General features: G+C 39.1%; 1 protein-coding gene, 1 long non-coding RNA gene, 1 other non-coding gene and 1 pseudogene across 3 annotated transcripts; 3 read left to right on the top strand and 1 right to left on the bottom strand.

Moving 5' to 3' along the window:
- Positions 1-9,057: 9,057 nt before the first annotated feature.
- On the top strand, positions 9,058-9,164 carry LOC139438429 (U6 spliceosomal RNA). Its single transcript, XR_011648104.1, has one exon. It is a non-coding gene; the product is annotated as a U6 spliceosomal RNA (small nuclear RNA).
- A 34,501-nt stretch (positions 9,165-43,665) lies between these two features.
- Positions 43,666-46,914, top strand: LOC139438350 (testis-specific Y-encoded protein 2-like). Its single transcript, XM_071213434.1, has 6 exons — positions 43,666-44,376; positions 45,315-45,392; positions 45,521-45,629; positions 45,728-45,873; positions 45,982-46,064; positions 46,721-46,914. The coding sequence occupies exons 1-6, from the start codon at positions 43,822-43,824 to the stop codon at positions 46,863-46,865; spliced, it is 1,116 nt and encodes a 371-aa protein (XP_071069535.1). The 5' UTR covers positions 43,666-43,821; the 3' UTR covers positions 46,866-46,914.
- A 13,530-nt stretch (positions 46,915-60,444) lies between these two features.
- Positions 60,445-61,510, top strand: LOC139438349 (uncharacterized). Its single transcript, XR_011648039.1, has 3 exons — positions 60,445-60,560; positions 60,671-60,756; positions 61,395-61,510. It is a non-coding gene; the product is annotated as an uncharacterized lncRNA (long non-coding RNA).
- Positions 61,511-70,950: 9,440 nt separating this feature from the next.
- Positions 70,951-129,926, bottom strand: LOC139438277 (lysine-specific demethylase 6A-like; annotated as a pseudogene).
- Between the last annotated feature and the right edge of the window lie 14,253 nt (positions 129,927-144,179).

The following is a 144,179-nucleotide window of genomic DNA, read 5'->3' as shown; positions in this document are numbered from 1 at the left end:
ACAACTCTTCTTCCCTCTTCTTGTGCTCAGCAACTACAGTGGCCACTGTTTCCGTGTCAATGATACAATTTCTGCCATTAACAATAGTACTGTAGTAGAATACAAGTAAATCCAATCTAATCCATATTTTATTCCTCCATCCTGTGGATCCTGGGATGTTTATGTCCACTGCACCTCTAAATCAAGAGGGACTTAGATCCCACAAGGCTGATGGATGTGATTCTCTTGTTTGCAGTTGTAGGCACTCTTGGTTCCCTGCTGTGGTGGTTAACCATCTTCACCTCCCTGTTAGCTGGTCTGGGTAAGTCCAAGAAAACCAAGAGTAGGTGTTGCAACTACACTGAGGCTTAGGGTAGAGCTGGCACATGCCAGTCCAGAGATTCAAATCTCTTGTGTATACACCAAACCAGAACTAACCACAAGTTCAGTAAAAGTGACAGAAGAGGCATGTGTAGAAAGGTCACATCTGAGTCCAACTTCATCACACTCAGGAGCAGAAATTCCAAAGTACAGCCCACCAACAAGGCACTGAACTCCAGATTCATCTGCCATCACTGTAGAACCCATGTGTCTCTGTAGCCCTCAGGAGCACCAGTACCTGGTATTGCATCTACTTTGGCTGTTTCTGGGATCCTGCTGAGACATGCGTAAGTGCGACTCCTCTGTTGACCTTCTGACTCTTTTTGAAGTATCTTAACAATATAAATTCATTTGTCTTTACCATTTTCCCCTTTTATGCAAGATCTTTTTCTAGTTGCATCACTGGCTGGTGATTAATAGTAATCCCTTGGCACCAGGGAGGTTGATCTGCAGGAGTCATGTCCCACACTAGGGGGAAGGTAATGGATTGCATGCTGAATTTGCTTAGAGAGTGACCATATTTGAGCAACATGAGGCTCTGAGGAGGTAATTACAGGCTCAATGCCCCACTAGGCCTAGTTGGAATTATAGACACACAGGCTCATATGCACAGTCATCAGCATCAAGGGCTCATCACTGGACCATCCTCCCTCACTGGTCTTTGCCCTTGCACTTGGGGCATTGTTCCTGTTTCATTGGGGAATGTGACAGAGCTCCCCTAGCTGGAAACTCAGCACTTCTTCAGTTGTATTTGTAAACTCTACTATGAAAATTACCAATAAATATCAGAACATTTTTATAAACCCTATATACATGTCCTGGAGAACTCCATCCCAACCATGTGTCCACCATCAATAGCACCCCCCACCAGGGTTCCTCTCTTGCCATAGTTCAACCATTCTGTGGTCCAAAATTTCTTCAAAAATGAAAGCTAATATATTGCCAGATTCAATTAGTAGGACAATGAAATAGTAATGATAGGATTAAAGGTTAGAAATGGAATAGATATTAATTCAGAAAACTAAATTAAAGTAAAAAATAAATTGAAGTAGTAAAAAATGAAAAATGTCATAACACTTTGTTTTTGACATTTTGCCTTTCATCACTGTACAGGGGTTGCCCTGTGTGTACATTGGCAAGGAATTTTCATTCATCCCTCCCTCAGTGTCTACATCCTTTTTTGTCCCCGTCTCCTTCCCACCCAGTATTGGCAGCCGGCGCTGCCCCTCCTTCTCCCCTTCTCTGTCTTCCGCCTAGCTGTTATCTAGACAGCCCACACTTTCCCCTTCCCCTCCCTTGCTCCTAACCCCTTAGCCAGCTTACTGTCCAGTAACCGCCTACTGTCCAGTAACCACCTACTGTCCAATAACCGTCTACACAAGCAACAGCACCCGCCGGCACCAATCAAGTCCCTTTACATATCCCTAGACCCTATAAAACCATGTCCCCTTCTACAATAAAGCAGACTTGTGCCCAGACCTTGTCTCCGTGGTGTTCTTGCTTGCACCGCGCGTCCCCCGTGCCTGAGCGGAGAGAGCGAGGGCCCAACGGCTTCGTGCCGACCCCCCTCCTCTCCTTCGGCCATGAGGCAGCCCCCGTCCAGAGAGCCCACCTGGCCATCCGCGTCGACCCTCCCAGAGGCCCGCTGCTGCCCACACTTTTACTTTTTAATTTTTAATTTTTTCTTCAAAAAAGTTTTAGATCAATTTCAGTCACATATACAATATAGGAGACTCACATATATCCAACATCAAACACTTATCCTTTCCCCAGCAATGATGTGTTTACATGTTCATATTTTATTTACTGCAGCTGATATAATGATATTGAAAGATAGCTACCAAACATGGTTCCATTTTGGCTTACGTTTTGGTTTACATCATTGATTATATTTTAGACTGTACACTTATCTAAAATTTAGCTATATTATGGCTTATATTATGATTTAAATTTTAGACTATACATTTTTATATACTTTTGGTAAAATTTAACATGACCTATAGCCATCATTGCACAGTCTTGTGGAACATTTCCATTGCCACCCAGTTACCCCAGCTTCCATCTATTCTGTTCCTCTCTGCACCTCCCCTCAGAGCCCACATTGACAACCAAACTTGACTGCTTGTGGGACCACATTCACAGATAATTGTAGCAATGTTTGACATACTAGACTGTCCTCCCACATTGGGAGCCACCAATTCTCTCTTGAAAAACCTTTCCCTCTGTTTGAGAAGATCAGGCCTCCCCAGGATAGGAGTACACCTTCCCACTTATAGTATAGGTCTCTACCCAAAGATATAACACATTATGACAAGATAAACACTCACAAACTCCTTAGCAGCCTACCTCTGTGCCAGAAGACCCCATTAAGTATCTTAAACAAGTAATCCTTCCTTATATTTTCTAAAGAGTTTTATCAACATTATAATTTTAACAACATACTCGACAATCTCCCATGTTCATCTGCTCTCCCCACCTTTCCCCTAATTCCTTGGGCCATATGACACATTCTCCTAACTCTAGGCCCCTCAAACCTGCCAAGCCCCACCCAATAGAATCCCTATGCCCCCATTTTAACTCTTCCCTTTATTTACCTCCACTTTATCATAGATTTCACCCATGTAGGAATCAGTTCACAACCTTCCTCTCTCCCCACCCCCACCACCAATTTCCTGTAAGCCTATCTTCCAGTCTCTAGCTCCTGAGACAGTTTGGTTTGCTTACTTCATTACAGAGAAGTCATGTCATATTTGTCCTTCAAGGCATGGCTTGCTTCACTCAACATAATGTCCTCAAGATCCATCCACATTATCGCAAGTTTTTGTACTGTATTCCTTCCAAGAGCTGAGTAGTATTGCAGTAGTATATCACAATTTGTTTATCCATTCACCTGTTGATGGGCATTTTGGTTGATTCCAAATTTTGGCAATAGTGAATAATGCTGCTGTGAACATTGGGGTGCACATATCAGTTTGTGTTCTTGTTTTCAGTTCTTCTGGATATATACCCAGGAGTGGAATTGCTGGGTCATGTGGTAAATCTCCAGCTAGTTCTTTGAGGAATTGCCAAACTGTCCTCCAGAATGGCTGGATCCCTCTGCATTCCCACCAGCAGTGGATGACTGTTCCCATTCCTCCACATCCTCTCTAACACTTGTAGTTTTCTGTTTTTGTAATAGCCGGCAGTGTAAGTTGTGTTAGATGGTATTTCATTGTAGCTTTGATTTGCATTTCCCTAACAGCTAGTGATTTTGAGCATCCTTTCATGTGCATTTTAGCCATTTGTATCTCTTCCTTGGAAAAGCATTTGTTCAAATATCTTGCCCATTTTTTAAATGAGTTGTTTTTCTTTTTATTTTTGAGATAATAGAGTTTGTTTATATATATAAGCTTTTAGTCTCCTACCAGTATATGGTTACCAAATATTTCCTCCCATTGGGTAGACTGCCTTTTCACTTTCTTGACAAACTCCTTTGAGGTGCAAAAGGCTTTAATTTTCAGGTGGCTCCATTTATCTACTTGTTCTTTTGCTCTTCGTGCCCTTGGTGTGAAGTTCATGAAGCCATTTCTTATTGCAATGTCCTGTAGATGCTTTCCTACATTCTTTTCAAAGATCTTTAAGGCCTTGGCTCTTATATTTAGGTCTTTAATCCATCTTGAGTTGATTTTTGTGTCAGGTGTGTGATGGTAATCCTCTTTCATTCTTTGGCATATCCAGTTTTCCAAGCACTATTTGTTGATGAGGTCATTCTCTCCCAGGTGAGTGGGCTCAGTGGCATTACTAAATATGAGATGAATGTGTATATAGGATCTATATCAGAACTCTCAATTAATTCCATTGGCCTGTATGTCAATACCATGCTGTTTTGACTACTGTCACTTTGTAGTATATTTTAAAGACAGGTAGTATAATTGCTCCAATTTCATTTTCATTTTTCTTTTTCATTATGTCTTTGGCTATTTCGGGCCTCTTTCTTTTCCAAATAAATCTCATTGTTAGTTTTTCAGGATCTTTAAATAATGCTGTGTTGATTTTTATTGGTATTGCATTAAATCTGTAGATCAGTTTGGATATGATAGATATCTTAATGATATTTAGTCTTCCTATCCATGAACAGGGAATATTCTTCCATTTATGTAATTCTTCTTTGATTTCTTTTAACAGTATTGTGTAGCTTCTTGTGCGTACGACTTTTATGTCTTTAATTAAATTTATTCCAAGGTACATGATTTTTTTTATTTACTACATTAAATGGTATTTGTTTCTTGAATTTCCTCCTCAGATTGCTCATTACTGGTGTACAGAAATGCTAGTGATTTTTGCATATTGCTCTTATAACATGACACATGACTAAACTCATTTATAATTTCTAGAAGTTTTCTTGGAGATCTCTCAGTGCTTTCAATGTTTAGGATCATGTCATCTGCAAATAGAGAAATTTTGACTTTGTTCTTTCCTATTTGAATGACTTTTATATCTGACCTTACCTCAGTGCATGAGCAAGCACTTCTAACACAATGTTAAATAGGAGGTATAATAGTGGGCATCTTTTTCTTGTTCCTGGTTTTAGGAGGAAAGATGTCAGAATTTACAATTGTAATTGATGGTAGCTATGGGTTTTTCATATCTACCCTTTATCATGTTCAGACAGTTTCCTTCTATTCCTATCTTCCGCAGTGCTTTCATCAAGAAAAGGTGCTGTGTTTTGTCAAAATGTTTTTTTTTCTGGGTCTGTAGATATGATCATGTAATTTTTTTCCTTCTATTTATGTGGTGCATTACATTTAATGATTTTCTTATGCTGAAGCATCCTTGAATAACAGGGATGAAACCCACTTGGTCATGGAGTTTAATTCATTTAATGTGTTGTTGAACATGATTAGTAAGTATTTTGTTGAAGATTTCACATCTAGGATCCTTAGAGGGGTTGGACTGCAATTTTCCTTTCTTGTGTCTTGGTTGAGCTTTGGTTTTAGGGCAATGTTGGCATCATAGACTGAGTTGGACACTGTTCTTTCTATTTCCATTTTTTGAGAGTTTAGACAACATAGGCGTTAGTCCTTTCTGGCATGTTTAGTAGAACTCAACTGTGAAGCCATCTGGCCCAAAGCTCTTCCTAGCTGGGAGGTTTTAGTGACTGTTTCTCTCTCTCTACTTGTGATTGGCTTGCTGGGATCATCAATTCCTTCATTTGTCAATGCAGGCTGCTTATGTGTTTCTAGGAATTTGTCCATTTCCTCTAAATTTTCCTTCTTATTGGCATACAGTTTTCAAAGTATCCTTTTATGATAGTCTTTATTTCTTTTGGGTCAATGGTGATATCCTCATTCTCATTTCCTATTTTGTGTATTTGCATCATCTCACTTTTTTTCTTTGTTAGTCTAGCTAAGGTTTTGTCAATTTTATTGATCTTCTCAAAGAAACAGCTCTTTGTTTTGTTTATTATTTCTAGTGCTTTCTTATTTTCTATTTCATTTAGTTCTTCTCTGATCTTTGTTACTTCTTTCTTCCTTCTTCCTTTGCAGTTAGTTTTTTTTTCTATTTTTTAAAAATAATTTTCTCCATTGTGTGCAGTTAGGTCTTTAATTTTAGCTCCTTCTTCCGTTTTGATATATGAATTTATGCCTATTAATTTTCCTCTCAGAACAACTTTTGCTGCATCCCATAAGTTTTGATATGTTGTGTTGTGATTTTCATTACTTTCAAGGTAGTTTCTGATTTTCATTACTTTCAAGGTAGTTACTGATTTCTTTTGAGATATTCTCCTTCACCCACTGTTTGTCTAACAGTGTGTTTCTTAGCTTCCATATCTTGGTGCCTAATCTGAGTCTATGGTCCTTACAGATCTCCAGTTTCCCTCTACTGTGGTCAGAGAAATTATTTTGTATGACTTCAATCTTTCTGATTTCCTTGAGACTTTCTCTGTGGCCTAGCATGTGTCCCATCTTGGAGAATGATTCATGAGTGCTTGACAAGAATGTATATCCTACTGTATTTGGTGTAATGTTCTGTATATGTTTATTAGGCCCACCTCCTCTAATATATTATTCCAAGTCTTTGTTTCTTTATTGATTCTTGTTGAGATGTTCTGTCCAATGGTGATAGTGGTGTATTAAATTCCCCACTATAATTGTAGTTATAAATCTATTCCTCCACTCAGTTTTTCCAGTGTTTGCCTCATGTATTTTGATGCGCTATGGTTAGGAGAATAAATGTTTATGTTCATTCTTTCTTCCTGAAAGATTACCCCTTTCAATAATATGTAGTATCTATCTTTGTCTCTCAGACTGATTTTCTTTTAAAGTCTATATTTTGTCGGATATTAATATAGCTACTCTGGACCTTTTTTGTTTATTGTTTGCTTGTAAGGTTGTTTACCTGCCATTCACTTTCAACCTCCTTGAATCCTTGGGTCTAAGATGGGTTTCTTGTAGACAGCATATAGGTGAGTTATATTTCCTTATTCATTCTTCCAATCTGTGTCTCTTGACAGATGAGTTTATTCCATTGACAGTCATTATTATTACTCTAAAGGGAGTAACTTATATTATCCATATTTCTTTGGATATGTTTTTTTCTCTTTCTATTTTTGTGTTTTTAGTTGTTCTTACACTCTCCTACAACTCTGTCTCTCCTGTTTTTTCTTTCATCCTGCAGAGCTCCCTTTAGTGTTTCTTGAAGGACAGGTTTCTTACTGGCATACTTTGTTAGTTTCTGTTTATCTGTGAATATTGTTAACTGTCTGTCATTTTTGAATGCCAGCTTTGCTGGATAGAGTATTCTTGGCTGGAAATTCTTTTCTTTAGTATTTGATTATGTCATACCACTGCCTTCTTGCTTCTATGATTTTGGATAAGAAATCAACACCTAATGTTATTGAGCTTACCTTGTATGTGATGTTTCTCTTTTTTTAAATTTTTGTTGACTTCGGTATTTTCTCTTTGTCTTGAGCATATTGGATAATTTGACAAGTATATGTCTTAGGGTAGGCCTGTTGGGATTTATGCTTTTTTGGGTGTGTTGTGCTTCCTGGACATATACTTCCATATCCCTCATTAGGTTTTGGAAGTATCCAGACATTATCTCCTCCAATACCCTTTGTGTGTCCTTTCCCTTCTTTTCTCCTTCTTGGATGCCTATAATGTATATATCTGTGCATTTTGTGTTGTCATTTAGGTCCCTAAATCCCTCCTGGATTTTCTCTGTCTTTTTATCAATCAGTTCTACAATCTATTTGATCTCAGGTATACTGTCTTTGACATCACTGGTTCTTTCCTCTGATTCTTCAAATCAGCTGTTATTTGCTGAGAGTTTTTTTTTTTTAAGATTTATTTTTATTTAATTCTCTCCCTTTCCCCCCATGCCCCAGTTGTCTGTTCTGTGTCCATTTGTTGTGTGTTCTTCTGTGTCCACTTCTATTTTTGTCAGCAGCACCAGGAATCTGTGTCTCTATCTGTTGCATCATCTTGCTGCATCAGGTCTGTGTGTGTGTGGCGCCATGCCCAGGTAGGCTGAACATTCTATCATGGTCAGCAGCTCTCCTTACAGGGTGCACTACTTGCATATGGGGCTCCACTACATGGAAAACGCCCTTGCATAGCATGGCACTCCTTATGTGCATCAGCACTGCATGTGGGCCACTTCCACATGGGTCAAGGAGGCCCTGGATTTGAACCATCAATCTCCCATGTGGTAGGCAGATGCTCTATCCATTGAGCCAAGTCCACATCCGAGAGTGTATTTTGATTTCTTGGATTGTGCCTTTCATCACCATCATATCCATTATCTTTTTGCATATGTTTACAATTTCCTCTGCATGCTTTCCAAGTGTTTGCATAATGTTCTTAAACTCTTGCTTCACTTCATTAAATAGGCCCATGATATTTGTTTTGAGAGTTTTGATTAGTTGTTCGATGGTCTACTCCTATTCCTGATTTTTAGTTTGTTCACTGGATTGGGCCATGTTTTCTTGATTATTGGTATGGTTTGTAATTTTTGTTGCTGTCTGGTCATTCCTTTTATGTTGATGGGGTTTCTTAGTTGATTAGCTTCTCCATCTAGTCAAGGGGTTTATTTAGGTGCTGTTTTTATCTGTGTATTAAGTCTTCTCTTTGACACTTTGTTCTTCTTATTCTATTTCCTTGTTGTTGTCTAAATTCTCTTGAAGGAAAATATTATGACCAGAGAATGCAAAAGAGGTTAGAAAAGAAAATGTATAACAGTTGTATTGATAGTAAGTGTAGGCAGAAGAACCATGTGATACCTATGGGAATGAATATTATACTCGTGTAAGCTGTGTAGATTTATAAAAATAAAAAGTGGAATACCTACAATTAGATGGGAAACTGAACATGGGGAATATAGTATCAATTAGAAGGCCAGTATTGTCAGGGGAAAGGAAAAGAGAAAAGAAAAAACAATAACATAAAGAGTGAATAAAAGATAGAAACCAAACTAGAGGTGTTAGCAATAAAAGTCAGAAAAATTGGGGCTGAACAAAAGAGGTGGAATATGAGAGAAACAACAGGAGATGGAAGAGAGATAGATGTAAAGAAAAGGGGATAGCATTGGTAGCCTAAATCAGTATGCACAGAAAAGAGGATATAGAGGATGAGGAAACACAGCAAACAAGAAACACTGCCTGCAGCACCTAATAGAAAAAGGGATACAGAACGGAAAAAAGAAAAGAAAAAAGGGGTGCTCACTTCAGCAACACATATACTAAAGTTGGAATGATTCAGAGAAGATTAGCATGGCCCCTACAAAAGGATAACATGCAAATTCATGAAGTGTTCATATTTTTAGAAGCAGCTAGAAAGAGATCTCGAATAAAAGGGTCAATCAGATCTGCAGAATATCTTAGCCTACATGTTGGATCAAGTGTTAAAAACTGCTCTTTGACCTTGAATAAAAGGGGGAAATGGCAAAGACAAATGAGTTGATATGGCTAAAGGTCTTCCAAAAAGGATCAGGAGGTCACCAGAGGGGTCACCGTTACACACACCTCAGCAGGACCCCAGAAAAAGCCAAAGTAGTTACAACCCTACATACTGGTTCTCCTGAAGGCTACAGAGATCCATAGGGTCTATAGTCATGGCATTTGGAGCTTTGTGCCATGTCAGAGGGCCCTACTTTGGAATTTGTGCACCTGAGTGTGATGGAGTTGGACTCAGATGTGCCTTTTCTACACATGCATCTTCTGTCACTTTTACTGAACCTGTGGTTGGTAAAAGAGATGGTCCATACTCAGAAGACTTGAATATCTAGACTACCCATGGCTAGCTGGCCCTGAGCCTCAGCAGAGTGGCAATTCCTACTCTCTGGTTCATTGGTCTTACGCAAGTCAACTCATAGTGAGGTGAAGATGGTCAACCACCACAACAGGGAATCAAGAGTGTCTTTAACTATAAGCAGAGGAATTGCATCCATCACCCATGTGGAATCTAAGCACCCTCTTGTTCTAGAAGTGGAGAGGACATCACTATCCCAGGGGCCACAGAATGGAGGAATAAAATATGGATTAGAGTGGACTCACTGACATTCTACTACAAAACTATTGTGATGAGTAATAGATGAAATTTTAGCATCAATTTAGAGAATGTGGACATAGTAGTTGCTGAGGGCAGGGAGAGGGAAGAAGAGATGTGATGTGCAGGCATTTTGGGGATTTTGAGTTGTCCTTAATGATATTGCAGGGTCAGATGCTGAACTTCATATATCCTACCATAACCTACTGTATGTACTGGGGGAGAATATGAACTATGGGATAAACTATTATCTTTGTAGTGAAGCAGTGCCCCAAAGTGTGTTCACTGAGTGTGATGAGTGTGCCACAATGATGAGGGAGGTTGGTGTAGGAGGAGTGAGTTTGAGGGGTATACAGGAACTTCTTATATTTTTTAATGTTACATTTTTTTGTGTGATGTATTTATCTTCAAAAAAATACAATTTACAAAAATGATGTGATGGGGTGGGGAGTAAGTTATGTGGGAAACTCATGTTTTTTTTAATGTTTTTTAATGTAACATTCCTTGTAATCAATTAACTTCAATTGAAAATATATATATAAAATGAAAGAAAAAAGAGGAAAAATGAAATAAAAGAGTGGTGGGGGAAGAAAGAGGAAGGAAAGACAAGAAAACAAACAAAAACAAAATGGATCAGACAAGGCCTCAAACAAGTATTCCTCCTTGCTATTGAATAAACTGCTTAGGAATCTGTCCTTTCTGCTTTCTCCCTTCCTCCCTTCCCTCTCTCCCAGGGCAGAAGGAAGCCCATATGAGAGCTCCCCTCTGAAATTCACTTGTGACCCTGGTAAACCAACTCACCATGGAAAACTATGACTCTTAGTCTTTTTGAGAGAGAGTACCCCACTTTGCTGGGAGCTCTAAGCCTGCCAAGCATGTCCTACTGTCCTCCTCCCTTAGGTGTATTGCAAAGGCCTAGTTAATTGCCTGATTCCACCTTCTCTGAGACCAGTTTTCCCTGTTTCAGGTCTTTTAGGTAATTTGGGCAGCCTCAGCAGATTCACCTCTTATCTCTTCTTATCATGTCCCCAAGCCAGCTGGTGTGCTTCTCACAGCAGATGGGAAAAGAGTATACATGAGCTTTTCCAGAATTTTGTCTATTCTTTTAATCAATGTTGACTATCCTATCTTCATTTTTTAAATCAAATATTTACCTTAACATTTTATATTTAGCCTTGTCTTGGTGCCAAGAAGTAGATGCTTAGAGGACCCATTTCCTAAGTTATTTATTTTTCATTACGATCTTAAAGTTTTATTCATGTAAAGTATAGAGTGGTAATTGACTAACTCCCTTCCCCACCTTTGGTCTTTTTTAAAAATTGTTTTATGTACCTATTTTTTATATCAGTGTTACAAGTTTCTCAGTTAACACAAGACTACAACTACAATAACTGCAAATATGCTTTAGTCAGTGGTTACATTCCCCCTTTATTTTTATTCATTTTTTAATCTTGATGGGACAGTGCCAGTTCTGAGTGCCTCAAGCTGAGGAGGAATATAGATATTATGGGGCAGTGGAAGGGAATTGTTTTGCTTGCAGTTGAGGATACTCCTTGAGGAAGAAACTGGTCCATTGTCACCATTTTCAGTTGACCAGGGCAAAGCTGAAGACCTGGAGAATGAGAGTTCCACCATATACCTGCTAGCTTGAAGGCTTCAACTGGCATAGAAACAGACTGAAGCTTTAAGGTTTTCAGAAAAATACTTACAAGTAAATTGAAGATTATAGCTTCAAATAAAAGAAGAATCATGATTAGGTGTTTCATAAATGGTAGAACTATGTGTTATAAATGTAGTAGCTTTTCTTACTTTTCCAGATAGAGTCCATGAAGGAGGTGTCAGTGTAACCATATGACTTGCTTTTGGTGTCTAGCTGTCCCTAGAGGCCATGGGAAAATTTTTGTTTGAGTTTTTGTTTACATGGCACTTTGTAAAATCTACCTGACACCTACATAAGTATAAAGTCCAGAATGTTCTCCTGGCTCGCTTTGAAATCTCTTAGACATAAAAACACTGTTTTATTAAATATTTCCCCAATTTGGAATAGGTCTTTTTCCAAATGCATCACTGATTAACACTTGGTACTAATCCCTCCATGCCAGGGAGACTCATGTCTACAACATGACCCATGCTTTGAGGAAGGTAGTCACTTTATTAAAGGAGTACAGCTTAGAGAAAGGCCATACTTGAGCAAGTAGGTGTTCAGGAGGTGACTCCTACTCATTAGTTATATTTAGGCATAGTTTATTATAGGAATAATATTCACAGGTACAAGCATTTAGATTGAGGGTTTGGTTTATTATCCTGTTTTCTTTTACTAGGCAATTTTATATAGTCCAGAGATTTTAGCTATATTATTTGGGAAAATGGCAGGAATTTCCCAGGTGGGAAATTTAATATTGCATATTTTTAATTTTTTCCTCTTGTTAAAATAATGTTACATTAAAAAAAATATGAGGTCCCTATATATTCCCCACCCTCCTCACCCCAATCCTCCCACATCAACAATCTCTTTCTTCATTATGGGACATTCATTGCATTTGGCGAATACATTTTGGAGTAGTGCTGCACCACACTGATCGTGGTTTACATCGTAGTTTACACTCACCCCCCAGTCTACCCAGTGGGCCACGGCAGGACATACGATGTCCAGCATCTGTCCCTGCAGTACCACCCAGGACAACTCCAAGTCCTGAAAATGCCCCCACAGCATATCTCTTCTTCCCTCTCCTTACTCTCAGTAGCTACTGTGGCCACTTTCTCCACATCAATGTTACAATTTCTTCCATCACTTATCACAATAGGTCCATAGTTTAATATTTTTTAAGGTACTTTGGGGGTAGTAACCTGGTGGCAAGGAAAACCCTCTATCCAGAAACATACCAATGGCAACAAGGACACATTTATATCACACAGAAGTATATACCTATATAAAGTTCAAAATGTTCCAAGGCCCTGTCCTTTGAGACACTTGATCTTACTCCATATTTACCTTTTTCCAAGGGTTATGTTAATTGACATGTAGAACCTAATTGTTATATTTGCCTTGCTTCTCATGTAAACTTCTCCTACTTACATCTTTCTTTTCCCCTAAAGATGAAGATTTGACCTGCAGCTGGCCATATGCACTTTCAAGTAAGCCTCAGCGTAAAATAATGTAACTGACAAGGGAAATGTGGTTGTCATGTCGTGAAAAACTGTGTCTGAAAAACTATTCTAAGTATTACCAACATGGGTGAAATCTATGATAAACTGGAGGAAGTATTTGTAGAGAGAAGGGATAAAATGGGGGCATAGGGATACCTTTGGGTGGAGCTTTGAGAGCTTGAGCTGGTTTAGGAATGGGTGCATCGGTCAGATGGTCCAAGAAATTGGGGGAAGTGTAGGGGAACCTTTGGACATAGGAGATTGTCAGGTATGTTGAGAAAACTCATTAGAAAATATAATAAGGAAGTTTAACTGTTTAAGATGTTTAAGGGGGGCATCTGACACAAGGTAGGTTTCTAGGGAGTGTGTGAGTGCTCATTTTGTCATCGTGGGTTATATCACTGGGTGGAGACCTATATAATGAGTATGAAGGAATACCCACATCCTGGGGAGGACTGATGTTCTCAAACAGAAGGAATTGCGTCTCTTGAGAGAATTGGTGGCTCCCAATGGGTTAGAACAGTTGAATATGTCAATACCTCAACATTGTTGCAAGTATCTGTGACCATGGTCCTTCAAGTAATGAAGAATAATTGTCACTGGGGGTGCTATGGGAAGGGGTAGAGAGGTATCGAATAGGTGGAAACAGGGTAACTGTGGGACAATGGAAGTGTTCCACAAGATCATGCAATGATGAATATAGGACATGTTAAATTACACCAAAAATATATAAAAGTCTATAGGTTAAAATGTAAATCATAATGTAAAACATAAGATAACTGAAAATTTAGAAAATTGTAGTCTAAAATATAAACCATAAGGTAAACCAAAATGGAAGCTTGGTTGAAAGCTCTATTTTAGTGTCTGTACATCAGCTGCAGCAAATATAATATGAACTTGTGAAAATATCATTGCTGGGGAAGGGATGAAATGTTTGATGTTGGATATGTGGGAGTACCCTATATTATATATGTGAATTACTGGAGTCTAAAACTTTTTTAAAGACAAAACTAATAATTGGAAGAAAAAAGAAAGAAAGAAAGGATATAGACACTGAGGCAGAAATGAAGGAAATTGCCTTGCCACTGTACATACAGGGCAACACCTATTGCAGGGATGAAAGGCAAAACATCAAAAACAAAGCTTTTTCATTTTTTGATACCCCAATTTATTTTTACTTTATTTAATTTTTATAAATTATTATGTATTCTATGTCTAACCTCTAAACCCATCACTATATTCCACTTTACTATTACTGGAACCTGGCAATATATTAGGCTTCATTTTTGAAGAAGTTTTTGACCACAGAGCGGTTCAACTATGGCAGGGGAGGAACACTGGTGTGGGGTGTTATCGATGGGGGTCACATGGTTGGGAGGGAGTTCTCCAGGGCATGTATACAGGGTACAAATAATGTTTGTATATTCTCATAGTGGTTACAGTTAAAAATGACAACTGAGGGAGTGCTGAGTTCCTAGCCCAGGGGAGCACTATCACATTCGCAAATGGAATGACAACAACCCACAAGTGCAATGGCAAAGACCAATAAGGAAGGATGATGCAAAAATGAGTCCTTGATACTGATTACTATGCTTATGAGCCTGTGTGCCTGAAATATGAACTAGACCTAGAGCTGCAGGGTACCTAAAATTTACCTCCTGAGTTCCTCCATGTTGCTCAAATGTGGCCACTCTCTAAGCAAAACTCAGCATGAAAATGTATTACCTTTGCCCCAGGGTAGGACATAACTCCCAGGGATGAGCCTCCTTCATGCTGAGGGATTACTACCCAGCACCAGCTGAAGATGTAACTAGAAAAAGACCTTGAATAAAAGGGTCAACTCAAATCAGCAGATTATCTCAGCCTTCATGTAATATCTGATGTTACAAACTGCTTTTTGACCTTGAATAAAAGGGGGAAATAGAAAAGACAAAGGAGTTTATATGGCTATGAGTCTCCAAAAAAGAATTGGGAGGTCATCAGAGGGGCCACAGTTATGCATGCCCCAGCAGGGTCCTGGAGACAGCCAAAGTAGATACAACCCCATGTATTGGTTCTTCTGAGAGCTACAGAGACCCACATGTTCTATGGTCATGACAGATGGCTCTGGAGTTCAGTGCCATGTCAGTTAACCCTCTTTGGAGTTTGTGTTCATGAGTGTGATGGAGTTGGATTCTGATGTAATCTTTCTACACATGTCTCTTCTGTTACTTTTATAGGACCTGTGTTTGGTGCTGGGGTTTGTGTATACTCAGGTGCGGTGGCTTGCTCGGTCGGTAGAGGTGGGGTCTGGCTGTGGACAAGGGGTCGGTCCAGCTCAGGACGAGGGGTCTGTCCCGCTTGGGACGAGGGTTCGGTCCGGCAGCAGACGAGGGGTCAGTCTCACAGGGGTTGTGCGGTTCGGCTGACGGGGTCGCCCGGCGAAGCCGGCGACGAAGGGGTCGCCCGGAAAAGCAGGCGATGAACTGGGGACAAGGGAGGCCAGGCCCTTGTCGGGGGCTCTCAGGACTGGAGGGCGCACGGCAGAAGAACTACTGCGGAGACAAGGTAAACACGCAAGTCCACTTTATTGAGGGAGAGGCAACAGTTTTATAGGGGCTGGGGAAGGCTGATTGGTCGAAGCCAAGCCACACCCTGTTCTGATTGGTTGCCGGTGAAAGGTCAGTGGGAGGTACTGGACGGGGGAGGGGTGGTGATTAGGGATTGGCTGTTGCTGTTTCTGCGGGAAGTGGCAGGGCTTAGTGATTGGTGGCTGCTGTTGCTGGGGTAGAGGGCAGACTTGAGTTTCCCGCCCACGCCTGGCTGTTGCTGCTGACGGGGGGGGGGGAAGGGCAGACTGGATTTTTCCACCCACGCCTGGCTGTGGCTGCTGTCGGGGGGAGGGGAAAAAGGCAGACTGGATTTTTCCGCCCACACCTGGCTGTTGCTGCTGTCGGGGGAGGGGAAAAGGGCAGACTGGAATTTTCCACCCTGCGCCTGCGCAGGGAGAAAGAAGAAGAAGGGTGCTGCCCCACAAGGCATCGTGTGGCGCCATCCGGGAGGAGGGGCAGCCGTGGAAGCATGGCTGCCGAGAAGGGGAGACCCGAGGGCACTCTACGCCCATGCCAAGCTTCCTTCAGGGGTGGCGGTGGGCCCGACCAACCACCCTATTATGGGGGCAGCAGAATTAGGCCTACTGTGGCTGCTCCCCTCGCCAGGCCAGCAAACCACACTACAGCCTGAGGGGTGACCGCATTTACCCCTTCTTTTCAAATAAGGGCCAGGATGGCAGCAGTAGCAAGTAGCCGAGGCCCAAGAGGCAGCAAGCAATGAGGGAAGCAGGGCTGAAGAGGGAGGTGAGTATGCCGGGGATATAAATGTACAATTTGGGGGGTGGTATCTTGCCATTGCAAACAAGGGTGGCCAATGTCCAATTCTCGTTGATCTCAGCGGCTATAAGGTCCATCTGCTGTTAAAAGTCCAGGGTGACAGCACGTTACAGGTTGTTGATCTCTTCTTGGTGGCGAAGAGCAGCAGGGGCAGACTGTGTGATGGTCTGGAGGATCGCAGCGGTAAGGACAAGTCGCGTCAGGGCACCAGCAGCGGTGGTGGCGGCAGCATCATGAATGGTGGAGATGTAGGCGAGGACAACAAGAAGGCCAAAGTATCCACTGGCTCAAGGGAGGCTGACATTGACGGGGCGGACTGACATGGGGCGGCCCAATCTGCAACGCAGTGGGGGTTCAGGCAAAAAAAAGGAGGGGGGCAGCGGACGAGAAAGGACGCTTTGGATGGCTGAAAAGAGGAGTGAGGTCGAGACAGGAGGAAGCTCCGCAGAAGTATGGGGAGGCAAAAGCAGAAAAGTTATTAGATGCTAGAAAGCAGGCCACGGGCTGGGGAAAGCGGGTTGCTGGCCGTTTAGTGGGGCTGGAGCTGCTTGAGAGCGATGGCGGCATGGGGGGCCACGGTTACCGAAGACTTGGGGCTGTTTCAAAGAGATCTTACACCAGTGAGTGTCTAGGAGACCGGCAAGGGCCTGAACTTGTGGGGCTTGCTTAGCAGACAGGATGTTACCCATTGCTAATGGCCTTTTGGAGCCAATAAGAAAAGGGGCCCTTACCTGGAGAGCGCGGTGATGGGAGCCAAGGTGCGCGGTGAGACGAGGGGTCAGAGGCGGTGGGGCTCCGACGGTGGTCGCGGGCCAAAAGAAGGCCCCGACGAGGGGAGGGTGGAACGACGAGCAGTGAAGCAAGGCAAAGGGGAGCAAGCGTGGAGGGGAGGAGGCAGAGGTGAAGGCAGGGGTGGAGGTGCTCAGGCACGGGCTCCTGAGAGTTTTATTGGTGCCTCTTAATCATAGCGGGTCGCTATAAGCCCCCGACATGGAAGGAGAAAGCCATCCAGCGATTCTCCCAGACTGCCGTGGATCGTATGAGGTAACCAAGGTTCAGGAGCAGCAATGCAGAGTGAAAAGATAGGGTTGAGAAGAGAGGAGAGTGTAGGGCTATGGTAGGGTTACTTCAGACGTGCAAGGGCACGCTCCCGAGAAATCCAAGGCTCCTCTTAATCATAGCGGGTCGGTATAAGCCCCCAACATGGAAGGAGAAAGCCATCCAGTGATTCTCCCAGACCGCCGTGGATCATATGAGGTAGCCAAGGCTCAGGTAGCAGCAATGTTGCACGAGAGAAGCCCCACGGTGAGAAGAGGGGGGGGGGCCGCCAGGTTATGGAGTGAGGCTGTGGTGGAGTTGCCAAGCCCCATGTTGGGCGCCAACTGCGGCGGCTTGCTCGGTCGGTAGAGGTGGGGTCTGGCTGCGGACGAGGGGTCAGTCCAGCTCAGGACGAGGGGCCGGCCCCGCTTGGGACGAGGGATCGGTCCCGCTTGGAACGAGGGGTCGGTCCGGCAGCAGACGAGGGGTCAGTCTCACAGGGGTTGCACGGTTCGGCTGACGGGGTCACCCGGCGAAGTCGGCGACGAAGGGGTTGCCCGGAGAAGCAGGCGATGAACTGGGCCAAGGGAGGCCAGGCCCTTGTCGGGGGCTCTCAGGACTGGAGGGCACACGGCTGAAGAACTACTGCGGAGACAAGGTAAACACGCAAGTCCACTTTATTGAGGGAGAGGCAACAGTTTTATAGGGGCTGGGGAAGGCTGATTGGTCGAAGCCACACCCTGTTCTGATTGGTTGCCGGCGAAAGGTCAGTGGGAGGTACTGGATGGGGGAGGGGTGGTGATTAGGGATTGGCTGTTGCTGTTTCTGCGGGAAGTGGCAGGGCTTAGTGATTGGTGGCTGCTGTTGCTGGGGTAGAGGGCAGACTTTAGTTTCCCGCCCATGCCTGGCTGTTGCTGCTGTCAGGGGGAGGGAAAAGGGCAGACTGGATTTTTCCGCCCACGCCTGGCTGTGGCTGCTGTCGGGGGGAGGGGAAAAGGGCAGACTGGATTTTTCCGCCCACACCTGGCTGTTGCTGCTGTCAGGGGAGGGGAAAAGGGCAGACTGGAATTTTCTGCCCTGCGCCTGTGCAGGGAGAAAGAAGAAGAAGGGTGCCGCCCCACAAGGCATCATGTGGCGCCATCTGGGAGGAGGGCCAGCCGCGGAAGCATGGCTGCTGAGAAGGGAAGACCTGAGGGCTCTCTGCGCCCATGCCGAGCTTCCTTCAGGGGTGGCGGTGGGCCCGACCAACCACCCTATTATGGGGGCAGCAGAATTAGGCTTACCATGGCTGCTCCCCTCGCCAGGCCAGCAAACCACACTTCAGCCCAAGGGGTGACCACACTCAGGAGACCAGAATCACTGGACTGTCCATGTGACAGCCAGGCCCTGCACCTCAGCAGACTTGCAACTCCTACCCTCTGGTTTATTGGACTTAACCCAGCCAGGGAACAGGGAGGTGAAGAAGGTCAACCACCACACCATGGAGCCAAGAGTGCCTACAACTGCAAGTAGAATTGCATCCATCATCCATGTAGAATATAAGCCCCATCTCAATATAGAGGTGGAGTGGATATAACCGTCCCTGGGTCCACAGGATGCAGGAATACAGTACAGATTAGAGTGGATTTAATGATAATTTACTGTGGAATTATTGTGATTAGTAATGGAAGAAATTGTAGCATTTATGTGGAGAATGTGGCCACAATAGCTGCTGAGGAGAGGGAAGAAGAGATATGATGTGGGGCATTTTCAGGGCTTTGAGTTGTTCTGGGTGGTACTGCAGAGACAGGTGCTGGACATCATATGTCCTGCCATGGCCCACTGGGTGGACTGGGGAGAGTGTAAAGTACAATGTAAACCATTATCCATGTGGTACAGCAGTGCTCCAAAATGTAGTCACCAAATGCAATGATGATGTAAGAAGTTGTTGATTTGGAAGGAGTGTGGTGAGGGGGATGGGGGTGTGTGTGGGGACCTCTTATTTTTTTTTAATGGAAATTTTTAAAAAATAGAGAGAAATAGATACTTTTCTGTTCATCCATCCTATTGTTGACAGTTAACATTTGTTGTACTTTGTTACAATTGAGGTGAGAATGTTAAAATATTAGTGCTACTATAGCCCATACTTTGCTTTTGGTGTATTTTTCCATATATACCACCCTATTATTAATACATTGGGTCAGTGACATATTTTAGAACCTTCTTGTGCTTTTATTATTAAGCACAGTCATCCACAAGAGGGTTCAATGTGTTATATAATCCTATGGTTTGTCCTCTAGCTTTCCTTGTAATTATAGCCATAACCAAAAACTTGTGTCAACCACATTCACATAAATACTTCATCACTGATCATTTCACTCACAATAATGTGCTACCATCACCTCTGTCCATTTCCAAACAGTTTCTGTCAACCTACTTGTAAATTCAGAAGCAGTTAAATATCAGCTCCCATTTTCTTCCTCCATTCTATCTCCTGGTAACCTATCATCTAGGTCCTACATCTAATAATTTATGACAATTAGTTCACTAACCATAAAGTTTTTGAGATTCATCCATGTTATATGTGTTAATACTTTGTTCCTCCTTATATCTGAACAATATCCCATTGTATAAATATATACTCCATTTTGTTTATCTATTCCTTTCTAGATAGACACTTGGGTTCCTTCCTTCTTTTGGCAATTGTGAATAATGCTTCTATGAACATTAGTGAGATAATAGTTTCCTGAGGAAGTGCCAAACTGTCTTGCACAGCAGCTGAATCTTTTTGCATTCCAATCAGCAGTGAATGAGTGTTCATATTTTTCGATATCTCCTCTAACATTTGTAGTTAAATGGGACGCATGAATAGTCAGCCTTTGTGGCACTACTCACCGCTTTTCCATTAGATGACCTAAGTAAGTGAAAGGAAAGTATTTTTGAACATTTTCTGGAGCAGTTTGCAATCCCCACTGTGTAAGCAACTGTTGGATATCTGCAAAAAGTGAAAGTTCTATATTTAGCTTCCTTAGGAACTGCTAAACTGTCTTCCACAGAGGATTGCACCGTTTTACATTCCCATCAACAGTGAAGGAGTGTTATTTCTTTTTTTTCCAAATTCTACTCAATTTATTCATTTTTTAAAAAATATTACATTAAAAATTATGAGGTCCCCATTCACCCCCACCGCCCCCACCCCACCACTCCCTCCACAGTAACACTCTCCCCCATCATCATGACACATCCATTGCATCTGGTGAATACATCTCTGGGCATCACTGCACCCCCATGTTCTGTGATCCACACCATAGCCCACACTCTCCCACGTTCCAACCAGTGGGCCGTAGGAGGACATACAATGTCTGGAAATTGTCCCTGGAGCACCACCCAGGACAACTCCAAGTCCCAAAAATGCCTCCACATCTCATCTCTTCCTCCCATTCCCCGCATCCAGCAGCCACCATGGCCACTTTTTTCCACACCAATGCCACATTTTCTCAATTATTAACCACAATAGTTCATGAATAGAATATCATTAAGTCCACTCTAATCCTTACTGTATTCTTTCCTATGGACGTTGGCTTGGTTGTGTACATTCCAAATCTATGTCAAGAGGGGGCTTCGATTCCATATGGATACTGGATGCAATCCTCCTGCTTTCAGTTGTAGGCAACCTAGGCTCCATGGTATGGTGGTTGACATTCTTCAACTCCATATTAGCTGAGTGGGGTAAGTCCTATAAATTAGAGTGTAGGAGCTGAAGTCTGTTGAGGCTCAGGGCCTGGCTATCATATTGTCAGTCCAGAGATTCAAATCCCTTAGATATATCTTAAGCCCCAGCACAAACTTCAATTCCAGTAAAGTAGCAAAAGTGATCCCATCTGAGTCCAGCTCCATGATGCAGAAATGCCAGCTCCAAAGAAGGGCCAACTGACATGGCAGTGAGCTCCATTTGCCATTTACCATGACCATAGAACCATGGGTCTTTTTAGCCATCAAAAGAACCAATACCTGGGGTTATATCTACTTTATCTGTCTCTGAGACTCTGCTCTGATGTGCATAAAGGCAATCCTTCTGAAAACCTCCAGACTCTTTTTTAGAGACTCATAGCCATATAAATGATTTGTCCTTTCCATTTCCCCCTTACTTTGGGTCAAAAAGCATTTTTAACTCCTGTTATTGTATGTAGACAGGGATATTCTGCTGGTCCATGTTGAACCTTTAATTCAAGGTCATTTTCTAGTTATGTCATCAGCTGGTACTTGGTAGTGATCCCTCGGTGCCAGGGAGGCTCATCCCCAGGTGTCATGTCCCACGCTGGGGGCAAGGCATTGCATTTACATGCTGAGTTTGGCTTTGAGACCAGCCACATTCGAGTAACACGGAGGCTGTCAGAAGGGAACTCTTAGGCACAGTGCTGCTCTAGGCCTTGTTCTTATTTCAGGTGTATAGGCTCACAAGCATAGTCATTAGTATCAGGGGCTCACTGTTGGAACCTCATTCCTTCCTGGTCCTTACAGTTGCACCTGGGGGAATTCTGCTGCTCCCCTAGGGACCATGACAGAGCCCCCCCTGGCCAGGAACCCAGTACCACCCCAGCTGTTGTTTTTAATTGTTTCCACTATGAGTATATCCAAATATTTCCATGCACCCTGGACACATGCCCTGTATAACTCCCTGTCAACCATATATCACCTGTCAATAGCATTCCATACCAGTATTCCTCCGCTGCCATTGTTGAACCATTCTGTGATCCAAAACTTCCTGAACAGTAAAGCTCAATATAATGTCATGTCCCTTACTAGTAAAATGGAATATAGCGATGAGTTTAAAGGTTAGATATAGAATACATATTGATTTGGAAAAATTCTACATCCTATTTTTTCTTTCCTTTTTTCCTCTAATTATTGAGCTTCTCTTCACAAGAGCCTTAGATCACAGTAATTCATATATACAATATACAGAATTCCCACATATCCAATATAAAACCCTTTCCCTTCCACAGCAATAATCTTTTAACTTATTCATATCATATTTACTGAAACTGATGTACAGATATTGAGACAATAGCTTTCAAACAAGTAACATTTGTGTTTACCTTGTGGTTTATACTTTAGGCTATACAGTTTTCTAGATTTTTTAGTTATCCTATGTTTTACATTATGGTTTTCATTATTAGTCTGTCGTCCCCTATATGTTTTTGGTGTAATATTATATGTTTTATATCCATCCTTATGTACTCTTGTGAAACACTTCTTTTGCCCTCACATTTACTTCAGTTCCATCTATTCAATATCTATTTCCCCCTCCCCTTGGGGGCCACAGTGACAGTCAATCTTCATTTCTTGAGGAGCCATGTTCAGAGATACTTGCAACAGTGTTGAGGGCTTGACTTGCTCAACTGCCCTAATGCCCTGGGAGCCAAACTTTCTCTTGAGAGATACAGTTCCCTCTATTTGATGGCATTAGTCCTCCCCAGGATGTGGATATACCTTCACTCTCATTATATGGGTCTCTACCCAATGGTATAACCCACTCTGGCAAAATGAGCAGGAATCTGTCCTGCGTCAGATTATCCCCTTTGAGTATCTTAAACATTTAACTTTCCTAAGTATATTTTGAAAAGGTTTTCTAAGCATTATACTCTCAACTAACACCTGACAATCTCCTATGTTTGTATTTTGCCCCACCCTCCCCCTAATTTCTTGGGCAATATTACACATCTGCCCACCCCTAGCCACCCTCAAACCCGCAAAGCCCCAACCAAAGGTAACCCTATGCCCCATTTTATCTCTTCCATGTGCACATACTTACCGCCAGCTTATCATAGATTTCACCCATGTAGATGTCAGCTTACATCCTTCCTCTACCCCCCGATTTCCTGTAAGCCTATCTTCCAGTCTCTAGCTCTCTGAGGCAGCTTGCTTATTTCATATTATTGAGGTCTTGTAGTATTTGTCCTTCAATGCCTGGGTTACTTCACTCAGCATAAGGTTCTCAAGATTCATCCATGTTATCACGTGTGTTTGTAGTGTATTTGTTCTTACAGCCGAGTAGTATTCCATTGTATGTATATACCACATTTTATTGAACCATTCATCTGTTGATGGGGACCTGGGTTGATTCCAACTTTTGGTGATAGTGAACAATGCTGCTATGAACATTAGTGTGCATATATTGGTTTGTGTCCTTGTTTTCAGTTCTGCTGGGTATATACCCAGCAGTGGTATTGCTGGGTCATATGGCAAATCTATGGTTAGTTTTTGGAGAAACTGCCAAACTGTCCTCCAGAATGGTTGGATCCTTCTGCATTCCTACCAACAGTGGATGAGTGTTCCCATTTCTTCACATCCTCTCCACCATTTGTATTCTTCTGTTTTTTTCATAGCTGCCAATCTTATGGGAGTAAGATGGTATCTCATTGTACTTTTGATTTGCATTTCCCTGAAAGCTAAAGATTTGGAGCATTTTTTCATATCCTTTTTAGCCATTTGTATTTCTTCTTTGGAGAAGTGTCTGTTTAAATCTTTTCCCCTTTTTTTAAAAGGGTTGTTTATCTTTTTATTTTCAAGATACAGGAGTTCTTTATATATGCAAGTTATAAGTCTCTTATCAGATATATGGTTGCCAATATTTTCTCCCATTGTGTACGTTCCCTTTTTACTTTCTTGACAAACTCCTTTGAGCTGCAGAAGGCTTTAATTTAGAGGAAGTCCCATTTATCTATTGTTCTTTTGCTGCTCGGGCTTTTGGTGTGATGTTCATGAAGCCATTCCCTATTACAAGGTCCTGTAGATGTTTCCCTACAGTGCTTTCCAAGGTCTTTATGGTCTTGGCTCTTACATTTAGGTCTTTGATCCATCTTGAGTTGATCTTTGTATAAGGTGTGAGATGGCAATCCTCTTTCTTCTACATATGAATATCCAGTTCTCCAGGCACCATTTGTTGAATAGGCCATTCTCTCCCAGTTGAGAGTGTTTGGTGGCTTTATCGAATATTATATGGCTATATATATCAGGTTCTGTATCAGAAATTTCAATTCGATTCCATTGGTCTGTGTGTTTCTCCTTATGCCAATACCATGCTGTTTTCACTCCTGGAGCTTAGTAGTTTGTTTTGAAGTCCGGTAGTGTGATTCCTCCAATTTTGTTTTTCTTTTTCAATATGTCTTTGGCTATTTGGGGCTTCTTTCCTTTCCAAATAAATTTCATAGTTAGTTTTTCTAGTTCCTTAAAGAAGGCTGTGTTGATTTTTATTGGGATTGCATTGAATGTGTAGATCAGTTTTGGTAGGATAGACATCTTAATAATATTTAGTCTTCTTATCCATGAACAGGGAATATTCTTCCATTTATTTAGATTCTTTGATTTCCTTGAACAGTCTTGTATAGTTCTCAGTGCATAAGTTTTTTACATCTTTAGTTAAATTTATTCCTAAATATTTGATTTTTTTATTTGCTACTGTGAATGGTATTTGTTTCTTGATTTCCTCCTGATCTTGCTCATTATTGGTGAACAGAAATGCTACTGATTTTTGCACATTGATATTATAACCTGCAACTTTACTAAACTCATTTATCAGTTCTAGAAGTTTTGTTGTAAACCTCTCAGGGTTTTCTATGTATAGGATCATGTCACTGCAAATAATGAGATTTTAACTGCTTCCTTTCCAATTTGAATGCCTTTTATATCTGGTTCTTGCCTCACTGGTTCAGCAAGTACTTCTAAGACAATGTTAAATAGAAGGGGAGACAGTGGGCATCCCTCTAAAGTTCCTGACTTTAGAGGGAAGGATTTTAGGATTTCTCCATTGTAAACGATGTTGGCTGTAGGTTTTTCATATATACTCTTTATCATGTTCAAAAAATTTCTTTGTATTCCAATCTTTTGGAGTGTTTTTATCAAGAAAGTGTGCCATATTTTGTCAAATGCTTTTTCTGCATATATAGATATAATCATGTGATTTTTTTCCTTCAATCTGTTTATATGGTGTATTACATTGATTGATTTTCTTATGTGATCCATCCTTGCATACCTGGAATGAATCCCACTTGGTCGTGGTGTATAATTCCTTTAATGTGTTGTTGAATATGATTAGCAAGTATTTTGTTAAGTATTTTTGCATCCAGGTTCATTAGAGATATTGGTCTTCTATGATGTCAACCTTACCCTAGTAAGGCTTTGGTACTAGGGTAAGGTTGACATCATAGAAGGAGATAGGCAATGTTCCTTCTGTTTCGATTTTTGGAAGAGTTTCAGTAAGATTGGTGTTAGTTCTTTCCAGAATGTTTTGTAGAATTCACCTGTGAAGCCGTCTGGCCTTGGGCTCTTCTTAGTTGGGAGGTTTTTAATGACTGATTCTATCTCTTTACTTGTGATTGGTTTGTTGAGATCATCAATGTCTTCTTTTGTCAATATAGGCTGCTTATGTGTTTCTAGGAATTTGTCCATTTCCTCTGAATTGTTATTTTTCTTGGAATATAGTTTTTTAAGTATCCTCTTATGATAGTCTTTATTTCTGTGGGGTCAGTGGTCATATCTCCTTTCTCATTTCTTATTTTATGTATTTGCATATTCTCTCTTTCTTTCTTTGTTAGTCTCACTAAAGGTTTGTCAATTTTATTGATCTTCTCAAAAAAACCAGCTCTTTGTCTTGTTTATATTTTCAAGTGCTTTCTTATTTTCTCTTTCATTTAGTTTTGCTCTTATCATTGTTATTTCCTTCCTTCTTCTTCCTGTGGGATTACTTTCTTGTTGTTGGGTTGGGTTTTTTTTGTAATTCCTCCAAATATGCAGTTAGTTCTTCAATTTTTGCTCTTTCTTCTCTTTCCCTCTCAGTACTGCTTTGCTACATCCCACAAATTTTGGTATGTTGTGTTATCATTATCATTTGTTTCAAGGCAGTCATTGGTTTCTTTTGAGATTTCCTCTTTGACCCACTGGTTTCTAAGAGTGTGCTGTTTAATTTCCATATCTGGGTGTGAAATCTGGGCCTCTGGCCCTAGCAGATTTCCAGCTTCACTCCACTGTGGTCAGAGATATTACTTTGTATGATTTCGATCTTTCTGAATTCATTAAGCCTTTCTTTGTAGCCTAGCATATGGTCTGTCTTGGAGAATGATCCATGTGCACTTGAGAAAAATGTAAATCCTGCTGTGTTTGGGTGTAATGATCTGTATATGTCTATTAGATCCAGCTCCTCTATTATATTGTTCAAATATTTTGTTTCTTTAGTGATTCTCTTTTGAGGTGTTCTGTCCAGAGTTGATAGTGGTGCATTAAAATCCCCCACTATAAATGTAGGTGCATCTATTCTTTCACTTAGTTTTTGCAGCATTTGCCTCACATATTTGGAGGCATCCTTGTTAGGAGCATAAACATTTATGGTTTTTCATTCTTCTTGACAGATTGTCCCTTTCACTAATATGTAGTATTCTTCTTTGTCTCTCACAATTGTTTTGCATTTAAAGTCTATTTTGTCTGATATTAATATAGCTACTCCTGCTTTTTTAATTTTTTTTGGTTATTGTTTGCTTGTAAGATTGTTTTCCAGCCACTCACTTTCTGCCTGATGAATCTCTGGGTCTAAGATGTGTCTCTTGTAGACAGCATATAGATGGGTCATATTTTCTTATCCAATGTCCCAGCCTGAGTCTTTTGATAGGTGATTTTAATCCATTGACTTTCACTGTTATTACTTTCAAGGAATTGTTTGCGTTAGCCATATTTTGATTGGAGTTGTCTTTGTCATATTTTGGTGGGGTTTTTTTGCCTTTTTTTCTTCTCTCTTTGTCTTTTTTGTTGCTCTTACACTCTCCTCTAACTCTGATTTTCCTGTTTTTCCTTTCTTCCTGCAGAACTCCCTTTAGAATTTCTCGAAGGGGAGGTTTCTTGTTGGCATACTCTTTCAATTTCTGTTTATCAGTGAATATTTTGAACTCTCCATCATTTTTGAATGCTAGTTTAGCTGGATAGAGTATTCTTGGTTGGAAATTTTTTTTCTTTTAGTACCTTGACTATATCATACCACTGTCTTCTTGCCTCCATGGTTTCAGATGTGAAATGAGCACTTAATCTTATGGAACTTCCCTTGTATGTGTTGGTTTTCTTTTCTCTTTCTGCTTTTAGAATTTTCTCTTTGTCTTGAGCGTTGGATAATTTGACAAGTATATGTCTTGGGGTGGGCCTGTTGGGGTTTATGATGTTTGGGGTGCACTGTGCTTTTTGGATATGTACATCTGTTTCTTTCAGTAGATTTGAGAAGTTTTCAGCCATTATTTCCTGCAACACTCATTCTGACACCTTTCCCTTCTCTTCTCCTTGTGGGATGCCTATAATACGTATGTTTGTGTGTTTTGCATTGTCATTCAGGTCCCAAAGTCCTAGCTGGATTTTTTGTATCTTTTCATCAATCAATTCTACTGTTTGATTTCCGATGTACTGTCTTCCACATCAGTAATTCTCTGCTCTGCCTCTTCTAATCTACTGTTATTTGCTGCAAATGTATTTTTGATTTCTTGAACTGTGGTGTTCATTCCCATCATATCTGTTATCTTTTTGCGTATGTCTACAATTTCCACTCCAAGTGTTGTCTTCATATTGTTAACCTCTTCCTTTACTTCATTAAATTTGTCTGTCATATATATTCTGAAATCTTTAATTACTTATGTGAAGTTCTGCTCCCCTTCTTGGTTTTTACTTTGTTCATTGGATTCAGCCATGTTTTCCTGATTACTGGTTTGGTTTGTAGATTTTTATTGCTGTCTGGTTATCATTTTATCGTGATGGCTTTAATCAGTTCCTTAGCTTCTTTGTCTATTCTTGGGGATTAATTAGCTGTTGCTTTTGCATATGTGTTATATCTTCTCTTTGTCACTTTGTTCTTCTTATTCTAATTTCTTATTGCTGGCTGATTTCACTTTGAAGCAAGTAATAGGCCAGGGAATGGCTATTGTTTAAGAAAGGAAAATGTGTAAAGTAGTATTGGTAATAAATGTTAACAGAGCAACAATATGAGACCTGGGAGGATGGATATTAGATTCATGTAAGTTGTGTAGGGTTATAGCAGTAGGTAGAGTACCTATAATGAGGTAGTTGACCTAATATGGGAGGATATGGTATGAATTAAAAAGCTATTTTTTTCGTGAGAGAGGGAAAGAGAAAAGAAAGGCAATAGTTTCAAGAGTGGGTAAAAGACAGAAAACAAAACAAAGGTATTAGAAATTAAGAGTTAGACAATGGGGGTCAAAGAAAGGGAGGTAGAATATACAAGAGACAGTAGTTGATGTATGATATCAAAATGTGGGGGAAAGGGGATAGTGTAGGTAGCCTAAATCAATTCACACAGAAATGAGGCAATGGAGGATAAGGAAACCCAGCAAATGTGAAGTGTTCCCTGCATCACCTATTTTATAATTAAGATAAAATAAAATAAGAAGAGAATGATCAACAAGAGTAAAAAAAAAAAGGGAAGAAAGAAAGAAAGAATAAGGAGATGGGTAAAGGGATGGGAACAAGTAAGAAAAAGAAGAAAAGATATAGAACAATCACAACAGCAACAACAACAACAAAACCCTAAATAACTGAAAAAAAAAAGACTTTGTGAGATACAATGGGGGAAAAGACTAGGAGGTAATACAATGTTAGCAATCAGACAACAAAACAATAAAATAAAAATTAAAAAAAACCAAAACAAAAAAGAAAAAACACAAACTTTGAGGGCTAGGATATTCAAGGACCTCAGATGGACCTCAGGGCATGATGGATTCAGGGATGAAAAGTCTGTGATATTGCAGACTCAAGAGGTGTGAGTCTCTGGGGTGTGGGCCACCAGGGTTAGGGGACTCAGACCTGGCACCCTCAAATCTGATTAACAGGGAGTCTGGGAGCACTGCAGTGCAACACAGCCTTCACGGATCCCCACAGCTGGGTGCCAGCCCTATGGAGGAGGTCACATCCGCAAACTCTGACCTATGTGTCAGAATCCCACAATTCACCCTCTCACTTGGGTCTCTTCTGTGGCTGTATCACCAATTCCACTTCAGGACACCTCCCACCCTGTAAGCCCCCAAAATGGGCACCTGGGGGTGCCTCTACCCTGCAGCCAATTTAATGACTCTGCAGATCAGTAGCCAGGCCCAGGGGGTTGGTCTCCAGCCAGAAATGCTGATATCAGAGTCCAAAACTGAAATTCCAATGGTTCACAAAATATTCCCCTAATCGGCTTCCAGATGACTCCACCCTGCCAGTCCCTGAAACAGCCTCCTGGTGATGTCTATTTATTGTGACCAATTTAAGGCCACTGCAGATTGGCAGCTGGCCTTACAGGTGGGGCTCTAGCCAGAAGCGCTATTATTTTTGTCCGCAATCAAAAATTCCCCGCCTCGCAATAAAACTCCTGTCTGTCTCCCCAAATCAGTCTGTGAAGGCCTCCTGCCCTATTAGCCCCCCAATAACCCACTCAGGGCTTATGAATTCCCCAGTACCACAGTGCCTCCAGGAATCACCGCAGCGGTGCTGGTGCCGTGGCTCTGCCCACCCCAGGAGGGAGCGTCCCACACACAGCCCCCACCTCCGTGTAATAGAACCTCAATTTTATCTTATACACAAATTTTCTCTGTTACCTTCCCACCAAATTGATGTCCAGACACCTCCTGCCCTGCAAAATCCCAAAACGGCCTGGTCCCGAAGAGTTTCCAATGCTGCCCAGCTCCTTCTTTGCAGGAGAAATTATCAGGTGCACTCACTCAACCACCATCTTGCCCCGCCCCCATCATCATTTTTGTTTATGTGGAGTCAATTGTAACTTCTCCACTTTCATTTCTGATTGTATTGATTTGCATCTTCTCTCTCTTTTATATTCTAGCTAAGGGTTTACCATTTTTATTCATCTTCTCAGAGAATCAGCTTTTGGTTTGGTTGAATTTCTCTACTGTTGTTTCTTGTATTTTGTTGTTGTTGTTGTTCTCAATTTCATTTATTTCTGCATTATTCTTTATTATTTCTTTCCTTCCATTTGCTTTGGGATTGGTTTGCTGTTCTTTTTCTAATTTCTCTATAGTTGTTCAGTTAAATCTTTGAGTTTAGCTCTTTCTGCTTTTTTAAGATAGTCATTTGGGGCCTATAAATTTCCTTCTCAAGATTGTCTTTGCTATATTACATAAGATTTGATAAGTTGTATTCTCATTTTCAGTTGTCTCAATATATACACTGATTTCCCTTGCAATTTTTTCTTTAAATCACTGATATTTAGGAGTGTGCTGTTTAACCTCAACACATTTGCAAATTTACCTTTTTCCTGTCTATTCTTGATTTCCAGTTTCATTCCATTTTGAAATAATAAAGTGCTTTGTGTAATTTCAGTCTCTTTATATTTATTGAGACCTGCATTGTGCCCTAACATGTGATCTATCCTGGATAAAGATCCCTGGGCACTTGAGAAAGATGTATAACCCAGTGAATTTTGATGTAGCTTTCTCCATAGGTCTGTTAGGTCTTAATTCATTTATCATATTGTTCAAGTTCTGTTTCTTTGTTAATGTCCTTATTGTTCTGTCTAATGATGTGAATGGTGTGTTGAAGTCTTCGCTGATTATTATAGAGATTTGTATTCCTACCTTTAGTTTTGCCAGACTTTGTCTCATGTATTTTGAGGCACCCCAGTTAGGTGTATAGATATTGATGAGTGGTCCATCTTCCTGGTCAACTGTCCATTTTATTAATATATAATGACCTTCTGTATCTCATTACTTTTTCCATTTAAAATCTGTTTGATCTGATATTAGTATAGCTATATCTGCCCTTTTTTTTGGTTACTATTTGCAATGGAGTATCTTTTTTCAACCTTTTACTTTCATCCAGTTTGTATCCCTAGGCTTAGGTGAGTCTCTTTAAGCAGCATATGGATGGCTTATATATATATTTTTATCCATTCTGTCAGCCTGTATCTTTTGATTGGTAAGTTGAATCCATTCACATTCAGTGATATGACTGTAAATGCCTTATTTACTTCCACCATTTTATTCATTAGTTTTCTGTCATGTCATATTTTTGTCTGTGTTTTTACTCTTTTATTATGCTTTTACTCTTTTATTATGCTATTTTTTCTTCTATACTCTCCTTCAGCTGTATTTCTCCTGTCTTTTTCTTCCAAGTCCTAAACCTTCCTTTAATACTTCCTGCAAGGAGGATTTTTTTTTTTTTACAAACTCTCTTAGTTTCTGTTCATGAATATTTTATACTTATTTTAATACATGAAGGACAATTTTTTTCTGGATAAAGAATTCTCACTGGCAGTTTTTCTGTTTCAGTGTTCCAATTCTGTCATATCACTTTTCTTGCCTCCATAGTTTCTGATGAGAAATCCACATTAAATCTTACTGGGCATCCCTTATACGTGATGGTTTGCTTCTTCCTTGCTGCTCTCAGAATTTTTCCTTTGACATCAGACATTGAGTAGTATGTCTCTTGGATGAAGACTATTTGGATTTATTCTTATTGGGGTACAGTGCACTCCTCTGACATGTAAGTTCATTTTTTTTATGAAAATGGGAAATTTTGTGCTTTTATTTCCTCTAATACTTTTCCTGCCCCCTTTCCCTTGTTTTCTACTTCTGGAAATGGTAAGAAACACATGTTGTACTGTTTCATGATGTCATTCAACTCTCTGAGCAATTGCTTAATTTTTTTCCATTCTTCTCTCTCTCTGTTCTTTTTCCTCTTTAATTTTTGCTGTTTATCTTTAGTATCACTTATTCTTTCTTCTGTCATTTCCAGTCTGCTCTTATGTTCCTTTAATGTGTTTTTAGTATTTTACTTTTATTTTTTATAGATGCTTAGATTACATAAAGGTTGCATTAAAAGGTAAGAGATTCCCTACCCCTCCCATACTTTCCCACATTAACAACATGCTTCATTAGTGTAGTACATTTGTTACAATTGATGAACACCTATTGGAGAATTGCCACTAAATGTGGATGATAGCTTACATTATAGTTTAATCTCTCTCCTGAACATTTTTGTAGGTTATCACAAGATATATAATAACCTATATTCATCACTGCATTGTCATTCAGGACAATTCCAAAGTCCAAAAAAAATGCCACCATATTACCTCTATTTTTATTTTAAAGTTTCTTAGTTTGCATAAATGTTACATAAAAAAATAGGAGATTCCCATATGCTCTGCTCCCCACACCTCCCACATTTTCCCACATTAACAACATCCGGGGCTGTGCCCGGGCCTGCCTGGGCCGGCACGCTAAGAAGCCCACAGGGTCAAGCAGCCGGGACAATTTCTGGGATGGAGAGTCCCTCGGGCCACCAAAAGACATATTGGACAAGACATATGCTTCCAGAATGTGAACGTGGGTTCCTGTGCTTCCTCCAGAACCCTGCCCAGGGAGCCACACTGGAAGGGCAAGCCAGTGGAACTTACAGGAGGTAGAGTTCCCAGGATGTTGACAATATCCAAAAGAGGAATTCTGTGAAAATGATATGCTCTGTGAAAGAGTCTCTATAACAGCCTTTCCATTTAAACACAACAGTTTTTCTCCTCCTGTACCAGACACTTTCATGCATCTGCTCTCCAGGAGAGAATGGAGTGCCCTCGCTTGGGGGGCCCATGCAGAGGAAGGCAGATTACCCATGACGAGGGTCACTCACCCGAGCTGGACACACAGCGTCGATGCAGCAGGTCCCTGTTTGGGCACCACTTGTTGAACTTGAAACCTGCTGGGGTGAGGACAACAGAGATAAACACACTCCGGAGACTGGTTCAGGACATGAATCTACTTTATTGAGGAAGACCAGCAGCTTTTATAAAAGCACAGCGAGGTGTCAGCTACTGGCAATAGCGCAGTGTGGCTTATGTGTAATTTTTTAATTGGACAATATGCTAACAGGAAAGGGCAGGGGGGTGGCACTTGACAGCTTCCACTCTCTGCTGGTGTGCCATCTTTAGGGTGTGCCCTAACGTGTGTACACCTGAGAGTTTGCTCATCTGGCAGTGCACAGCATGGCAAGGCTGCAGGTCTCATCAGCAGCTCTATTCATAGGGAATTTGTGAATGCTCATTTTGACAGAGTGGGTTATATCATTGGGTAGAGACCCTTATAATGAGAGTGAAGGTATATCCACATCCTGGGGAGGACTGATGCCATCAAATAGAGGGAACTATATCTCTCAAAAGAAATGGTGGCTTCCAGGGCATTAGGGCAGTTGAGCATGTCAAGCCCTCAACACTGTTGCCAGTATATCTGAACATGGCTCTTCAAGAAATGAAGATTGACTGTCACTGTGGGCCCTAAGGGGAGGGGGAAAGAGGTATTGAATAGATGGAACCAATGTAACTGTGTGGGCAATAGAAGTGTTTCAAAAGAGTATGCAAGGATGGATATAAGACATGTAAAATTACACCAAAAATATATAGGGGCTGATAGGCTAAATTGTAAATCATAATGTAAAACAAGATAGCTAAAAATTTAGAAAATTGTATAGTCTAAAATATAAACCACAATGTAAACACAAATGTTACCTTGTTTGAAAGCTATTGTCTCAATATCTGTACACCAGTTTCAGTAAAAATGGTATGAATATGTTAAAAGATTATTGCTGTGGAAGAGAAAAGGCTTTATGTTGGATATGTGGGAGTACTGTATATTGTATATATGAATTACTGTGATCTAAAACTCTTGTGAAGATAAACTTAATAATTAGAAACAAAGAAAAGAACGAGATAGGATGTAGAATTTTTCCAAATTAATATGTATTCTATATCTAACCTTTAAACTCATCGCTATATTCCATTTTACTATTAAGGGAACCTGGCAATATATTGGGCTTCACTTTTCAGGAAGTTTTGGATCACAGAGAGGTTCAACAATGGCAGCAGAGGAATACTGGTGTGGAATGTTATTGACAGGGGACACATGGTTAACAGGCAGTTCTCCAGGGCATGTATCCAGGGTACATAAAAATGTTTGGATATTTTCATAGTGGAAACAATTAAAAACAACAACTGAGGGAGTGCTGAGCTCCTAGCCAGGGGAGCTCTATCACAGTCCCTAAAGGAACAGCAACAATCCCCCAACTGCAACAGCAAAGACCAGAAAAGAATGAAGGTCCAACAATGAGCCCCTGATACAAATGACTATGCTTGTGAGCCTGTGCACCTGAAATAAGAACAAGGCCTAGAGCAGAAGTGTGCCTAAGAGTTATACCTGAGTGCTTCTGTGTTGCTCAAATGTGGCTAGTCTTGAAGGCAAACTCAGCATGTAAATTTGTTTCATTCCCCCCAGTGTGGGACATGACTCCCAGGGATGGACCTCCCTCATGCCGAGGGATTACTACCAAGTACCAGCTGATGATGTAACTAGAAAATGACCTTGAATAGAAGGTTCAACTTGGACCAGCAGAATGTCTCTGTCTACATGTAATAACAGGAGTTAAAAATGCTTTTTGACCTAAATCAAGGGGGAAATGGAAAGGACAAATGAGTTGATATGGTTATGAGTCTCTAAAAAAGAGCCAGGAGGTTATCAGAGGGGTTGCCCTTATACACACCTGAGCAGAGTCCCAGAGACAGATAAAGTAGATACAACCCCAGGTATTGGTTCTTCTGAGGGATACAGAGACCCACAGATTTTATGGCATGGCAGATGGAGTTCAGTGCCATATCAGTTGGCCCTTCTTTGGAGTTTGTGTTTCTGTGTGATGGAGCTGGACTCAGATGTGATCTCTTTTCTCAAGCCTTTCCTGTTACTTTACCAGAATTGTAGTTGGTGCTGGGGCTTAATATATACCCAGGGGATCTGAATCTCTGGACTGACCATATGATAGCCAGGCCCTGATCCTCAACAGACTTTAGCTCCTACACTCAGATTTATTGGACTTACCCCACTCAGCTAACATGGAGTTGAAGAAGGTCAACCACTGCACCATGGAGCCAAGAGTGCCTACAACTGAAAGCAGGAGGATTGCATCCAGCATCCATGTGGAATCTAAGCCCCCTCTTGACATAGATGTGGAATAGACACAACCAATCCAAGGTCCACAGGATGGAGGAATAGAATATGGATTAGAGTGGACTTACTGATATTCTATTCATGAACAATTGTGATTAGTAGTCGAAGAAAATGTGGTATTGTTGTGGAGAAAGTGGCCATGGTGGCTGCTGGGTGTGGGGAATGGGAGGAAGAGATGAGATGTGGAGGCGTTTTTGGGACTTGGAGTTGTCCTGGGTGGTGCTGCAGGGACAATTATTGGACATTGTAGGTCCTCCCATGGCCCACTGGATGGAATGTGGGAGAGTGTGGTCTATGAAGTGAACCATTGACCATGGGGTGCAGCAATGCTCAGAGATGTATTCACCAAATGCAATGAATGTCTCATGAAAAAAAAAAAAACAAAAAAACAAAACATCCTTCATTAGTGTGCTACATCCATTGCAATTGATAAACACACTTAATTCATCTCTGCTCTAACCTTTGCTTTTCCTTTTTTTCTGCATCCTTTGGTTTCATTTCTAGTCTTTCCAGTGGGCAGTTAGGTCTTTGATTGTAGCTCTTCTTTTTTAATGTAGACACAGGGTTATAAATTAACCTCTTTGCATTCTTTGTTCTATCTCATAAGTTTTATATCTTGTGTTCTCACTTTCATTTGTCTCTAGATATTTACTAATTTCTGTTACAATATCTTCTTTGACCCAAAGATTAAGAGTGTGTTAACCTCCATGTGTTTGTGAATTTTCCAATTCTTCTCCAAATATTGATCTCCAGCTTCATTCTGCAGTGTTCAGAGAAAGTGCTTTGCATAATTTCAGTATCTTAAATTCACTGTGACTTGTTCTGTGTCCTCCTATGTGGTCTATCCTGGAGAATATCCATGATCCCTTCCAAAGAGGATATATATGCTGATATATGTTTCTGTATATGTCTGTTATGCCTAGTTCTTCTATCGTAGTATTCAGTTTCTCTGTTTCCTTTTTGATCTGGCTAAAGGTTCTGCCTATTGCTCAGAGTTGTATACTGACATTTCCCACTATTACTGTAGGTATTTCTATTTCTTCTCCCTATTTTGCCAGGTTTTGACTTACGTATTTTGCAGCACCCTAATTAGGTGCGTAAATATTTGTATTTGTTCTTTCTTCTTGGTAGAGTGTCTCTTTTATTAATATGTAGTGTCCTTCATTAAAAAAAAAAAATCAAGTTTGCCATTTAAAGTCTATTTTGCCTGATATTAAGCATAGTTACCCCAGTTCTTTTTTGTGTTTTTCAGTCTAAAGTGAATCTCATGTAGACAGAATATAGATAGCTCTTTTTTTCCCTTCTATTTGCTAATGTGTCCCTTCATGGGAGAGTTCATGCATTCACATTCAGTGTTCCCAGTTTACAGGCAGTACTTCCTTCAGCCATTTTATTCTTAGGCATTTATATATCATAAGTCATTCTTGTCTCTCTTTCTATCTTTTTAGTTATCCTTACTGATAATCGTGATTTCTCCACTCGCCTTGAAACTTTCCCTCTTGTTTTTCTGTACATTCCGCAGAACTCCCTTTAGTATTACCTGTAGGGAAAGTCTCTTGTTGATCAATTATCTCAGATTCCGTTTTTCTATGAATATTTTAATCTTTCTCATTTTTGAAGAACAATTTTGCTGGATTAAGACATTTTGGCTGACAGTTTTTTTTTCTCTTTCTGTTACTTTAGAATGTCATACCACTGCCTCCTCATGACCATGGTTTCTGATGAGAGCTCAGCACTTAATTATATCAAGAATCCCTTGTATGTGATTGATCATTTTTCTCTTGCTGCTTTAGGAATTATCTATATATGGCATTTGACAATCTGATTAGTATATGTCTTGGCATAGTTCTGCTAGTATTTATTCTGTTTGGCGTATGATGCACTTCCTGAACATATACGTCCATGTCCCTCATAAGAGCTGGGAATTTTTCAGCCATTATTTACTCAGATGCTCCTTCCACCTCTTTTCCCTTCTTGTCTTCCCTTTGAGATTCTTATCATGCACTTCATATTATCACTCAAGTCTGTGAGACTCTTGCCAAACTTTTTCCATGTCTTCCTCTATCTCTTCTCTGTATTTTCAGAATCTTATCTCCTATTTCACCAATCCTGACAGTTTGGTCAGTTCAGATCTGTTGAGGTATGACTGGAGTGTGCTTGTAATTCAAATCTGCTGAGGTATGACCAGATTGTATTTTTAATTTCATGTATTGTACCTTTCATTTTCATTATCCTAGCTTGTTATTTTATTTTTCTTTGCATGTTTTCAAATTTTTCTTTATGCTCACCCAGTCTTCTTAATATCCTTTATCACTTTCACCTCCTTGAATTGGTTTTGGCAATTTGTTTGGACATCTTTAATGGTTTCCTTTATTTTTGATCTGTTTCTTTGGCTAGGAAATATATTCCCATTTCTTGGTATGGCTTATAATATTTTGCCGATATCTAGGCACCGATTCAATTGTCTTGAATTTACTCTGATGGTCAATTTCTCTTTCTTAGGATTTTGTTTTGTATGTGTGTTAAGGTTCTTCTTTGACACTTAATTCAACTAATTCCAAATCTTTAAAATTGCCTGGGTTTAACTGATCAAAACTATGCCAGGGACCCATGATCTTCTAAAGGGACTTTTTCTTCCTTTTTACTTGCCTAGTAGTTCGTGCTTTTTGTCCAGCTGTTCACCACTGCCTTAGCAAAGGGAGTGTTTTGCTGTTATTTTTTCTTACTCTACAGTATCCAATCTTATTAGGATTGGTGTTCCAAAAAATGGCAACAAGGAGCTTTGACATGGCCATGTGGAATTGCAATTCAGCTGAGACCCAGGGTTCAAAACATCTGATCAGAAGCCTGGCTTGGCCCTTGTCCCTGCCCCAACCTGTTTCCAGGGAGGAAGGTTTCTCTGCCCGTTTCAGCCCATGGCAGCTAGCCATCACCAGTCTGTACCTGAGGCTGCTTGTCTCAAGTGTTGGGGATGGGCACCAGGCTGGAAAGCAGTTGACTCATACTTGTCCTGATACCCATCCTGCTTCTTCCTAGATGCTGTACCAGGTTTCCTAACCTCCAGAGTTTGAACACCACCACCTCAGGGATTTTCTGCCTATATTTTTGCCATTTCTCAAGGAAGAATGTGCCCTGCTGTTACTTATTCTGATATCTTTGAACACCTAAATTACTTTATATAGCAGTGTGAAAGTGAAAAATAATCTAAGTAGGGCATGCAGAGAAAGAACTATGAAGGGTATGTCAACCTCATCTAGATTATCAAAAGGAGTACAATGTGTATGAACTCTTCAGGGAGAGAGTAGTGTATTTAAAGCCTCAGACAAAATAAAAGAGGATATTCCAGTTTTGTATTAGTGTAAGGGAAGATTATAGAAGGACAGAAAGAGAACCATTGCTCATGTACTTTTAAGTGTTGATTTCTGAAGGTCAACAGGGAGAGTAGAGGATTACTTAACCTCAGATTGTGTCTAGCTTTAAGATACCATTGTTTTAAAAATAATTCATGTCACCATAACTTTTTGCAAGGAAATTTACCTTCTCTTATTAACCAAAATCTATAGAAGGGGAAATTGAATAAAAGTTATTATAAAAATATGATCACAGAGAAAAAAAGGTCATCAAGTGATGGGGCATTGATACAGGAAAATATGAAACAATGAGACAGAGAAAACTAATTTTCTAATTTCTCATATATATGTGGTATGTGGAATTCAACATGAGACTTAAGGTCTTCATACTTACATTACATGATGACAACATTATATGGTGCCAACACAAAAAAAGATAATTTAAATGTAAGCATTTAGATAAGTGAGCAAAATAAAATTGGGAAATAAAGTGTAACAAGATTTATTAAGATAGCTCCCCTATCATCAAGCAAAACAGACTTTATATAAAGAAACATTGGCATAATATGGGATTCTTTTATTTATACTAAAGTCAATCCACTAGGAAGACACAACAATCCAAGCCATAACATTGCTTCCCATCCTATAATGGAAAAGCAATCAGATGTAAAGAAGAAATGGGCAGATGACAGTAATATTCTGTGTCCTTTACTGATAGAACAGACACTAAAGAACATAAGCCGGGATACAGAAGTGATTGATCAAATTAACAGAATAAAACAAATTAATATGTACAAAACAAGAAATCTCAGAAGATAACAGAATTTACCTTCTTATCAACTGGATAACATGGGAATTTATCCAGTAGACGCCAGTAGGGAATTAACAGGCTTTTTCCACAAGTAAAGGAAGGAGAGGATGTATTCATTTTCTGTTGCCACATAAACAATTTATACACATAGAGTGGCTTATAACAACACCTGTTTACTATCTCATAGCTAGAGTAGTTAGTATTTTGGGCAGAACTTAGCTTGGTCCCCAGTACAAGCTCCCATTGAACTGTACCCAACCTGCAGGGCAGCTCTGTTCTCATTTGAAATCTTCTGGAAAAGGAATGATTTCCAATATCATCCCAGTTGATGGCAGAATAAATTTTCTTTCACACAATAAACTGAAGGCCTGGGTTCTTGCTGGCTAGTGTCCGAAGGCCTCAATGGTACTCAGTAAGTTGTTCAAGTCAACAAAGAAAGTTCCTCTTTCTCTGGAAGAAAAAGAAGGCACTAAGAGTTGACATGTTATAACTCCAGTGACATCTATTATACTTGCCATATTGTATAGGTTAGAAGCAAATTAGATATCCCTCCCACATTTGAGAATGTGGAATACACAAAGGCATGGGCAAATAGAAGGAGATAATTAGGTGTCTTCTTTGTGTCCCTCTAGTACTGAGGAAGATAGGTCCTTACTTTCCTGGCAACATGAGCTTATCAGAGAAGGTATGTTATTTCTTTACAGCCTTTCCCTCCTAACAGTAACAGAGAAAATCTTTCTTTAGAGTTTTCTCCTCCTAAAAAGGAAGTTCCCTCTAGCAAGAGAAAGACATTCTCCTAGCAACCTGAGAATGCCACAATGTCTCTCTCCTGAACACTGCAATAGCCATTATCACTGGATAGTTTAAATTGTACCATTTTGTTTCCTTTAATATTTTGTGTATTGTACCCATGAGTCAAAAATAATTTACTATCCTAGTATTTACTTTGGTGGTGGAACTTCCTTTATAGCATTGCTAAAAATACTGAGGAGAAATGAAATCTTCTAAAATATGTTGTCAGTCGTTTTTACCTGATAAATATACCACCGTCATAAACATTATTCAGAACATGTATACAGTGTTCTGAAAAACTCCTAAAGTTCTCTCAGCCCTTTCCTAACAATTGCCATCACCCAGTACTATTTATTTTCCATAGTACACAAATAAACAGGCACTTGCCATGAACAACTTGCCATGTTTACGCCTTATTCCCCACCAATTTTCTATATACAGAAAGGACATGCCAGTGAGCAGCCAAAGGTTTTACTATCAAAAAGAGCTGGAAAGTGTCCCAAAACCTGCATTTGGTTACATGCTATAAATGGTTACTTAGCTTTTTCCTTTTACATTTCTCCATTCACTAACGCAGAGACTTGAAGAAAACTAGGAGGGGGGAGATGAGGCAGCAAACTATAACTTCCCTATGATCACAACCCACAGGCACAGAGACATACATTAACTATGTAAAGACCAATTTCCTTGATGATTTACTTTTCATAAGCTAAAAAAAGGGGTCACCAACTAAAAAAAACCGTAAAGAATTGATGTGTAAAGAGAAAGAAAGTTTTTTTTTAAAGTAAGAGAGAAAGGGAAAACAAAAAGTCAAACAACAAAAAAGTAATGAACATAATTTTTTTTTTTTATTGAATGAACATAATTTGAGAAAAAGCATGAATCTTAAATTCTAGAGAGGATTACTGAAATCCTGAGGATTGTGTTTAATGTTCCTGAGTATACTTTTCTGAGGATTTTCAGATGTGGAGACCCAATATTCAAAATTGTTCCAAAGATAGATCTGACAAACACTTCAAGTGCCAACTTCTGGGATTTGAATAAATTGTTTTTGAGTTTATCATTTTTATTTATTCCTATGATTTTTATAAAGAGAGTAAGAGGAAGGTAAGGAAATGAAAATGACTTGTTTTTCCTCCTTAGATGCAAAATAGAATCGATTATTCCTTGCAGATTTGACGGGCTGCTTGCTCCCTGAGGGGTCGGGGGTCAGCGGGGGTAGACCGAGGGGCTGGCACGGCCCACGATGATGCTCTAAGACCCAGGCGAGGAGTGGGCCAGAGCGGGGCTTCTAAGGCGTGGGAGGATGCGTGGTAAGGAGAGACCACGGAGACAGTCTGGAGTGCAGAGCAAGTCTAATTTATTACGGAGGTGCAGGGGTTTATATAGAGAATGAGGGGGGCGGGGGTAGAGCAGGAGGAGTGATGGTTATGGGGCGGCTGGGGGTTGGCAGAAACTCGTGGGCGGACTTGTGGTCTTGTGCCGTTAGCTGTTACTAGGGAAGTGGGCAGAGTTTAGGTTAGGATACAACACAGATTTTATTGAAGTACTCACATTTTTCACTTTCTTTGCCCACTAGTTAACTAGCTCAAACGTGATAGTGTTTTACATTAATAAAGATGTGTACATTACAAAGAAAAAAAGAAAAATTGAAAGATGTTTTATAGTGTGGATAAAGTATATTACACAAATTGCTTCTAGAGAGTATTGAGCCTAAGCCCTAAAGCTCTTCCCAAAGTTTCCTTCTGGTGGCCTTTACGCTGTCTGCCTGGATGAAAATCTGAAGGCAAGTGGAGACAGATAAGCCTCACCAGTCTCAAGGCTGTACACTGTGAGCCCACACTTGTGGTTCCTATTGGTGCAAATCCTCCATAAATCTGGCCCTCATGCCTTGGCTGGAAGAGGCCAAGAAGAAAGCTGCTTAAACAGCCAGCCGCCATTACCACTTTCTTCAATAATGATTACTGCAACACAATGGATATAGCTGGTAGAGCTAAACTGTTGACATTATGATATACACAACACAAAACATCACAAATACAAGTGATACAATACTGAACAGGATCTCACTAGCTATTCCCTTAATAAATACTTTCTCACATTGACTGCTTTCTCCTTATTTCCTGAATTAATTAATGTAAACCCTTTCTATTGTGTTTTCATATTTCAGAGCATTCAAATGTTTGAATTTCTTAACACAAAAGTGACATCAGATTTCTGTTAACTAATAATTGAATTTTTGTGAAATTTTCTTAATTTTTAAATAATCATTTTGATCTTGAAAAACGTTGGTGCATAAGTCTTAAATTGACTGTCACAGTATTCAGAAGACCTAAAAATTTTATATTTACAACCACTTCCCCACATACAATCTATTAATATCTTTAAATATTTGCAAGATTAAGAAATCTTGACAGCAGTAACATCAAATTTGAATTTTAGCACGGCTTCTGCTTCATCACATGGAAGGAAACACGTTTACTTCCCGACCACGGGAAAGGAGGGAAATACTCTCTTGGGAGAAAGAAAGTATTTTATTAGCAAGCCTTACAAGATATGTACCGCAAAAGGAAAAATAATAAGGAAAGACGGTAAGTATGGAAAAGCAGAACAGACGCTCCAGAAGAACGACTTCCAGGAAGTCACGGACCTGTAAGTCCACACACCGTGATGAAGGAGACCCTCTATCATGCACGTTCATAATCGGATGGGATCGAGATTAAGACCCACCTTCCTCTAGGTTGGGAAAGGCTTTTTTTCCCCTCTTGCCATCCTCCCTGCGTAGGAGCGAAGGTGTTTCAGGTAGGCGGCCTAGCGCCCCCAAAATGAAACTTAGGGGCAGAACAGGGCGCCTTTCCGGGCACCGGTGCTCGGCTGCCAGGGCGCAGTTTTCCCGGCTCCGCTTAGGTTTTGTGGGCGGGATAATCGCTGCGGGCAGCCAGATCCTGTATGGCGGGGTCTGCCTCCATGGCTTAGGAAATTCCGCCCCAGAACCAGCCGGGGTCCCCGCGCGGGCCCTGACCTGACCTTCACTGAGCGCCACGCACGTTCCCCACCAGCCTGCTGGAGGTGAGCAGCGCCCTGCAGACTCGCTCCCTCGAAGGCTGGGCTGCGGGTTGCAGGCGCAGGCTTTGCTCCAGCCCAGTGTGAGGGCGGGGCAGGAGCGGGGAAGGGCAGGAGCGGGAGGGGCCAGGGCTCTGCGCCGCCGGAGGGGTGGGGGGGAGGGAGCGGCGTGGGGCGTGGAAAGCGCGGCTTTCCCCGTCACTGGCCGTCGTGCCGTCACCAAACGCTGCGCATGCGCCCAGGACGTCTCCAACGCCACAGGCTGCCGGGGCCCACCCGCGTAGCTAGGGGGCGCTGCTGTACCCGCGGGCGTGGCCTGGGGAGAGCGTGTGCGGGGTCTTTCCCTGCACCGGCCCGGGCCACATGGCGAGTGAAGCGGGTCCTGGCGAAGGCCCGGCTCCCCAGGCACGCTCAGAACACCTCGTTGGCCTGGCAAGCGGCCCTCTGGTAGGAGAGTCGCTGGGGCCTGCCGGCGAGCGGTCCCCACAGAGCTGCAGGGCAGGGCCGGAGGCACAGGCCCCAGCTGGAGGGAAGGAGTCGGGGGAGGCCCCGGTATGTGGGGAGGTAGCCTTCCAGGCAACCGAGATCCGGGGAAAGAAAGACGAGGCAGAGGTGGGGAAGGATGTGGTAGTGGAGAATATACTGGAGGTGGCGGTTATAGTAGTAGAGGAGGAGCGAGAGGAGAAACTAGCGGAGAGGCGGAAGCAAAACAGGCAGGCACGGCCAGAACGTGGACCCACCAGTACCCGACCCTCCTTGGAGCAGCTGTTAGCCCTTCAGTTAGATCTGGAGCCAGTGAATGCCGAAGCCAGCAGGGCCTTCTTTCGGCTGAAGCGTACCCTGTGGCAGAGGCGCAAAAAACACATGGACAACAGAAAAGCCGTCATCCAGGGTATTCCTGGTTTCTGGGTCAAAGCCGTATCCTTCCTATTGCTCACACGTGGTGGCCTCCATGGGGTTCACCTAGGGAAATGGTGGTTAGAGAGGGCACTGCCAGTTGGCGAGGGGTTACTCACAGCTGGGGTGGGTACAGTTGGGAACCAACGGGCCCAGGGATGAGACAACGGCCTTTCTTGAACCACACTCACGCAAATCCTAGGCAAAAGGTGCCTGAAACCTTTGGGCTTATGCGTAATGTGGGGAAACTTCGTGGGTGTTTACGTATGTGTGGAGATCTGTATGCAGCATTAAAAACAGCATAAAGAAACTTTCACACACAGCAGGTACGTGTAGCACACTTTTTCGTGGAAAATAACCGACCGGATGTTGTGCAAACTCCCATCCTGTCATGTACGTGCTGTGTTGTCACTGCCACTATTTCCTTGCCAAACACCACATTTTCCAAATAGTGATTTCCTTTGCACTACAGCTGCTGTCCCTTGCTTGGCACTATCTTCACTGCATGCACTGTTCCTCCAAATATATATGTCATCTCCTTGTACTGTGTGATGCCAGCAGAGCTCCAAACATAGCCATGTAGCTCATGTTAAACCAGAGGACATTTTTCAGGTCATAGCCTTATGTGAACATCCCCATGTCCTCACTGAGAGCCCAGAGAACACACATCCAGACCCAAGAAGGATCAGGGCAGAAGAGACAGGAGGGCACATAGGAGAGAGAGGGATCAAGAGCTCCTTAGAAACAAACAGTCCATATGTGAGTACAGACAGCCACAGAAAACCGAGAGGACCATAGAGCCTAAGCAACCTCTCATGAAGGATGGCGATTGAGAGAGAGCTCTACAATGGCAGATTATCTGGTAGATGTCCTGCCTTATGTTGGTTGCATGCCAGATATGCTTTGCCTGCTTTTAACCCTTTCATTCCTAGCTTTGAAGGCTCCTTGACTCAATGCAGATTCTGAACCATCCCCAGATATCAGCCATGATCACTGACCAAGATGAAGACATGCTTAACTACATGACCAATCTGGAGGTGAGGCAGGGAAGACTGAGGTGCTAGAGCTGGGTGGGGGCCAGCAAGGGGAAATAATTCATCCATGGAAACAGGCAGGGGTCTTCTAGGAAGAGATTGTACATGTCTACTCCATGTCGTCATGGCAGGTGGAGAACACCCAAGCCAAGAACCACTGCAAGATCACATTTTTCTTTAGGAGAAACCCGTATTTCCAGAATGAAGTAATCATTAAGGAGTATGACATTAACATCACTGGTAAGAGATGGCTTTCCAGGTGGATCATGGCAGATGGTAGGGGTGGGCCTTAAACCGAAAGGATCCAGTCCCTGGATGACATTTTCCTCTTTCTACAGGATATAGGGCCTCTCATTCCACTCCAGTCCAGTGGTTCCGGGATTATGGACGCCAGGCCTCCCGTCGCAGGCATCACAATGATAACCTTAACTTCTTCAACTGGTTCTCCGACCACAACTTTGCAGTGTATAACAGAATTGCTAAGGTGGGGCAACTCTGGGAATCATCAGAAGTGGCCTTTGTTGGCCTGCCCCTAGCTGCTTGGGGAATGAGGTTCTTACCCTGGCCTAACCCTACCTGTTTCCTCTATCAGATCATCAATGAGGACCTGTGGCCCAATCCCCTGCAGTACTACCCAAGGGAGGAAGGGACCAGCACAGAGAACGGAGAGGATGGGTGAGGATAATGGGCAGTGGGGACTGAAATGCAGTGGTCACTTGCTGGGAAATTCATTTCTGTGGTGGAGGAACTGAGGTTAAGAGTAAGACTTTATGCACCCCAGGTCAGGCAGGGAGTCATTGTGAGACAGGAACATTGGAGAACTGTTTCAACACAGGTTCTGAATGGGGAAGTTTAAGCCTAATAAAGGCGCATGACCAGCCCAGGCCACTCAAATGGATGGAAGGCTGAATCATTAGCTCCATTTCCCTGAAACATCATTCCATGGGTTTCATTTCCACAGTCAAACTCCTACATTAAGGTTTGGCTCACCCTAAGGCTTTATAACCACCTTCTCCAAAAATGACTACGCATCTCTATGGAATTACTCACTAGAGTCTTCCATCACTTTTCTATTCATATAATCAGTCTTTTAATTGTCATGTCTATCTCCTGACCCCTCCCACAGCAATACAGATAATATAGGCATGCAGGGATTATATGAACTCATGGGGGAGAAAGTTTAAGAAATCACAAGTGATGAAGGAATAGTCTCCAATACAGGACCTGTAGGAATTAATTTAATATTTTAATATTGCCCAGAAAAAATACAGCTTTTAATGTTTATATATATGTGTGTGTGTGTAATACTTTTTTATGTGTTCACGTTTCAGGGCTCTTGGAGCTTTTAAAATGGAAATGATAGAGCATCAAAGTTTATGTCAAATATCACAAGGCATAAAAAGCTACTTCAGAAACATGAAATGGTGGCAAGGTGCTTCTCCTGGGCAGGAGAGAAATAAAGAACTGGGTAATTAAAGAAGGGCACACTGGAATGATAATAGTTAGAAATAAACACAAACAAGTATTTCTGTCTTTGTGTGTATTTATATGATTGCTGAAGTAGATGGAATAAATAGAAATCCTTGTTTGGGTCTTCTTAATATTCTCCAGGAAATTCCTAGTCTGGAGAGAAGGGGCCGCGAAAAAGGGCTTGGCCTACAGATGTGGATCATATGTATTATGCTTTGGATTTCTAAATGAGGACACAATTATTCCTACTAGTAGAGGCACTGGGGAGGACAAGAAGTAGAGACTAGTTGCTAGAGGTTGCTGCTTTTTATTTATTAGGAAAGTTCTGGATTTACAGTGAAATCATGCATAAAATGCAGAATTCCCATATACCACCCTAATAACAGCTTGCATCAATGTGGAACACTTATTACAATTGGTGAGAGCACATTTAAATAATCATAATATTAACTATATTCCATGATTTAATTTGGTGTTTACTGCCTGTATAGTGTACTTCTGTGGATTTAAAAGTTTATTCTGTTTTCAAACATATGATCTAATATTTCCATTTTAAAAATCATTATAAACTTTAGAGAAAGTTTAACTTACAGAGAAGTAAGGGGATTCCTTACAAAAGTATAGGGGATTCCTGTGTGACCTATACCCACCCTCATACATATTTTCCCATTAGTGATGAACATTTGCTAGTCTTGATGAACTAAATGGAAGCACTGCTACTAATCAAGGTCTATAGTGTGTCTTTTGCACTTCACACTGTATAGTTTTGTAGGCTTTTACAAACGTCTAATGCCATGTGTCTGTCATTGCAATAACATGTAGGACAATTCCAATGCCCTAAAAAGAGTGTTCTGCCTGCTTATCATTCCTTCTCCCTCTGAAACTCTGGTAGTCACTCTCTTTTTATCAATGTTAAAAGTTCATTGTTACCACATGATACCAAAAACAATAAGTCTACCTAAGTCCATGATTAACTGTTTTGCTTGTAACTATAGATTCTCCCCAGTTGGGGGATGGACTTGCCCACCATCATCATGTTGTTGTCCTGGACAAATCTGAAGAACTGGAGAGTAACTGTTGGCCACGACTCTCCTGGGATTCAGGGCTCAATTGGCATATGAACAGTTTGAAGATTCACATCTCTAAGACATATGTTTGATGGTTGTGAAAACTACAGATGGAAGTAAAAAGGGTAGAAGAATCACATGTAGGGAATTCCTGTATAGGGCCAGCTGAACAGGTGTGGATTTCATGGAGCTTTGTGCTTTGCCTATAGTGTAGAGATGTCTGTAGGGCTTTTGTTTGAAGTTTTTATAGTGTGGTAATTAGTGAATTCCCCCAGAGGATCTGCATTCATTATCTAAAATTTTTCATAAATTAAACATTTTCCTTTTAAACATAACTCTCCATCATTTTTTCCCAGCCTTCTAATCTACTTTCCATCTCTAAATTTTTCTAGATTCTCCCTAAAGGGTAATCAACAGTATTCATCTTTTTGTGTGTTGTTTCATTCATTACAATGTTCTAAAGATTCGTGTCATGGCTTAGGAACTTTATTCCTTTTTATGACTGAATAATATTTCATTATTTGCCTATACTACAGTTTTTTTATCCATTCATCTGACACTTGAGTTTTCCACCATGACATAATGTCTGGGATGAACTCTCTGCTCATTTTGAACTCTTTTGGTCATAAAAAATATTTAATGCTCCCTCATTTCGGTCATAGTCTACTTCCACATGCATATTTGGTTGTTTGTGCTTGGTCATAATCTCTCAGTACCAACAAGGCTCATCTCTGGGAGTCATAACATTTTCCTTTTAGTAGCACTCAAATACATATATACACTTGGGTGTTAATAGCATCCATAGTGTTGTGCTACCATCATCACCATCCATTACCAAAAAGTTCCATCCTTCCAAATAGGACAGAAGATATCTTAAATTTTAGTTCATTATTGAAGAAAACATTCACCAAAGAATTTTGAGTGCAAGAACCCTTTGCAGTGACTACCAGCCATCCTGTGAGGACCACTCTTCAAAGTTAGAGTTTTGGAACTTGATGTGAAATGTATTCACAAGAGCTTTGGGAAAAGGAAACTTGCATGTGGAAGATTCAGATTTTCCTGGGTTTCTGAAGCTGGTGGGTACAGGAAAATCAGAACTGCAAGAAGGAAACATTTCTCATAATTAAAAGTGCATGTGATACCTTTCCTTTCTTTGCATTTCATTTTTGGTGCAACATGGATATAGTCAGAGGTAATGAGATCTAAGTGTGCATGCTGGTGGTAAACAAGTGTCAGACTACCCATGTACACTCCTTCCATGATGACCCTAAATGTAATCACTTTGTTTTTAGCCCTCTTCTGACAGCCTTGAATCTTTTGTCCAAAAGCAGCATTGGATGACTCTATCACATATAGCTTTGCATTTTCCCACAAACCTTCAAGGTCTTTCCCCTTCTAGTCGCAGCAGCCTTTCACTTCTTAATAGTTCCATAGCAAACCTTGAGAAATAACCCTTTGTGAGCTCATGACTGATGGGTTTAATCTGTATGCTTAGACTTCTCTCCCAGAAACTAGGAATAATCTGACCTTTGAACTGCTTGACTATTTTTGTATCAGTTGCCCCTATATGTAATGACTGTAAAGATGTGACGTCAGCCCCACTGACAAACATTGAAAATGCTCATTTTGTATAATCATTCTGAAAGTGTAACTTCTGCCCTGTTGAGAAATATCGTCAGTGTCCAGTCCTCGATTATCTGTCCAGAGCACTACATTTTTAAATCATTGTTCCCATACATATGCCCTCCCTATCTGCACATAAACGTAGTATAAAAGTACTCTCTTGCTTTGTGGCAAGAGTGCCATGCTGTCCAACCCCCACCACAAAAGATTTAGGCCACGACCATATATTATGCTAGAAGATACATCTAGGACCATTGAGGGTGAGGCCCCTTGTAACCCCCTTATTTACTGCCCTTCGCTAGCTAGGTTGGACTTCTCCAAGTCTTTCCTTTCTCTGATGTATCCTCAGGGGAAGCTGTCATTTTACATGGCTCCCTACTATACTTAGAAAATGGCAGACGCAAAAGTGTCACAAAATGAGCAACACATCAGCTCTATCAAGGATGAAGATTGGATAGTGTTCAGGAATCCTCCCCCCTTCTTTCCAATACGCATTAGCCATCACTTCATTTGTGGATTTGAAACTCTATGGCAGTTTTTCTCCTTCATGAGGAAAGGCAGCTAAGGCTTTAGAGATGAAGTTTTGTCCTGGTCTGACTGCTGATGACACAATCACCCCATAACTGGATTGAAGCAGACCTTCCCACCTCCACGAGTGAAACTTGAAGGGAATCCTTGCAGCTCCTGCATGCCAGTTCCTAGGACTTCTGGGCATTGGCAAAGGAAACTAGATCCCAGTAATCCTTCAGCTGGGTATAAAGCTTCTTTTGGTCTGGCCAAGGATTTAAGAAAAGGAGAGGTTGGGCCTGGATCCTCTGACTGCTTAACATCAAATAGCCAGCTATTTGATGCATGGCTTGATCTGCCCTGGTGGTAAGTGAGGGAAATACTGCCTGGATCCAGGTAGTGAATCTCTCCAGTTCGGATTGTTTCCTTGAGGGCTGCTGGCTGTTGAGAGCTTATTGATTCCTTCCTGGATCACAAAACTTAGACCTGGGTGGAATTCAGCTTCCTATGCAGCACCTTCTCATTAGCCCCAAATTTTCTATCTTTGTCAAAGGAAGTACCCACGTATACTTTTTGTAAAATCTGAGCCCCATGGTCCTCTAAAATCACAGGTCACTGTTCTGTTTTGAGTGTTAGGTCTAAATCTCTCTGAATCTCCCCCCCCCCCCCCCCCCCAATAACAGGATATTTTGTTATTCTCATTTTAAAGTCCCTGTGATCAGTTTTACTTGTATTTCTCTCTTTACAAGTGTGAGTTTTTAATCTCCTTCCCTGATACCTTGCATAGCTTTATCTCTGATGTCTTTCATTGTTGCCTGTCTAGATTTGTACACCATTATTTCCATAACTGTCTCTGTCTACACCATTAAGGTCAAGCTATGGCTGTCTGTCCATTACTGTTTTGTGACAGTTTCTGTGTCTTCAGTGGACCATTTTTGCTTTTTTTTTTTTCCTGGAACTATTTCTTTTCTCTCCTTTAACCAATATCTTTTCATGGGATTTTTTTATTCAACACTCTTTATTTTGAGCATGGCTAATAAAGACAGAATTTCAAACTAATAGCAGAGTACTTCCTGGAAATCATTGAGATAACTGATTTCTCCCCTGCTCTCTTAGGATGTGAAAAAAGAGAGTGGCTTACAGAGGAATGAATAATTGCTTTTGTTGTTATTCAGAGAAAGAATGTGAAGGCTGTATCTAATAGCAAGATTCCCCTGAGGGGACACTCTTATAGTGGACCATAAGTAGGTTTTTTTTTTCTCTCTCTCCACTTATTTTATTTTAATTATTACATTCAAAAAATATAGTAGGTCCCCACACCCCACAACCTCTTACATCATCGTGGCACATTCATTGCATTTGGTGAATACATTTTGGAGCACTGCTGCACCACATGGATAATGGTTTACATTGTAGGTTCTTAAGTGTTTTGTAATACCCAAAGCAGAAATAAAGGCAATTCATTGGACTTGTTCCCTGAAGTTTATTTGACTTATTCCTTTAATAAATGACTATCTTCAATTTCTTCATGATCTTTTAGCAAAAATTTGTGATGGCAGTTTATATTTGGCTCTGTCAGAATGTGAGAAGATAGGTATTTAGATAACCCTTATCCTCTGCAACATCCTGTGCAAATAAAAGAGGAAAGAGAAAGTCAATAAGAGTATACAGAGAAAGGGCAAAGAAAGAGAGCATAGGGCCTTACCTAAAGCATCAGGTAGCATCAAATCTTTTTTATGAAGAGTAATATTATTAAGGAACTTCTTGACCAAAGAACACTTAATATTACAGTTTAAACATACTGCAGTGGAACACTCTAGAAGGAAAGAAATGAAAGAAAAGTGTTTAATTTACAATGCTAAATTAAATTGTCAAAGGTAAAAGGAGAAAGGAGTGAAGAGGCATGAAAAACTTTGTCTCAGACTGTTATTAGTTTTAATGCCCATTCTTTAAAAAAATATTGCAGGAACATACTTATCTGTTTTGAATACCACATATAGTAGAATCAGTTACATTTATAATGTGCTAAATCACCACCATTCAGTGTAAAAGTTTTTCATAAGCCTTAACAGAAACGCTGTCTTTATTTAACATAACTCTCCATTCTTTCTTTTCCCAGCCCATATTACCTTCTAATCTACTTTCCATCTCCAAGAATTTATTTATTTGTTTCTTCATAGAGGGTAATCAAACAGTACTCATCTTTTTGTGTTTGTGTTCCATTAATCAGGATTTCATTCCTTCTTACATATGAATAATAGTCCATCATATGTATGTACCATGTTTTGCTTATCCATTCACCTGTCAATGGACATCTGCATTGTTTCCAACTTTTACAATGGTTAATAATGCCAATATCTTCCTGCGATATTTTACAAAATTGTACACACATTCATATGCCTAAGAGGCATGCCTCAGGTGTACCCCTCCGCACTTCCCCCATTAGTGACACTGTGCACCAGAAATCCCCTCTTCCAGAGTTGTGACCTATGATCCAAAACCTCACCAAAAACAAAGCCAAGAAAATTAAAATATGAAAATAAAATAAGAAATATAAAAATAAAATATTTTTTCATTGTCTTTTATCATAATAAGATTAAATTACATCTTTATATTTTGTGTGTACAATAATACATATTTATATGTGATTATTTTTACGCATTTATGTAAGAAATATGAAGTAGATTTATATAAGACTCCATCAATATAGAGCATGAACTGATTCTTGATCCCTTTCATTCTTTCTTCGGTTTTTATGAATTCATAATTTATTTTGGAGACTGTTTAATATATTTGATTTCTTGTTCCAATGTTGTACTTTCCCTGTTGTTTCATTTTATTCCTTTGAATGAGCCATTTTCCTAATAATTTATGTGCCTTCTGGTATTTTGTTGAAGTCAGGGAATTTGAATATTGTGATGTGCTCACCTGAAAGTCAGATCCTCCATTTTTTCCATGTTTTTACTGTATATTGCCTATGTTGAGATTCCTCTTTTCAGCATCTTTTCAACAGTTAGTGTCTACAGAGCTCTTTCTTTTTTTTTTTTTAAGATTTATTTATTTATTTATTTCTATCTCCCCCCCCCCCCCCCCCCGGTTCTGTTCTCTGTGTCTATTTGCTGCATCTTCTTTGTCCACTTCTGTTGTCAGCGGTACAGGAATCTGTGTTTCTTTTTGCTGCATCATCTTTTGTCATTTCTCTGTGTGGGTGGCGCCATTCTTTGGCAGGCTGCACTTTCTTTGGCTCTGGGTGGCTGTCCTTGTGGGAGGCACTCCTTGTGCTTGGGGCTCCCCTAGGCGGGGACACGTCTGCGGGGCGTGGCTTCCTTGAGGGCATCAGCACTGCACATGGATCAAGGAGGCCCAGGGTTTGAACCGCAGACCTCCCATGTGGTAGACGGATGCCCTATTCACTGGACCAAGTCCGCCGCCTACAGAGCTTCTGACCCTGTGTGTTCCACATTTCAAGAATTCAATGTGCACCACATTTCAAGAATTGCCAAGCATATTATCTGTTTCCCCTCTGGAAAAGGAGTTTCTCTCTGCTTTGTCTCAACCATAGTTTTTCTCCCCAGACTGCTTCAGTCTGTTTGGCTTCTGTCCATTGCTCTGTGCCACCTTTCCACACTCCTTTCCTGCCCTAGGCAAATTCTAGATAGGTGACTGAAATGTGTACACGGAGTCAAAATCCAATCAACAGACTGGGACTGACACCAGATATACAAAGACATAAATTTATTAGCTATAGCACTGTTGTGGAAGCAGAGAGATTCAATAATTGTGTATGGAAGTCCAGGATGCATTAATAGTTTTGAGAAAGACACATTTTTATTAATGACTGGTTGACTCAGGAACTCTTGTTGAAAACCTCCAAGCCCCAAGTAAGATTTTTGGGTTCTTTCCATACAGAGGAAGAGCCAAATGGTGCTTTGTTTGAATGCGCCATGAGTTTGATTTAACACATATTTCCCAGGTAGGCTTGAATTAACATATTTAGTGTGTATCCTCCCTGAATAGTCAAAGTCTATAGAGCATATATTGTTTAATTGGCTTTCCAGGACTGGAGTGGTTGGCCTGGTTACGAAAGGTGGGGCTGCAGTTTATATTGTCTGATTCCCACAGCCCAGGTTATACATGAAGAGATGCACAACCCCCACCCTTAGCCCATATCAGCACCAGGAAATTGCACTTGAGCATGTGAGCCACCAAGCATTTGCCACACATATGCTGCACTGAGCCCATGAAGAATCAGGGACCAGGAAAAGGAAATGCTTCCAACAGCTTTTTTTAGAAATTTTAGGCTTTCTTTGTTCAGCATTTTCTGTGCTGTTGTCTATCCACATTCATTTCCAGAGTCTTGGAAAAGTTTCTTCTGATATATTGTAACTTTCTCTTTTTCTAATCAGGGCCACTCACTTAGGGATATCTTCCTCCAACCTTCTGCTGTATGGTGTTCTTGTTTGACTTCCTTTTAAGATTTCTATCTCTTTATTGCATTATTTCTTTTTTTCATTTACTCTTTTCCTTTAGTTCTTTGTCAAAGCTTGCCTTCAGGTCATTGAGCATATTTGTGAGAGTTGACTTAACATATTTAATTAGTCATTGCAATGTCTGGGCTTCTTAAATGCAGCTTTTGGTCACTTGATTTTTTTCATTGTTTGGGGCATTCTTATTTACTTGAATTTCTTGTGATTTAATGTTTAAATATGATTTTTCAATATAATGCATTAAACTGGAAGTCTGGTTCTCCGCTTTCCATGGCTTCCCTTTTTGTTTATTTCAAAGACTGTGGTGGTTTATTTCTTTAGCCATTTTCCACAATACTTTGCAAACATAGTATTCTTCGTCCTGTATCACTGCTGAAAACTGTTGTTTTTACTTGATTTCATGTTGCTGATGACAGAGATTTCCTGAAATCCAGGAGTTTGAAAAAAAAAAAAACAGCTCTCCCATTCTTTGCAAATTGGCTCTGTGCTGAAGTCTTCTTCAGCATTTAATTAGACTTGTACAGACTCTAGAAATCAGCCTAGAGTGAAAATTTAGGTCTCCATAAGTCTTTCCTGAAGATAGATTTTACCTCAGGTAGGACATCATTTCTAACCATCCCCCTATACATGGTACTTCATAATATCCGAACTTCTGAAGGACATTTCACTGCTTTTCCTCCCAAGACATAGGTGCTCTTTTGTGTGTCTCAATCACAAAATTATAACTAAAGCCTCTGATTATTCCTTTACAGCATTTTCAAAGAAATGCCTGCTGGCAGTTCCTCAGGAAGCTAAGTATAGAATTGCCATATGATATACCAATCCCATTATTCACTGTATATCCAGAAGAACTGAAAGCAAGGACATAAATTCAGATATATGCACACTGATGTTCATAGTGGCATTATTCACAGTTGTTAAAAGAGGGAAACAACCCAAGGGTTCATCAGCAGATGACTGGATAATCAAATTATGGTATAAACATATGAGGGAATGTTATTCAGCTCTAAGAGTGAATGAAGTCCTGATGCATTCAAAATCAGGGATGAAACTTGAGAATACAACTATAGACCAAGGTAGACTTATTCAAGTAAAGAAAGAACTTGTAACATTGACATAAACACAATTGTCACCCAAGATTGTGAGGGGAGGAAGAGGGAAGAACTGGAATAACACGAGGCATTTGGGACATTGGAATCATCCCCCATGATATTGCAATGACTGATACAAGCCATTATACATTTTGTCATAACCTATGAAATTGTGCAGTGGAAAATGTAAACTATATGTCAACTATAGTCCACAGTTAGTAGTGCTTCAATATGTATTCATCAATTGTAACCAGTGTACCATACTAATGAAACATGTTGTTAGTGGGGGAAAGTGTGGGAGGGGCAGGGGATAGAGTATACGGGAATCCCCTATACTTTTTGTGTAAACTTCATGTAATCTAAAACTTCTTTAAAAATAATTTAAAAAATATTTTTTAAAAAATTCAGAGCAGGGACTCCAAAGAGTAATTTGTGATGGGAAGCAGATTTGGCTCAACTGACAGAGCATTCACCTACCACATGGGAGACCCAGGGTTCAAACCCAGGGCCTCCTGACCCATGTGATGGGCTGGCCCACATGCAGTGCTGATGCACACGAGGAGTGCCATGCCATGCAGGGGTGTCCCCTGCGGAGTAAAGTCCCACACACAATGAGTGTACCCCCACAAGGAGAGATGCCCTGTGCAAAAAGCAAAGCCTGCCCAGGAATGATGCCATGTTCACGGCCAGTGACACAGCAAGATGACGCAACATAAAGAGACACAGATTCCCAGTGATGCTGAAAAGAATGCAAGTGGACACAGAAGAACACACAGCAAATGGATACAGAAAGCAGACAATGGGGTGAGGTGAGGGAAGGGGAGATAGATAAATACAAGCTTAAAAAACAATAATTTGTAACAAGAACAAGAGAAGAGGGATTAGGGTATAAAAGCAGATTATGTATATGGTATCAACTCAAACTAGAAGTTTATAGTTTTTTAGGATCTCATAATTTTATTGTGACATTCATGAATTGGGCAGCACCTCATTCAGAATGTAGAAGGGAGATCTACCAAAGTTGTGGAAAGGGGAAACTCAAATAGGATGGGAAAGGAAAGGTCAATATTATTGGTTGACATGAAGTTTTCATTTTACATGGGGGTGTCTTACAAATGGGAGCAGATATACATTGATTAGGGGTGTCTTACAAATGGGAGCAGATATACATTGATTAGCAGATATACATTGATTAGACTAATTTTGGTCTCTACTGGACCAAAATTAATTTGCTCACCAGATTTTGCTTATTAGCAATCCAATAGTGTGTATTCATTTTCACTGAAAATCCCTTTAGACCAGTTGTCTTCTGGAAAATCTTCGCCCTGAAAGATGTCTTCTTCCAGGATGGGCCAAAGCAAGTGGGCATTTTATCTTTATTTTTGAAAATTTTAACTTTATTTTTAAAAAAGTTTTAGATGACGGAATAGTTACATCACAAATACAGGGGATTCTAATTAGTCCGTGTCTTGTTTGTGCGCTATTCAAAACTGCCACAAGGGGGAAGCAACCCAAGTGTCCGTCAGCTAATGAATGGATAAACCAAATTTGGTATATACATGCAATGGAATACTAAGAAATTAAATTGGGATACATAAGCTAACATGGATGAATCTTGAAGATATTATGCTAAGTGAAATAAGCCAGATTCAAAAGGACAAATATCTCATGGCCCCACTAATGTGAACTATACATGAAAAATAAAAGCATGAATGTGGTACATTTGTTACTAATGATGAATAATCTATCGTTCACATTATGGACTATAGTTTACATTATGGTCTACACTTTGCACTATAGAATTTTATTTTATAGGTTTTGACAAAATGTGTAATGAACCATATCTATCATTACAAAATCATGCAGAACAATTCTAATGCCCTAAAAATGCACTATGTTCCACCTATTCTTGGACTTCCCTCTCCCCTCAGAACCTCTGAGAACCACTATTTTACTTAATGTTGTCCCGCATTTTGATCATCTTTCCCCACGATTGGCATTGTCTACTTGACTAAAACACTGTAGTCACTCCCGTTGATTTCTGTACTTGTCAGGCATTTGAGTATGCTCAATCAGTCATTTTTCCCCCACTTCTTCTTTGCCTTTTTTATGAGTGTTTCCTGTTGTGATTGCAGTGAGATTAATTGGCTGGTTGTTTAATTACAGTAAAGACCCTTGGAATGGATTTACATATTAAGTTGTGTGGATTATGGGTAAGGCTCTTTTTCTGAGTCAGTCTATCTTTTAATTTTCTGTTTAGTCTCAGTTCACTAGAGAGACTCACAGTTCTATCACATTTTCCTTTTGGCTTGTTACATTGAATAGAATCATGAATCAAAATTTGTATAAGATATAAAAATAATCATAATTGAACGCATACATCTAAAACATACTGGCTTTATACAACTAAAACATACTGGCTTTTCTCACATTTCATTAAACCATGAACCTAGGTGATTAAATGGGTCTGATCATTGAAATATTTGAACCTGGCTGATAGGATGATATACCTTAACTTGGCCCATTAATTAATTAATATTCTTGTTACTTCTTATGGTAAGAAATATTAATATAATGCAACATTGCTCATGGGCAACAGTTTAGGTAGAGACTACTTTACAAGAAGACTGATGCTCAGCTATCAGCTTAACCTGAAAGGCTTAAAGAAAAGTGAAGGTGGAAGTAATGGACCACGTGCTCTGCACCCCTGGCACGCGGGCCGCGGGGTGGGGACTGGGAGGAGTGGTGTGGAGCATGGAAAGCTCCACTTTCCCGCCAGGTCGGCCAGGTTGGCGTCACCAAACCCTGCGCATGCGCCCAGGACGTCTCCAACGCCACAGGCTGCCGGGGCCCACCCGCGTATCTAGGGGGCGCTGCTGTACCCGCGGGCGTGGCCTGGGGAGAGCGTGTGCGGGTCCTTCCCTGCACCGGCCCCGGCCACCACAGGGCGAGTGAAGCGGGTCCCGGCGAAGGCCTGGCTCCCCGGGCACGCTCAGAACACCTCGTTGGCTTGGCAAGCGGCCCTCTGGTAGGAACAGTCCCCACAGAGCTGCAGGGCAGGGGCGGAGGCACAGGCCCCAGCTGGAGGGAGGGAGAGGGGAGAGGCGCCCTGCGAGGAGGCCGCGGTGCTCTGGGTGGAGGAGCTGCGGGGAAATGGAGATGCTGGAGTGGAGAGCGGAGCCGGACATCTGGAGATGGGGGGACGTGGTGCTGTAGAATGTAGTGGCGGTAGTGGAGGGAGTGGCCTAAGAGCAGGTGCAAGAGCAGGAGCGAGAGGCGGAGCAGAAAAGCCTGGAGGAGGGGCAGGAGGAGTGCGGGCGGGCCCAGCCAGGGTGCGATGCCGCGGAGGCCAGGACATCCCTGCAGGCGCTGGAGGTCCTGCAGTTAGAGCTGAGCAGCCTGCAAGCCCGAGCCAACCGGGCCCTGTGCCTGCTGAAGCGCAAGCTGAAGCGGAGGCTTAAGCCGCACCTGCAGCGCAGAAGCAGCATCATCGAGGGTATTCCTGGCTTCTGGGTCAAAACCGTATCCTTGTGCAACTGTGTTTAGCTAAAGTCCAAGCGCAGGCAAAGCTCCTTTCTGGTGGTAGAAAGCGGTTTCTTAAGTGCAGGGAGGGAATTTGACTGAAGACACACAAGGCGGTGATAATGTACCAAATCCTGTTTTGAGTGGTGATTATGTGGGTTTGTACAGTTGCTGAAACTTAACATATTAAGGGCTGTACATTTTATTATATATTGTTTATGTTTTAATGCAAAAAGTTCAGAAAAGCCCTCCCCAACAAAACAAAACAAAACAAAACCAAAAAAACGTACCCTTACTGCAGTTCCAAGGGGAATGGCCGCGGGCGAGGGTCGTGGGAGGAAGTCATAGCTAGGGAAGGAGGCAGTCCTAGTTGTGAGAGGGAGTGATGCAGGAGGAAAGAGGTCCTGTTGAGGAAAAGGGATGGGTGCAACCACACACAGAGGTCTTGGGTTAATATTGATTCTATTGGTAGTTTTGTCATCCTTCATACTGCTTACTTAGGTGGATACATTCAGCACATGAAGTCCTATGTACACTTTTGCACCCTCACCGGGAACTCAGAGACTGCCTTTCGTGCATAATTAGTAGCATACAGACCCCCACACACATTTGTAAGGTAGAGCTCAGGATCTCAGGAAACAGATTTTCCAAGTGTAAGAGCAGATAGCTATCTGGGAACAGAAAGCCAAGGAAACAGTAGACGAAAGGTAGTCTATGATGAAGGATCTTGATTGAAGGAGACCATCCAGCAATGCCAAGAAATCTGGGAGGTGCACTACCCACTTCTCATTGTTCTGTAGATGTACACTGCTTGCATCTATCCCTTCCATTCCTAGCATGTTAAGGCTTCTTGACCCAGTGCAGATTTTGAACCACCGTCAAATGTCAGTCATCATCACTGACCAAGATGTGGACATGCTCAGCTACATCATCAATTTGGAGATAAGTCTGGGAGCATCAGCCCTCTCGGATGAGCTAGCTCTTGAGGGCAAGTAGTACTGATTCAGAACCAAATCAGGAAAAGGCTTGTTCCATAGAGAGGGGTCACCTTTCTCTACCTTTCCCTGTCAGGTGGAAGACTTCAGCTATCCCAGGAAGAGCTGCAAGATCACATTTTCCTTTCGGAGCAACCCCTACTTTGAAAATGAAGCAATCATTAAGATTTACGACATTACCATCACTGGTAAGAGGTGAGTTTCTGGATGGGACAGGCACGGAGGTGTTCAGGATCTTTTCCCACATCTTCCTCTTCTTCCAGGATACTGGGAATTTTACTCCACTCCAGGCCAATGGTTCCACACTTTTGAACACCAGGCCTACAACCGCAGCCACCATAGCACCAACTTTAAGCTTTTTAACTTGTTCTCTGACCACAACTTTGCAGAATCTAATAGGATTGCTGAGGTGAGGCCATCATGGGGAGCATAAGAAATGGCCTTGGAGGGCCTCCCAGCTACTTGGGTAGTGGGAATAGGGTCCATACCCTGGTTCCACCATGCTCTTTCCACTACCAGATCATCTGTGAGGATCTCTGGCTGAATCCCCTGCAATACTACCCAAGGATGGAAGAGGCAAGAAGAGGGAACAGAGAGGCAGACAGGTGAGAATGGGATGCAGTGGGGGTTAAATCTGTGTGCCAGCTGCCTGGAACCCTCGGTTCTCTAGTGAAGGAATTAAGGGTAAGAGAGAAACGGTGAGTAACCCCAGGTCTTCAGGGAGGTATTCCAAGATAGGAACAGTGGAGTAGTGTAATCCAAACAAAGTTGTCACTGGAGAAGCTTAATCCAGCTAGAGAGCATGTCCAGCCAAATACACTTAGATGCAGAGATAATCTTCTCCACTCCTAAGCGTAGTAACATGGGCATCAGCCCCAGCCCCAGCTCCAACATTTTGGTTTTGCTCACCCTAAGATTCTTCAGTAGCCTTCCCTTAAAAGTGTATAAATCCTTAGGGAAGTACTCCCTCCAGTGTCCCATCAGGTATGTTTTTTAATCTTCAGAGTATTCCTGATTTTCATATCCATTTCTTTGTTGTGAACAGCCATACAAATACAGGTCGTATCACATGGACAGTGAGGGCCATTTTGAACTTAAGAGTTAGAATTTAAAGACATCACAAGTAGTAAATGGAATAGGCATTGCGTGATCTAGAGAGTTAAGACCCGCTCTTAAACATCATTTAATAAATTCCATTTTTTATATTTCTTCGTCTGTGTGTGTGCATGTGTGCGTTTTCCAGGGAACTCTGTCCTCTTGACCTGTAGACAATCGAGCAGCAAACTTAACACAAATAGGACAAGACCACTTCAGCTATAGGAGATGAATTGACAACTTCGTTCTTTTGCAAACCTGAGACAGGAAGGAAGGAATAAATGGTGAAAAAACAAAGAATGAGTTTGGATAAAATTGGAATGACACTAGTAAAAGAGAAATAAACACTGCCAAGTGTGTCACTCTGCATGTGTGTTTGTATGCTAGGTGAGAAGTGCCCTCAATGACAGCACAGCTCGTCAGTTTAGGCCAGGGGTTCTTAATGAGGGGTTCTTAATCAGAGCATCCATGAGCTTGAACTTATCTTTATTTTCTCTGACCTGTACCTGAAATTCAGCATTTCCTTCACTTTTGAATATATGCAGTAGATTACAGTAGTGTTCATCTCATGTCACATGACAGGTGTTTCATAAGTTGAAAAATCACTAATAATTGTGCTTACTTTGAAATTACCATAGTTGTTAGACATGACACTTGTTGAGTGTCTTAAAACTCTCTGATGCTACATTTTGAGGAGGCGTCCATGATTTTCACCTGACTGGCCAAGGGGTCCATGGAACACAAAAAGTAAAGAATTCCGTTTTAGTCTTTTTTAAATTGCTGCATAAAAATAGCTTATCTGTGGAAAGCAGAGTCTCTAATGTTGGAGTGACGGGGTATAGCAGCCATGGAATTATAATTTGGGGCATAGTGGTTCCTACCATTTCATGGATTAGGAATGATGAGAGAAGAGAGAGGCCAATTAATTTTGGGTTATCATTTTTACAAGGGGAAGAGCAGACAAAAGCTATAGTGAACAAGCGGCTCACAGGTTGTTAAAACCTTTATGTGCTTAATTGTTGATGTTTCACCTAATATTCTTTCATCTTGAATATTCTTATGAAAATGAACAAAATACAAGATGGAGGAAATCTTAAAACTTCACTTCTAAACAAAATGTTTTCCAAATCTATTAATAACATAGTTCTAAATAGGGCAAATTGTCAAGATCAGTGTTCCTGAACAATAGTTTGGGCAATTCAATGTATTTAAAGATTACCGAGTCAGTCTCTGAAATTTGGATTAATGTGAACACAGGTAGATTTTGTTAATTAGTTATTTCTGAAATATTGTTGCATAACAAACAACTTCAAGAATGTCAGCAGCTTACAACAAAAATACGTTACGTGCTAATGATGCATTTTTATTTATGTGGCTGCATCAATAGGTGATAATAGGTGCATCAATAGTGTGTCAGCATGTATGTGTTAAGTATAGCAAGTTCATTCTCAAAACTGAGTCTGATCTCAAATACCTGGATAAAATGCATACTGCTGAGTGCCACCTGCAGAGATACTGACTCAGTTCAGCTGGCGTGAGGCCCAGCACTTTATTGTTATAATGAGGTGAGTATAATGCAGGTGATTTATGCAGAGCAGACTTTTAGAAACAATGGGATAATTGCTGGAATATGCTCTGGGGCCAGGCTACTGGTGTTTCAGTTCTAGGCTTAGGCAAGTAAACTTGCCTCTCTCTTTATTTTTTTTAATGTTACATTCAAAAAGTGTAAGAGGTCCCCAAAATTCCCGCAACCCCCTCACGCCACTCCTCCCACATCAACAACCTCTTTCATCACCATGGGACAGTCACTGCATTTGGTGAATACATTTTGGAGCACTGCTGCACCACATGGATAATGGTTTACATTATAGTTTACACTCTCCCCCAGTCCACCCAGTGGGCCATGGCAGAACATATAATGTCCAGCATCTGTCCCTGCAGTACCACCCAGGACAACTCCAAGTCCTGATATATCATATATCTTCTTCCCTCTCCCTACCCTCATATATCTTTTTCCCTCTCCCTACCCTCAGCAGCTACCATGGCCTCTCTCTCCACATTAATGCCACAATTTCTTCCTTTACTAATCTCAATATTTCCATAGTAGAATATCAGTAAGTCCACTCTAATCCACACTCTGTTCCTCCATCCTGTGGATCCTGGGATGGTTATATCCACGCCACCTCTGTATCAAGATGAGGGTTAGATTCCACATGGATGCAGACTTGCAACTCCTACACTCTGGATTATTGGACTAAACTTGCCTCTCTTAAACTGAGTCCTCTCATCTCTGAAAAATGAACCATAATAATACCTGCCTTGTGAGGTGGCTGTGAGGATTAAATGAGTTCATGCATTTAAAATGTGTCTACAATGTAAACTTTAATCCGTGCATAGTGGCAATGCTCCAAAGCATGTTCATCAATTGCAATGAATGTACCACACTAATGAAGGACATTGTTTATGTGGGAAAACGTGGCAGGTGTGGGGAGTGGGTCATATGCCAATCCCCTATTTCTTATGTACCATTTATGTGACCTAAGTATCTTTTTAAAAAAAGCAGTTGTAATATGATGGCCTTTTCAGGACATTGGAATTGTCCTTAATGATGTTGTAGTGACAGATACAGGCCATTTTGCCATAACTTATAAAAATGTGTGGCAGAGATTTTAAACTATGATGTAAACTATAAACCACACTTAATAGTGTCCTCCAGTATGTGTTCATCAATTGTAAGAAAAGTACCACGCGAATGAAGGATGTTGTTAATGTGGGAAAGTGTGGGAGGGGTAGCGACTGGGAAATATGGGAATTGTCTGCATTCATTCATTTATGTAACATATATGTAATCTAAGTATCTTTTAAAAGGTATGTCTCAAAAAATGCAGGAAATGTAGATTCCTGAGAGGAGGTGGTAAAGGTGCCATTGATCTTGGTAACTAATGGAAAGGGGATCTATAGGAAAGAAAGAGATTGGCTCATAATTGCCTGGGCTCAGCTGAATTCCTTGTTTTACTCAGGCCTCTCCATTGGGGATAGAAGGTGGAATGGCAAGTATGCAGATGCAAGGTTGTCCCCAGGGTATTCCTAGTGATGACACCAGGTATTTTACCTCTGTTAATAGCTCTCTTGTCTACAGGCAGGCTTAAGTGTTGTGCCAAGCCCAGCAGTAGGTGGTTCATAGGAAAATGTGGGGTCTCTATGCCCTCTGTGAATACACTTCTTGGCCATGAAACCCTCTATTAGAAGTCTCCTACTTATTGTACGGTGCACCACACAGTTGCTATCACAACCAGTGCTTGTGCATCTGGTGGTCCTGTCCTTTCCTATGTCGTCATTTAATAATGCATTAAATTCAAAGAATGGGACGGTCTCCTGCAGAAAGACCCACACCTGGGAAAACTCCCTCAGCAAGGGCAGACACTTCAGCTCTTCCTCCCTGAGAGTGTAATATCCTCCCAGAAGCAACTCTAGTCCATGGGAACAACAAAGGGGAGACCCTGCCCATAACTGTAAATGGATATTCATTGTTTCACCCAGGAACTCCTCCCCATGATCAGGTAAGAGTCCACATGAGCATCTCTATCATCGCCATAACTATATTGACATTGCTGGCTCTATATCGACTCTGTCCCCCCTGCTAATTTTATGGCAGACTTAATGTTGTGTATCACAGCAGCACTGTCAAGGCACAGGATTTGATATCAGAATTCATGGATCTTCCCTGCCCCTCAAGCATTAGATATCACCTCCTCTATGGATTTGACATTCTAGAAGATGCCGTGGCCCCCTTTTTAAGGGGGGAAGCTTAAACTCTAGAAAAGAAGCCTAGATCAGCTTTGGCTGCTGTTCCTATCACTCACCCCACAGATGGGACTGACAGAGGCCTTTCCAGTTCCAGAACTTTAGATTTCAAGGGGCCCTTACAGTTCTTATCATGCTACTGATATGGGCTATGTGTGGGGGCTGTGTGTTTCTTCATGAATATCTGGGCTGTTTGTGTAAACTTGCTAAAACTTAAAATTCCAGCAGAAGCCATGTGTGCATGCAAAGAATAAGAACTGCAGCCCCGCCTATGGCCAATGGTTCTGGTGCTGTACAAAGGACAAAGAGACTAGAGTTCATATGCTTGGTATCTGCCCATCCATTTCCATTATTACAAAAAAGAAAAAGAAAAAAAAATGAAAAGAAATAAAAAGAAAGACCAAAACACCCATGACTTATACTGCCAAGAAATTCCAATTCACATCCCTTGAAGCATAGAGGGGGTTGAGGGATTATTCAAGCAGAACCCACTTGTCTGTTCAGGGACAAGAAGTCTGGGGTTTATACAGGCAACGAGTGCACATCCTAGATAGGGAAGGATGCCTGGAAAAGGATATGAGCTAAACAGGGTCCATATAACCGGAAAGTTGTGGCCATATACATGCAGAAGGATTCCAGCGTTTTTATACTTGGAAAGCCCACGTAGATCTATACTTTAGGGAAAAAGAAAAGGATCACTCACACATGTCAAATATGCAGCTTCTCTAAAAACAGTCTTCTGTTAAATATGTTAATATGCAAACATCATACAACCCAGCAATTGCAGCCTGGAGCTTACGCTGGAGATGTGAAAACCTGTGTTTCCATCAATCTGCACAGGCATACCATAGCAACTTCTTCTTTAAAAGCCAAACACTGGAAAGAACTCCAAGATTCTTGAATGGTGACTGTTTAAAAGTGCCACGGCACCTAATGTCATGGAAGAGTAATCAGCAAGGAAAGGGATTAACATATTGACCCCTTAGTCCCACAGCCGGCAACCTCACTTTGGAAATTCAGTTAAGCAGGTGAGCAGAGCTTAAAGTGGCCATTTGTGCTGCGTCTCCAGGGGCTGAGGATGACTCTGCATAGAACAGTGCCAAGGGACCAGATGAAATGCCCCATGTTACAGATGATGCGTGACTCCATGTTTATTAAATCCTGTGTCGGGCAAAATTATGGAATTTAGATGTTTTCATGTCCCACTGTTAAGGGTAGGACGGGAAGCAGGTGATACGGCTCTTTGCTGCCACGTATGTGCCACGTACCACAGCACTACTGTAACCTACTAATAGTAGGGGAATCTGTGTGTGGGTGTGTAAGGAGGATGGGGCAGGAATTCCCGGAATTTCCAGTGGAAATTTTCTGAAAACGTTTCTAAAAACAGCTTTTATGTCTAAGTCGGGGGTGGGGGTGGGGGGGCTTGAGGTGGTGAAAATGTCCTGTGGTTGTGGTATTGTGCTAGAGTTTTTCTTTTAACCAGATATTACCTGTGGGAGACAGTAACGGGTCCAACGGCTTTGGATTCGCTCACTGGCGCACGTGAATCCACAAGGAGGTGACTATAGAGTTAATTAAACGAAAACAATACATCTGAACTGCTGGCGTTCGCTGAGGCTGCAGTGTACTTCCCATCGCTGCTTGGAAATCCTGGCAGCAGACGGGAACCCAGTCAGCGTTCCCCTTAACAAAGACAGTCCTCCCTCAAGCTCCAGGACAGCAACTCGTGGCTCTGCAGGAGAACCAGGCAACAAGAGAGCAATTCCCCAGAAGAGGAGGCAAGCGCTCCAGGAGCAGCCTGCAACAAGGAAGGCACTGAGACCTAGGAGTGGGCCTCGCCCTTCCCGCGCCGTCTAACCTCGCCCTTACTTCCTCGCCTCAGCGGTCAGACCTCCTACTGCGAGGCAGGCTGGGCGCAAGGCCATCCGCCCTCAGCCTCCGTGGCCTCCCTACGAGCCTGCGACGTCCCGCAGCTGCTGTATAACAAGTTTGGGGTGTAACGGGCGACTCGGTCCAGAGTCAGTGTACAAGCACCCGGTAACGGTGCTCCTGCTGCAGAAGGACTGCCTGCTCTCTCAGGCAGCTGGAGGCCAAGGGCGAGCGGAGCTTTGAGCCGGACAGGCGGCTGGAAGGCTGCAGGCGGGGCCGCTTGCACCACGGGACCCACTACCGCGAGGTCCGCCAGGTCCGCTCTGGCCGCCACCGGGTACGCTTCTTCTTCCTCACCGCGTGTGCGCCCGGTGCGCGGAGAGCGTCCTGGACCACCTGCGACGGGGCGAGCACGCCCCCGACGTGGCCGTCATGAGCGCCTGCCTCTGGGACCTGTCCAGGTACGGCCGGGGGTCCTGGCGGAGCTACAGGGAGACCCTGCGGAGGGTGTTGGGTGGTCTGAGCCGCGTGCTGCCCGCGCCCTGCCTGCTGGTGTGGACACCGCCGAGCCGCTGGCTCAGACTTGTCCGCGGGCTTTCTGCCGCGGGAGCGCTAGCCCGGGGCCGCCCGCCTGCGTCGTGGGAAGGCGTTGTGGAGGCCAACTTCTCCAGCGCCCTTGAGGCCCGCAGACGAGGATTCGAAGTGCTGACTTCCGCTTCCACTTCCCGCAGACCGCGCAGCACCGGCAGCAAGCCGGCGTGCGCTGGGACCAGCGAGCTCACGCCATCTCTCTCAGCTGCTGCTGGGCACCTGGCTGACGCCTGGGGCGTGGACCTCCCGTGCCGCGCGCGTGCGGGCAGGTGGATCCTGGACGGCGCGGCGAGGGGCCGTCGAGAAGGCGCAGCCGGCAGGGAGCCCCTAGACAGCCGACATGGACGCAGTGAACGCGCTGCACCTCCCTTGCCGTCCAATCCCAGGTCTCTGGGCTCCCTGCGGCGCCCGGGCCGCCCAGGCCCCAGGCTAGACCAGGAACCCTCCACCCAGGCAAGGCACCTCTCTAACCTCCCACCTAATCCGCAGGGTCGGCCTGCATCTGGGGTCCTCATCACGCCGCACAGATGAAGCACGCGAATCCAGCTGCATGGCTGGAAGACACACCCCAGCAGGCCAGGTTCCCACAACTTCTGGTCCTCACAGCGACCGCCGAGTTCACGGGGGATCCCCAGGTGATCGCCCGCGTCCCTCGCCCTCCTCATGGAGAGGACGCGGCAGGCTTTCAGAGAGAAGTCCTGGGCGGGGCCAGAGGCAAAGCCTCGGAAGCCTCACTTAGTCCAGTACCCTCCCGAAGTTGACAGGGCGTGCCTGCTGCCTGCCCTTCCCCTCCCCAGACGTTTTCTGAGTATCTGATGTTGTGGCCATTACCAGCCCTGCCACGACGGGGACCTTTTGCCCCTTGTTCTCACAAGTGGGCAGCCTGGCCAATCCTGTTTGCCGGTTGCCGTCCTCTTCCTTGAGAGAGGGTGGGACCTGCCTGGATCCCCACTGCCTTTCTCTTAGGATGCAAAAAATGAAAATAAAAAGCTCTTGCTGAAACACTGTGGCTGGCTTTGGGACGCCTTTCTGGGGCTGCACCCTGGGGCTTTGTCTCTATTTCATGGAAACTGCTTTGCTTTTCCATGGGCTTGACTATCCATTAGGCTTAGGACTAGGTGGGGCTCAGAGCAGTGCTGGGGTACCCACTAAATACGATGTCCAGAATGATTGCTGGGCTGGGGGTGTGGGCAGGAGCTACATAGAACGTGTCGTTCTCTGTGCAAACTAGCAGGAGCTGAACCTCTTGTCCTCGTGGTTTCCTGGGGCTCTCAGAGCATCGCTGACACATCTAGGTATGCAGAAGACATAAGTTTCAGTCTTCAGGTTACAGAGAAGAGAGGAGAGGCTGAGAGGTGAGTAAGTCTTGTTGACGGTCAAATAGCTGACCAGCAGCTCCATCAGGGTGTGTACCGTGGACTAGAAGTCCCTGCCTCCAGGTTACACTCGCCAATTCTAACAACACAGGGGTGTGCCCTGAGGAACACAATACCATGAGCTGAGGGTGGAGACTGGCAAAAACCTAGGCAAGCCAGGTTTTTGATGGGTGACGCCTCTTGCAGATTACTCTAGCTTTTCAGTAATATCTGAACTGTGGAGATGGGAGTACTCCAATTCTGATGCTTTGGGATGGGTGTTCTAGAAAGACAAATGCATTTTATTGGTATACCCATTAATATTCTGCATGTACCTACACAGTTGCATGCCCACTGTGCTAAACAGCCATGCAGATAAGCTGTCAGTATCCTTTTGTTTGCCTCTATGATTTGGCCTTTTATAAGTGTGCAGGCCAGGATGCTAGGAGCATCCATGATACAGGAGCCTGCGATAGAGCATAGCCTCTAAAACTCACATCTAGATACAAGGCAAAAGCAGCCTGTGTCTGTACCACAGGGAGTGCCCAGGTCCACCCAAAGAGGAAATTGCTTAGAATAACAACATAGACTACCTCACTCGGAATCAAGAAATAAAGGTCCAGGGATTATAAAGTTTAGGAAGATTGCATTCATATGCAGGAGAATAGGTTCATAAGGGAGGATCTTACAATGATGAAAGGAACGACGCAAAAATTTGTTTTTAATATTTAAAAATTATATAATTTCTTTATTCGACCTTGTTTTGGGGGAGGTTTTGGATTGCAGAAGGTTGCATCTGTGGCAGGGGAGGGTCACTGCTGGGGGCAGTGGTGGGGGCATGCCCCTATGGAACATGAACGTGTTCAGGTGCTCATGGGTTGTTGTCTTGGTGGATGAGATCCTTTCAATAACTGAAGGAATTCTGGATGCCCACTCTGGGTAGTCTTGCTTCTTTCTCTAATAGAGTGGCAAGAATCTAAAGATATTTTACAACTGATGGTGAAAAAACCTTAATGGAAGCATTTATAAAACTTTTACAAAATATAAAGCCTATTGTTATACATATTATTCATTAGCCAAAAAATTCTTATGTCATTCCTATGGACTTAGCCATTACTTCCATGATTTTTTATCAGAAATGTGAAGCTTAATAACCTGACTTGCCCTATCAAAAACAGTGACATTTTATTGCAATTTTCTGAGCTGTGGACTGAGAATCTAGTTTTTCTGAATAAGAAGACCAAAAATTCACCATGTCACTATCCACTAATTGACCTTTTTTTTGTGACATGCTTCATAATGTTTCTTAATCAATTCAACCACAAATTACTAGGCAAGTTAGAACTAACCTAAAAAAGTACCCAACACAAAATCATAACATGACATTTTTTAGTATAAGTAACATGAACCTGCCTGGTATGCTTCCTATGCTGTTTAAAGTTAAACAAGAACTTTTACCAGAAAAACTACACTCAACTATTGTATTTTGATACTCACCAATACAAATTCAGGAAATGAGATTTTTCTCTTGTTTTACATGCTAGGACTTACATAATGCCCTCAGTTTAACCTCTTGCCTTATAAGCCTTAAGGAATTTACTATATGATTTTACGGAACAAGTTTGCTAACTTACACATTAGGGAATTGTGAATTACATTTTTAGAAAAATGAAACATAATAGAGAACAAAATATAAGTATATCACAGATTTTAAGTGCTGGTCATGACATTGTGATTATACACAATAAATTATTTCAAATGTGATGGAAAACCTCTGGAAAAACAATTATCTTGCAATAAACAGGAAGAAGATTTGTTCTATAAAGTCATAAGTGGCTTCATTCAGTCAGTACCCTAATGACACACCCATTTCTAGTTTACAATTTTCTGTTTCAGGTCATTATATGTAAAAAGGATAAAAGCACACTCTAACCTAAATTACAAAACTAACTCAACATTTTTACATATGTTAAGTAATATAGCTATTACAAGAACTTCATTCACTATAAATGGAAAGAATCTGTTTTCTCCCTGCATATTTCACATTTGATAAACTAATTTTTCAATTGTACAAGATATGTTAGCTCAAAAATCACCTGGTGTTTGACTCCCTGGAACTTCATGAAGAGTTGAACTGTATTCACACACAGTATGGTATGACCCACATGGCTTAAAACATTTCCTGCTGCACCACATGAACAACAGCAAGAAATTTGGTCAACTCATGTAGCTGTATTCTCTAGCTGAAATTAAATAGTAGATTAAAAGTAAAATCATGGCATAAACATCTGTGAGATACAGTGTAGCCATTTCCTCATAAATCTCATGTTCCAATCAGAAAAGCAATTAAATCTATAAATATTTTACTACTGCAGTTTCACAAAGTACTGGACTATTCAATATATTCCCAAGAAAAATTTCTAACAAATACTGTGTAAAAATAATTACTTAAAAAGGAATGTAGTAAATGGATGAAATCGTTTATATTTTATTTTATACTTAACATATAATGAGGGATTTTATATTCATAAGAAAGAAGAAAAAGCCTAATTGCAGAATGTTTTAAAATAATTTAAGACTACAACAACTTTTAGATAAAGCTTTATAAAGTGAAAGAATAATGACTGGGAATGAAAGAGTATGAAACTAGACAATTTCCAGTCCTTAATTCTCTTTGCTCTAGTTCAAGGAAATATTACTGATGAAATTACTTACTTTTTATCATTTGAAAGGTCAATGTTGGTCCCAGACTTTATGGTTTTAAAGGGTTCTATATTCCTCTTCCCAGATATTAAAAAAAAAGAGAGAAAATATTAAATTCATGCCTTTTAATGGAAATCATGATGGACCCCAAAAGTTACATACTTATGTGAAGATGTGGATTCATTATCCAAATAGTCTTTTTGATGAGTTCTTTTCTCATTTTCTTCCTATAGTTCAAGCAAAAATATTCCTGCTTAGAATATTATATCATTTCCTAATTCACATGAATAAATGCTGATTTCTACATGAGTAGTGTTTGTTCAGAAACTAATTTTCTATAGGCTGATTTCATATGAAAATATCTTTAATGGTCACATTAAAGAAAAACTCAAGAAAACTCAAAGCTCAATAACATACTACTTAAACTTTCCCATCAGTCATAAAGTTAATATAAACCTCAGGTAATAGGATAATTTATAAGGGAAGTATGTGCCTATTCTAAATTTACTTTGAAAAAGTTTTCTAAATGACATCAATTTTCTTTACAGTGATAGCAAGTGAAATTTAAGAAGATATGAAAAATGAAAACAGTATGTGAAAAGAAAGAGAAATGTAAAAATAATTAAGGGGAAAAAAGATTATGCTATATGTAATAGCATATTACTTGGGGAGTGGACCTGGCCCAATGGATAGGGCATCTACCTACCACATGGGAGGTCTGCAGTTCAAACCCCGGGCCTCCTTGACCCATGTGGAGCTGGCCCATGTTCCGTGCTCATGTGCACAAGAGTGCTGTGCCACGCAGGGGTGTCCCCCACATAGGGGGGACCCCACGCAAAAGGAGGGTGCCCCACATTGAGCCACCCCATGCAAATAAAGCCCAGCCTACCCAGAAGTGGTGCCACACACACAAAGATCTGATGCACCAACATGACGCACCAAAAGAGACACAGATTACAGTGTTGCTGAGAATGCAAGAGGATGATGGATGTAGGATGACCAAATACCTGAAAATAACTTGTTTCTCTCCCTGTTACTATGATACAAAGAAAAGAATTGTATGTAAATCAGAAGGTAATGAAATGCAACCCTCTCTTTGGGCCAAATTCCACTTTTGGTGGTCAAGAATATCCTGTTGAAGCATTGAAGTATGAAAATCAGCTTCAACCAGTTGGCCGGACCTGCACAGAAACAGCCCCTTGCTGTCCTCACTTCAACTTGCTTAATTAACATAGTAAAATTCCCACCCAGGGGAGGAGTTATCCACCCCTTTCTTGATCATGAATGTATGTGCAAGCATGATTTCCTGAGCATACTAATCACACAATTATATACCAACTATGTGTGTTCATTCATATGTATAAAAACTAATTAATAAAGCAAATGCTAAGTAATAACTTGGATATTTAAGCAAGGGTGAAACTGCAGCACGGGGAGTCAGGTCTGAGTCACTTTGGACTGGCCTTGGCTCCTTACCTCTGCGGATGTAATAAATGTGAGTTTGCCTAGCTCTCATGTTGAAGTTTACTTCATGCCATCTCTGGTTATCCATAAAGGCCTTGCTTTGAGGCCTAACAAGGACACAGAAGAACACACAGCAAATGGACAGGGGAGCAGACAATGGGGAGGTAGGGTGTGGAAGAAATAAATTTAAAAAAAATAAAAAATGTATACTTCCTTAATATCTGTGAAGTTTTTCACATTAAATGTTGATTGCTGCAAAAGATAATAAAATATTTTTTCTCTTTTTTCAGTTCCAAATATTGTAAAACAATTTACCTTAATCTCTGTTAGCTGCTTATTCTTTTCTGACAATACATAATCCTGTAGTTGAAGCACCTCAAAAGTAGAACAATTAACATTTTTTAAAAAAATGGGAACTCTACCACTCACAAAAAATTACATTAACAGCTTTTATTAAGTATCACTCAGAAAAGAACACAATATTTGCTTTAATTATTTCAACCAGATTAAAAAATGTGAACTGAGGGTTGACTTTCAAACATTTTCTAAACATAAACTAGTAGCAGATTAAAAATTTAAAGGTTTTAATCATTTCAGTTATAAAATTTTGATGAAGTTTAAAACAATAAAGATGAGCATTTAAGAAATAACATTTCTGCAACTTTAAATCTGTGATACTATTCAGAAGTTCTGTTTCATAGTTTAATAGAGATCTGAAAAAACAAACTAAAATATATTTAATAGGAAAATCACAATAGATACTTTACTTGCAAAAGATTTCACAAGGTTCGTAATTCTAAACCTATTTACTGTCTATTGAGTCTTTAATAACAATCCTATGGTTATGCTTTTTTGATAATTTTTATTCCCCACAAATTATGAGACATTTCTGTAAAATTTCTACTTTTCCCACTGAGATTCATCTTACGATACTAATGCTTTTGGTGAAGTGTCTTTCAGATTAAAAACAATGGAAACATGCCTGTATGTGTGAGATGCACACATAATTCCTTTCATAATTACAAGTGATATTCAGCAAATATTAAATAGAAATGGGTTATCCATCTAAATAGAAATATTACACAAATGAGGGAGATGCCTTGTTAAGACTAATTTTTATTTCTATATAATCATGTGTATTTAATCAAGTTAAAGTTTGTGAAAGTCTTGTTTAATAAGTTTGCAAATTATAAAATTTATGTATAATTTATATGCATAAAACAAATATATTGCAGCGGTCATGTGCCCTTTTACAACTCCAATAAAAATCTCCATATTGAATACTTACTCTCAAAGACTCCTGAAATGAGGCAGCCTGGTACTGTACATATTCAGCAATTGTAGTATGAGATCTATTACTTTCACAACACCATATTTTCTTTGTTCCAGTAGGGTCCCAGTTTTCATCTACTGGTTGCAGCAACTGTGTCCTTCTACCATATGTTCATTGTTAGCTCCTACCAAAGTTTTGGTGAAGTCCAAGATCTTCATAGATAAATAAGTGTTGTTAGTAACTACAATTAAATTTGTAAATGTATTTCAAAAGTATTAAAAAAATAAAAAAGAAATAACACTTCATGGAGCTCCAGACATTTCCTAAAAGATTTCACTGAATCATGTGATGCTCAAATTTGCAAAACAATCCCTTGAAACCCTGGATCTAACCATAATGCTTCAGTACTCTGAAGAAGTATAGTATTTATAAGTAGGGTCTAATTTCATCTTTTTCCTATGTTCAAAACTTCTATTATCTGATAAAAAGCACTAACTTTGCATAGTTTATACGAAATTAAACATTTTAAATGCCTCTAAAATTTCAGCAATAATTTCACCTTTTTCTATTTATATCATATGCTTAAAATGTTATATATATAAGGGAAGAGGGGTGTGGGGAGACACCATCAAAATAAAAACTGAAAATCCTGGGGGAAAAAAAGTCCTATATGATGATATGCGTGACTCTCTTGTAAGTTCACAATTTTTACTATACAATTATGTTCATGTATGAATGGCATATGTAAATTTAAAAATATTTAATAGAAAAAAGATAATAGAGAAAACATACAAACTTTTTATCACTTTTAAAAGCTTACCTAACTTAAGAGCTCCAGCAAGGTCAGGGATTACTGTAACAGGGTTGTTAGGATTTGTACAAAATTGATGTAATGGAGGAAAGAAAGCATCACATTTATTTTCCAACTGCAAAATTAAATATTTTGTTAGATCTCAGAAAAATGACTCTTTAATTATTAATAGCAACTCCATATTCATTTTCTCATCCATCTGGCATTGTAAAATCTACAATGAATGCTAACAATTGATATTTTATTGGTATAAATTTTAATATTTTATCATTATCTCTTGATTTAAGAGACACTATTTAAGAGACCTTACTTTCATCATTATGATATAATAGACCTAAAAATGTCTCTGGTGAATAAATTCATTTTAAAATTAGATTTATTTTTAAATGGTATTATCCATCTCTCATTATAATATTATGGTTCACAAAGTTATACTTAAAATTTTTAACTGTTTTAAGTATTTTCAGAGAGTTCTTTAAGTAGACTTCCATTATATTTTGAATGAAAACAACCATACACACTCCATGTAAATTAAAATAAAATACATGCCTGTGTTCTAATAAATCTTTTAAAAAAAATACAATTAGGAATTTTGCCTGAGGATTGATGACAGGTATTCTCATCCCTTGAATACTACATATTTACCCCAAAACTTTCAAGATATGTCCATGCATACTCTCTGATTTAAATACATACATATATAATTAGTGTATTCTATTTTCTAAAGATATTAAATTCCAACACTGATTTCATTTATTTCTAAGAAACTGGGGCTCACATAAATACCAGGTGTGAGTAGATTCAATGTGTCCTTTGGCAAGGATGAGTATGGTGTAGACTGTAACCTTGGAGGTGGACATTTATCCAACAAAATGCTGCTGTTAGACAAACTGTTTTTACCAAGATTCCTTTTTTAAAAATTAGAAGAAACAAGGGCTGTATATTTATTTTGAAAACTAAGAGAAAAATAAGAAAGCCTAAATTAAATCCCAGTTTAATTATAGGGCATTTACAAATACACTGTAATTACAGGATATTTGGACTCGTAATTAAGAACATTTGATAATTTTTAAAATAATTTGAGTTCTTACATCATTTAAGAAAAATTAAACAAAATACATTATCTACATTTCATATAAATGAATGACAAAATTACACTCTTTACCCATAATTTTCCAATTTATTCTCTAACCTAAAGAACAAATATGGACCCCAATTTTTCCTTTAATATCTTTTACCCTTTGGTTTTCACCAATAAATATTTAAACAATAACTTGCACCAAAAGTCTAGATATCAATATTACCATTAGTAAAATTTGTCTCTTTGTCAATTTTGCTACCCCTTTTTCATTGTGCTAATGAAAACAAAGGCTTGAAAGTTTTGACTCAAGAATGTTATTACCTTTTTTGTTTTTTCCATTAATTTCATTAGATATTAACTCTCAATGAAATATTTAATTTTCCCCATGAAGTTAGATATAGCTCTGCTACATATATATTTTATTAAATGGTTATTACTATAAAAATTCCTTCCTTCCTTCCTTCCTTCCTTCCTTCCTTCCTTCCTTCCTTCCTTCCTTCCTTCCTTCCTTCCCTCTTTCTTCCTTTCTTTCCTTTCTTTCCTTTCTTTCTTTCGCATTGAGGTGGAGAAAGTGGCCACAGTAGCCGCTGAGGATAGGGAGAGAAAGAAGAGATATGATGTGGGAGGATTTTCAGGACTTGGAGTTGTCCTGGGTGGTTATTACCTTTTTAAAGCCAGCACTCAGCTTCCTTGAGTTGGTTTGATTTATTTTGCTTGTTTTTTGTTTTTCTCAGGAGGCAAGGCAAGGGGAACCCAACGTAGAGCCTCCCATGTGGGAGTTAGGCATTCAACCACTTTAATTATTGAATTTTGTTTTATAAATACAAGAGTGTGAAATTGCTTATTAAACTAAATAAGTTATAACTAACAATTAAGAATATAAGCTAAAGCACTACCCAAATTTCAACATCTCTTCACAATGCATGATGATCATGTAATTTTTAGAGTTAGGTATGATACACATTAAATTTTGAAATTTAAATACATAATGGACCTAAATTATAAACTGCACAGGTGTTTTGTTTTTAACAAACAGAAAAATGCTGCACTGTACCTGATAAAGGAATAATTCAAGTAACTTCATTAAACTAATGGGATTAAAATGCCAATTATAATTTATACAATAAAGAAACTGATTTCACTGCCTATGACACGTGTCACTTTTATATTTTAAACAAAATATGGTTCATTTGTTTGATTACATGAAGCTTGTTTATAGTCAGCAGTTAAGATGCAATATATCATAAAAACTATTTGAAGTGATTTTGAGAATGATCCAGTGTTAAAATTGTACTTGAAAACATGTTTATGCTAACTTACGTGCTACCAAAATTGAAGCTTATTCAACATCCATGATATGAGAAATGAGACTAGAAAGCATAAACAGTATAGTCACTGCAGTTTGTACATTTGTGTGATAGAAAAAAGTGGTTACATAGAAAATTAAATCAATGGAAAGTGCAAATGTCTGTATTATAAAGATGTAGCAAATAGAAGGGAGCCAAATTCAAGTTTTCTATCACTTGAATATTGTGAGAATCTTAGGTGCTGTAATTCATATACTTTCAATTTACAGCACTGACTGCACAAGCAAGATGAAACAAATGAGAGCTAGTTTAAAAAAGACAAACTAGGAATATAGGAACAGAATACTCAGAATAAATAGTGCTATATCTTATCTAGCAGTTTTTTAATATGTCAAATATTTACTACCTATGGCCAAGTCAGAAATTAGGAATTTTTGTGAAAGCCACTAATCTATGGGAAATATCAATCTTTCTCCCTTAAAATATACTATTACCCTAATTCAAAAGGACAGCCCTGTTGACAAGAGAAATAGACTATTTTTTGAACATGTATATGCCTAAAATTGTTGGAGACAAAATAGTGAACCTCACCAGAATTATTCAGTGAGAAAAAAATGAAGGTGAAGAAAAACTCAGGTTTGGAAAAGATTAACAGTTTAACCCATTCTGAAAACTTCTTAATCATTAGTTTATTTGTTATTGGAGAAATTAGTCAATATTTTAAAACTTCTTTTAAAAAGTGCTTTTTAAATATAGCTTTCTTTAAAATTCCAAGTTTATCATTTGGTAGAGAAATGAAAAGTTACTTTACAGATAAAACTCATGTACAATTAATTATATTTCCTCATGAAGTTTCTTAATCAGGGACATTAAATCATAAAGTCTATGTTTCTTTATCACTTCTTTTTACTTTCAGACTTCTGTTTAGTACAGATATTATTGAAAGAATCAATATGGACCTGACATGACAAATACCATTTCTTACTGGTTCTGTCTCAGCCTCAAAATAATTTTTACCCCAATTTTTCATAAACTGTTCCTTCCTTTCTACAATCTTTCCTCTTTCCTTCCCCTTCCTTTTTGGGGTGGGAGGTGGGTATCTTTAGTAAACCGAGAGATACACTTTCTGGAATAATCCATGTAGCCACAGAAATGGCTGAACATGGCTGTTCTCTTCAGAATGACTAACAGACCTCTCATGTTTTCTTTCTGTTTTCCCCTCCTCTGTGCCCATTTTATTACCTCATCAAATGAGACAAAATGTTTTTTCAAATATAAACAAAGTGGAATATTAATAATCAATGAGATTCATATCTACTCGAAACTCCAACAACTTCCAGAAAAGAAAATGAGTAGTAGGGTTTTCCAGGCCTTGCAATTATCTATGAAATATGATTTAAGCTTTGTGACAATCTTCAAAATAAAGTCAATCACACTGAAACTTATAATCCTAGAAATCAGAAGAGGGAAATGGCATTACACAAAGACATATCTCAGATTACCCAAATGCTTGTCACATCACATACATTGATAAGGTATAACCAGAAGACTGAAGCATAACCAAGAACCTTATTAAGCTGTTATTTTAAATAAGTAAATATAGCAACCTTTGGTGAACTTTGCATTTCTTAAGTGATTCAAATTATAAATGAGATTTTTTAATGGGACCATTAGTCAACAATTTCACTTTGTGAGGAACATACCCACGTTAACCTGCAGGCTTTCAGTACTTCTGCTGAACTGGAATATATGGACACAGACACTGATGGTATGATCTGAGAACTAGGTTTGTAGCTAATTTGAGGGAAATCTGTTTCTTTGTGGCTCTGTGAGTCCTCTACCCCTTCTCCATTGGTTCTATGTAGCTCACAGTGAGGACTATTAAGGCTGGGAACACTTTGTGTGGTCATCTGCTCAGTTGACTTAGGAGACGGAGTTGCTGTGGAAATGGCTGAAGATGGTGAAGAGGTAACAGAATCGCCAGTTTTTGTACAAATAGCTGGGAAGATGTTATTTGTCACAGGGTCTGGTATCTACATTGTCACTGGCCTTTCCAATCATCAAGGTGGAAAGCCGAGAATCATCTGAAATTAGTAAATTTGGTGACATGGAATCTCCATGGTTAGGACTGAAAGAACCATCTGGTATCAGCTGATGAACATGATTAGGATGTTCCTTGACACTGGCACAGCCATCGGATGACCCTTCACTGTGCCTGCTCTTATCAGGCACTAAGGATGTATTTCTTGACGGCTTGCTGCTCTCTTTGGTAAGAGTAATGACTTGTTGTCCACCTGAGGTAGCCGTGTGAGAGGTGAAAGGACTGAGAGCAGATCCCTCTGTTAATGAATTACTAGGCAGGGTGGAATGTCCCTTCTGATTTTGAATACTAGTGCTAGCTGATTGGAGATTCTGGGGAGGTCCAGTGAAACAGAGATTGTTCACCATTAGGGTCTGCCAAATGTGAACTCTGATCTCTCTGAAGCTCCTAGAAAGAAACAGAAAGCAAAAATAGGTTTAAAATTTAAATTTTCAACTTTGATTTAAATATTTGAATATTAAAAATCATAACTGAAAAATGAAAAGAAGAAACACATTCCTATGGTCATTATCATTTAAAGCCAAGGACACAAATCAAAATGAACCAAATCACTGGTCCAAGATATATACATTTAATAAAGGTAAACTATATATTCATTAGTCTTTAAAAATCATCAAGGGGAACAGGTGAAGCTCAATGTTTGAAATGCCTGCTTTTCTCTAATAAGGTTCTGGGTTCAATCCCCAGCACCAACTTAAAAAGGAAAATCACCATTAAAACTGTTAAGACAATAGTAATCCTTAATCAAAGGCAAAATTACTAACTCTATGAATATATTTCAAGAAACAGATTCCACAGATTCCACTCATATGTCTAAAGACATTTGAAATATAGCATCTCTCCACTAAGGATTTATAAAGAGATATAGAGGTAAGTTTCCCCAAATTCAGCTAATTAGAGAATATGATCATACTGGAAAAGTATTTTGAGGGAGAAGTTACCATAGTACTGAATTTAGAGGAAAGTTATTTCATGGGATGAATTACACAATGAAATAAGATGAATAATTCTGCTTAGATTATAGCCTTAGAGTCACAAACTGCTCTGAGAAGACTTTCTTTTATTTTACTGAAAAAGAAAACGTATTTCTCAGCAATAATAATTAAGAAATACGGGGATAGGCAAACAATAATTTAATAGTTTCCACATGATTCTAATAACAACATATCGAAAATAAATACTGTTGAAAGATTATTTAAACATTAATATATTTTTAAGCTTTCTAGAATATTGGCATACTATATTTAACTTAGATGTTAGAGTTCAGCTATTTTTAAAAATTTGAAACAATTCAGTTAATATCCTAGAATAATTTGCTCCAACAACAGTTATTCAGTTAATATTGAGGGATATAGTTATTTTGTACTTTATATCTACAGAAGTTGTAGGTTTATGGAAAAATCATGCATAACATAAAGTTTCCATATACACCCCATTATTAACACTTTGCCTTGGAAATGTTAAAATATTATGTTCAGAATATGAAAGAGAAATTTTAAACCCTAGAGACATTTTAGAATTGTTCTTTTTAAGCTGGTGATTGCTTCAAAGGCAAGGATAAAGTCATTTTACTTACACATGAAAATAAATTTGTCAAAGTATAAAATAATAAAAATTTATTTTATAAGCTATTTTAACTTTTGAAGTCAGCCAGGATGCCTTTGAAATACAATTCTATAATTTAAAAAAACATCTCTGAATACAATGTTTCTAAGTAAAAATATTACTTATGATTAATTTGTTTACTTAAAAATCAGGTATTTTAAAAGAATGAGTAAGAACGCAAAAGGATGCAATTTGGTTTTTAATTAGTGAATAAGAAAGTAAAGAAATAATTACAGAAATAATTTAACAGTAATTCTTCAGTTGAATAAACTGTTTCCATAAAATAAAAATACCAAATACTGTACTCAAATCACATTCAAAATACCACAAAAAAGGGACGTGGGCAGAAAAATTAAAAACCCACTCTTTATCATCATTGTCAAACACTGACATCATCAAAATTACAATTCAGAGGTTATCATTTAGCAAGTAAGGAGACAAGTGAAAAAGTAACACTGCTGTTATTTCTTTAGCAAAAAAATATTTTAAGGTAGAAAGAGTCCAAAGAAAATTTAAAGCAAAGGAAGACTTGAAAACTGCCTGCAACTTCAAATACATTCCCCAATCTATACAAAGCTCCATAAGCAGATGACAGTACACTAATGGCACAACCACTTGCTCTCATAATTAGCTGACCACCTATGCACAAACTATGCACAAATGTAAGAAACTCAGGGACCTATTTCTAAAAAATAAAATAAAAGGCTAAAACCAAAGAATAGAGATAAAAATTGGTGCATTGTGTAAGGGAGATTTCACAAACACATTTTTGCAAGTTATACAAGTTACTAAAAAAAAGGAATGGAAGGAATAAATTTCAGAAAAATAAAACCAAAAACACACACAAAGAAAAACACACAAATTGAAAAAACAATTTTAAAGACCCAGGATTACAATACAATATTACATACAATAAGCAAAAAAAAGACTACCATTTAATACATCAAATTCAAACTGCTAAAAGCTGACAGAGGAATATCCAAAAGCAGCCCAGGAAAATAACTCACCACTTTAAGAGAGTATTTAAAGTATTACTATAACACTTGAGGGTGAAAAGACAGAATGTCTGCTTCCATCACTGTTAATAAACTTTATACCAAAAGTACTAGAAAAAATTTCAAGGCAAGAAAATGCCATAAAGAATATCCAAAATGGTAAAGAAGCAGATAATGTGATGATTTATGCAATTACCACAGAAAACTTCAAACCTACTAAAGCTAATAAATTCAGCAAAATTCTGGGGAACAAGACTTAACAAGTACCCCCTCCCCCCCCTCCCCTTCCTCCCCCCCATCCCCATATACATATCTAGGAACAATTTAACCAAGGAAATAAAAAGATTTGTACAATCTGAAAGAAAAAAAATGCAAACGAAGAATTCATTATTTAGTAATTTTGTCCTTCAAATAGAAAAATGAGTTTAAAATATGCACCAACATAAACTAAAAGAGTCTGGCTTTGTAGCAAGCAATAAAGGGAGATTAATAACAGGAAAGAAAGAGAAGCCTGGAGGAGAGTATAGAAGGGAGGACTTCAATGGAGAATGGAAAACCAAAAGATTAAAAAGACAGAAGAAAATAAGATAAAAGCCAACAATAAAATGGTGGAAGTAAATAATGTTTTATCAATAATATAATTGAATATATGGATTAAACACACAATCAAAAGAAATCGGCTGACAGAATGGATAAAAAAACATGAGCCATCCATATGCTGTCTATAAGAAACTTAGCTTAGACCCAAAGAAACAGACCATCTGAAGGAGAAAGGTTAGAAAAAGATATTCCATGCAAACATCAACCAAAAGAGAGCATGGGCAGTTTTAATGGTGTCAGACAAAAAAAGACTCTAAATTCAAAAGTGTTATATGACATAGAAGAAGGTCATTATATACTAAGAAAAGGACAATCCACCAGGAAGGAGTAACTCATAAATGGCTATGCTGCTAACAAAGGTGTCCCAAAACACATGAGGTAAACTCTGGCAAAACTTGGCAAAACTGAAGGGAGAAATAGATATCTCTAAAATAATTAGTTGGAGATTTCATGTAACACTCACATCATTAGATAGAAGTACTAGACAGAAGATCAACAAGGAAAGAGAGAATTTGAACAATATTATAAACCAGCTGGACCTAACAGACATATACAGAACACTGCATGCCAAATCAGTGGATTAAACCAATGTTCACAGATCTTTTTCTCTGAGATAGACCACATAATGGGTCACAAAGGAGGTCTCAATGAAATAAAAGGAATGAAATTATTCAAAGCACCTTGAAGCTGGAATTAAGTTGGAAATCAGAACTATTTGGGAAGAGAAAATTAAAAAATGTGTGGAGACTAAACAACACACTCCTAAATAGTGGATGAAAGAAAAAATTGTAAGGGAAATTAGTAAATATCTTGAGATGAATGAAAATGAGACCAAAACTTCTTTAAAAATTAGTAAAAAAAATTAACTATAGAAAACAAACTTATGGGTTACAGCAAAGGCTGAGAGGGAAAATAATAACCCTAAACACTTATATTAAGAAAGAAGAAAAATGAAGAAATCAAGGAAAAAAAGTCATTTGCAATAGCAATGAAAAGTCTCCAATACCTAAGAACAAATTTAACTAAAGATGTAAATGGCTCTTAGGCAGAAAACTATAAAACCCTGTTAAAGGAAATCAAAAAGACCTAAATGGAAGAATATTGCCTGTTCATGCACAGGAAGACTAAACTTCACTAAAAAGTATATCCTACCCTAACTGAGTTACAGATTTAATGCAATCACAATAAAAATTACCAAACTATTTTTTACTGAATTGGAAAAGCTATCTGTGGAATTTATTTGGAAGAGCAAGTGGCACCAAGTAGCCAGAGACATACTGAAAAAGAAAAACAAAATAGGAGGACTCACACTACCTAATTTAAAAACATATTAGGTAAGTGCAAAAGGAATTGCAGTTTTAGACTGTGAATTTTAAATTCTTATAACTAGGCTCAGAGAAGGAGATTTGGCTCAACTGATAGGGCATCCACCTACCATATAAGGGGTCAAATGTTCAAACCTAGGGCCTCCTGACCCATGTGGTGAGCTGGTCTATGCACAGTGCTGATGTGCACAAGGAGTGCCATGCCACACAGGGGTGTCTCCTGCATAGGTGAGCCCCACATGCAAGGAGTGCACCCCTCAAGGAGAGCCACTCCTTGCAAAAAAGTATAGCCTGCCCAGGAGTGGCACTGCACACACAGAGAGCTGATGCTTCAAGATGACACAACAGAAAGAGACACAGATTCCTGGTCCCACTGACAAGAATACAAACACAGACATAAGAACACACAGAAAATGGACACAGAGAGCAGACAACAGGGGGGAGAGGGAGAAATAAAAATAAAATTTTTATTAATCAAAATAGGAACCATTAAAATCAAAACATTTTTTGTGAATGAGAAAACAGTTTGTTGATTCCATAAGCATAAAAATCCATGCTTTGGATTCAACAAACTCTGGGAAAGCAGTTTCTGCACTTTGTTGGTTGTGGAAGTGTGTTCCCTGCAAAAGTTGTTGAGATGCTTCCAGAAGTGGCTGGGGAGAGGTCAGGTGATTATGGTTGATGAGGAAATACTTCATAGCCTGATTCATTCAACTTTTGAAGCACTGGTGGTGAGACATGCAGTTGGACACTGTTATGGAGAAGAATTGGACCCTTTCTGTTGACCAATGCCAGCTATAGGCATTGCAGTTTTCTGTGCATCTCATCAATCTGCCAAGTATACATCTCAGACGTAAAGGTTTAGTTGAGATTCAGAAGGCTGTAGTGCATCAGACTGGAAGTAGATCACCAACAATGACCATGACCACTTTTTGATGCAAGTTTGGACTTATGAAGTGCTTTGGAGCTTCTTCTTGGTCCAACTGCTGAGCTGGTTATCACTGGTTTTTGTATAAAATTCACATTTTGTCATACATCGCAATCCGACTGAGGAATGCTTCAGTGTTGTTCCATAGAATAAAATAAGATGACAGTTCAAAATGACTTTTTAAAAATTTATTTTGGTCAGCTCATGAGGCACCCACTTATAGAGCTTTTCTGCCTTTCCAATTTCCTTCAAATGCTCAGTGACCACAGAATGGGCAATTTTGAGTCTTTGGCAACTTCCTATGTAGCTGTAAGAGCGTCAGCTTCAATGACTGCTCTGAATTGGTCATTGTCAAGTTATGTAGGCTGGCCACTTGCTCCTCATTTTCAAGGCTCTTGTCTCCTCTCCAAAACTTCTTGAGCCACCATTGCACTGTACGTTCACTAGCAGTTCCTGGACAAATGTGTTGTTGATGTTGTCTCTGCTGCTTTACAAACCATTCTGAACTCACATAAGAAAATTTATCAAATTTGCTAACATCATTTCCACAGTTTAAAATAAATATCAACAGCAAGTAATAAGTTCTTAGCAAAAAATAAAGTGAGAAATGCACATTAAAATGATGTATGTAACATAACCACATTTATTTAAGAATATATGCCAATATCAAATAAGAAACATAAACAATGGAAAACAGTAATTACTTTTGCACCGACCTAATACTGCAAAGTTACAGTGGTCAAAACTGCATGTTATTGGCACAAGGATAGCCTAACTGATCAGTGGAACTGATCTGAGAGTTCTGCTATAGATACATGTACATTCAACTGATATTTGACAAGGCCACCAAGCCTACTCAACTGGGAGAGAATGGCTTCTTCAACAAACGGTGCTTGTAGAACTGGATATTCATATTCAAAAGATTGAGAGAGAGGCACTATCTGACACCTTATATAAAACGTGATGGAGGAGGCATGGGAAGAGTTTCACCTGGGGCGTAACTATAAGTCATATAAATGTATTCAAGTGTTTATGGGGCACTGTCATGGTGGGTGGAGATCTACAGGATAACTGAAAGAATATCCAATTCCCATCCTGGGGAGTTCTGCCACAACTTCTAATGGCAGAGCAAGAATGCTCAGTACAGTGGCAGGGACTGGTGAAGGAGGAAGGACCATTCTTGGGTCCATGTTGATGATTGTACTATGAATCATTCCTTTTTTTTTTTTCAGAAATGGGTTGTTGTTTTTTCCCTAGTTTTTTTTAAAGATACATAGATCACAAAAAAAGTTACATTAAAAAATATGAGTTTCCTGTATACCCTACACCCATCCCCCCACTACTTCCTCATCAACAACCTCTTTTATCACTGTGACACATTCATTGCATTTGGTGAATATATTTTGGAGCACTGCTACATTGCATGGATTATAGTTTATTGTAGCTCACACTCTCCTCCAGGCAATTCAGTGGGATAAAGCAGGATATGTCATGTCCAGCATTTGTCTCTGCAATACCATTCGGGACAACTCCAAGTCCTGAAAATGCCCCCACATCACATCTCTTCTTTCCCTTCTCAGCCCTCAGCAACTCCTGTGGCCACTGTCTCCACATCAAGGATAAAATTTCTTGCATTGTTTGAGTCACAATAGTTCTATAGTAGGATATCAGTAAGCTCACTCTAATCCATATTTTATTCCTCTATCTTGTCAGCCCTTGGATTGTGATGTCCATTCTACCTCTAAATCTAGAGGGGGCTTAGATTCCACCTGCCTGATGGATGGGATTTTCCTGCTTGCCATGGTAGGCACCCTCGGTTCTCTGGTGTGGTGGTTACCCATCTTCACTTCCCTGTTAGCTGACTGGGTAAACCCAATGAGCCAGAGCATAGGTGTTGCAACACTGCTTAGTCTCAGGTCCTAGACAGCACATGCCAGTCCAGAGAGTCAAGTCTCCTGAGTATTCACCAACCCTACCACCAATGACAGGTTCAATAAAAGTGACAGAAGTTATGACCCCAGTGGGTGATTTTGAGTCTTTCCTTTGAAATTTAATCTTAGCCAAGTATTGTATTTTACCTAAGAGATACCTCCTGAGAGCCTCATTTGTGGGAAACAAAGGAATGTTGTTTCCATGGAAGCAAGTTACTTTCTGACTACTGGGTCATGCTGTCCCTAGAGATATACCTGCAGGTGGCTAATCTCTCTGGGAAACATAACATTCCAGCAGAATCCAGACTTGATATCTCAAGTAACCTGGGCAACAAGATTAATGAGTATCTTTGTTTCAATAATATAATAGAACATTATGAGCTTTGGTAACTATCTAATTCACTGTGCTAGTAAGAATGAGGTAATGGGAATAGTTAGCTAGAATAGTTCCTGCTTCTCACGGCCTGTTGGGGTATATAAGCAAGCCCCTGAGATTAATAAACTTGTCTAATGAGCTTGAGACTTCAATGCTCGCAGATTCCGTGAACCCAATATTTCTTTGCCTTTCATTCCCAATTCTGTTGGGTCCTTTGACTCCAACAAGTGGTGCCCAATGTGGGGCCCAAGGCTATAACTTCAGCAGAGATTCTTCCACAACAGTATCAGGAATGCGGAAACAGAAAAGCCTTCTTTAAGGTAAGAGCATCAATCAGCAGTAACCTGGGTTTGGCATTGCAGTGTGTTAATATATTTTAATGTTGTTTCCACTAGCATCAGGGTATGGGTAATCAGCCAGGATGCTTGGAAGAATATTCACAAGTTTTAAAAACACTTTTACCTACAGTTGGCATCACAGTAAAAACAGCAGATTCATGACAAAATGTGGCATTGGTGTGGAAAAAGTGGCCATGGTGGCTGCTGGGTGCAGGGAATGGGAGGAAGAGATGAGATGTGGAGGCATTATTGGGACTTGGAGTTGTCCTGGGTGGTGCTGCAGGGACAATTGCCAGACATTGTATGTCCTCCCATGGCCCACTGGATGGAACATGGGAGAGTGTAGGCTATGGTGTGGACAGCTGGCCATGGGGTGCAGCGATGCCCAGAGATGTATTCACCAGATGCAGCGGATGTTTCATGATGATAGGGGAGAGTGTTACTGTGGGGGGAGTGGTGGGGTGGGGGCAGTGGGGGTGAATGGGGACCTCATATTTTTTTAATGTTATATTTTCTAAAAAATGAATAAATAAAATTAAATTTTAAAAAAACAAACAGCAGATTTACTTGAGCTTTTTGCCTTAGTTCAGAAACATTGTTACTGGTTTCAGACTCAGGAGTGTAATGTTTGAAATTTGAAACAGTGGAAACATGTAATGAATGCTTTACGAAGAGCATATCAAAAAAGGGAATTCATTCCATTATCAGCATGGGCCTTATGCCACCAGATAGTGGCAGCCTTAGATCCTTTACAGTCTAAAGAAGGAGAGAAAGATGAAATTACTATATTTTCTAAGCCCATAAGTAAATGTGAAATGAAAGAAAGTAAATTGGAACAAGAACAGGAACTTGAGACAAATGGGGAATCATCAGGTTTTTTCCCCCATCCTGATATTAACCCTTTCATCAATAAAAGCTCAGTGAAGTGTCCTAATGAAATATATTCTGTGTATCCAGTACAATCCTCTGCACCTACTGAATTGTCTTCTGTTACTAAGCCTAAATTAAAAATGTTTTCAGATGTTGCCAATGCTTTGCCTTATGTTAAACAATTATTATCTGCTTTCACTGTAACATTACATGCGATACCACCAGATACAAAGAATCTGCAAGGGGGTATTGAGTTTCATCCTGAGCCAATATCTTTTAAACTATTGAAAGATTTAAAATGGGTAAAGATACTAAATAAAGTCCTTGTTAGTGAAATCAGGCTTGTAAGAAAGCGCTCTGTTAAAGTGTTAACTAAAATAAAGAAACTGTTCTGGCAGCAACTCTTTAAACCCCCTGCTGTCTACATGACAATGTAGCTGTGGGCTAGTTGGGGTTAATAGAGTTAAGCCACTGAAAAAAGAGAAAAATGTGGCAACATTGGTATTCTGTTTTGTTTTCATGCTAATTCTAATTGGGCATATTTAACCAAGATAATAAAATTAGTACAAAATTTTTATCAGGGTTTAAAAAGGAATTTTCAGTTTTAAATCAATAGTTTACTCCTGAATTTCAAGTCTCAGTATAGTCTTATAGAGCAATAATCCAAAAATGTGTGTTAACGGTCTGTCTAAACTGCTAAATAAGAGTTTAGCTACATTTCTGCTGCTCAAATTATCTTAACTGATTGCTGATAACTAATAAAAATGTTTCCAAGCACAAGCTTGCATGTTACAGGCAACATGGATTCCAGAAGAAATCTTAAAAGGTAAAATCTAAGATGTGATATTACAGAGAACTTAAAAACAGCTATACCAAGAAAGTAAGAATTATGGGTTAATTGTAAACTGTATGTTTCTTTTACTGTGTTGTGATTATTCTGTTTGTCTATTCATTCAATGTCAGTGTATATTTTGATACCTCCGGATGGTAATATAAATTAATAAAACTTTATAAAAGAACTCTATTCAAATGGCCAAAAATTAAATAAGTGCTTATATTAATACTTAAGTTTAAATGTTAATAAGATCTCTGCAATGATAAAAATCATGTCTTGATTAACAAAATTACTATAAGTCCTTTTATAAAAAGTTGTTCTTGCCTAGATTAAAATGAATAGCTTATTTTTCTTCACAGGATAATATGAAGGATGTAAAACTTAAATGAATATTTAAAAGGTTAAAAGTTTGTGAGAATGCTAACTGAAATTTAATAAGTTTTTGCAAATAGTGTGTTTTGTCCTAAAGCAGGATGGCTAATTTTCATAAACTCTTGGAACTTAAATGCATGTGGCAAGTTGTAGAAAGTATTGTGGTAACTTTAAGTAAAGAAATGTGTTCTGTAAAGGTAAAATTTGTCTTAAAATAATATAATTATAGTCTATATGGTTATAAATAATTATAAAAAGTCTTATGAAGCATTGTTTAAAGTGTTTAAGTGGTAATTCCAAAAGGTCATTATTAAACAAACCTGAATTAATAATAATAATAATAAAAGGTAATTTTATAACAGAAAAGCTTTGCTGCAGCCAGCCTCCCTTGACAACTTGCTTCTAAGAAACTGTTTCTAATATTGCATGCTACTAAGTATTTAAAGTAAAGAAAAGTTTATTATTTTAACAAGCTTGTTTAGTGCTGACAGTGTTATAAGAAGTTTGCTTGATAACTTTGCATGTGGCTATATGAAATATGTTTTTATTATTAAGGAAACAGGAAATAAATTTGTCCTAAGATAAAATGATTGGTTATTAAGAAAGAATAAAATATGGAACAAAGCCTGAGTGAATACTGAAAGTGCAGAAGGTTCATGGAAAAGAAATTTTTATGGTTAAAGTTGAATAAGATTTGATGGGTCTATCTATAAAATTTTAAAGGCTTTAGTATCAAGTAGTATACTAATGCAAAGTTAAAATTTTGTTCTTTCTTAAAGCCTCTCAAATCATTAATCTGTTTTTGGTAAAAGTTCTTATCCTCAATAATCAGTATACAAAGAAAGCCTATTTTATCAAAATAGATTCTTGTGCTTTAACCTTATCATTTCCTCAGTGTTCAAAAAAGGAAAAGTCTTATCTCTTTTAAAGAAACATAATGTTCAAAGCTGCTATCTCAAAATCAAATCATAAATGTAGCCTTTTATTCCAAACTAATTATAAGAGATTTGTTCTTTTACCTTGAAAGAAAAATTAAATAGTTGAGTTCATTTAATATGTTAAAATTTAAATTAAAAAGTGTTTTAAAGTGTTATAAAAGTAACAAGTTTTTTCTTTCCTTTAACCCTCTGTTAATTAAAGTTGTGTGAGTAAAAGGTTTCTATTAATGCTTAAGAGTGTATAAAGTTGCCAATATTTCAGCATAATATAAAAGTGAAGTACAATGTGGTTAATTATGGTTTTAATTATTATAACAGAGTATGTGTCACAGAAAGAATCTCTTATCATAGATTAAAGTAACAACACTGTAGTATGCAGCAATCCCAAACACTGCTAGTTTGTTGCAAAAAGTTAATGTCCAGCTGTATTGCTATCACTTTGTTTTAAAACTTGCTAAGACTTTCTTTCTTTCTTTAGTGTCTTCTTAGACAAATCAAGCCAGCTACATTCCTCTATCTGTAAAAAAAAAAACAACAACAATAAACTTTTACAGTGCTTTTCAGGACTAGGTGCACAGCCCAACCATCTTGTACAGTATTTACTGATAGTAATAATAATAATAAGCAGCATGTGTTAATTCTCAAAAAGAACAGGTTTGGCAAAATCCTTATTCATCTGCTCAACGCACAGAGCTTTCAGCCATCATTAAAGTTTTACAAATGTTTTGAGAGCCCTTAAACATTTTCTCTGACTCTGAATATGTATGTCTTACTGTCAAGCATATTGAAAGAGCTCATATCTTTGCTACTGATGAGTTATCTCAACTTTTCACTAACTTGCAATGTCTCATTAGGTTAAGACAGCATCCTATTTACATTACTCATATACACTCTAATACCTCTTTGCCTGGTCCTATGACAGCAAATAATGCTTGAGCTGATTTATTAGTAAAGTGTTTACAAAGTGCTTGTGATTACCATGCTTTAACTTGCATTAATGCTAAAGGCCTGTGAAATAAATATCAAAAGTTAACAAGACTACAGGTGCAAGAAATTATTCGCACTTGTCCTACTTGTGGACCACTAACAGTGGTGCCTTTTCAGGCTGGAACTAATCACAGAGGCCTGACTCCTAATCAATTAAGGCAGGTGGATATTACTCACATACCATCCTTTGGTAAACTACAATGTGTTCATGTTTATATTGACACTTATTCTCATTTTATGTGGGCTACTGCACAAAGTGGTGAACGTTTTCATCATGTTCATTCACACTTATGGTCTGCTTTTGCTGTAATGGGATGCTCTCTGAAAATTAAAACTGATAATAGACCTCCTTACATTAGTAAATCCTTTAAATATTTCTGTTTAAAATATAGTATTGAACATGTTACTGGCATTCCTTATAATCCTACAGGTCAAGCCATAGTTGAACACAGCCATCATACTCTAAAAACTATGTTTTTAAAACAAAAAGGGGGAGATGATGGTATTATAACACCAAAAGGTCAATTGGCAAAAGTTTTATTTACTTTAAATTTTCTTAATGTTTATAATTCATTGACACCTGTGGAATGTCACTTTGGAAAATGTCAAACATCTACAGTGGATGCAGGAAATGAAGATCAACCAATATTCTGAAAAGATATTTTAAGCAATGAATGAAAAAAAGACAAGATTAAAGTATGGGGGTGAGGCTATGCTGTTATCATTTCAGAAAATGGAGAACAAATTTGGTTACCTGTGAAGAGGATTAAACCCCAGAATGAAGAGATGGGTCTCCTGCAACTTCTGATGATGGTGATCGTAAGTAATGAGGAAGCTGCTGGTAATTACACTTAGTGGGTGTATATACCTAACCCCCCATTACTTAGAGTGTTAACCCGAAAAGATCCATTCTTTCATATATATCGGAAGAAGATCCATATATTCCCTGGACAAACTGATGATCGACTGCCAATTAAACCCTATGAAGAAGAAGAAAGAATTGATAAACTCATATTATCATTTGATTATCAACCCTTATGCATTGGTAACCATCCTTCCTGTATGTATGTTAAAAATTGGGCCATAATTATCTTCAAAAATAATAATACTCAGTTTATTGTGACTTTATTTCCCTCTTCCAATTTATTCATGACCAAAAATCCTACTTATGATTATCCACAAAAAGACAGTAGGGATAAAGAAGGATGGCAAAAGTGCCATATAAGAAGAGGAGCTGTCATTTTAATGATTCCTATGGAATAGTGTGGGAAAGTGCCCCTATGGGAAGTCCCATTGAATATAATAACAGATTTATTTGGTATGGTCTAAATAGTAAAGGACAACAAAAAATAATTTTCACTAAAAATAATAATATTTAGAAACAGAAAGGGAAACAGATCCCTTCTTCATAGTGTAACATTACATCTATACATAAAAGAATCCCTGGAAAGTTTTTCTAGGAATAGCTCTTACTATAGAATGGATTGAGAATAATAGTAAGAGGGGTCAATATCTGCATTTAGATCAAATTATCATCTTCAGGCATGTGTAAGAGATCCTTATGTGTTTGTGGTTGGAAAATTGACTATAACTGAGAATGCTCTATTTTATAAAAGTGGGGCTTTGCATACCTGTTTGTCTGAGAACATTTTACAGAATGGAGATTTCATTACAATGGCTCAGAGGCGGTGCGGAGTATGGATTCCAGTGCGACTGAACTGAATTTGGCAATCATCACCTGAGAGTCAACTGCTGTTCCATATGGCTCAAGAAATCCTGAAGCACTCGAAATGATTTGTGGGGCTGATAATAGCTGGCATATTAGGACTGATTGGTGTCACTGCAGCTGCCGCTACAGCTACTGTAGCCTTGCATGAGACAGTGCAGACTCAACAATACGTGCATGAATGGCATAAGAATGCTAGTGACTTATGGCATAGTCAAGAATATATTGATGGAGAATTAAACAGTAGAGGTAATAATTTAGAATCAGCTGTTTTGCATATTGGAGATCAATTGTATAATTTAAACTTAAGGGGATTGAAATGTGATTGGAATGAAAGTAACTTTTGTATTACTCCACTTGCTTATAATAATTCCATATTTGTTTGGGAAAAGATTAAAAATCATTTGATAGGTCATAAAAGTAATATGTCATTAGAGATAGAAGAATTACAGAAAAAGATATTAGAAATGTCTCAAAATCAGATTTATGTAGCTGAAGATAAGGATATCTTTAATGATTTAATTTCTCATTTTAATAAGTTTAATCCAGTAGATTGGTGGAAGTCTCAACATTTTTATCAGCTTTAGGAATAAGATTTTGTGTATTAATCTTGTTGCTGATTGTTGTCATTTGCCTGGGATGAGAAATATGCCGAAACCTGCACCATGCTGATGCAATGGGACAAGCTAATAATTTGGTACTTGCAAAAAATCTGATATAGTTCCCCATGGTCAGAGAACTTGGCTGGTAGTCAATGACAGGTAAGACTCTCAGAGGAGGGCAGCCTAAAGCAGGCACAGCCACCCTGACTAAAACAAAAGGGGGAAATTTGGGAAACAAAGGCATGCTGTTTCCATGGAAGCAAGTTACTTTCTGACCTCTGGGTCAGATATACGTGCAGGTGGCTAATCTCTCTGGGAAACATAACATTCCAGCAGAACCCAGACTTGATATCTCAAGTAACCTGGGCAACAAGATTAATGAGTATATTTGTTTCAATAATATAGTAGAACATTATGAACATTGGTAACTATCTAATTCACTGTGTTAGTAAGAATGAGGTAATGGGAATAGTTAGCTAGAATAGTTCCTGCTTCTCATGGCCTGTTGGGGTATATAAGCAAGCCCCTGAGATTAATAAATTTGTCTAATGAGCTTGAGACTTCAATGCTTGCAGATCCCCTGAACCCAATCTTTCTTTGCCCTTCATTCCTGATACCCTCGGGTCTGTCAACTCCGACACTCATTGTTACTCAAATGTGGCCTCTCTCAAAGCCAAACTCAGCATATTACCTCAGCTTGACTCCTAAGGATGAACCTCCCTGGCACCAAAGGATTACTACCAAGCACAAAGTAGCAATGCACCTAGAAAAAGACCTTGACCAAAAAGGGAAAAAAGGAAAGGCAAATGAGTTTATATGGCTAAGAGACTTCAAAGTGAGTGGGGAGACCATTACAAAAGTTACATTTATGTATGTATTCACAGGATCTCATTGACTACCACAGTAAATAATGCCTCAAATAGTGGGGTTCCTGAAGGTTCTTGAAACATCCATAACCTGGATGATAGGGTTCACAGCTCAGGAGTTTGGTTCCCTGCTAGTGAGCACTACTTTGGAATTCATGCACCTCAGTATGACAGAGATGGACTCAGTGGTGATTTCCCTCCATCTGTCTCACCTGCCCCTTATATTTGAACTATAGTTGGTACTAGTGCTGTAGAATTTGAGAGAGGTTCAATGATTTGCATATAGAAAGGCCAGGACTCAGGAATGATTTTGAGAAAGAAAAATGGTTTATTGATAGCCAGCTGGACTCAGGAGTTTCAATCCCGAGCCCCGAACAAGATTTTTTAGTCCCTTTTATACAGAGAGGAAAGGCCAAATTGTTCTTTTGTTTCAGTTCTCAATAGGCTTGAATTAGCATATATTTTCTACATCCTAGCTAAGCTTTTAGCATGGACTTCATATATTCTAGATAAGCTTTTAGCACATTTGGTTTGCATTTCCCCTGACTATTTAAAGTTCATAGAGTTTGCGTTGATAAACTGTTTCCTGGGACTGGAGTCATTGCCATGGTCACCAAGGGCAGGACTGCAGCCTCTCATCCCACACCCACAAGTCAAGACAGACAGCTTAGGTTAAGGTTATCTCCAAAGAGAAAAAGAGCCTCCAACCCATAGCCCACATCACTAGAGTTGATAGTTTATGCTGTTCATGCCTAAGAGACTTAAATTTTTCCACTTTCCATGTGCCCATCAGGCCCTGAATCTCAGAAAAGTTACATCACCTAATCTCTAGTTCATTAGACTCATCTACGACAACTAACAAGGACATGATGATGGACAATGACCATCCCAAGGAACAGAGAGAGTCTATAACTGCAAGCAAGATAGATCTGTCCATCTGCCCCCATGGGATCTAAGCCCCCTCTCAATTAGAGGCAGAGTTGGCATCACAATCCCAGAATCCTTAGGATTCAGGAATGAACGATGGACATGAGTAGAGTTACTGTTATTGTACCACAAACTTACTGTGAACTTACATCACTGATGTTGAGGCACTGGCCACCAGAGATTCTGAGGGGAGAGAGAGGGAAAAACAGTTGTATTATGGAGGCATTTGGGGACCATGGAATTGTCATGATTTTGCAATGACAGGTACAGGCCATTATGTATCTTGTTATAACTTACAAACTTGTGTGAAAGTTTAACACTGTAATGTAAAATATAAGCTACACTTAGTGGCAATGCTCCAATTCATCCATTGTAACAAATGTTCCACATTAATGAAGGATGTTGCTAATGTGGGAAAGTGTGGGAGGGGTAAGAGGTTAGGCATATGGGAATCCTCTACATTTTTAATATATTAGAACAGAAATAAATGAAATAGAGAACAATAACAACAATAAATCAACAGAGAAAACCCAACAAAATCAAAAGTAGATTCTTTGAGATCAACAATATTGACAAACCCTCAGGTAGAATAGAATTTTAAATAAAGAGAGAAGATACAAATCAATAAAGTCAGAAGTGAAGGGTGGGTGAGTTATGAGTGAGCCCACAGAAAGATAAAAAGGATCCTAAGTGGATTTTAAGAGAAACTGCATGTCAACAAATTAGACAACCTACAAGCAGTGGACAAATTCACAGAAATATATAAACAACCGACAATGACTACGAGGAACACAAGAACTCAAAAAACCAATCACACTTAAAAGAGACCTATTATCCATCAACAATTTCTCAAAATAGTTGTTGCTTTCATTACATCAATCATTAAGAGCATTTTCCTTATTTCAATATTAATAATAAAACAACAAAACAAGCAAAAATACACAACTATGTGATTCTACTGAATACAACTGATTATACACTTTGAATGAATTGTAGGCGTTGTTAATATTAAACAATAAAAGTATTTGTTTTAAAAAAAAACTCCCAAATAATAAAAGCCCAGGGCCAAATGGCTTCACAGATGAATTCCAACAAGCATTCTGAAAAGAATTAATACCAATCCTGTTTAAACTCTTCCAGAAAACTTAATAGGAAGATAAAAATCACTAAATATTTTAGGAGACCAACATCACCTGATACCAGAGTCAGATAAACTACAAAAAAAGAAAATTACAGACCAATCTCTCTAAAGATATATACAAAAATTCTCAAGAAGATACTTGCAAATAGTATCCAAAAGCATATCAAAAGAATTATATACCACAACCAAGTGGGATTTATTCCTGGTATGCAAATAGTATTTCTATATATGTAAATCAATAAATATAATTATCATCACACTAACAACTTGAAGGAAAAACTACATGATCATCTCAATCGATGTAGGAAGGAATTCAGCAAAATCCACCATCCTTTCTTGATAAGAAACTTTCAAAAGATAGGAATAAAAGGAAATACCCTCACTAGGATAAATGGCATGTATGAAAATCCCCCAGCCAACATCATACAAGTAGAAAGATTGGAAACTTTCTATAAATGAGAATAAGAAAAGGATATCTCCTGTCACCATTGTTATTCCACAGTGTGCTACAATTTCTAGATAGAGCAATTAGACAAGAAAAAATAATAAAAAACATCCAAAATAAGAAACTAAAACCCTCTCTATTTACAGATGTCATGTTTCTATATTTAGAAAATTCTGAAATGACTATGATAAAGCCAGTTGACTTCATAAATGAGTTCAGGTAAGTGGTAGAATACACGATCAACACGCAAAAATCAATGTTTTGTAGACTAGCACTTAATCTAAGGAGTAAAAAAGGAAAAAAAAAATCATTTACAATAATAACAAAGAAACTCAAATACTTAGGAACCAATTTATCCAAAGATGTCAGGACCTATGTTCAGAGAGCTACAAAACAATGCTAAAAGAAATCAATGAATACCTAAATAAATGGAAAGATATTCAATATTCATAGACGTTGTGACGATGATAATTCTACCCAAACTGATGTAAAGATTCAATGTGTAGCAGTTTGTTATTCTTTATGAATTCCAAATATAGCTACTGAATTGGGATTCTGAGATGATCTTTTCCTCTGGGCATATCAGATTGGATTGGATTCAGAGGTTTCACTTTCACTTGATAAACTAATGAGTAAGTGAATATACCATACTAATAAGGAATGTTGTTAAAGTGGGGAAGATGTGGGAAGCAGGGCTTATGGGAATCTCCTATATTTTTAAAGTAGCATTTATGTAACCTAAGTATCTTTTAAAAAGTAAAAAATAAAAATAAAAAGGCATGGGTGCAGAAAAAAAAAAAAAAAAGAAGAAGCCTTGACTGGGTCATGTCATTATGAGGTAGAGTTCCTGCTCCCAGGAAGAGAACACAGGAAGCCTGAAACCTTGCAGATATCAGAAGTTACTGTGCTTCAACAAGTAGCAAGAGACTTTGGTGAGGGAAGTAACTTATGCTTTATTATGGCCTAGTAACTACAAGCTTCTACCCCAAATAAATATCCATTCTAAAAACCAATATATTTCTGGTATTTTGCATCAGTACCCCTTTGGCTGACTAATGTAATACCAATCAAAATTTCAACAGTTTAGTTTATGGAACTAGAAATACAAAAGGCAATTATCAAATTTATTTAGAAGGGTAAAGACATCCCAAATAGCCAAAAACACTCTAAAAATGAAGAGCAGTGTGAGAGATCTTTCACTTGAAACATATTATGAAGAGACTGGTCAAAACAGCATGGTATTGGTGTAAAGATGTATATAGTGATCAGAAGAAAAGAACTGAGAGTCCAGAAATAAAATCTCACCTCTCTGGCCAACTGGTTCTGTCAAACCTACCAAGTTCATGTTCCCAGAATAAGACAGTTTTTTCAACAAATGGTGCTGGGAAATAGCCAAAACAATGGCTTTTCTCATTCCCTATACAAGAATCAACTCAAAATAGAAGAAAGACCTAAGTATAAAAGCAAGGACAATAACACAACTAGAATAAAAGTGATGTTGTGGTAGGTGGTAGTTTCTTAGACCTTACATCCAAATCATGAGCAATAAAAGAAAGAATAAAAAAATGGCACTTGCTCAAAATTAGCACTTTTGAACTACAAAGGACTTTGTTAAAAGGGTGAAAAGGCAGCAAACTCAGTGGGAGAAAATACCTGGAAATTACTTATCCAATAAGGATTTAATATCCATGATAAAGAGAAGCTATAATGAAAAAATAAAAAGACAAGTAACTGAATTTTTAAAATTGGGAAAAGACTTGAAAACATATTTGTTCAAAGAAGAAACACAAATGCTGGAAAAACACACAAAGAGTGTTCTATAACACTGGTAATTAAGAAAATGAAATCAATGTTATAAAAAGATATAATTTCAATACCTATTAGAATGTCCACTAAAGGGAGGGAAAACTACAAGTGTTGGAAAGGATGGGGTGAGATGGGAATGCTCATTCACTGCTCATGGGAGTGTGGAATGGTACAGCCACTATAGAGAACCGTTTGGCAGTTCTTAAGGAATTTTAAGGTAGATTTGCTATGTGAGCCGGAAATAGCACTACAAAGTATTAATATATACCCAGAAGAACTGACAGCAGTGAGATGAGCAGACACCTAAACTTCAATGGTCATAATGGTGTTATTCACAATTGCCAAAAGAAGGAAACAATCTAGGTGTCCATCAACTGACAAATAGAGAAACTGTGGTGTACAGATACAATGGAATATTATTCAGTTGTAAGAAGAATAAAGCATTTGATAATGTGGATGAAACTGGAGGTCATTACATTCAGTTACATAAGCCAGACACAAAACATCAAATACTGTATGATTGCACTATTATGGACTAAGTATATAATGAAAACTCATGGAGTATATTAGAATATAGAAATTAGAAAGAGAACAGAATGGAAATTGAGGTTTATTCTGTACAGAAATGGGTAAAGAGGCTGTAGATCTTTATAATGAATAGAAATGGTGAGAGCACATCATAAAGTTCATTAATTAGCTGTGCTAATATAGAGGTTTAATGTGGTCAAAAGGGAGAGATTATGGTTGCATATATTAATGGAAGGAAAGTTAAAAATGTGGAACATGGGTCTGTATAGTATGGCAAAACCACACGTGAAGAATGAATATGGATAATACTGCATATATGACTGTGTTTTCTTGAAATTGAACAAATAAGCTGTTAGAAGATGTACATATCAAGCAAAAATATAGCCAGAGGAATTATGGACAGTAGTGTATAGTAATATATTAATAATCTTAGATTAAGGGTAATCAAAAAAGGAAATAAATTAAGTGAAGGGAAGTAGACAAAAATACTACATATTGTTTGACTCCACCTATACAAAATGTAACTACAAATAAATTAGAGAGATAGAAAGAGAACAGCAGCTATATGGCAAGGGAAGGTTAGAGAGACTAAGGGATGATAATTAAGGGGTAGAGTTTGGTTTTTGTTTATTGTTATTACTGAAACAATGAAATTGCTCTATTCCAATAGTAGTAATAATAAATGAAGTGATGAATGCACACCTATGTGATCATACCAAATATCAGAGACTGTATAGTGTGGATGCACAGCTATGCATTATTAACATATATCAATAAAACAGATTTTTCAAAAAATAAGAAGAAAATCTTCAGGGGTTGGAATGGTACTTCCCCTATCCTCCTCCTCACACTGGCGGGCAACAGTCCACATTCACCTACAGCTTCCTGGTTCCATATTCTGCAGGGAGGAGAGCTGTCAGTGGCAGCCGGAAGGACAGATCTATCACACTCACCCCTGTATTGCTGATCTGAGAATTCATTCTGACATGTTCTTGTGTCTGGAAGGGCAGTGAGACATCAAAAAGACAACCAAACCACAAATGTGTGAAGCAAGATATTAGTTAATATATGGTACAGGACCCCAGAACTGAAGGAATGAATACTTCGTAGGGGCAATCTGGAATATTCAAAGTGTCTGTGTAAATGCAGTTATTGGTAACACTATGAGCTTCTGGCTAGGACAAGATAAATTGCACAGAAAATAAATTAGAACACCCATATGATTTCACCTCGGATAGTTCTTTAGGTACTATAAAAGGCTATGTAAATGCTGAAGGACAAAAGCAAGAAGAGCAAATCTGCAAGTTTCCTTTTTTGTTTTGTTTTTTTGTTGCTTTCTGGCATGCAGAGAAGGCTCTTTATCAACAATAGCTGAATACAAGATTAAGGAACAAACTATAATGAACAAATAAGAGAGACTTAATAAGAAAAATACAAAAAAAAAAAACAGAAAACAATGGCCCACTTAAAGTAAAAAACTGAAATGACATTCTTAAGAGAAGATTTTGGAAAAAACATACTTTTTAAATTTTTTTAATTTAAATTAAAGATGTGTGTTTACAAAAAAAATGCATGCAATTTAGGATTCCCATCCTATTAAAACTGCTCTCATGTAAATTTGTAAAAATTTATGAAAGCACATTTCTATAATTGCACTTTTAATGACATTCCATGTGTATAACAGGCTTCACTATTTGTGCTCTGCAATTCCATAAATTTAAAAATTTTTATCCAGTAATATATAGAATACAAAAATTTCCCCTTTTAACTATATTTAAATATGTAATTCAGTGCCATTAATTACATTGCACTTCTCTCATCGCAATTTATTACCAAATCATTTCCATATTTCCAAACAGAAAATAGGATAATTTAAGGCTTAATTAATGTCTCCACATCTACATCCAGTCCACTGGTATTGATTCTGCCTTTATGAGTTTGTTATATTTAATTCATTCGGTGAAATAATACAGTACTGTACTCTTTGTGTTCAGCATTTTCAATGTTGCCTGTATCACAATTTCATTCCTTTTTATGGGTACACATTACTCCATTATGTTTACATACCACATTTTCTTTATTCCTTCAAGGTTGATGGACAAAAAAAAAAAAGTTACTTCAGCCTTTGGCAATTGTGAACAATACCACCATTTCAACATCGGTGTGCAATTATGTGTTTGAGTCCTTTTCTTTTAGGTCTCTACCTAGAAATTGGATCACAGAATGTGGTAGTTTGAAGCTGGACGTACCTAGAAAAACATGTTCTTAAATTTAATCCATTCCTGGGTCCATGTAAAGGAGGACATTTATGATGAGACAATTTCATTTAAAGTGAGATACATTTCATTCAGAATACATCTTAATCCTATTGTCAGAGCCTCTTTAACGGGAATGAATACTGAGGGAGGAAAAAAAAGTCAAAGAAGCACTCTCCAACAATTTTAATTTTCAGTTTTTAAAATATTAATCTTAGCCATTCTAATGGGTTTTGTATTGACCTGTACATTGCTTCAGGGAGAAATGACATCTTAACAATATTTAGTCTTCCAATACATGAACATGGAATGTTCTTACATTTATTTAGGTACATCCTGATTTCTCCTAGAAGTGCTTTGAAGTTTTCTGAGTGTAAATCCTGTATAACTCTAGTTAGATTTGTTTCTTGGTTTCTTTGTCAGATTGCTTATTGTTTTGTGCTAAAAACACTACTAATTTTTGCATATTGATTTTGTACTTCACCCTTTCATTGAATTCATACTAGTTCTGGGAAATTTCTTGTGGATTTTTTAGAAGGTTCTGCTGCAGAATCATGTCATCTGCAAATAGGAAAAGCATTTATTTCTTTCAAATGTGGCACCTTCAGTTTAATTTTCAATGTCTCGAACAATATTGAATTACAGGGGTCACAGGGCTTCCTTGCTTTATTCCAGATTTTAGAGGGAAAGCTTTCAGTCTTTTACCACTTATTTTGTTGTTAGCTGTAGGTTTTTACATAAATGCCCTATTTCAAGGTGAGGAAGTGTCTTTCTATTCTTTGTTTTCTAAGTTTGTAATCAAGAAAGGAGCTATATTTTGTCAAATATCTTTTATCATGAATTGTAAAGATCATGTTTTCCCCTTTCATTCTGTTAATGTGGTGCATTAAATATGTTATTATGTTGAACCACCTTTACACACCTGGGATAATTCCTACAAAATCATGGTGTCTAATTATTTTTTTTTCCTTTTTTATAACTCTTTTAAAGTACTGTTTGCTTGTATTTTGTTGAGGATTTCTGCATTTATGTATTCATTAGAAATAATGGTCTGTAATTTTCTTCTCATGGGATATCTTTACTGGATTTGGTTTTAGGATGATGATGGAATGTATTAATTTACTTTCTTATGTTGACCCTCTTTAATTTTTTGGAAGAGTTTCAGCAGGTTTGGAATTAAGTATTCTTGGATGTTTAGGAAAATTCTACTGTGAAGTCATATGGTTTTAGTCTTTTCTTTGTTGGGAGGTTTTCAATTGCTGATTCAATCTCTTCACTAGTTAAAGTTTATTGAACTATTTATTCCATTTCCTCCTGTGGTAGTTTCTGTGTTTCCAGGAATTTCTCGATGTCACCTAGAGAATACAATTTTGTAATGTTTCCATATAGGAAAATTAATTCTAAATATATCAAAGACCTAAATAAATGCTAAAAACACAAAACTCTGAGAAGACAACATAAGGTAAAACCTTCAGGGCCTTTTATTAGGCAAAAGACAAGACTACAGAAAGGTAGAAAATACTGCAAGTAATATATCTAATAAGCACTTCATATCCAAAATTTATTAAGAATCCCTAGAATGTAACAAGCAGACAACAGCCTAATTAAACAACATGAAAAGGATTTGAATACACATTTTTGCAAAGATTTTCAAATGACCAATACTCATATAAAAAGATGGTCAAAATCATAAGCCTCTAAGAAAATGAAAATCAAAACCTCAATGAGATACCACTTCACACCTACTAGGATGGCTATTTTTTATTGGAAAAAAAAAAGAATATGAAAAGCAAGGATATGAAGAAATAGGAACCCGTGTACATCAGTGGTGGGAATGTAAAATAGTGCAGACCTTGTGGAAACCAATGTGGTATTTCCTTATGAAATTAAATAAGATAGCAGTATGTTATGCAATTTCATTTCTACATATATAACCCAAAGACCTCAAAAGAGGGATTAAGTGGATATGTGGGGAAATGATGTGGTTCAACCAATTGGTTCCTATCTACCATATAGGAGGTCCAGGTTTTGATGCCCAGGATCTCCTGGTGAGGGCAAGCTGGCCCACACAGTGAGATGGTCCACACAGGGTTCCAGCCCACAGGGGAATGCCAGCCAACATGGAGAACTGGTGCAGCAAGATGATGCAACAAGAGAAACAGAGGAGAGAAAATGAGAAGACATTGCAGAACAGGGAGCTGAGGTGGTATAAGAGAGTAACAGCCTCTCTCCTACTCTGGAAGGTCCCAGGATTGGTTCCCAGAACCACCTAATGAGAATACAAGCGGACACAGAAGAACACACAGCAAATGGACACAGAGAGCAGACAATGGGGGGAAAGAGGTCGGGGAGGGGGAAGAAATAAGAAAAATAAATCTTAAAAAAAAAAAGAATATTTACACACCATTGTTCATAGCAATAGGAAGTTACTGAAAATGTCTACAGTGACTTTATCCTTTATATGTGACCATTTCCAACTATAAACCTACCATTGTAATGGTTACTCTAGAGAAGTCTTACCTTTGTATATGAACATTTCTATTGATAGGGTGACCACTCCACCTTCCTCTGGTTGATAGCCATATGAAAAATCATGTAACTGATTTTTAGTATTCCCCTCTCCTGGATGTCTTGATCTCTGATAATGGTTTTACCTTTGTGATTCACAGACCACCACCCCCACACCTACCCCCATCCTTTGCAGCCCTTAATGTTTATTAATGAAAGAACCGGTTCAAACTCCACCCCAATTACTCATTGGCATCCTGGTGTTTTAAATAGAGAATTTCTGCAAATCTGGAGACAGTTTTGGCCACGAAGCTACTGTGTTCCATTGTTTGTGCAATTAAATGAACACTTCCTCTCTGAGTGACTGGTGTCTTTTAAATCCAGGAACTGAATTTAAAGATATACCAGGAGAAAAGAATCTGCTTTGACAGGAATCACTTTATACTGCTTATAGGAAGTAAAATTGTTCAGCCACTTTGGATTGGAGTTCGGGAGAATCTTTGAAAGTTTAACATATATGTACCACCCAAAACAGCAATTCCATGCACAGGTTTCTACCCCTAGACAGAGAAATAAAACCCATCAAAAGACTTCAGGATGCTTACAGTAACATGACATATAACACCAAAAAAAAAAAAAATTTCTAATCTAGTAAATGGTTAAATAAAAAGTTGCTATATATACATGAGAATATTACTCAGCTATAAAAAGCATTTATTATTATATATAACAATGAAATTTAACATCAAAAACATGTTAAGTATAAGAATATAGGTATAAAAGACTAAATGTTTTATCATACCATTTGTATGAAATTCCTTGAAAAGTAAAACTGTAGAGATGGATGGCAGATTAGTGTTGCCTCAGCTAGGGATATTGGTAAGAACTGACTGAAGAGAACAAGGGAACATTTAGGGGTTAGGGAAATATTCTAAAACTAGTTTGTTGATGGATATTCAACTGTATCCAATGTCAAAATATAACTTTATTCATTGAAAGTGGGTAAATTTAATAGTTTGGAAATTATCCTTAATAAACTAAGCAAAAAAAAAAAAAAGGATCATGCCATTCATCAATTCAAAGCACTCCTACAGTTTTCCTTTTTTAAGAGTAAAATCCAATGTCTGTATAGTGACTCACATGGCTAAACAAATTCTACAGTCGTGTCCTCATTAGTATAGTGGTGAGTATCCCCATCTGTCAAATCCTACATATCACATTACTACCCAAACCTTCAGTTTTCTCAGATTACTCCTGGTTTATACTATTTAGTTAAGTGGCTTTCTTGTTTCTCCTCAAATCAGCTGAGGACCCACTGCTCCTTAGTTATCCCAATGATCTTCATTGGTTTGTCAGCAACTCTTTGAAGTATTTAATCAAATGTCAGCACCTCAGTGAAGCCTTTCCTGATCTTGCTCTTTGTTATGATAACTCTTGAATGTTCAGTGTCCAGAACTCTGTACCTCTCGTCTCTGACAAGTTTTGACTGTATTTCAAGAAAAAACGTAAAGTTATCAGATATGTATGGCAGGGGATGGATAAAAGGATTGAAAAGTAACTGCTAAGCATTAGGGGGTTTTCTTTTGGGAGTAATGAAAATGCAAAACATTTACGGTAGTGATGAATACACAATTCTGTGATTACACCATCTTATTCCTCCATAAAAATTAATAAAATTAATCTTAGTTTTAGGGAAAACAAAATCTATGTAGCAGCATAACACACTGAACCGTAAGCTAAATCATGAACTAATATATTATGAAAAAGTGTTTTCATCAATTGTAACAAATGTACCACACAAATACAAGTTGTGATAATTAATAATAGGGTGCTATTTGGAAATCCTATATGTTACACATGATTTTTCACAATTACTTGAATTTAAAAAAAAACTTAATCTACTTTTTACTAAATGACCTACAACAACACTGTTTAGAATGTGTTCCAGCAAGAAGCTACATATTTCCTCTATGGTTGAATAATAAAGTCTCTACATGTAATATGCTAGAATTTTAACCATCTGAGTCTTCAATTCCACTCTGGGCACTCACTATGGAAATAAACCCAAAAAATACAGAAGAACAACTGCATAAAAATGACACATCATAGTGTAATATACAGAAGTAAAAGGTTTAAAAACAAAGTAACAATGGAGCAAATATATCATATATCTGATAAAAAGGACATTCATGAAATTCTAGACTCTAAACTAAATGCTCACATTTCATACTCTTAACTTCACTAGCCTCATTTTATCTTTCCTTTCTCCTTCCAAATTCCCTCAATTTTCTGAGACAAATATCATGGCCCCCCTAATTACTCAGCATTCTCATACTTACACTATTCCTTGTAATTAACGGTAACTGAAACTTTATTAGTTTTTCACCTATTAGCATGAATCCATAACAGTCAGCATCTGGTAAATAGGGAATTGTGAATATATAAGTATTTCAGATTATCCGACGTATTATATATTAATTTTATAGTGAGTAAACACATAGTAACACTTAAAACTCTCATATAATTATGAATTGCTTAAAATAGTTTTATAGATAGAATCAGTTCCTAATTTTTTTCTTATTCCTCCAAAATGTACACATATCACAGGAAGAAATATTCTATGAGAAACTAACAAAACAGCTAGTGTTGGTGTTACCTGAATGGAATTAGATAGCTGTTTTCTCCATGGCTCCTCTGTACTGCTGGTCAAGTTTGTGCAGTTATGGGTAGATTGAGTGTGTTTCGCTGTAGGTAAGGCACATTTCCATCACTTCCATTTCCTTTTATACAATTACTGCCTATCAAAATAATTTCTGAACTCCCTAGCATTTTGGATGTGCTGCAAGGAACACAGCCTGCAGGAAAAGGTCCATTGGACAAAGGCTGCCCAGGACAAGCAGGGCGAACTCCAGGGTGAGAGATGCTAGGCTCTCTGGTCACAGCAGCATGTGGCTGCTGGCCTGAGATAGAGTTTGGAGGCAGTGATGAGTCAGTTACTGGCCCGTTAGGAATTCCAGTAGATTGTAAGTAAGCAACTCCTGTTTGTCTCATGTTCAAAAACAAGAAATAAAACCTGCTTGTGTGACTTCAAAAATATATAACCAATTTCTTTCCAATTTTATTCTACATTTAATTACTCTATGTTAAAAAATATATACACTGTGAAAACAAGAAATTATGTTCATTTTTAGCTATCACACTTGTAGAGTAGAGCAGAAATCTGTTTAATTTTATAATCAAAGGAAAGACCATTTATTAACAACATAATAAAAAAAAGAAAATAACTGAAAATTAAAAATAATGAATCAGAAATTTATAAATCCTTTTCTCACTATCTAATGAGGGATTTCTAAATTCCATTCAATTGTACATACTTGCCAAAGCCTTTAATCCAACAAACCTTAAAATGTTTCCTCCTAAATTTGGGATATTTAATTATGAAGTAAATAAAAATTCTAACTGCTTACAATGCATATCAAATATTACATAAAACATAGTAGTGCCCCAGGTTTTTTGTACTAAATTAATTTATGACAATTTTCTCTAAAAAGCTCTGTCCACTATTATTTTAAAATGTTCTGATTAAAGAATTCTACAGAATGCTGTCAGAAGGTAAAATGAATCATTAACATACAGGGATAAATTTTAGAATATAAATGCTATACACACTTGGTGTTGCTGCATTAAGACAAACTAACTTTTTAACTGTCCCAGCATCAGTTTCTGTGCTGGATTTAAATTATCTCTATTCACACGCAGCTGTTTCAAATGCTAGAGAAAGAAAAGAAGAATATTATGAAACAAATCTAATGAATATCATGTTATAAAACAAACCCTTATTGATAAAACTCAGAACTTTTCTGGTCAAAGATAGTAATGTCTGACAAATAATTTTCCATGTCTTTTCTGAAGTCTGAGAAAAGTAGGAAAAAATGAAAAAATTCACCACCTGAACAAGGGTGCACTGTGAAGTTTGAATTTCTAATCTTCACATAGAAAGAGATTTAAGTGTTAAGTGCTTAAGGCAGCATTGTTTATAATACTGACAATGGAAATGATGTGGATGACCCATAACAGAATTCTCACCAAATAATGGATGCATTAATATACATACTGTGTCTGTATAATGTATAGACATAATAAAAGCAGAAATGCTCTACATAGACATGGGAAGGTCTCACAGCTACATTCTTGAGGAAAAAAACAAAGTCCTATTCTATACACTCATAGGCATTTTACCTTTCATTTATAGAAGAAAGTCAAAAAGGAATATATGAGGGAAAAAGGTCATATATGTTTATGCATGCACAAAATACCTCTGGAAAAAAATAAGGAACTAAGAAGACTAGGTGTATTTGGCAAAGGGAAATATGTGGCTAAGAGAAGGAACTTTAAAGAGGTTCTACCTTATATATCCTCTACTTTCTAATAGTTCTTAATAACACATGAATATATTACTTCTTTATGAAATACAAAACACAACAAGCATAATTTCTGACACTGGAAAATGGAGGCTCATTTTAATTATGTATACACTTACTTAATTTACTGCCATTCAAATTTTAATAATTAATACTGAAAGAATTAAAGTGCCTCTACTGCTTTAACATAGAAATAGAAAAGTCAGAATAATATCCTTACCTGTAATTTCTGTGGTGTCAGACACCACAAATGAACTTGTTGCTGTTCTGGAGCATGTGAAACAATATGGCCACTACTCCAGGTATCAGAAATATTCTAAAGAAAAATTATTTAAAAAATTAAAGACTATTTGGCTAAATCCTCATAATAAAAGTAATGACTAGTGGGAAATCAAATGACTATGAATTGAGTATATATATTTAATATTCACTTGGGTAAAAAGGATTTATTATTTTAAATAAGTAATAGGATAATACACATAATCAATTTGGAAAATTGTACATTTAAAACATGTATTGATTCCTTAAACTACCCAAAAAGGTTCATACCTAAACCATTACCAATGTATCTAAGGAGGCTGTCCATTAACTCCAACATTCATTTTATTTCATTGTTATAAATTATAGTGAAAAGTATGTTAGGATTATAAAATCAGGAAGATAAATAATTATTTGATAAACTTATCCCCTACTTTATTTATTTAATAGAATGCTAAGATTCCGGGATAGAAAACCTTTTAAAAAAGAAGCAAGTTAGTTTAAAATCTTTTCACTCCCTAATGTCCACAAATTTAAAGCACAGGACAGGTTGTCTACTACACTATCTACTATCTAGTACATAACCTCAGGAGTGTTGGAGCTTCTTTATTGACTGGAATTTTTTAGTTTTTCTAAAGTGCACCTATACCTTTGTTGGACTAAATGTTCTTTTCCTCTTGACAGGACTGCACAGGACATCTACTTGGCTAGAAGTCATCATGTGTACTGGCAAGGAGTGCTGTGAAATTGGCGCATGATTGAGGCCTAATACAGGTTCAGTATTTGGATGATGAGGTTTAAAATCCTAAGAATCACAGGGGAAGACAAAAACCTGGTTCTGGATATTCTTAATTCATTCCTTTAAACTTGTGACACTTATAAGCTGCATACTTTTCAAAGGGATGTGGACATAAGTGATTGTAAATATTGAAAATCAAAATCAAAGGAATCACCAATGGAAGAATGTTATCTACTTAGAAAACCACATTTTGCTTTGTTTTTTAATTAACCCCTAAAATATTTTTATTGAAACCTTAATTTCAAATGCATGAGAATAAAAAAGCTTTTAAACTTGTATTCAAATTTCCTCCCATATTGGAGGGAATTTTATTTTGAATTCATTATCTCTTCACTTAAATAAAAGATTTTCTAGACTTAGTAAAGTAGGTTGACCACTAGAGAATGAAAAAAACCCTTAAAGCTGGGCACCTACAGAACTTATTATGTCACTTCTCACCTGCTGTACTGTGTTCAAGGCACCCTGCCTGGAGGAAAGCTTTGTGGGGATTGGTAGGCTCCATACCTCCTCTATACTAGGAAGTAATTTTGTTTATATTGTGGAAGGTTACACAACTGACCCTAGGAAAATTTATGTAAAAAGCAAATTAATACAAGCCCATTTGAGTAAGAGCAAGTGAATTAAATCTCCGTCAAGAATCTAGCTGCTTATTTTGTTCAAAAAGAAACAGATTCTAATTTTGGGACTTTGAGAAAGATGGTAGTATAAAGACCAGGCAGAATATACTTTGTGAATATGAGAACAAAGCTGAACTCTTTTACAGAGTTCTCACAGGCATCTTCACACAATTTCAAGCACAAGTAACAAATTGTGTTTGTTTCTTTAAAATGTGTTCCTGAGTGTGATGGAACACTCAGATGTGATCTTTATTCACAAGCCTATCTGGTAACTTTTACCAGACTGTGGTTGGTGCTGGGGTTTAGTGTATACTCAGGGGACCTGAATCTCTCAACTGTCCATGTGATAGCCAGGCCCTGAACCTCAACAGACTTGCAACTCCTACCATCTGGTTTAATGAACTTACTCCAGCCGCCTAAAAGGAAGTGAAGAAAGTCAACCACCACATCAGGGAGCCAAGAGTGCCTACAACTGCAAGCAGGAGAACTGCACCCATCATCCATGTGGAATCTAACCCCCTCTTGATTATAGAGGTGGAGCGGACATAAACATCCCAGGGTCCACAGAATGGAAGAACAGAGTATGCATTAGAGTAGACTTACTGTTATTCTATTCTGGAACTATTGTGATTAGTAATGGAAGAAAATGTAGCATTGATGTGGAGAAAGCAACCATGGTAGCCGCTATGGGTAGGGAGAGGGAAGAAGAGATATCATGTGGGGGCATTTTCAGGACTTGGAATTGTCCCGGGTGGTACTGCAGGGGCAGTTGCTGGACATTGTAGGTCCTGCCATGGCCCCTGGGTGGACCGGGTGAGAGTGTAAACTACAATGTAAACCATTGCATTCACCAAATGCAATGAATGTGCCATGATAATGAAAGAGGTTGTTGATGTGGGAGGGCTGGGGTAAGTGGGGTGGAGGTTATACGGGGACCTCATATTTTTTTAATGTAACATTAAAATAAGTAAATAAAAGAAAAAAGAACAAAATTATCACAACTTAAAAAGTAAACAATGTACAGACAAATTAAGTAAATTCTTACCCAGCAAAAATGTAAATGTGGAAAAATGTATTTTAAAAAAATACCATATCTTATTTAAAATATAAAAATAAAATAATACCACAAACTATTACAAAATAAGAAAACAAGTTATTGAAATAAAAGCACAGCTAAACAAATATTCCAGCCACCCTCCTCCTGACTGTGTATCATGGAGAAAAATGTGTCTTTTAAAATAAGCTATTTTAAAATAATACCTGTAAATATTTAAATCTTCCTGCAAGGGCAAAGCTATTATGACAATATTTGCTTCTACTTGCATTTAAATGGCATTTAATGGCATCCTGAGGTTGGCTGCAGAATGCATACAGAATGCTGAGATCCATCCAGGCTGCAGAATGCCCATAATCTAATTGTACAGCACAAATAGGTGCCTGTAGGGCATCCATAGGCTGGTTTTGCTGCTGATACAGTACAGTGGAAAGAGAAATGAAGAATAGCTGACTAAATATGACTACTTGATTTTATATTACAAATTATATAGTATTATCAGTGAATATTCCTTGTCTATCAACTAAACTTCTTAAATAGACTTACCCTATTGAACACCAGGTATCTACACTTGCTTCTGATTGATCAATAGATTGCCTGCAAGATATGAAGTCATCTTGAACCTTTCTAAAACTTGAATAGCAATTTGGTATGATGAAAACAGTCTAGAAACAGAGTGGTAAAAGTTACATAAAATTGTTGACGTACTTATTACCTAAGGGTTGACCAATGAAAAATGGTTAATATAAGTTTTACATATTTTACACAATGAAAAATAAGTAAAATTTATTTTAAGAAAAGAGGGAGAGATTTAAGATAGACACCTTGATAAGCAAAAACTAGAGGAGATCAGCCATATACAAAGCGCAGATGAATATGTACGTTGAAAGGCAAAGATATTACACAATAAAATTAAGCCACATGAAGAAATGGAGATTTCAGATTTCCTGTAGGGTAACAACATGGGTATATGTAAATACCAGGTTGATAGTATTTTTTGGTTTGTAACTTCACTTTTTTTTCCTAAATGAATTAAAAAGTAAATATATGACTGTAAGGTAAGTCATAATGTATAAAAACATGTGCCTTGTGATAATAACTTCATAAAGGTGGGGGAATTGAGAGGTACAGAAACACTGCATAAATTATTGAAATTAAGGCGGTATCTAAACAAGTGTTTGTTAAAAGATTTAGGATGTTAAATTTAAGCCCATAGTAACTACATAAATTATTATATACATTTAGAGCGACAGAATTGAGAGAATGGGTGCTAGGGATGAGAGTCAGGGGTAATGGTGAGTTAACACACAGGGATTCAGGATGTCCATCAGGGAAGAAGGGGAAGTTTTAGGAATGAAAGGGTGAGGCTTTAGCAATACTGCAAATGTGATTAATCCCACTGAATGGTATGCTTGGGAGTGGCTGAGATAGGAACATTTATATTATATGTATGTTCTCACAATAAAAGGAAAGGAAACAGCAACTAAAGAGACAATGACAATTAAGTGCAAAACTTGATCCTAGATGGAAACTAAGAAAGGAGGAGGAAAGGTTCCAAAGAACATTATTGGGACAAATGAAATCAGTGGCATATAAAGATTGTAAAGTCCTAATGAAAGAAATTGTTGATGTTGGAAGAGTGGGGGATGTGGGGAGTAGGTATATGGGAATTTCTTACATTTTTTAATGTAACATTTTGTGTGATCTATATCTCTTTTAAAAAAATAAATTAAAAATTTAAAAAACCCTGTAAAGTTTATATCGATGTTAAATTACTTCAACTTGATTAAATGCACTTGGATGGTTACATAATTGAAGATATTTGTTCCATATGAGAGTATTATATCTTCAAGGAGCATAATGTACACAATCCATTCTCAAATGTTTAGAAAATGGACGGATGGATGGATGGATGGATAAATAGATATAGCACTTGTGGCAAAACGTCAAAAGAAATAGCAAAGTTGGAAATATGTTCAAATTGGATAGGTGTTTGGGAGCTGAGGCAACTTCCGGGGAATTTAAAATTCACCTTAATAACTTGTACAATGGAACTTGGGAGATTAAATCTAATTTTCTCATTTAATAGGTTAATGAAAATTAAGATATCAACTGGTTTATATGGAAAATCAATAATTACACAAATAGTCTGTGGTAAACTCATAACTTGAATCCAAATCTTAGCTCTCAGGCACTGATCTTTCCACCATACCAAAATACAATCTGATGGTAATAAAACACATAATCTATCAGCTTCATCTACATTATATATGCAGGTATACAAGCAGAAAAAAATAATAATAGTGATATCTGAGAAGACTGAAACTTTAGGATTCTTACTTCAATACTCCAAGTAAGGAAAGGCCAAGTTATTTTGGATTGCAAAAATCTATTATTACATGAACTTTCCCTGCAAACCCATTTTCTCAATTTAAGATTTCAAGTAGAACTGTGGCTGAGATATATGCTTAATGCACGTATTTCCACAGTAAGGTGCAAAATTGGTAATCACAATTAAAAAACAAGTTTCTTCAAGCTACTAACAGTCTTCTGGCTATAAAGAAATCAATTCTCTTTTCTTTTATGTAAATATATTAAGAAATGATAGAAATCAGAGTGAATGTAATTATTTAATAGAAAAATCATACAAGTGATTTCTGAAAGGACAAAGATTTTTTAGAAACCAGCAATTCTAGTAGGATGAAAACAAAATTTAATGAGGAAAGTAAGAAATGACTCACTAAAAGCAATTCATCCTATTAGAAAGTACAAACAAAGCTGGTATCAATTTTACCTCCCAGAAATCTTATTTATTTATTTATTTATTTATTTATTTAGATATCAGATTGAACCTGACCCTGAGACCTCATATGTGGGAAGCCAGCACTCTGCTAGTGAGCCGCATCAGCTCTCCTAGGTTGTTGGGTTTTTTTCCGGTTATTTTTTGCTTGTTGTTTTCTTTCTTTCTTTTTTTAGGCACTAGCAACTAAACTCAGTATCTTCCACATGGAAAGCTCAACCACTTGCCTAATATCCACTCCTGAAATCTTTTGTTTTAATGTACTTAAAATATTGAGTCACTGGCCAGATTATACTACATAACATTTTAGACTGAAAATCAACTCTCAAGCAGAAATAAACAAAGGCACACACAGTATCTAGTAAGTATCACCTTCCAAGGAAGTAACAAGATTGGCCAGAATTAAGCTCTGTCTCCAGAGACCTTTGCAGATATTGAATAGCATTGCTTTCCTTAGTGACTTTGTCTCCTAGTAGATCTATGATGCATCAAATCTAAAATAAAAACATTAAAAGCAATTATCCCTGATACAAATATTGTTCTAGTTTTAAGAATATGAAGCAGTAAAATTAAAATATTTCAGTGAATTTATTAATTTAGCTTGAATTACAAAGCCAAAATTGGAAACTATCAAAGTTATAGGAAAGTGCCCAAATTTTTGCTTAATAAATACTTACAATTCTGGCTATACTACATGGTCAATCAAAAGACTGGATGATGTAGTAGTATATATGAAACCATCAAATTAAATAAGAAGCAATATTTCAGTTGTGAATAAATTAAATTTCACCTCTAATTATATAGGATATATAAAATAAATATCCCTTATTTCTATTTTTAAAATGGTAGCTATGCTACAGAAAACATGGATTATGAAACTATATATTAGTAAGACAACAATACATTTGTATTCTTCCTTGCTCTTCCTTTAATTCTCTTGTTACTATTAATAAGAAAAAGACCTGATGAAACTGAGACCTAAAGGGAAATGTTTGTGTCATTGGCAAACAGCCAAGGAGGCTCAATATACAAATAAAATCAAGTAGGAAAGTATACTTATGTTCATCAAAGAATGTAGTTATAAAAGCACCAAAAGCTTCCTTTTATATGCTCTGAAATATAGTTTATAGTCTAATATAATGGATATTCAGACACAGATGATACCAAAATCATTCAATCTATTTCTTTAGTTTCAAAGGTATGTGCATTTTTCTTATGACACATTTTTTTCAGTAAAGCAGGAATTCATAAATACTTAAAAGAATAATTTGCATTAAAATTTTATTAGAATGAATGACCTGTCTATTCTACAGTCAACACTTCATTTCCTTAACTAACAATGAACATACAAATGTTTCTAGTGTCCTAATAAACATTTCTAGAGGTTTAATTGAAAAAAAACTTAAGATATTCCTCCATTTCATATCATAATACTTACATCAAAATCATTCATTTGATATACATTAATATGAAGAAAAAGGAATATTCTTAACTGTTTTTGAAAGTACAAACAACATATATACATTATGAAAACATTCATAATTCCATAATTGGTTAAAAATTATGAATGAACTACTAGCTCATGTAACATTTAAAAAAAAAAACAATAAAAAAGAAAAAAACTGAAAAAAGAAAATATAAAAAGCACTCAACAAAAACAACAAGGCACCCAAATATTAAATATCTCCAAGACAGCTAAGCAACAAAATAAACAGTTGGGAATATGAGTACTAATGTCTGACAGATAAAGAGAGAATTCTTACGGCTAGCATTCCTCCTTTATCTTACATTTGAGAACAAACTGCTTTGAAAAGCTACAGTGTTAGATATTTTATAATTTATAGTCGTGTTTCCTATAATTTACATTTCAACAAACTATGAAAAAAATTTAACACCCACACAAAGGCTATGTGAATAATTTTAGTACCTCTAGCTTCCAAGCATGGTAAGCTCAAGGAAGTACTTTAATTCCTCCTGTGGTCAAGTGTTGGGGGATAAATTTGGGAATTTCAAAGGATTTGCTGTAGGAAGCATTGTAGATAGATATTTGATGGGTTCAGATTAATTACACCAACAATGGATAAAGAATGGAAAAACATAACACATAAATCACACATTTGACAGGCATGTTATGTTAGAGACAAAGAAAATAGCAAAATAATGTCAACTATAAACATTAAAAAAAGATTTCTAATGAAAATTGCCTTTGAAGGAGAAGGGTAAATAAATATTGTTCATCAGAAGAAAAACCTCCTCACATTAATGTATAATTAAAAGTAAATTTTATATACCTAACTGTTATAATACCATAGCTTTTACTTGTGAAAGAAGGTTTTCTGTCATCAAAAGTTGTTATAGGCTTCCACTGCAGAATGATATTTCCTTTAAAGATTAGAAAGAAAAGAAGGAATTGGAGAAAAACAAAATGCTTAAATCTTTACACAAAAACCAACAAATTCATGGCCATGATTTAGTGAAACAATGAAGTCAAATAAAACAAATGAATATTATTTCAAAGAACTAGCTAGTAAATTTGGATTATCATAATAATGATCATCAAAGTTTCAAGCACTAAAAAAACATAACTGATAGTAAAAGTGCTCATTTTACTTTATCACTGGATATTTCTTTAACTCTAATCAGGCATGGGTAATAGGCCATGTTTCAGATATCTATCAGCTAATAAAACACAATGAGCACAAGGTATCATCAGAATATGACATTTTAATAAGTTGCTATATCCTATTGTTACAAAAGAAATAATTTAATTTGCATCCTATTTTATAATATTCAGAAAACTATGTATTCTTTATACAAATACTTAATTGGTCCAGAACCCTTTCAAAAAAAATTATTATAACACATGCCATGACAGCTTACAAAATTTAATGAAGGTACAAAAATAGTTAAAATTAAAATTGGGAAAAAAGGCAGTTTTGTGGAATAAAATATTCTAGGAAATTATTTATAAACTTTTATGAGTTTAAAATGTTGTATTTCCCACAGATATGGTCTAAGAATGTTCTTTTAAGGTTACAAGGAAATCTCAAAATGATTCCATTTATCCACAATTCTTCCTCAACAAAAAATGCTACTAAGACTAAAAATCACTACTGCAACAGCAAAAGTTTAAGATGTATACTCCAAAACAAAGGAAAAGCTAATAAAAGCAAACCTGGTAAATGTTATCTTTAAAGTATACTTGGCAAAGTGTGGGAAGATGAAGTCAAACTAACAAGCTGAGCTCAAAGCTCGCATGAAAACAATAAAGAAAGCCCAAAGCTGTCTGCAGGAAATGTTTTGGTGCTCAGCAGGCCAGGACAGCATTACACAACTCCCAAAAAGGTGAGAGACAGAGACAAAGAAGCCACAACATCAAAAATGAGCTACTAAGCCCCCATGGTGACTGGAAAGGGATCCCCTCCTCTATCTCCAAGTTATAAACTGGGGTAAAATCCATGGCTTACCACAGCTGACTGAGAGAAGAGACGTCTTTCTTTCTGTCAGGAGTTTCAAAGGAAAAAGAAAGGGGAATAGAGGTGCTTTTCTTCAGAGTTTGGAGAGTTTGCCTGCTTTGAATCTCCACACAGAAAATCCCAGACTGAAACACCTCCTTGGAGAGGTGCATTCACGTGCACCATCTCCTGGATGGTCTGGAAATTGCATGAACAAATCTGTTCTCAGTTCACTCTGTATTCTAACCCGAGGAGAAAATCTGAACACCACTAGTGAGTGTGTGGTCTGATTCTGATAACTTAAATTGTGCAATTATAAAGACAGAGTTGAGCCAAATATCAAAGAGCTGTGGGGAAAAATACATAGGCAAAATAGAGAAATTGACCATAAGAGTAAATTCACCAACATTTTCAGTTGCTTAGACATTGGCAAGACATTACAAGCCATACTAGGAAACAGGAAAAGATGGCCCAAGATAAAGAACTAGCCATTTGGAAACTTCAGCTGTGCTGTCAACTTTTGAAAAGCTATCCCAATTGTACATGGTGAGTTGGGATTATACATAAATTAACAAGCATATTGATGCAGAAATGTTAAATTTAATCTTTTTCCATTGTAATGTACTGTATTAAATATGTTTGGTCTTATCTACATGGGTTTTATTATAGAAACTAATAAAGTATTCTTTAAATTCTGTGGGGTGGTGGGGGGAGGGGGCGTGTTGTGGGGAACTAACCAAATACCCTGAGCCGATATAGGAGTTAAGACAATTAATCACTGATAATCACACAACCCTTAAATCAGTTCAAAGAATTTAAAGAAAATACCACTAATGAAATAAATAATATTAAAACACTGGTGAGCACAGACACTGGGTGAACATAAAGAACAATTTGAAAGCCAGCACAGAAAGGTAACCAGCTTATGGGAATGAAAGGAAGACATAATGGATGACAATAAAAATACATTAGAGACATGTAAAAGCAGACTTGAACTCCTCAAAGACAGAATTAGTAATTCCAAGACAGGACATCTCAAATGGAAGAGACAGGAGAAGAGAAAGAGAATGGAAAAAATAGAACAGAGTCCCAGAAAACTGAATGACAAAGCTAAACTCTGAAATATTTACATTACTGGTGTTGCAGAAGAAGAGAATTTGGGAAAGGGGCAGAAAGAATATTTGAGGAAATAATGACCAAAACTTCCCAATCTTTACAAAAGACAAAAATATCAGTATCCAAGAAGGGCAATGCACCCCAAACAGAATAAATCCAAACAGACCTACCATGAGACACCAACTATTCAAAATGTCAAATATTAGAGATAAAAAGAGGGTTGTGAAAGCAGCAAGAATAAAAACAAAGCATCACATACAAGGAAAAGTCAGTAAGATTAATTGCTGACTTATCATCAGAAACCATGGAGCTTAGAGGAAAGTGGTAAGATGTATTTAAGGTACTGAAAAAGAAAAATTGCCAGCCAAGAACTCTGTATCTGGCAAAACTGTCCTTCAAAAGTTAGAGACACTTATCACTAGTGATTAGGGAAATGTCAATCAAAACTATAATGAAATATCATTTCATACCTATTTGACTGTCTGTTCTTAAGTAGTCAGAAAACTGTAAATGTTGGAGATGATGTGGAGAGCTAGGAACACTTCTACACTGTTGGTGGGAATGTAGAATGGTACAGCCACTGTGGAGGAATGTTTGGCTCCTCCTAAGGTAGCTGAATATAGACTTGCCATGGGATCCAGCCGTGTTATTACTAGGGATATACTGGGAAGAACTGAGAGCAAAGACACTAACAGGCATCACAGCAGCATTATTCACAATTGCCAAAATTTGGAAACAACCCAGGTGTCCTTCAACTGATGAGTGGATAAACAAATTGCGTTGTATACACAGGGTGGAATATTATGAAATGGTAAGAAGAGATGAAGCTGTGAAGCTCATGACAACATGGATGAAACAGGAGGACATTATGTTAAGTGAAGAAAGCCAGATATAGAAGGAAAAATACTATATGATTGCACTATTATGAAATAAATGTACTGTGTAAACTCACAGAGTTAATTACAGTATAGGTCACCAGAAAATAGGAGGGTAGAGAATGGAAAGCTGAGGTTTACTGTGCAGAACTGGTAAAAAGGTTGTTTGAAAATTGTTGGAAATGAATAGAAATGGTGAAAGTACCATGATGTTTGTAACTAGCAGTGCTCTTGTATGGGTATGACAGTTGTTGAAAGGAAAAGTCTAAGGTCATGTATATTACTAGAAGGAAAGCTAAAAATTATCACATAGGACTGTATAGTAAAGTAAAATATCACGTAAAACACAAATATGGGGAATATTGCATATATAAAACTCTTTTTTACAAAATATAAATAAAAACATACTAGAGATAAGGAAAAGAATAGCAGCTACGGAGGGCAGGCAAGACATAGAGAGATTGAGAGGTGAGTTTTTTTTTAATTGGAATAAATGAAAGTGCTCTGGGAATGATTGGGGTGATGAATGCACAAATATATGATTAAACCAGATACCACTGATTGCACTCTTTGGATGGATTTATACTTTATTAATATGTAACAATAAAATTGTTTTGATTAAAAAACTTACTTGACAAAACAAAGACTTAAAGTGGCTTGTACACTATCACTAGTACCTAAGCTATTATAGCTGCATGAACCACAGGCAGATCAGTTAAACCATGATTCCACTTCACTGACAAAGCAAATGCTTTACTGTTTTTCCCTCAATATTTCTGTAATAACTAAGAGATGAGTTAATTATTGTATAATGTATGAGATAGAGGTCCTCTTTTGTTTTCCTTTGGATATGGATATTCAGATCGCCCAACACAATTTTTAAAACAGACTGTTATGATTGACCTGGGTTGGCTTAGCCTTATCAAAATTCTTTTGACCATAGATGAATGGGTCTGTTTCTGATCCATCAATTCTGTTCTATTGGTTTGTCTATTTTTATGCAAATACAACATTTTTACCACTGTAGCTTTTAGGATGTTTCTGGCTACTCAAGGCCCCTTACCATTCCAAATAAATTTGATATTTGGGTTTTCCTTTTCCATTTCTTTAAATAAGGATGTTGGAATTTTTATCATGATTGCGTTGAATTTGTATACCATTTGGGTAGAATTTAAATCTCAGTGATAATTAATCTTCCAATCAATGAACACAGAGTATTCATCAATGTATTTAGATCTACTTTGATTGCTTTTAGTAATGCATTATGATTTTCTAAGTAAATGCTTTATGTCCTTCTTTAAGTTATTCCTAAATATTTGATTCTTTTGGTCACTATTGTAAACACAGTTTTTTACCCTGACTTCCTCCCCAAAATGCTCTTTACTAGTGTACAATATTACAGATTTTTTAATGTTAATATTCCTTATTTTTAAAGGAGCTTTAGATTATGTAAATGTTACATCATCAGAAATACAAGGGATTCCCATATATTCCACTTCCAGCCCTTTCACATTTTCCCCCATTACCAACATTTTTCCATTGGTGTTAATTTGTTACACCCTACAGATTTTTATATGTTATCTTCCATCCTCCTGAGCCCGTTTCTGAAGTTTTATTGTAGATTTCTCATGACTGTATCATTAGTGAAGAGTAAAAGTTTTATTTCTTCTTCAATTTTCATGCCTTTTATTTCTTTTTCTTGCTCTACTTGTTCAGCTGTGGGTTTTTCATGCATGCTCTTTATCATGTTGAGAAAATATCCTTCAATTCTTATCTTTAAAGGTATATTTATCAAGCAAGAATGCTGTCTTTTGTCAAACACTTCTTTGGCTTTAACCAAGACTATCATGGGAATTTTCTCCTTTGATTTATTAAAGTGGTATGTTATGGTGATTAATTTTCTTGTGATGAACCACCCTTTCATGTCTGGTACAAAACCCATTTGATCAGGATGACTAATTCTTTTAATGTGCTGTTGGGCTTGTTTAGAGAGCATTTTATTGATTTCTGCCTCATTATTTATTAGGGATAGAGGTCAGTAATTTGGTTTTTGCACAGTGTCTTTATCTAACTTTGGTATTAGATTATGTTGGCTTTAAGAATGATTTGGTAGCATTCCTTCCTTATCAATTTTTGGAAGTGTTTGAGTAAGACTGATATTAAATGTTCTTAGAGTGCTTGGTAGAATTCATCTGTGAAGCCCTCTGGTAATGGACTTTTCATTTTGGGTAGTTGGGTGATGACTATTTCAATATCTTTACTTGGGCCTGGTTTGCTGAGGTCTTCTATTTCTTCTAGGGCCAGTACAGGCTGTTTGTATTTTCCTAGAAAAATTTCCATTTCATTTACATTGTCTATTTTGTTGGTGTATAGCAGTTTATAGTATTCTTTTATGATCTCTTTTATTTCTGTGGGGTCAATAGTAATGTCCCCATTTTCATTTCAAATTTGACTTTTCACCATCTCTCTTTTCTTCTTTGTCAGTCTAGCTAAGGGCTTATCAATTTTCTTGAAAAACCAACTTTTAGGCTTGTTAATTCTATTGATTTTATTCTCAGTTTTATTTCTTCTCTGCTCTTTGTTATTTCATTCCTTCTGCTTTGTGAATAGTTTGCTATTCTTCACCTAGTTGCTCTCAATGTGTAGTTAGGTCCCTGATTTCAACTCTTTTATTTTTAATGTAAGCACTGAGGGCTATAAATTTCCCTCTCAGAACTGCATTTGCTGCATTCCATAGGTTCTGCTATGTTGTATTCTCATTTTCATTCATCTCAAAATATTTTATTTCTTTCACAATTTCTTCTTTGACCAACTGATTAAGAGTGCATTGTTTAACCTCCATATATTTGTGAATTTTCCTTTTTGCTGCCTATAGTTGATTTCCAACTTTATTCCATTACAATCAGACAAAGAACTTTGTATAAATACTGTTAAGTTTATTTAGATCTGCTTTATGAGTCAATATATGGTCTATCCTGGAGAGAGAACAATGAGCACTTGAGAAGAAGGCATATCCTGCTCTTTGGGGATGCAATGTTGTGTACATATCTATTGGTTTTAGTCCATTTATCATACCATTCAAGCTCTCTATTTCTTTACTGATCCTTTGTCCAAATGTTCTATCCAATGCTGAGAGTGATGTATTGAGACCTCAGTTAGAGGTTTTTCATGGTTACCAGGTCATAATGCTGTGGCTCCATTCTGATCGACTGAGCAAACTGCCTACCTGTGGAAGGTACCATATCTCTCCCCAGGAATGAGCCATATCACAGTGGGAATGGAGTAGATAAAGGCCCTCATTACTTTTGGGCCATCAAACCTTCCTGCATTCCAAGAAAATCCTACCTCCTAGTCCAACACACCACCAAGCCATACACAAGAATTCACTTTTACAGCCCTTTATTGACCCAAGACTGTACTCTGGACACTAATCCCCTCCCTATGAACTAATGTTTCCTTACCTTTTGATGTACTGTAAAAATTCACATCAGTATCTTCCATGAGGGGAACTGAAGTCTCTCTTCAGATACCCACCACGCTCTAAGTCTCTAGCCTATCGGCAAACTCCCCTTAGGAGTCTCGTAGGAATCAGAAACTGTGCTTACTGCTGGTCCACATGACCACAGTATAGCTAAGAGCAGCCTCTGCATAGAATCCTGAATTCTATTTAAATCACTGTAAAAAAAGAAAACAGATAAATCTGAGGCCCAGGAACCTCATGTCATGTCGCCTTAAAGAAATGAGGACATAAACCTTAAACTTCTCAGTTTAAAACCTAGATTGATATTAATGGCAAAAAGTTACTTCATAGCAATGAAACCTGCCTAAAATTCTCCTCGATGTACATATTCAAGGGGTAATAATAACAAGTTACCTTAATTCCATTGGGTAGCTTCAGTTTTCATTTTAAAAATGGAAAAAATAATTTGCTTCTACTGCTAAAGTAAAATAAAATCTTCCTAGTAAAAGTGTAGGAGTAAAAAGCAAAGTAATAAAAAGTTAAGTTCATTTGATATGTAACACATTGCACTGGAAATGTTTAAGGTATACAAAAATCAAGAGACAGACTTCAGCATTGTCAAACTCTCTTGTACATTCAAACCAGGCCTTGAATACATTGCAGGTTCCCTCTCTATATGAGTTATTCACTAGATTGGTCACTGACCCCTCAAACAAGAAAGATATTTACTATATCTCTGGTTGTGCTTCTGAAGTTGATGAAAACTATGTTGCAGTTTCAAACTCCTGAAGCAGCCAATGGGGGCTCAATATAGCAAAACGTGCCATGGATACCACCTCCAAACTTGCACTGTTTCATAGTGTCAAAGAATGCTATGTATCAGGCCAGTAAAATACTGAAATTACCTTCTTAGTTTCTCTCTAGGATCAACAATATTGTGGCTTGCTCACTGTGTGAAAGACATATCAAGTGAAGCCATAGTTAACCAGAGTTCTGCAAGTAGAGCTTAATTGCAAATTGGCATTATGGCCGGTTCCTGTGGAGAGATAACATGTAAGGTATTGCCAATCTGAAACTTGAATTTATTAATTGGAGTTCAAAGAGAAACTTATGCATTTAGTAGTACATTAATTAGCATTAAGTATTGTACCTGTATCCTGTTCTAAATATATGCCTGATGATTACAGTGTTATCTTTTCTATTAGATCCTGTGCAGAGGGACATTAAACATGTTAAAAGTCCTGGTAAACATCATTTTCTAAGTAACTAATGAATGTGCTTAGCCCAGGTCTCCCTCATAGCCCTTATTCAAGTTAATGGAATATCCAGCTTGGTGCACTAATCCTGAATGAAATCATCGGTCCAGGAAAGTGCCAGCTCACCAAAAGCACCTTGTGGAATGTACAAGTGCCAGTCATTGGATGGCCTGACATGCCTCTTTGAGAACAAAAGCTAAATAGTGTCTGTATCAAAATCAGCTGTTTCCACTAACTCTAGCTCAAAGTCTACTGCTAGGGGAGAACAAACCAAACATCCCTTAAAAATCCTTGCCTGTTTTCTTTTGAAAAAGGCAGTGTCCCTTCTCATCCCTCTCTTAACTGCTTTAGGCATAACTGCCACTGTTGAAAATTGGGGTTGGCAATCTATACAAAATCTAATGATCTATTTCAATTACTCCCTAGAAATAACTAACAGCATAAATGAAACCAGTCATGCCTTAAAAGCTCTAAAACAGCAAGCAAACTCTCTTGCAGCTATGGTGATGCAAAATCATAGGACACTTAAAATGCTAACTGCAGCACAGGGAAGGGTTTGTCCTTTCCTTAAGGAAAAATGCAATCTCTATGTAAATTACTCTAAAATAGTCCCAAACAGTATTCAAAACCTGGAAAATAAACCCAAGGATGTCAGGGAAATGCAGCCTTTATAAACACCTGGCCTTTTCTACTCCTGTGGTCCGGTGTCCTCTCAGTAGGACCACATATGCTCAAAATTCTAATTAAGTTTATTTTTCCCAGGATCAACATCTTGTTAGCCATATGGGGACTTCATCCATCTTCATACAGGATACCAGATTCGTCTTCCTCCAGTCAAGATAGAGAAGCAGGAGAGTTCTACACCTTGTCAGGTAGGGTCTGTGAGCCCCTAATCAGCAGGAAGTAGCTACAGAAGAAAGAGCATCTTCCTTCAGCAAAACTCTCTGAGGGGGGGAATGAAGCAGGCTGGTAAGATAGGGAATTAATAGATAGAACTGGAACCTGGCAAAGAGTCCACGTGGACATCAGTAACCCCCAAGATGGCTGCTGGAAGACCCCCACCCCCAAGACTCTGTTATCCAGAACAAAGACTTCCTTGGTGCAACCTTATTCAGCACTTCTGCAAGTGCAGTATGTTGATTTGTGAGTTAACCTTTCCCTGCACAGGTGGTTCAACATGATTTCCCTCTGTTACCTGAGAGTGCTAGAAAAGAGTCATCCTGCTAATGTAATAGTAATTGAATCCTGCCAATTATGCCATAATTTTCTGCTAGATAAAAGCTTTCTATATAGATATATGAGTAGAGAGAGAGAGATTGATATAATTATTCAATTAACTCAAGCATAAGAAAGACATGCATGACATTTATTTATTTATTTATAAACTTTGGTTAATATTTGGGAGCATATAAAATAGGGAAAGGATTGTCTACAAACAGGGGTCCAACTGCTACATCATAATCCTTTATGATGTAGATATGAGCTCACCAACTTGGGGACCCACTGACATACCTGGCTCTCCAGGGGACACACCAACATACCTGGCCCACCTCTGGCCAGAGTCCCAAATGGATGAAAAATAAATTTGTATATACATATCTAGTTTAATAAGTTTATCTTGACAATTAGATTGAGAGACAAGAATTCCACAATCAGTGAAAAGATGAAATCATCATTGAAGAGACTCACAAAATAAGAGAGAAATAGAAGAGTCTTAATAAAAACTCCCCAACATCTATCTCAGGCTGGGAAGCCCCAAGTCAGCAGCCAAAACCAGAGTCTTGAGTGAAAGCAACACCTGTGCAGAGCACCCTCTGCCAGGGTGGACTTCACTGTCCTGACCAGGGCCTGTCCCTTTCATTTGGCTCATAATCAATGAAATTGATACGATAGATGCCAACTTGAGGGGGCTGTGTCAGTTCCCAAGGAAGTGTCCAGCTTTCCCAGGAAGGAACACAAAACTCCCTGGGCAGTACTTCCCAAGGTTCACGTGTTAATTCCTGAGAAAGTGTCCAGCCTTCCCAGGGAGGACCATAATCCTCCCTGGGCACTACTTTGCAAGGTCTGTGCACCAGTCCCCAAGAAAGTGTCCAGCCTTCCCAGGTAAGACCACAATACTCCCTGGGCACTACTTTGCAAGGTCTGTGTGCCAGTCCCCAAGAAAGTGTCCAGCCTTCCCAGGGAAGACCACAATACTCCCTGGGCACTACTTTGCAAGGTCTATGTGCCAGTCCTCAAGAAAGTGCCCAGCCTTCCAAGGGAGGACCACAATTCTCCCTGGATACTACTTTGCAAGGTCTATGTGCCAGTTCTCAAGAAAGTGTCCAGCCTTCCAAGGGAGGACCATAATTCTCCCTGGGCACTACTTTGCAAGGTCTATGTGCCAGTCCTCAAGAAAGTGTCCAGCTTTCCCAGGGAAGACCACAATTCTCCCTGGGCACTACTTTGCAAGGTCTATGTGCCAGTCCTCAAGAAAGTGTCCAGCCTTCCCAGGGAAGACCACAATATTCCCTGGAGTGCACCCTATCTGTTATTTGTCAGAAAACACATTTGGCAATGTGCTCACTGTTCTAGTTCTCATTAATCCCTCTGAAATATGAAAAGTACCGACCAGTGAGGCACTGGGGTCCTGATTAACAAAGCCTTCTGCGTGATTTTTCACTTCTAGGTTTACTCATTAAAATTTTTCCACGTACTGGGGGGTGAGTTCAAAGAATTCACAGACAAACAAAAACTGACAGAATATCTTACTAAAGGACAAGAAATACAAAAGATACTAAAGAGAGTTCTGCAGTCAGAAAGGAAAAAAAAAAAAAAACCAAACAAACATGGACCAGAGACTTGGAGAAGAGTTTAAAAATGAAGATTAGGAAGTATAAATTAAAGTGTATCTGCTAACGGACTCCAAAAGCACATTAAAAAGAATCACACATCACAAGTGGGTTTTATCCAAGGTATGTAAGGGTAGTTCAACACATGACAATCATTTAGTGTATTTAACCACACTGAAAATTTGATGAAAAAGAAACATATGATCCTCTCAATTGATGTAGAAAAGGCATTTGACAAAATATAGCAAACTTCCTTGATGAAAACACTCCAAAAGATAGGGATAAAAAGAAGCTTTCTCAATAAAGGAAAGGGCTTGTAGGAAAAACCTACAACTAGTATTGTACTCTACGTAGAAAGACTGAAAGCTTTCCTACCATGATCAGGAACAAGGCAAGGATGCCCACTCTCACCATTATTATTGAATTGTGTGCTAGAAAATTGAATGGGAGCAATTAGGCTAGATAAGAAATAAAAAGGCACAAATATAGGAAAGAGAGAAGTAAAACTTTCACTATTCCCTTGCGATATGATCATATACTTAGAGAATCCTTAAAAATCCACAACAAAGCTTCTAGAATTAATAGATGAGTTCAATAAAGTGGTGGGATATAAGATTAATATGCAAAAATCAATAGCTGTTCTATATGCTTCTGAAATGCAATCTGAGGCAGAAATCAGAAAAAAAATCCATTTTTAATAATGGCTAAAAGAATCAAATCTTGAGGATTAAAGTTATCCAAGTACATAAATAACCTGTATTCAGAAAATTACAAAACTTTGCTACAAGAAACTGAAGACTAAAATAAATGGAAGGACATTCCATATTCATGGACTAGAATCTAAATATTGTTAAGATGATAATTCTATCCAAACTGATTTAGAGAGCCATGCAATTCCAATCAAAATCTTAATAATCCTTTTTGCATAAATCAAAATTCCAATAATCTAATTTATTTGGAAGAGTAAAGGGCCCCAAATAGCCAAAATAACTTTTAAAAGAAGGTATGAGCCATCTGCCATAAATTCCAGTATTAAAAAATGAAGAATATTATAAAGCTTTGTCTTTGACATTTTGTCTTTCATCTCTGGAGTTCAGTGCCATGTCAGTGGATCCTACTTTGGAATTCATGTGCCTGAGTTTGATGGCGTTGGACTCCAACGTGTCCTTTCTACACATGCCTCTTCTGATACTTTTACTGAACCTGTGGTTGTTGCTAGGGTTGTTGAATACTCAGGAGACTTGAATCTCTGAATTGCCCATATGCCAGCTGGGCCCTGAGCCTCTGGGCAACTCCTCTGGTTTGTTGGACATTCCCAGGTCAGCTAACAGGCAGGTGAAGATGGTCAACCACCATACCAGGGAACCGAGCGTGCCTACAACTGCAAGCAGAATTGCAATCAACATCGATGTGGAATCTAAGCCCCCTCTCAATATAGAGGTGGAGTGGACATTACCAACCCAGTTTCCACAGGACAGTGGAATAAAATATGGATTAGAGTTGACTTATTGATATTGTGCTATGGGACTATTGTGACCGGCAATGGATGAAATTGTAGTATTGATGTGGAGAAAGTGGCCACAATAGTTGCTGAGAGCAGGGAGAAGGAAGAGGAGTTGTAATATGGGGGCATTTTTGGGACTTGGAGTCATCTTAAATGATATTGTAGGAACAGATGCTGGACATTACACATCCTGCTATAATCCACTGAATGTCCTGGGTGAGAGTACAATCTATAATGTAAACCACTTTACATGTGGAGCAGCAGTGCTCCAAAATGTATTCAACAAATGCAGTGAATGTGCCATGATGATCAAAGAGGTTGTTGACGTGGGAGGAGTGGGATGAGGGGGTGGGGAGTATATGGGAACCTGTTATACTTTTGAATGTAACATTTTCTCTGATTAGGTATCTTCAAAAAATACAATTTAAAAATTTGTTGGGGTTGGACGGGTGGGGAGTGGGGTGTATGGGAAGCTCCTATGTTTTTTAATGTAACATTTTCTATGATCTAGGTATCTTCAAAAATATACAGTTAAAAAATTGAAAGGGATGGAGGGTTGGGAGTGGGATATATGGGAACCTCTTATGCTTTTTAATGTTACATTTTGCATGATCCTTTTTAATTTTAAGAAAGATAATTAAAAAAATAATAAACTAAAATAAATAAAGTAAAAAAGGAAAGACAGATAGAGGGTATGTTATGCGCCCCTGAAGAAGGGCAGGATGGTCAGGCTAGTGATTGAAAGCTCCCTAAAATCAAGACTCTTTGCTAGCCCTCTGCCCAGTGACAATGCCTGTAATATCAGGACAATCAGAGTAGAATTGGGATTCAGGTGCGGGTTGGGGCTGGCCTGCTGAATGTCAGGCTCAGGCACTGGGACCATGCTCCTGCACATTTGCACAGTGTAGAAGAAAAGGCCAGTCCTCTGATACTTTTTCCCACCTGACTACCCCTAGGTCTATCTCCTCCATCTTGAGCATCTGGCTTTATGAATTCTCAGCATTTCTTTTTTTTTTTTTAATTATTTATTTTTAAAAATTACATTAAAAAAATATGAGGTCCCATTCAACCCCACCGCCCCCACCCCCCACTCCCCCCACAGCAACACTCTCTTCCCTCATTGTGCACCTGGTAAGTACATCTCTGAGTATCGCTGCACCCCTAGTCAATGGTACACATCATAGCCCACACTCTCCCATGTTCCATCCAGTGGGCCCTGGGGGGCTCTACAATGTCCCGTAATTTTCCGTGAAGCACCACCCAGGACATCTCCTCGTCCCGAAAACGCCTCCACATCTCATCTCTTCCTCCCATTCCCCAAACCCAGCAGCCACTATTGCTACCCTTCCCACACCCATTCCACATTTTCTCTGTGGACATTGGATTGGTTGTGTCCATTGCACATCTATGTCAAGTGGGGGCTTAGAATCCACATGGATACTGGATGCACTCCTCCTGCTTTCAGTTGTAGACACTCTAGGCTCCATGGTGTGGTGGTTGACCTTCTTCAACTCGATGTTAGCTGAGTGGGGTAAGTCCAATAAATCAAAGTGTAGGAGCTGAAGTCTGTTGAGGTTCTGGGCCTGGGTGTCATATTATCAGTCCAGAGATTCAAATCCCCTAAATATATCTAAAACCCCAGCACCAACTACAATTCCATTAAAGTAGCATGCAAGTCTTGTGAAAAGAGATCCCCTCTGAGTCCAATTCCATCACGCAGAAACACCAGTTCCAGAGAAGGGCCATCTGCCATGGCAGTGAACCCCATCTGCCATGATCATAGAACCCGTGGGTCTCTTTATTCCTCAAAAGAACCAATACTTGGGGTTGTATCTACTTTATCTGTCTCTCAGACTCTGCTCATTTGTGCATAAGGGCATTCCTTCTGACAGCCTCCAGACTCTTTTTTAGAGACTCATAGCCTTATATTCTCATTTCTCTTTTCCATTTCCCCCTTACATTAGGTCAAACAGCATTTTGAAGTCATGTTATTATATGTAGACAGGGATTTTCTGCTGATCCGTGTTGAACCTTTAATTCAAGGTCCTTTTCTAGTTGCATCTTCAGCTGATATGTGGTAGTGATCCCTCGGTGCCAGGGAGGCTCATCCCCGGGTGTCATGTCCCACGCTGGGGGGACTGCACTGCATTTACATGCTGAGTTTGGCTGTGAGAGTGGCCACATTTGAGTATCATGAAGGCCGTCAGGAGGAAACTCCCAGGCACAGTGCTATTCTAGACCTTATTCTTATTGGAGGTGTATAGGCTCAAAAGCATAGCCATAAGTATCAGGAGCCCACTGTTGGGCCCTCCTTCCTTCCTGGTTCTTGCTGTTGCACCTGGGGAACTGCCGCTGCTCCCCAGGGTCCACAACAGTGACCCCTCGGCCAGGGGCCCAGTACCGCCCCCCCCAGCTATTGTTTTTAATTGTTTCCACTATGAGTATATCTAGACATTACTATATACCCTGGGCATATGCCCTGGCAATTAGTCTGGCAGGGGCTCAGAGCTAGAGAGTGAGGGAGTCTTGCCTTCTCCCCATCCTGCTCTCCCCTGAGAGAGGAGAGAGACCATCAGCTAGTGAGCGAGGAAGGCTCCAGCTGGTCCTATTGATGTCTAATCCCAGACCCTACAAGTGCCAAGGGCTTCCTGGGCTTAGTGGGGAGGAAATATTTGGGGACCCGGGAGAGTGAATGAAGTTCTGTATAAAAGGGAAAAAATACTAACCACTTGGGTTGGGACAATATTTTCAGTATATTTTTCTTGAATTTATTGTTTTATATGTTGCATTGACTTCCATGTCCCTTTAAGAGCTGTATTTTTAAGTTTTCAGGTGTACCTTATGTGTCTGTTTCTATTATTTTTATAGGAATGCCCAATTATTACTGTATCATTTCTTTAAATATACACTATTCTTTCCACTGATGTTACTTTCAAGTTTGTCAAAATCAGTTGGCTAATTCGTGTATTTCTGGGACTTCTTTTTCATTTCATTGGTTTATGCATAGTAAAATTTCTTCTTATATTCTAGTTGAAGTTTTCAATAAAATATACATCATAATTCAAAAAGAAAAGAAAAGAAAAGAATGTAGGTATGAGAGCAGTGGCGTAATATGTATATGCACTTTGATGCTCATAACAGCATTATTCTCTATAGTCAAATTTGGAAACAAGCCAGGAGTCATAAACAGTGGAATACATACACAGTGGAATGTTATGCAGTGGTAGGCAGAAATGAAGTTGTGAAGCAAACGACAACATGCATGAACCTGGAGGATATTTTGTTGAGTGAAGGAACCCAGACATAAAAGCACAAATACTGTAGGATTGCACTATGTGAATTAAATACATTATGTAAATTCATGGATATAATAATTAGAACATAGGTCACCAGAAATTAGAATGAGGTAAGGAATGGAAAGCTGACGGTAAATCTGTGCAGAATAGGTTAAAATATTCTTTGTAAATCTTTGGAAATGAATGGAAATGGTGATTGCACAACATAGTGTTAGTGACTAGCAGAGCTATTACATGGGTATGACAGTGGTTGAAAGGGAAAGTCTAAGGTCATGTATATTGCTAGAAGGAAAGCTAAAAACATAACATGGGACTGTATAACATGGTGAAACCTCATGTCAAATAAACATATGGATGATATTCCATTTATACATATCAACTAGAAAGAAGAAAACAGAATAGCAACTATGTATGGTGTGAAAGCAAAGAAAGATCAATTGGTGATGAGTTTTTTACTTCTGTTTTTGTTTGTTAGTGTTATTATTATTACTGGAATACTGAAAATGCTCTGAAAACGATTTAAGTGATTGTATAGAATGTATGACTGTCATTATATGGAATACCAATGATTGTACATGTTATATGGATTTATGGAGTATTAACATGTATCTACAATAAAATTTATTTGTTAAACACTAATGGGAACAGTGAAGCTCAAGGTGCCTGATTATTTTTACATTTTCAAGGAGTTAAGATTCCTCAGCTTTGAAACATTTGACCCCTTTATCTTTTGGAAGTCAAATTTAAAATTAAAAGGTAGGTATCATCCACATTTGTGGATTTGGGGAGGAGGGGTAAGGAATTTTTCTTTCTGGAGTAAAGAAAATGTTCTAAAATGGACTGAGGTGATGACAACACAACTTTGTAATGAAAATGAGAGCCACTGAGTATACACCTGTGATGGATTGCACAAATCATGGGACTATATACCACAGTAAATCCTGTGGTGGAAGATATATTGTGGTTTACCATATAATTATGTGAACTTTCTCACATGAATTGTAACAAATATCCAATACAAATACATGCTGTTAATAATAGGATGCTTTATGGGGAAATCATACCTAAGTTAAGCTAACACCATAGTTAAAAATTGTGCTTTTATCAATTATAGCAAATGTTCTACAACATTGCAAGGAATTGTTGGTGTGGTAATGTATGGAAATCCTATCTGTTTTTGTATGATTGCTTTCTAAACTCATAATTTCTTTTAAAAATACCAAAGAAGTAAATAAAGTATAAAGAAATGAGTGCACTAAAACCTGAATATCTGATAAATGTTTTTATCTTGAAAAGATGATATTATTAGTTTGTATGGAATGGTATTAGTATGTAGTTGACTTTTTTTTGATTGCTGAATCTGTGTATCCAAATTTCCAACTATAATTTAAATTTGATTAATTCACACCCTTTGCATCTCTTCTATGTTTGTGACAGAAGAAGTATATATTTCAGGTATTTTATTTTGTATTTTAGCATTTTATGCTCTTCCTCTTTTTCTCACTCAATACTTTGGGCTTATGAAATGTGACTTATACATTATTAATACTGTCAGTATATTGTGTTTGACTTTTTTTTTCCAAATTGTGCCTAACCCATTTATCTCTGTTTCTTCTTTTTTCAATGTATGTTTGCTTCAAATAATATAAATGGATTTTTAGGATTCCAAACACCAAAGAGGTTTAGACCATTCACACTCCCAAGAGCGAGCAGGGAAGCCTTAGGCTGGCTCTCTGTACACCTGGGGGATGGCTGAAGGAAACCCACTCCCAGGTGAACTCTGTCAGCGGACGACTGTGGCTTAGAAAACATTGTGGGGGAATTCTTTTGGCAACAGTGGCAGGTGAGAGTCCCTAGCACAGGGTGCCCATCGCAGGGGGATGTGTGGGGATGGGTGCACCTGGGACATGCTGCTAGGGAATAGGAATGTGTTCATGTGGTCACTGGTTGTTGTCTCAGTGGGCGGAGATGCACGCAATACCAAAGGAAAAAAGGCAAAGAAAAGAGGTCTCGGTGTAAAATATGGGTTTCAAATTTCTGGAGCAAATGTCCATAGCCACTTCTTTGGATATTTGTATAAGTTTCTCAGTTGTGTAGCCCTGGCCTCCTTCTCATTTCAGTAAGTTTGAAAGGTCTCATGTGTATAAACCCCGGCCTACTTCCTTCTTGCACATAGGTATGATCTTCCTAGGTAAACAAATCATGTTTCTTTCTGTGCATTTGGTGTACCTTCCTAGCTGAATATTTCTGGGGTTCCATTATTCTTGAATATAACTGCATTCCAATTCTTTGCCTGTGAATGTGAGCACATAAATTCAGGCTTTTTTCTTAACTGGATATAATGCTAGTTTTCCTGCTATATAAACCTAACTTGAATGAACCTTATACTAAAGTGCGAGCTTCTTGGGCTGATGAAGTCTTGAATATTGATCACTGTTATTTGACATAGACTTCCAGAATATATAAACCCTGAATTACCTTTTTGTATATGGCTGTGAGCTTCCAGCTACTCAAATGCAGGCTTCTGTATTTCCTAAACTAGTATTCTTTTTTTTTTTCCTTTTTCTTTACTTTGAAGAAGCTTTAGATTACATAAATGTTACATCAAAAATCTGGAGGATTCCATATACTCTACTCCTTCCCCTCCCATGCTTTCCCCCATTAACACCAGCTTTCCTTAGTGTGGAACATTTGATAAAATTGATGAACACATATAGAAGCATTGCTACTAACCATGGACTACAGTTTGCATCATAGTTTACACTTTGCCCTGCATAGTTTTATAGATTATGATGAAATATATGAAGGACTCTATTCATCATTACAATGTCATGCAGGACAATTTCAATGTTGCCCAAATGCCCAGTGTTACATCTATTCCCCCCTCTCCCTTCCCTCTGAACCTCTGGTGACAACTGTCTTTATGTCACTGTTACAAGTTCTTCCATTTCTGGAATAGTAATGACTAGTCCATAGATGCATTCCCATCTTATGTTCTGTTTGTTCCTCAATCTTCAGGATTTGGGGATGGTGATGCCCACTCTCCTTCCGATTGTGGGGGCTTAGATCCCGTGGGGTAGATGAAGGGGACCATCTTGCTCACAATTGTAGGTGGGCATTGTCCATCATTCACCTTGTGTTAGCTGTCCTTGGTGAGTGCAATGAACTGTAACTCTGCTGAGATTCAGGGCTCAACCTATGAACAGCTAGGAGGTTTAAGTCTCTGGGACATAGATTAAATGGGTATAGCGCTAACTGTGGGTTCAAGTGTAAGGGGTAGAAGAACCATATAGGAAAACTATAAGTGAGTCTAATTCTGAAACCCTGGACAAATGGGCCATCATATATTCCAAGGAAAGGCCCAACAACAGCATGCCAATTCTCTGGGATTGTCTGCCCTGCCTATAGTGTCAAGATGTCTCCAGAACCTTCAGGAGCTCCTGTGCTTTGGGCACAGTTTGCTGTGACATTCAGTGAGAGCCTCCTAAGACATGCATAACCATAAGCTCTGGAATGAACTCTCGATTCCATTTGAAATAATACCTTAGCCATATAAAAAACTCATATGCATTTAATATTTCCCCCTTCCACAGTCTTTTTCCCAAGCATTCCTAGTAGTCACTTGCTTATAATCTCTCAGTGCCAGGGAGACTCACCACCAGGAACCATTCACTGTTGGAGATTTGAACCGGAAGGGTATCGGGAATGAAAGAAAGAGAAAAAAGAGAGTGAAATAAAGAGAAAGAAAGGAAGAAAAAGAACGAACGAGAGAGCTAGGAGCAGGGTGTCTGCTAGTAGAGACTCATCAGACAATTTGTTGTTTACAAGGGGCTGTCTATATACCCCAGTCTATGTGACAAGCAGCAACACTTAGCCTACATGACAATAAGCAGCAACAGGCACTTAACTATCAGCATTACTCATAGTCTAAGGAATTCAAAAAAATCTTATCTCAAGGTACAAAGTCTAAGTGTTCTATTTACTTCAAAAGGTATGTGCTCATCTTTTCTTTCAGCCTTTAACAGCTTCATCCTATTTGCCAGGAACTCTTAATTACTGCATTCCTTAGGTTGCAAGCGTAGCCATGGAAACAGCAGTGTCTCCCTGTGAGACCACTATGCCTCAGTTTGCAACAATGCACCAGCCTGGGGGAAGATACTGAGTTTATATGCTGAGTTTGGCCAAACAGGAGGCCATATTTGAGCAACAAGGAGGCTTTCAGAGGGTAACTCTTAGGCAATATGTATCACTGGCTAAGTTTCCATTTCACAAGAAAAGGTTCATCCCTGCAAGCGTCAATATCAAGAGGTTGGTGTATTGGTCTGTCCTCCTTTGCTAGGCACTGCCCATGTACTCTAGGGACTCTTGCCACACTATCAGAGAGAGAAGCAGAAGTACCCAGAGTGGGCATCCAATATCCCTTCAGTTATTGTAAGGATCTCATCCACCAAGACAACAACCCATGAGCACTTGAACACATTCATGTTCCATAGAGGCATGCCCCCACCACCGCCCCCCACCAGTAATCCTCCCCTGCACATTTGCAACCCATCTGCAGTCCAAAATCTCCCCCAAAACAAGGCCAAATAAGAAATAAAATAAAATAATTTTTAAAAAATTAAAAACAAATATTGCTTCGTTTCTTTCATCATTGTAAGATGTTCCCTTAGAACCTATTCTCCTGCATATGAATGCAATCTTCCTAAACTTTATAATCCCTGGACCTTTATTTCTTGATTCCGAGTGAGGTAGTCTATGTTGTTATTCTAAGCAATTTCCTCTTTGGGTGGACCTGGGCACTCCCTGTGGTACAGACACAGGCTGCTTTTGCCTTGTATCTAGATGTGAGTTTTAGAGGCTATGCTCTATCCCAGGCTCCTGTATCATGGATGCTCATAGCATCCTGGCCTGCACACTTATAGAAGGCCAAATCACAGAGGCAAACAAAAGGGTACTGACAGCTTATCTGCATGGCTGGTAAGCACAGTGGGCATGCAACTGTGTAGGTACATGCAGAATATTAATGGGTATACCAATAAAATGCATTTGTCTTTCTAGGACACCCATCCCAAAGCATCAGAATTGGAGTACTCCCATCTCCACAGTTCAGATATTACTGAAAAGCTAGAGTAATCTGCAAGAGGTGTCACCCATCAAAAACCTGGCTTGCCTAGGTTTTTGCCAGACTCCACCCTCAGCTCATGGTATTGTGTTCCTCAGGGCACACCCCTGTGTTGTTAGAATTGGCCAGTGTAACCTGGAGGCAGGGACTTCTAGTCCACGGTACACACCCTGATGGAGCTGCTGGTCAGCTATTTGACCGTCAACAAGACTTACTCACCTCTCAGCCTCTCCTCTCTTCTCTGTAACCTGAAGACTGAAACTTATGTCTTCTGCATACCTAGATGTGTCAGCGATGCTCTGAGAGCCCCAGGAAACCACGAGGCCAAGAGGTTCAGCTCCTGCTAGTTTGCACAGAGAACGACACGTTCTATGTAGCTCCTGCCCACACCCCCAGCCCAGCAATCATTCTGGACATCGTATTTAGTGGGTACCCCAGCACTGCTCTGAGCCCCACCTAGTCCTAAGCCTAATGGATATTCAAGCCCATGGAAAAGCAAAGCAGTTTCCATGAAATAGAGACAAAGCCCCAGGGTGCAGCCCCAGAAAGGCGTCCCAAAGCCAGCCACAGTGTTTCAGCAAGAGCTTTTTGTTTTCATCTTTTGCATCCTAAGAGAAAGGCAGTGGGGATCCAGGCAGGTCCCATCCTCTCTCAAGGAAGAGGACGGCAACCGGCAAACAGGATTGGCCAGGCTGCCCACTCTGAGAACAAGGGGCAAAAGGTCCCCGTCGTGGCAGGGCTGGTAATGGCCACAACATCAGATACTCAGAAAACGTCTGGGGAGGGGAAGGGCAGGCAGCAGGCACGCCCTGTCAACTTCGGGAGGGTACTGGACTAAGTGTGGCTTCCGAGGCTTTGCCTCTGGCCCCGCCCAGGACTTCTCTCTGAAAGCCTGCCGCGTCCTCTCCATGAGGAGGGCGAGGGACGCGGGCGATCACCTGGGGATCCCCCGTGAACTCGGCGGTCGCTGTGAGGACCAGAAGTTGTGGGAACCTGGCCTGCTGGGGTGTGTCTTCCAGCCATGCAGCTGGATTCGCGTGCTTCATCTGTGCGGCGTGATGAGGACCCCAGATGCAGGCCGACCCTGCGGATTAGGTGGGAGGTTAGAGAGGTGCCTTGCCTGGGTGGAGGGTTCCTGGTCTAGCCTGGGGCCTGGGCGGCCCGGGCGCCGCAGGGAGCCCAGAGACCTGGGATTGGACGGCAAGGGAGGTGCAGCGCGTTCACTGCGTCCATGTCGGCTGTCTTGGGGCTCCCTGCCGGCTGCGCCTTCTCGACGGCCCCTCGCCGCGCCGTCCAGGATCCACCTGCCCGCACGCGCGCGGCACGGGAGGTCCACGCCCCAGGCGTCAGCCAGGTGCCCAGCAGCAGCTGAGAGAGATGGCGTGAGCTCGCTGGTCCCAGCGCACGCCGGCTTGCTGCCGGTGCTGCGCGGTCTGCGGGAAGTGGAAGCGGAAGTCAGCACTTCGAATCCTCGTCTGCGGGCCTCAAGGGCGCTGGAGAAGTTGGCCTCCACAACGCCTTCCCACGACGCAGGCGGGCGGCCCCGGGCTAGCGCTCCCGCGGCAGAAAGCCCGCGGACAAGTCTGAGCCAGCGGCTCGGCGGTGTCCACACCAGCAGGCAGGGCGCGGGCAGCACGCGGCTCAGACCACCCAACACCCTCCGCAGGGTCTCCCTGTAGCTCCGCCAGGACCCCCGGCCGTACCTGGACAGGTCCCAGAGGCAGGCGCTCATGACGGCCACGTCGGGGGCGTGCTCGCCCCGTCGCAGGTGGTCCAGGACGCTCTCCGCGCACCGGGCGCACACGCGGTGAGGAAGAAGAAGCGTACCCGGTGGCGGCCAGAGCGGACCTGGCGGACCTCGCGGTAGTGGGTCCCGTGGTGCAAGCGGCCCCGCCTGCAGCCTTCCAGCCGCCTGTCCGGCTCAAAGCTCCGCTCGCCCTTGGCCTCCAGCTGCCTGAGAGAGCAGGCAGTCCTTCTGCAGCAGGAGCACCGTTACCGGGTGCTTGTACACTGACTCTGGACCGAGTCGCCCGTTACACCCCAAACTTGTTATACAGCAGCTGCGGGACGTCGCAGGCTCGTAGGGAGGCCACGGAGGCTGAGGGCGGATGGCCTTGCGCCCAGCCTGCCTCGCAGTAGGAGGTCTGACCGCTGAGGCCAGGAAGTAAGGGCGAGGTTAGACGACGCGGGAAGGGCGAGGCCCACTCCTAGGTCTCAGTGCCTTCCTTGTTGCAGGCTGCTCCTGGAGCGCTTGCCTCCTCTTCTGGGGAATTGCTCTCTTGTTGCCTGGTTCTCCTGCAGAGCCACGAGTTGCTGTCCTGGAGCTTGAGGGAGGACTGTCTTTGTTAAGGGGAACGCTGACTGGGTTCCCGTCTGCTGCCAGGATTTCCAAGCAGCGATGGGAAGTACACTGCAGCCTCAGCGAACGCCAGCAGTTCAGATGTATTGTTTTCGTTTAATTAACTCTATGGTCACCTCCTTGTGGATTCACGTGCGCCAGTGAGCGAATCCAAAGCCGTTGGACCCGTTACTGTCTCCCACAGGTAATATCTGGTTAAAAGAAAAACTCTAGCACAATACCACAACCACAGGACATTTTCACCACCTCAAGCCCCCCCCACCCCCACCCCCGACTTAGACATAAAAGCTGTTTTTAGAAACGTTTTCAGAAAATTTCCACTGGAAATTCCGGGAATTCCTGCCCCATCCTCCTTACACACCCACACACAGATTCCCCTACTATTAGTAGGTTACAGTAGTGCTGTGGTACGTGGCACATACCGCAGCAAAGAGCCGTATCACCTGCTTCCCGTCCTACCCTTAACAGATGGACATGAAAACATCTAAATTCCATAATTTTGCCCGACACAGGATTTAATAAACATGGAGTCACGCATCATCTGTAACATGGGGCATTTCATCTGGTCCCTTGGCACTGTTCTATGCAGAGTCATCCTCAGCCCCTGGAGACGCAGCACAAATGGCCACTTTAAGCTCTGCTCACCTGCTTAACTGAATTTCCAAAGTGAGGTTGCCGGCTGTGGGACTAAGGGGTCAATATGTTAATCCCTTTCCTTGCTGATTACTCTTCCATGACATTAGGTGCCGTGGCACTTTTAAACAGTCACCATTCAAGAATCTTGGAGTTCTTTCCAGTGTTTGGCTTTTAAAGAAGAAGTTGCTATGGTATGCCTGTGCAGATTGATGGAAACACAGGTTTTCACATCTCCAGCGTAAGCTCCAGGCTGCAATTGCTGGGTTGTATGATGTTTGCATATTAACATATTTAACAGAAGACTGTTTTTAGAGAAGCTGCATATTTGACATGTGTGAGTGATCCTTTTCTTTTTCCCTAAAGTATAGATCTACGTGGGCTTTCCAAGTACAAAAACGCTGGAATCCTTCTGCATGTATATGGCCACAACTTTCCGGTTATATGGACCCTGTTTAGCTCATATCCTTTTCCAGGCATCCTTCCCTATCTAGGATGTGCACTCGTTGCCTGTATAAACCCCAGACTTCTTGTCCCTGAACAGACAAGTGGGTTCTGCTTGAATAATCCCTCAACCCCCTCTATGCTTCAAGGGATGTGAATTGGAATTTCTTGGCAGTATAAGTCATGGGTGTTTTGGTCTTTCTTTTTATTTCTTTTCATTTTTTTTTCTTTTTCTTTTTTGTAATAATGGAAATGGATGGGCAGATACCAAGCATATGAACTCTAGTCTCTTTGTCCTTTGTACAGCACCAGAACCATTGGCCATAGGCGGGGCTGCAGTTCTTATTCTTTGCATGCACACATGGCTTCTGCTGGAATTTTAAGTTTTAGCAAGTTTACACAAACAGCCCAGATATTCATGAAGAAACACACAGCTCCCACACATAGCCCATATCAGTAGCATGATAAGAACTGTAAGGGCCCCTTGAAATCTAAAGTTCTGGAACTGGAAAGGCCTCTGTCAGTCCCATCTGTGGGGTGAGTGATAGGAACAGCAGCCAAAGCTGATCTAGGCTTCTTTTCTAGAGTTTAAGCTTCCCCCCTTAAAAAGGGGGCCACGGCATCTTCTAGAATGTCAAATCCATAGAGGAGGTGATATCTAATGCTTGAGGGGCAGGGAAGATCCATGAATTCTGATATCAAATCCTGTGCCTTGACAGTGCTGCTGTGATACACAACATTAAGTCTGCCATAAAATTAGCAGGGGGGACAGAGTCGATATAGAGCCAGCAATGTCAATATAGTTATGGCGATGACAGAGATGCTCATGTGGACTCTTACCTGATCATGGGGAGGAGTTCCTGGGTGAAACAATGAATATCCATTTACAGTTATGGGCAGGGTCTCCCCTTTGTTGTTCCCATGGACTAGAGTTGCTTCTGGGAGGATATTACACTCTCAGGGAGGAAGAGCTGAAGTGTCTGCCCTTGCTGAGGGAGTTTTCCCAGGTGTGGGTCTTTCTGCAGGAGACCGTCCCATTCTTTGAATTTAATGCATTATTAAATGACGACATAGGAAAGGACAGGACCACCAGATGCACAAGCACTGGTTGTGATAGCAACTGTGTGGTGCACCGTACAATAAGTAGGAGACTTCTAATAGAGGGTTTCATGGCCAAGAAGTGTATTCACAGAGGGCATAGAGACCCCACATTTTCCTATGAACCACCTACTGCTGGGCTTGGCACAACACTTAAGCCTGCCTGTAGACAAGAGAGCTATTAACAGAGGTAAAATACCTGGTGTCATCACTAGGAATACCCTGGGGACAACCTTGCATCTGCATACTTGCCATTCCACCTTCTATCCCCAATGGAGAGGCCTGAGTAAAACAAGGAATTCAGCTGAGCCCAGGCAATTATGAGCCAATCTCTTTCTTTCCTATAGATCCCCTTTCCATTAGTTACCAAGATCAATGGCACCTTTACCACCTCCTCTCAGGAATCTACATTTCCTGCATTTTTTGAGACATACCTTTTAAAAGATACTTAGATTACATATATGTTACATAAATGAATGAATGCAGACAATTCCCATATTTCCCAGTCGCTACCCCTCCCACACTTTCCCACATTAACAACATCCTTCATTCGCGTGGTACTTTTCTTACAATTGATGAACACATACTGGAGGACACTATTAAGTGTGGTTTATAGTTTACATCATAGTTTAAAATCTCTGCCACACATTTTTATAAGTTATGGCAAAATGGCCTGTATCTGTCACTACAACATCATTAAGGACAATTCCAATGTCCTGAAAAGGCCATCATATTACAACTGCTTTTTTTTAAAAGATACTTAGGTCACATAAATGGTACATAAGAAATAGGGGATTGGCATATGACCCACTCCCCACACCTGCCACGTTTTCCCACATAAACAATGTCCTTCATTAGTGTGGTACATTCATTGCAATTGATGAACATGCTTTGGAGCATTGCCACTATGCACGGATTAAAGTTTACATTGTAGACACATTTTAAATGCATGAACTCATTTAATCCTCACAGCCACCTCACAAGGCAGGTATTATTATGGTTCATTTTTCAGAGATGAGAGGACTCAGTTTAAGAGAGGCAAGTTTAGTCCAATAATCCAGAGTGTAGGAGTTGCAAGTCTGCATCCATGTGGAATCTAACCCTCATCTTGATACAGAGGTGGCGTGGATATAACCATCCCAGGATCCACAGGATGGAGGAACAGAGTGTGGATTAGAGTGGACTTACTGATATTCTACTATGGAAATATTGAGATTAGTAAAGGAAGAAATTGTGGCATTAATGTGGAGAGAGGGGCCATGGTAGCTGCTGAGGGTAGGGAGAGGGAAAAAGATATATGAGGGTAGGGAGAGGGAAGAAGATATATGATATATCAGGACTTGGAGTTGTCCTGGGTGGTACTGCAGGGACAGATGCTGGACATTATATGTTCTGCCATGGCCCACTGGGTGGACTGGGGGAGAGTGTAAACTATAATGTAAACCATTATCCATGTGGTGCAGCAGTGCTCCAAAATGTATTCACCAAATGCAGTGACTGTCCCATGGTGATGAAAGAGGTTGTTGATGTGGGAGGAGTGGCGTGAGGGGGTTGCAGGAATTTTGGGGACCTCTTACACTTTTTGAATGTAACATTAAAAAAAATAAAGAGAGAGGCAAGTTTACTTGCCTAAGCCTAGAACTGAAACACCAGTAGCCTGGCCCCAGAGCATATTCCAGCAATTATCCCATTGTTTCTAAAAGTCTGCTCTGCATAAATCACCTGCATTATACTCACCTCATTATAACAATAAAGTGCTGGGCCTCACGCCAGCTGAACTGAGTCAGTATCTCTGCAGGTGGCACTCAGCAGTATGCATTTTATCCAGGTATTTGAGATCAGACTCAGTTTTGAGAATGAACTTGCTATACTTAACACATACATGCTGACACACTATTGATGCACCTATTATCACCTATTGATGCAGCCACATAAATAAAAATGCATCATTAGCACGTAACGTATTTTTGTTGTAAGCTGCTGACATTCTTGAAGTTGTTTGTTATGCAACAATATTTCAGAAATAACTAATTAACAAAATCTACCTGTGTTCACATTAATCCAAATTTCAGAGACTGACTCGGTAATCTTTAAATACATTGAATTGCCCAAACTATTGTTCAGGAACACTGATCTTGACAATTTGCCCTATTTAGAACTATGTTATTAATAGATTTGGAAAACATTTTGTTTAGAAGTGAAGTTTTAAGATTTCCTCCATCTTGTATTTTGTTCATTTTCATAAGAATATTCAAGATGAAAGAATATTAGG

The sequence above is a fragment of the Dasypus novemcinctus genome, chromosome Y (genome assembly GCF_030445035.2).
Source record: "Dasypus novemcinctus isolate mDasNov1 chromosome Y, mDasNov1.1.hap2, whole genome shotgun sequence".
Taxonomy (NCBI): domain Eukaryota; kingdom Metazoa; phylum Chordata; class Mammalia; order Cingulata; family Dasypodidae; genus Dasypus; species Dasypus novemcinctus.
Note: the sequence above shows the minus strand (reverse complement) of the source record. Positions and strands in the feature narration are given on the sequence as shown.

Bases quoted from the DNA above. Each gene is read 5' to 3' on its own strand.
- LOC139438350 (XM_071213434.1), top strand. From the start codon at position 43,822: ATGGCGAGTGAAGCGGGTCCTGGCGAAGGCCCGGCTCCCCAGGCACGC. The intron at 45,393-45,520 runs GTGAGGCAGGGA...TCGTCATGGCAG, and splicing joins ACTACATGACCAATCTGGAG to GTGGAGAACACCCAAGCCAA. The intron at 46,065-46,720 runs GTGAGGATAATG...TTCACGTTTCAG, and splicing joins ACAGAGAACGGAGAGGATGG to GGCTCTTGGAGCTTTTAAAA.